At 35.3% G+C, this 141,737-nt stretch overlaps 1 protein-coding gene across 1 annotated transcript; it reads left to right on the plus strand.

Annotated features, from left to right (window-relative positions):
* The first annotated feature begins 31,462 nt into the window (after nt 1–31,462).
* On the plus strand, nt 31,463–121,652 carry LOC145255677 (integrator complex subunit 2-like). Its single transcript, XM_080114244.1, has 23 exons — nt 31,463–31,899; nt 35,006–35,144; nt 40,898–40,997; nt 48,172–48,285; nt 52,070–52,200; nt 55,528–55,737; nt 56,778–56,944; nt 62,664–62,789; nt 63,799–63,870; nt 69,171–69,282; nt 72,226–72,294; nt 73,356–73,490; nt 73,681–73,972; nt 79,406–79,532; nt 86,952–87,085; nt 90,499–90,709; nt 94,355–94,483; nt 101,104–101,386; nt 102,723–102,833; nt 105,429–105,536; nt 111,022–111,127; nt 116,629–116,796; nt 121,226–121,652. Exons 1-23 carry the CDS (start codon nt 31,613–31,615, stop codon nt 121,408–121,410), a joined length of 3,516 nt encoding a protein of 1,171 aa, XP_079970370.1. The 5' UTR covers nt 31,463–31,612; the 3' UTR covers nt 121,411–121,652.
* Nucleotides 121,653–141,737: the final 20,085 nt, after the last annotated feature.

A 141,737-nucleotide genomic window follows, 5' to 3' on the forward strand; every position in this document is an offset into this window, starting at 1 on the left:
AAGCTAAAAGTGAAAACATAAAGAGTAAAGAACAACAGAGTTGGTAATTTTTGATCGGTGCCTCGGATGAATAATATCTAAAATTTAGAAATAAATATTCATTATTTGGGATTTAACTGCGTAATTTTTGGTCGAGTGTTGCGGGAAATATTTGTTTTTTAGCCATTTTATTTACTAATTTTGAAAAGAAAATGCCAGCTCATTCCTAGGAAGGTTTATTTAATAAATGAGAGTTGTCTGTGCGTGTATGTCCAGCTAGAGATGATCCAGTTGGACGGACAAGAAAAAGGGAGTTGGTAGAGGCAAGGTTACAACAGAATTCGAAGACCCGTCTCCCTCCAGCTTTGATATAACTTGAGGAAAGTCGAGGTGGTTCCGATTCGAATACTCACAGAAGTCCAATGGCGCAGTGTCACCCGCTTCTTCAATGACAGGGTTTATGTGACGCTGCAGGTTGGATGATCCGTTCTTCCTTGCCGGCCGTTTGATGTAAAGAGATTACTTTAATATGGTATCATACCTCTATAGTTATTAACAAGTTAACAATTTTTTTTTTTTTTTTTTTACACAGTGATCACCACTTATCAAGGCCCGGAAGCCACTCAGGGATAAGGGTTATTGCAAATACATTACGTTAGTGTGGAGATTTGATGAAGTGTTTACTTAAGGGGGCGGTTCATTAGGAATTTGTTAACATTGGACTTGAACACATCCAAGTTGTAGTCCGGTGGCAAGCAGGCAGACGGAACAGAGTTTCACAGGCGTGCAGTTCTAAGAAAGAAGCTTTGTTCATGGAATCCGCGTTTTGATTTAGGCACAGATAAAGAGTGGGGGGAATTTTTCACAGTGGATTCAGCTAGACGGGTGTTTTTCGTGAAAGATTGGCGAGGGGGGGCCAGAGATTGGAGTTCAGATGAGCACCTGCCATGGAAATAACGATAAAACAAGGATAGGCTCGCAACGTCTCTTCTGTGGGAGAGAGGTTGCAGGGTAGAGAAAAGGGCATCTCCCACTAAGTCACGAAGTCTATTTTGTACTCTGTCAAGGCAGGATAGGCTGTTTTTAGCAGCTCCTGCCCAGATATGGCAACAGTATTGCATCCTTAAATTAATTATTAAACAATTCTGAGTATAAAGAAAAATGGTGATAAAAAATAAAATAAAAAATGTATGCCATATTTTCTTTACTGACAGCCTCTCGATAGTAATTCAAACGGGGTCCTTTTTTGTTTTGTTTGTTTTTTAACAATCGATTTATTCTCCTTATCGGTCGGTCAGTAAACAGAATGTTTTTATGCTGGGTGATGCTGCTGTACGGTAACTGCGGGCTCCCAACAACTCGTGACCAAAAAAATCTGTAGTTCTGTAGTTCCTTTTAAATGAAGTGGTTGGTAAGGTCTGGGCTATCCTGGGTATCCCATCCAACCAATCCCTGTTCACTACGTCAAACTCTGATTCGTCTTGATTGGCTAATTGGCCACATCATATATGCATATTAATTAGGTGATTTTCCGTCAGCGACTAACCTTTCCATTATCTGGTTCTCACACGCAGGCCAGTCTCGGCCTTGGCCTTTTAGGTCACTTCTAGATTAAATATGGTTTAACTCAAAACATATTCACAAACAATATTGTTAAGGTTCCCGAAATTGTTTTTTCTTTCATGTGTATTTCATATCAACGATCAAGCCGTTTTCTTTTTAACTAGCAAGGTTGCCTGGTGATACCCGGGGATCGTTCACATAAATAAAAACTCTAATTCAGCTTTCATTAGATCCCTTCTGGGACAATTTTCGACCATCATAGCTGGTTGGGTCACAAGGGAAACGGGGGTGGGGGAAATTAAAAGATAGTGATGGATAAAGTGAGGTAAAGAAATAGAAGTTTTAATAGAAATATGTTCAACTTTTACACCGGCCAACGACGGGTAGCCTTGCAAATCTATTATATAAAAAACAGTTTTCTGGGATGTTTTTGTTGTTGTTTTATTTTTTTTTTGTATTTTTTGTTCATCAATTTCCTTATCATTTTGTTAAGCTAGGGATGGGGCATCTTACGGGATGCCTGACATTCAACCGCTATTGCATACATTCCAATCAAGGGATCTTTTAAAGATTCTAACCATTCCTTTAAGTGCAATTATTTAAATGTCTCTTGCACTTGGTTCATCGGATATATTTGCCAGGGAGTTTTTGAAATTTTTCTCATGAGTCCAGTTGCTTGTATAATTACTGGAATGATGGAGATCTTCCTAAGATTCCAATTTCTTTTCATGTAGTACATAAGACCTTAATATTTCGTTATCTTTTCTTTTTCATCTCTGTTTAGCCCAGCATCATTAGGGAAATTAACTTCTATTATGGTTGTGTCTTTCTCCTTCCTGTCCTAGAACTTAGAACTTTTTATATACTACCTAGATTATAATATCGAAAGGAGGCCGTGTTCGAAAGGAGGCCGCATCCATCTTTTATTTGAGCGACTTTTACACACTATTTTCGCGATATTTCTTATTCTCTGCGTGTTTGTTTGGCTTTTCTGTATGAAATAGAGAAAGTGCATCCGTAACAACTTTGATCAATGTGGGGGAAACATATCAAACGATTGCTATTCATTTTATGGGGAGCTGGTTTTCCCCAACATCTTGGGAAAACTGGTTTGCAGCCAAAGTTAAGTGCATGATTTCATTCCCCTATGGCGTGATGTTTGATCTCATTATATTTACATACCTGTCACTTAACTTTTTAATCGTTTAATTTAAATAATTTCAAAAATTCTCAGTTCTCTGCCCTTGTAGCGTTGTGGTAAGTCATCAGGCTATTCAACTCAAAAGGATTCAGGCTCGAGCCTACCTACCTACCAAAACTTTTTTTATGCCTCCAAACCCCGTTAGTCTAATCTATAAAAGGCAAAATGGGCATGTGCGTTTGTGTCAGGGTTCTTGCGTCGGTTAGATTCTGGGAGAAGTTTTCGCATACTTCCTAGATCATAATATCTCAGATTTGCACACGGACACAGTTTCTTTCATTTTTTTTATTGGGTTTTAAAAATTCCTGCCGTCCCGTCGTGTCGGCTGTTTGTTTGTCTTTTTCATATAAATAAAGTGAAACTAATCAAACGCAGCCTTCACCCAGGTAGTACCTGTTCTGTAATTGGTCCTTGGTCAATGTAGGGGAAACCCTTCATACTGAGACAATTTCTATTTATTTGGATACTGCCAGAGTGCTCCATTTTTTTTTTTTTTTTTTTTTTTTTTTTGGTCTAGCCGCTGTTTCCCGACATTTTAATGGGAGGTTTAAAAACAACGTCATTTCCGCAAGTCATCTTTTTGATTGACTATGTTTAATTTGAACGCTTAACACTTCTATTTGCGTCATGGCGTAGCGGTAAGACGTCAGGTTTTCTTTCACTTTCTTTTCCGCTTTTGTGTCACTGGTTCGAGCCTGCCTGTCTACTTCTTTTTTACACCGACAAACACCCGAGCAACGCCGAGCGCTCGGGCTAGTTAATATATCAAATTTAAAAATTCTTTGTAACTTGTTGACCATTTCTAATGTTATCTATCATATAAATTATTGTTATTTTCAATGAATTGAAACAAGAGAGAGGAATGGGTTGGGTGGAAGTGAAAAAGAGGTGATGGAGACGGATGTTGAAAACTTGGAAGAGAGAAAGATATAGAGAGGAATTGAGAGAGATTGAGACATTGTCCTGGATGAATATAATATCTGAAATTAAAAAGAAAATTATTCAGTATTTAACCCTAAACTGGTGCAGATTTTGTCAAGGAGGATCGGGGAGGACATGTTTTCCAGCCATTTGATGAACTGATTAAAGGGAAATAACTCTGATTTTTTTGCAAAGAAGTTATTTCCTTACACATATTCATTCGTCTTTTTATCTATAAAAGTGTGTGATATGTGTTTCGTCAAGAAGTAGTAGTCGTTTTTTTTTTTTTAGTCATTTCCAATAATACATATTATAATATAGTCGTATTCCTGTCTGTTTGTTTGTTCGTTCGTTTTTTATTAATATGTACAAATGATACATTGTTTTGCAAATTAATTTTCATATTGAAAACCGGCGTTTACATACTTTTATTCCAGCATAATTGAATATTTATTCAAAAGAAATATACATTCAAAAAGTAACTTCATTTGCATATTACATTTAAGAAAATATATTTTAATAATTAATATCACTTTATTAACTGCTTTTGTAATAGGATTGTTTTAATTGTTCTATTATGAAATGTTATTTAAAGATGATTTATTTAATTTATTTTTAATTTATTTTATATTTAATTTATTTCCAATTATTATTAGCGGACACCAGCTCTGTTTAAAAACAGAAGTTTATTTGTTTGAGCTGTGAGATTTATTTCCCTTTTAGCTATAAGAGTTATTTACCGTTTAATTTTCATAGACGAAAGTGGGTGCGTTTTATGCTTTCATAAATCTAACATGTGGTCCACTTTCAGGAAAATCATAAAAATTAAGATATTCAGTGTATCGTAAATAGTATGTGACTGAACTCTCCACCGGCCAATATTTTTAAATCTGGCCGAGTACATACAACTAGCTTTTTTATAATAAAAGGGACGTTAATGACTAACATTATTAATATTTTCAATGCATTAAAACTAGAGAAAAAGGAATGGGCTGGACAGTGATGAAAGCGATGTGGAGAAGATGCGGGAGCCGTAAAATAGTTAAGAGAGAGAGAATAGAGAGACGGGTTGAAAGAAACAAAGAGATAGCAATTTTAATATAAAGATATTACACACACACTTCTCTTTTGTTATTCTTATAGTCCCAAACAGTGCTGGGTAGCACTGCTAGTATTTAAAAAAATAAAACGAAAAAGGTTTTTTTCTACTTGATATAAGCGTTGTTTAAATTTGAATTGAAATTCGTAAGTTAAGAAAGCTAGTGCAACACAGATTTTGAAAAAAAAAATGAATCAAACATTTGTTTAAAATCCACGAGTTTCGGCGATATAACGCCATCAACAGGAATAGAAACAGGTTGTGTCTTTTTTTTCTTTATCTTTATCTTTAATCGCAGCTTGGTGGTACTAGAAAAGTAAAATGTGATCTCTTCAATGGTGATATTTATAAATATTCTAACTCAGAACAAGCACTTAGCTCGCATGAAATGGATTAATGATGTTATTTCTCCTCAGTGTAAACATTGTTTAAATTTCAATTGCAATTCACACACACATATATATATATATATATATATATATATATATATATATATATATATATATATATATATATATATATATATATATATATATATATATATATATATATTATTTTTTTGTATTATTGGAATATCTTGGGATGAGTAATTTGTACATTTATTTATTTCTTTATTTATTTTTTTTTGCGAACCTTTATCATCATCTTACTATGAAGATGAGGATAATTTATATATTATTTAAGATTATTTATATATTATTTAAGATTATTTATATATTATTTAAAATTATTTATATATTATTTAACATAATTTATATATTATTTAAGATAAGTTATATATTATTTAAAATTATTTATATATTATTTAAGATTATTTATATATTATTTAAGATTATTTATATAGTATTTAAGATTATTTATATATTATTTAAGATAATTTATATATTATTTAAGATAAGTTATATATTATTTAAAATTATTTATATATTATTTAAGATTATTTATATATTATTTAAGATTATTTATATAGTATTTAAAATTATTTATATATTATTTAAGATAATTTATATATTATTTAAGATAAGTTATATATTATTTAAAATTATTTATATATTATTTAAGATAATTTATATATTATTTAAGATTATTTATATATTATTTAAGATTATTTATATATTATTTAAGATTATTTATATATTATTTAAAATTATTTATATATTATTTAAAATTATTTATATATTATTTAAAATTATTTATATATTATTTAAGATTATTTATATATTATTTAACATAATTTATTTTATTTAAGATTATTTATATATTATTTAAATTAATTTATATATTATTTAAGATTATTTATATATTATTTAAAATTATTTATATATTATTTAAGATAATTTATATATTATTTAAAATTTATTATATATTTTTTAAAATTATTTATATATTATTTAAGATTATTTATATATTATTTAAGATTATTTATATATTATTTAAGATAATTTATATATTATTTAAGATTAGGTACCTATTATTTAAAATTATTTATATATTATTTAAGATTATTCATATATTATTTAAAATGATGTATATATTATTTAAAATAATTTATATATTATTTAAGATTATTTATATATTATTTAAAATTATTTATATATTATGGGTTAAATTTTTCTATTATGAAATATCATTTAAAGATGATTTATTTAATTTATTTTTAATTTAATTTATATTTAATTTATTTCCAATTTATTATTAGCGGACACCAGGAAGATGAGGATAACAGTCCGCAAATAAATAAATATTTATTTGTTTTAAATCAACTAAATTTCGGCGATATAACGTCATCATCGTCAGGAATATCATTGTAGCTTAGTTAATTTTAAATAAATAAATCTCTACTTAAAATAAAATATGCCTTGTACTAACTCTTTAAACTGACGGATTTCAATTTAGAGCGAAATTAATTTTTTTTTTATTTATCATTTTTCTTTATTTCGTCTGATTCATGGTTTTATTTTTCTCTCCTCGTCTTTAGATGATTCTTGAATATTCCTGTACGGTCCTGGATATGACCTAAAACTATATCCGATGGTGAGGCCACACCTTTCGGGCCTTGGGGAGTGTGGAGCCACCCTTTAATTGCCATTGCTCCCAGGTCCACTCTGACCCGGAGTTGTAGTACCTGTTAGGGTCCCAACTATGGGTTAAATAGAATCCGACTTAAAAAAACAAATATACTCCATTAAAAATCGTTCCTCAAAATAACTAGATTCAGCATTAAATAACCTGAAAAAAGTTGATATGCCGTAAAACAAAAACAACCAACCAATATTCCTGTTTTTGTAATGTTCACCTTTTCCTTTTAACTTATATTCACCGCCCAAACAAGGCACATTCTCACTGAAAATTAAGGGGGTGGGGCTACTGTGATTATTAAATATGGTAGGTAGAAAAATTAAAGGTAGAAAAGGCTTAGAAAGGCTTGTGGTTAGGGGTGATAGCTGGAGTAGAGGTGAACACTTTGCCTAAGGGCATCAGAAGCAATTTAGTTTCGTGCCCAAGGCAAATTCCATTTAACTATTAAATGGGACCCGAGCAAGTACTGCCAGGCCTCTGTGCCAAAGTGGACCTGGGAGTACTCGTAACTAAAGTATAACTCTATAGGAGTTAATCTTCACGATAACTGTTAAAATATCCCCTTGTGATAATCTGTAAAATGGAATCGCCGAAGAAAGGAAATCAAGGCCTTTCTATAAACATCAAATTATGTAACGGTGCAGCAAGTGCTAGTAGCAACAGCAGCAGCAGCCTCATGACGCATATGCAAATGACCGAGCTAGTGCGTAAAGTGACGTCACAGCAGAAGGAAAGAAAAAAAAGAGAAAAATGCACCATGTGGTGAGGACGAAATAAAAAATGCATTGGTTATTGCCACTCAAATTTCAGAGAAGGCCAAATGTTGCTGCCACTGAGGAATGAATGGTAACCGACATTTGCGATAATGTAAAGTAATTTATAATGGTTGTCGATGGAAGTGAAGAATGCTGGAAATATGGAGAGACTTGTTGTCACTCTGACTCCAGGGAACACCACCGTTTATTAGCAGTGAGTAATAACTGTTGGTGACCAGTGTAAGAACTCCTAGTGAGTGAATAATAATAATAATAATAATAATAATAATAATAATAATAATAATAATAATAATAACAAAAGAAGCCAAAAATCATTTTGGAAATAAACAGGAAGAAAGCGACATGGATCAGATGGAAAATTGGAAATATGACTAGCATGAAGAGGCTAAACAAGAAACAGGAAGAACTGAACCCAAAAATAGCAGCGAAAGAAACGAGATTAAGATGATATAGGTACAAATCTGAACAATGCAAGTAAACCAAGACATTTGAAAACAATGAGAGCCAGTTCTACCAAAATTTGAACGGAGGAAAAACAAAAACAGAGCAACCAAACCCAACAGAAACAAAACTCTACTGGAGTAAGAAATGGGAAGAAAGACAGGACTACAACAGAAATGCCGAATGGCTGAAAGACATGAAATAAAAGTTGCTACAAATCGAAGAAGGAACAGTGAATGAAATCAAGCAAGGAAACCATAAAAAAAAAAACATAGGAAAAATAGCAAACTAGAGAGCATCAGAACCCAACGAGATACATGCATACTGGTTCAAAAAATTTACACCTCTACAAGAAAGACTAGCTCAAAACATGGAAAGATGCATACAGGAAACAAACGTACAAGCAGAACTACGTTGATACAGAAGGACACAGAGAAATAAACCACCCTCAGCAACTATAGGCCTATCACGTGCTTACCTACTATGTGGAAAATACTGACAGCACAACTGAGGCAACAAATCTACCACTCCCTGAGTAATTGCAGACTTCTCCCCGAGGAACAGAAAGGATATCAGAAAGGAAAAAGTGGAACAGATGATTTGCTATATAGAGACCAAAAGATCCTAAAGGAGTTAAAAAGAAGAAAGAATTAAGCCATGGCATGGATCGATTACAAAAAGGCGTATAATATGATCCCTCAAGCATGAATAATAGAATGCTTAAAAATGTATAAAATATCAAGCAGGATCATCAATGTGATTGAAAATGCGATAAGAACATGGAGACTGGAATTGACAGCTGATGGGCAACACATAACAGAAATCGACATACAAAGAGGCATCTTCCAAGGAGATTCACTATCACTATAGATGTTCATCATAGCCATGATGCCCTCTGAATAATATACTGAAGATACAAGTTCTCTAACACGGAGGAAAAAATAAACCATCTGATGAACATGGACGATCCAAAACTTTTTGCAATGGCCGAAAATGAACTAGAGACATTAATAAATATCACCAGGATCTTCATCCAGGATATCCAAATGGAGTTTGGTATGGAAAAGTGTGCACTACTTGTTATAAGAAAGGGAGAGATGACAGAAGATATGGAACTACCCAACCAAACGGAAATAAGGGCACTAGAGAAACAAGACGCCGATAAATACCTAGGACTACTGGAAGCAGACACCATCAAAGCAACAGAAAACAATTAAACAGAAAACAGAGAGACAAAGGATAAGACAAGAAAAGAAAAGTGGGAGAGAAACAACTACACAGAAGATTCATAAGGATGACAAAAGATAAAAATAATGAAAACACTTGGACATGGATGTGAAAAGGACACATAAGCCAAAAAACTGAATCCCTAATAACTGCAGCACAAGACAACTCGATAAGAACCAACCAAATCAAAGCAAAGATTGACAAAACACAAGAAAACAGCAAATGCAGACTCTATAGACAAAGAGATGAGATGATAAACCATATAATAAGTGAATGCAGCAAACTGGGTCAAAAGGAATACAAGAACAGACACGACCAAGTGGGAAGGATAGTACACTGGGAATTATGCAAATAACTGCATCTCAAACGCACAGACAAGTGGTACGAACATAAGCCGGCAACAGTACTTGAAAACGAGAATCACAAAGTCCTATGGGACATGGATATACAAACTGATAAACCCATCCAAGCAAGAAGGCCGGATGTTGTAATAATTAATGAACTTGGTAAACTTTTCAAAGTAAAATATGAAGAAGTTGCTAAGTTTCAATATATTGGATTAGAAATTTTTAAAACTCCAATAGTAACATCAATATGAATGTACAATGGTGGTAGTAAAGATGATGGTAGTGATAATGATGATAATGGTGGTGGTGGTGGTGGTGGCGGTGGTGTAGTGGTGTGGTGATGATGATGATGATGATGATGATGATGATGATGATGATGATGATGATGGGGAATTAAAAAGCACACAAGACCCCCGTTATGTGACGGTGCTCTTCAATCACATATTATGTTCATTGATGCTAGTTTTGCCTGTGAAATGTCTTAGGTTGGAACATTTGTATAGCACACAACCAGAGATTAGAAAAATTAGTGTCAATCATGTAGCAAAGTAGCGTATTGGGGTAGTCTTAGTTGCTATCCCTATTTGCGTCAGCATGTCTAGGTTTTGGTTGCAGTTAGGGTTAGGCTAAATATTTTCAATATTTGCATAGCACAACCAGAGATTTTCTCAGCTTATGTGATCAATAACGGACAACATATTTACTTACTTTCATCAATGAAATGGATTTGCTCAAGAACGTGAATGAGTCAATCACAGCTTACTTTTATATAAACTCAACAGCTATGGTAATTGTCTGTATTTTTGAGATGAGGTGTTTTCATTGATTGAGATTTTCGGCCAGAGGGCAAAACGGCCGAAACGTTGTGACTATAACAACCAAGATGAGGAAGTCAGTCCGAAAATCTCAATCAATCAACAGCTATGGTCGCCATGAATCGATTATAGAGTGGGTGAGAGCCTTTCTTGATGGTCGCACATACAAGGTTCGGATAAAAGACAGTCTGTCATCTAAATTAGAACCTTGCAGTAGTGTTCCGCAAGGTTCCATGCTGAGTCCTATACTTTTTTTCCTACTTTATATCGACGAAAGGAATTGTTAGAAATGTGCTCTTATCTGCAGGTGATAATTCCAAGTTTAACATTCAATATGTTTCGAAACAGTCACATAAATGGGACTTATACCTCAATGTTGATAAATACTGCCATATTGAAGTGGGTTTTCCTTCGAATACGGCTCTTACTTTTGACGATGACACTGCTCTACTCAAGGAGACGAGCAGGGCAAAAGATCTTGGCATTCTGGTTGACTCATCCTTCAAGCCATCTAAATCTTGCATTCAGACATATCGCCATCTGGACATATGGGGTTACTATTTGGGATCCTGTCTATAAAGAAGTTGAGTAACAGGATGCTTGTCCACATTACATTTAAACTTCTGCATATCAGAACAGTCAAGGAAGCAGGAAACAGGGAGGGGAATTCCAAAGTCTAGCAGTTTGAAGAGAAGAAACTATTATAGAGCAGAAGTCTTTCCGGCATCTATAGACCTCAACAGTAAAAGGGTGGGATTTTGCTGCTTCTCAGGCTAGTCAGGAGTATATACGTCAAGGGGGCACAAGTGTAATGAGTTCATCAGAGCGCATTCAATTAAGGCTACCTGTAAAATAGGAACAGGGATACAATAAGTGCAGTGATGGGAGAGTTGTTAAAACTTGGCCGATAGTAGGGGCCTATTAGATTCGAGATTCTGTTTTGAACCCTATCTAAGAAGAAGAGACTAGTGATAGATGAACCAGCCTATATGAGGCAACGAAACTTCATGTATGGACGAATGGGAGCTTTGTAGATGTATAGGATACTCTCAGATGTGGCTAATTTTCTAGCATGGTAGAGGGAGCTCACTTTCTTTGCAGCAACTTTGCAATGTCCTCATTGATTCCCAAGAGAGGTAATAAATGGGCCAAAATGGCAGCTATCCAAGATGACTTTGGACAAATGCTGAGCTACTGTATCCTCTTTGTAATTTCCTATTACTCTTTCACTGCATGGAAATTGAAGCATCATTGTTTTGTTATATATTGGGACCCTATGCTAGTAAATAGAGATTATGTCAACTAGTATGAATTTCAGTAAGGGTTACAAAATACAGGTCAGGATAGCCTGGTGGCAAACAGAAATAGACCCAGTGCAGCTAGCGTGGTTGAGGTGGGGGTTCAAAAATTAGCTCGCTAGACAAAACATGCTAGAAATGCAGGTGTCGAATGATATCACATTACGATAATGTCCCATGTTCAGGGAAGAGAACAGAGTTTTTATGAATTGGAACTGGAAAAGAAGAGAGACAAGATGCATTTAAAACTGAAGATTGGATCTAAGTGAATATTGGCTCCAGACTCTGTCCATATCTCGACCATTTTAAGATTAAGTATGAAAATTAAGTAAGAAATAATTTACGTGGTCTCTCTCTCCCAAAAGAGCAAACTTTCTGAATAAAACCTTTGAAACTGCAGCAAGTCTCCATTGTGTTTCCATGCATTAGTAGATTCGTCTTAAGTTAAAAAGAAGATCAACAACAACGAGAGAGTTAATGACCATCACATGGAAAAGCAACTACCTAACATATGTAAAAAGACTTTATTTTTGTTTTGTTTGTTTTTTTTTGTTGTTGTTGTTTTTTTTTTGTTTGTTTTTTGTTATTGTTGATTGCTTCTTGATTGCTCACTGGCGATAACGCAAATGAGCACAAGTACGCGTTTGTGTTTGTTTAAGTTTTGTGTATGGAAATGTTACATTTTTATTTGTTGTCCAATTAATTACGTTAATAAATTGAATTGAATTCAGCTCAATCACCTCTCAAAATCACTAGAAAAGAACAGCGCTTTTGCAATCGTCGTCGTTGGTTCATAATAAAACCTTTGAAATTGCAGCAAGTCCCCGTTGTGTTTCCATGCATTAGTAGATTTTTCTTAATTTAGAGAGAAGATCAACAACAACAACAACAAAGAGATTAATGACCATCACATGTAAAAGCAACTATGCTTTTACATGTGATGGTCATTAATCCCTTTGTTGTTGTTGTTGTTGTTGTTGTTGTTCTTTTTCTTCTTCTTCTTCTTCTTCTTCTTCTTCTTCTTCTCTTTAAATTTATAACTTTAAATTTCTAACATATTTAAAAAGACTTTGGTCATTTTTTGGTTTTTTGTTGATTGCTTCTTGATTGCTCACTGGCGATAACGCAGTAACGCACATGTGCACGCACAAGTACGTGTTTGTGTTCGTTTAAGTTTTGTTTATGGAAAGGTTACAGTTTTATTTGTTGTCCGTTAATAAATTGAATTGAATTCAGCGCAATCACCTCTCAATATTTAGCTCTAATTGAAGCTTATCGGCTACAGTTAAGTATTATCAGTTAATTGCTGTTTGAAACCAAAAAAAATAAATAAATAAACAGCATTTCCCAATGGAACCACTACAAAAGAACGCAATCGTCGTCATTGGTTCATGGGAGATAACCCTAATTTACTAAGCGATTCCTTAAAATTTTCATATGAGAAATTGGGACGCTAAATTGCAGAGTTACCTATTTCTCGCATGAAAATTTGAAAGAATCGCTTAGTAAAATTGAGTTATCTCCCATGAACCAATGACGGAGGTTGAAAAAGTGCTAAAGGAACATTGTTTACGCTTTTTATGCGAATTTAAATTCTGTTATGTTGCATCTTGACATGGGACCTGAGCTTGACCAACGCATAGCCCGTACAACCTCGACATTCGCTAGACTTGCCCCCAGAGTGTGGTAGAAAAGAACAATCAATACCAAAATGGTGTTGTATAGGGTTTGCGTCCTGAGCCTATTTCTGTGCGGCAGGCAGCGAGTCCTGGACGCTGTATGCACATCAGGAAAGGCGCCTCCACGGCGCTGTTTTACAATTTGTCATTGTTCTGAGCGAGATAACTCTCTTTTACTAAGAGATTCGTCCATTTTTTTCATCTCATAATTTAGGACGCTAAAAACATTCTTTTATGTTTTATGTTTTTTTTTTTTTTTTTTTTTTTTTTTTAGGAAGAGGTTATTCAATTATGGAACTTGCACACTTTTTAACAGGTGATTCTGCAGTTAAATTAACCGTTTTTCCATAAGTAACGTAAGTTTTTCAGTAAGTAGCGGTCGCAGCCCCCACTACTCCACATCCCCTCCACACCTCCCCCAATGTAAACAAAATGTTTGTGAAATATTAAACGTTTCTTCTGCTCGGTTAATGCCGGCGCGTTACTAACGGACAAACGGTTAATTAAACTGCAGAAGCGCCAGTTAAAAACTATACAAGTTCTATAATTGAATATCCCCCTCAAAATAAAGAAAAGAACGAAAAACATAAAAGTCTATTTTTGTAAACCGCTTGTGTAAAATTACTGACAGCATTATTAGCGTCCTAAAATATGAGATGAAAAAAATGAACGAAAAAGAGAGTTGTAAAACAGCGCCCATTAAAATCCTGAGGTGGGCAGATGTGCCCATTATGTACACACTCTGGCAAAAGAAAAAGGGGTCACTGTAAGCTTCGATTCAAAATCCAACCAAGATAAGACATCAACCTCTCTTTCATAGTATAGAACCAAGATCAGACATGATAAATGGACACCAATAGAATATTTCATATTGGACAATGAAAACGACTTATTCAAGGGAGAAAACTCGTCAGAAAATATTCCGGAGTTATCTTGCTTGTAAAAACGACAGAACGGATTTAATGCAGTTTAAAATCAAACGGTATTAAATCGCTACGACGGAGAGAGTAGGCCAGTGAACATGGCAATGTAATGTCACTTCCTGATCAACCTGTAGGTATAGATAGTTTCTGGTATTCAACCACGTAGAACAGGCATAAAAAAAATGGCTGTATTAAGGAGTGTCCATTTATGTTCTAAAGAGAAAGAATTTTCCATTTGGATAATAATTATTCTAATTGCACATTGGGATAATTTTAATCTAACAAAATATAGTAAGTGAACTCGTTTTTGAACTTTAATTTCTATCGGAGAAAGTCAAATATTTCATTTTTTTTTTTTTTTTTTTTTTTTTTTTACTCCAAAACAAACAATTTTTATATAATATTTTTCAGTTAGTTCTTTTAATAATAAATAAAACTTTTCACTGAGTATTTCCAAATATTTTAAAGTTAGCATTTTTCATGGCAGTTTCTTTTTTTTTTTTTTTTTTGTGATCGGTGAATTTTCAATATTTTAGCACCAGGCGTAATTTATTTCTTTGAAATATATTTAAACCTTCAAGTTTTTGTTTGTTTTTTATAACATTTTAACTGTAAATAATTTACATGATGGGTTTGTTTTACTGTACACATAGATTCGAAAAAGTTGTCAAAAAAAAAATTATCAAAGGCAAGATAAGTTACTTTTCTACCAAACTGGATAAATTTTTAGTGTTTTTATTTAATGTAAAGTGTTTATTCGGCTCGAAAAACATACAGTGTTTACCGATGTATTTGAAAAATGCAAATGGCGGCATGCTTGTTTGGGAAAATGAATTTAAACAAAACAAAATACTGTTAGAAACTCACTCAATATATGTTACCGTCACATAGGCGGACATATATTCGGTGGATCTCTAATAGTATTTTGTATCATTTGTTTGTTTGAACTCATTTTTCCAAACTTACCGAGTTCAATAGCGAGCGTGCCGACATTTTTCTTTGTAAAATATATCAATAAACATTGTATGATTTTCGAAACTGTAACTAATTTTATTAAGGTAATGATTTAATCTCTATTTATAAAATTATTGGATGTAACTATCTCCCAAAACTTTCAATCTTTTAATCGTAAAATTGTCAAAGAAATTTCAAGCGAAATTAAATTATTGTAGCGTAGCCCTTTTCTTGGATAAGGTTTAGACATTGCTTGTAAAGATACCAAGAGACATGCTGACAATTAATCTGCCTATATATCTATATGTGTGTATATGTATAATGATAACTCTCAACCTCAACGAATTTTTTATCTACAGACTTGAAATTTGGTATACAGGGTATTCAGACATGTGAAAAACTTTTTTAATTGGTTTTGATCCGGAAAAAAGGGCTGCTAAGGGGTTAAAATTGAAAAATTGATACTTGGGAGTCATCGGATTTGTATCTATTTGTTGATTATTTCACAACTGCACATGCACATGCGCGAACTGCTCACATGACAGCTCCCTTATTTTAAGATTAAGTAGGTTTGAAAGCACTTTTTAAAGATCGTAGCAAGCTGGCCTAATAGTTATCATGCATGACTCACTGTATTTTTTGTTGTTGTTAGCTTACAAGAAGTGAACTGTTTTGAAAAAAAATTAATACTCGCATGCACATGTCTCATTTTCTTTCTGTTTTGTTTTTTTTTTACTTCATTTTCTTTTTTTGTTTTTTCAAAGGAATTTAATGTCACATTTAATACTGGGAAACGCCGGGTACACCTGCTAGTAATGTAATAAAGTGATGAACGAGAAAAATTAAATTAAAAAATATTATGAATGACAGAGTCACGGACATTAAGTTTTCTTTCCTCTCACGGAGCTGCTGTAACATTGTCCAAGAACCAACACGTTGTAAACTCTATAGGTTAGTTTTATGCGCGAATGCACAAAACCCCTAATAAAAGATTAGTAAATACAAAGGACACAGAATAATTGAACAACACCTGTTTTTTTTTTTATAACAAAACCATGAAAAGGTTTATTTCGCACCACTAAGAAGGACTGCATCCGAGGCAAAAGAAAAAAAAAAGGAACAGAAAGTTCTCCGGTGTTCTACCATCTGGAAGCAGAAAACATGAAGTGTCCCCAGGCTGTTCAGTGGGAGCATCAGTGAGGTAATCGCAGCCGGGGGGGGGGTCAGGTGACAGAGAGCATGAGGAGAGAGGTTCATGTTCTTTGGTGGTCAAGACTCCTCTGCTGGCTGCTGGATCGTTCAGGAATAAATAGTCGATTAAGGGATACATAGGATTAATGCATCCTGGTAGCTGACTAGTCAGTGTGTGGCTGAATCAGTCCGCAAGGGGGGCATTAATCCACAAAAAAAATAGTCTGTTATGCTAACTGCTGCACCTCAGCCGCAAAGAAGGCAAAAAATAAGAAAAAAACTTCAACTCATTTCTTTTTTTGTAACAATGACATTTATTTGCTCATTGTTATGGCCATGACGTCCCGCTCACGTGATTGTCTTCTTGGGCATCATTCACGTCTCACGAGATCTCAAACATTATCTCATTTCATATTCCACCTCTCTCATGTGATCTCTTTCTCTTTCTTTGAAGATTTTTTTCTTTTACCAGTGACGTCATTCTGCATGCATTTGCATATAGCTGTCCGCACTATTTTACACTGCCCCTTCAAGGTGATTTGGTCACATGATAATTAACCAGATTCACGGGTGAATTAATTTCAATTTGGAACTTTGATGGACTACTTCCAGCCACAGAGAGCTTCCCAGCACCAACAAGGAAAGCCGTCCTCTCTCCCACTTCTATTACCTGGGCAGCCAAGCGAGGCTATCTTCACTTGAAGATATACCTCTCTAAGAAAATACTTCTGCCAGTCAAATGTGATTATTTTAATTCCTTTCTTTGCAGTGTAATATAAACCAACGAAGAAAGACGCCCTTTCTCTCGACCTGATCAACTATCCTCAATTAGAAGAAATTCTGCTCAATAAAATACTTGCAACAGTCAATCTTTCTTAATTTATTATTACTTCCTTCACTGTGACATCGTTTTCACTTTCAGTAACCTACATCCAATGGTGTAACTCATTTAAATAATTATAAATATTTACGGGAACTGAGTTCTCCATGCAAGCGAACACACAAACACAAACGGATGACTTCAAGGCTAATACAATTATCGCCCTTTAACTCTGGTAATATCATTCTTGGCCACAAGGGGGCGATACAGCCTACCTTTACATCAGGTTTCTACCATTCTTTCTCTTTTCACTGGACCCTGTAATAATGTGGACATTACAAAAAACACTCCCCAGTTTGGCAACGGCCAAACCGATGTTCGACCTCTCATTAAGGACTTTTGAGGCCAAAATGCAAGTAAAATTACTCGTACATCTCTTGCTATTGACTTTTACCATTTTTAACTTTTATTTATGATGTAAATAAATTTTAGTTGTAATTATGATATCGACATATTCCGTGTCTTCATTTCATGGCGAAGGAGAACATGTGATTTCTCTTTAATATCTTATCTAACAATAGAGGATGATTTCGTCAACTAAAAGGTGACTTCATCCGCTACATATTTTTGTTTTATTTTTCTTTTCGTTTGACAGCCCTTTTTGTTACAAATTATCACAGCAGTGGATCTTACAATACTTGCAAAAGTACTTCTTTTAAACTCCTCGGCCTAACGTTTACAGGAAACATGAGTTGGAACAATTACATTGGGAGCATTGCCAGGACCGCTGCAAAGAAGGTAGGCTCTCTCTACTGTGCTGGAAAGCTACTAACGCCTAGAAGTATCCTGTACCTCTATAATGCCACCATTCGCCCATATATGGAGTATTGTTGTCATATTTGGGCTGGTGCATCTTCTACTAGTCTCTCGCTCCTAAACAAGGTTCAAAAGAGAGTCTTCAACTTGATACTAAGCTTCTGGGAGAGTCTCCAACTGTCATCTAAGCTTCTGCCTCTGTCCCACCGACAAAATGTTGCATCCCTCTACCTGTTCTACAAGTATTTTAATCGTGAATGCTCTGACGAACTGCAGACACTTGTGCCCCCACGACGTAAATACCGTTAACAAACCCGACAAGCAGCTAAATCTCACCCCTACGCAGTAGAGATCCTTAGATGTAAGAGAGCTTTCTACTCCAGTAGTTTCTTCCCGAGAACCGCTAGACTTTGGAATTCCATTCCGGGTCCCTGCTTCTCCAACTGTACTGACCATTTTTTTTCCTTAGGTATAACTACTTATCAAAGCCCACAGGCCACTCGAGGATAAGGGTTAAGAGTGGACAGTGGTCAATTGGACAATATAGTAATCGTTAACAATGGAAATTCGGTAAATTTGTTAATGCAGAAGTTCAAGCGTAACGTGAACCGGCATCTTGCTGCTTAACTCCCTACATAGCATCCCAGTAGCTTATGTCCCTGATAGTAGCCGCTTACACCAAAGTGGCAATGTGCCTTGTTTGGGGTGAAAATGTAATAAAAAAAAATAAGTTTATATTGTAAGTCATGTAACATTACAATACAGAACAACAATAATTTCGTACTCACTTAGAAGTCGTTAAAGTCCTACTTTGTGGGACAATGTTCTCATCGGGGTAAAACCTTACATTTCTTGTCAAGGCTGAAACATCTCTGTGTCTCTCCCGTGGGCTTTATGCTCACTGGGTGTCAACGCGGTTTCCCTTCCTGATGCTCAAACTCGTTCTCCATGCGTGTGTCAAGGGAAGTCACTCCCTGGTGTCTACATAAACCGGTGTTCTTTGCCTAAATTCCCCCCTACATTTCTATAAGGTTGTAGAGTAGTATTTATTGAGAGTATCCAGATAAGAGATGGTTATTTTGTAGAGTGAAAGAAGAGTTTTCGCTGGAATTTAGAATCAGCCATGTCCATTTGTATCTGATTTGAATAAGGAAAGGTCAAGAGGGTTCAAATAAAAATCGGTAATTAGGGGGGGGGGTATTCTGAGAAAAAAACTGAACTAAGATCACTACCAGATTTATACACTGAAGTTCTGTAAATTTTAAAGAAAATCTGTTCAATCGTTTCGGAGTCTATAAGGAACGAACTTTCTCACACACACACACACACACATACACACACACATACACACACACACACACAAAGTTGCATTTATATAATTGTAGAGATTCTAATAATATTTAGCTAGTTAAGACATAACATTGCTTTTAGTTGAAATCGACACAAAAAATAAGTAGTTATTGTTTTTTAATGAAAACTCAAGTTTTCGACTGGTGGTTTTGGGATTTGTATTATAATCCACAGAGGTATGAAAAAGCTGGCAGAAAACAAATATATAACAAATAAATATTAGATTGGTGCAAAAATAATGCCGTTTTTTGACGTGCACAAACCTAATATGATCAAAGGCAAGATAAATTACTTTTCTACCTAACTGGATAAGTTTTTAGTGGGTTTTTTTATGTAAAATGTTTATTTGGTCTAAAAACACTGGTAATATTAAGTGCTACCAACGAACAAGAAAAGATGGTCGCGATGTCTTTGAAGACTAAATAATGGCTTCAAAATAAGAAATAAAACAAAATGGTGGTAGAAACCCACCCAATAAATGTTATCATGACATTATTTGTTAACATCCTAAGTGAAAATGATTTTTTGTGGAACAAACTAGATTCGGACTTGGCATTCTCTTTTTTAAATTATTTTGTGGTGAATAAAAATTTAACAAAAAAAAGCAATTACATGAATAAAAGTGTCTTATGAAACCTATATATATAAAAGGCAAAGTGTGTGTGTGTGTGTCTCAAAAACTTTTGACAGAAGTGACGGATCCTGCTGAGATCAATATCATTTTGAAGCTTAACTCTTCGGACGATAAATTTCGAAAAATTGGCCCAAAACATTAATTCCTTCACCCTAAACTCGGCCGTTTCGTACAACTAGGAGTCACTTTTTCGCCGACATTTTAGCAAGTCATCATCTTCTTTTCGATTTCAATGTTTTTATTTTTGGTCACGTCATGGAGCGTCGGTAAGACGTCAGACTTTCTTTCGCTTTCTTTTCTGCCTTCGTGTCACGGGTTCGAGCCTGCCTGCCTACTACCACTTTTTTTATTTTATTTTATTTTTTTTTTTAACTCCTCTCTCCACCCTGGCTGCCTACTATTGCTTTGACTCCCTCCACCCCGCTACTACTATTATTTTTTTTTGAACACCTACTTCCACATAGCCTGTTGACTGTTATTTTGATTCCCCCCCCCCCCGTCCCGTTACTACTACTTTTTTTTAACACCGCTCTCCACCCGGGTTCCTTACTATACCACCTATACACACCTAGCCTGTTGACTGTTATTTTGATTCCCCCCCCCCCCGTCCCGTTACTACTACTTTTTTTTAACACCGCTCTCCACCCGGGTTCCTTACTATACCACCTATACACACCTGGGCAACGCTGAGTACCCCCCCCCCCCGCTACTAAATTTTCTTTTTACCCCTCTCTCCACCCGGTCTGCCTACTGCTTTTTTTAACACCTCTCTCCATCCAGACTTCCTACTGTTATTTTAAACCCCCACCACCAACCCTCTCCATACCTGGGTAACACCGGGTACTCCTGCTAGTCTATAAATATAAAAGTGAAAATGTACGTATGCATGTGTGTTCGCTTTTTCTGTGTGTCTACAAAAGGCTTCTTTCAGAGAAGCAGTCAGTCGGTTCACAATTTTTTAAAACTTTTTATATCACATATAAATCGTAATATCTCACAGTTAACAATGAAGCTCGCCTGTCTATTTAATTTGCTCGATTTCGGGAAGATAAATATTCAAGATTTGTCGCTCGCCGCATGTGGGTTAGTCTTTTTCCTATAACATCTTGGGGGCGAGGAAAAAAAGCGTTCAGCAGTAAATGAAATCCCGCAGTCAAGCTTGACCTCATTAACTCATTAAAACGCGCACCTGCTAAATCCAAGTAATTAAATAAATTCAAACGCATTTCCATTAGCATGTCGCGGTGGGGCAATGGTTAACGTCGCACTTTTTTTGTCACAACTTTGCCTCAAGGGTTCGGGTTCGATCCTCATACTTACTTTTTTTTAAACCCCCCCACACACACCTCCAAACACCCGGGCAACGCCGGGTATCCCTTGCTAGTCTATAATATAAATCGCAAACATCTGTGTGTTTGTGTGTGTGTTTGTATGTGCTAAAAACTTTTGACAAACACGTTGGAATGTGATGACACTGATATCATTTTAAAGCTTGAACTTTAAGACGACAAATATCGAAAAATTAGCCAAAAACATTAATTCCTTCACCCTCAACTGGGCAGTTTTCTACAGGGAGTTGCTTTTTTCACAGATATCTTACAGGTTCGAGCTTGCCTGCCATTTTTTTTTTTTTTTACATAGGCATCACCACTTGTCAAGGCCAAGAGGCCACTCGAGGATAAGGGTACAGTAGAAATTGGACAATATAGTAACCGTTAGTAATGGAGATTCGGTAAATTTGTTAACTTATATGGAACAGCTCATCAAAAACTTGTTTACATTAGACTTGAAAACAACCATATTGTAGTCAGCTGGAAAGCAGAAAAACGGAAGACAATTCCATAGGCGTGCAGTTCTAAGAAAGAAGCTTTGCTGATGGAATCTACGCTTAGATTTAGGCACAGATAAAGAGTTGGGGAAACTAGTGATAGTGTTTTCTGCTAGACGGGTGTTTCTTGTGAAAGTTTGGCGAGGGGGGACCATAGAATGGAGCTCAGCCGAGCACCTGCCATGAAAATAATGATAAAGCAGAGACAAACTCGCAACATCTCTTCTGTGAGAAAGAGGTTGCAGGGAAGAGAAAAGGACATCCCCCACAAGGCTACGAAGTCTATCTTGACCTCTATCAATAAATCCTTTCTAGCAGCTCCTGCCCAGATGTGGATGCACCTAACTCTTATATCAATAGATAATTGCATCAGCAATGAAATATCTACTGGATCGATAGAAGGATCCCACCATTTTTCCATTAGCCTTGGCAACGGATTTAATGTATATGTTCCATTTAAGATCAGATGTAAAGGTCAAGCCCAGAAGTTTGTCAAAACATGAGGCCTCCTGAAGACGAGAGCCATTCATTTCAATTGATGACAAATGTGGATTAGAATGTTGATGATGTAAAGAGAGAAGCTTGGTTTTAGATGCATTAAAAGTAACCAGCCACTCCTTTCCCCATTGTACTACGTGCTCAAGATCAGAGGAGAGAGAATCGGAGAGAACTTGGTCATTTACGGTCTTAGATGTGCTACTATAGATAGTAGTGTCATCAGCATAGATGTCTACGAATGATGTAAGAATGTGATTTGGAAGATCATTAATATAGATCAGGAAGAGAGTTGGGCCCAGGATGGACCCCAGAGGACTCCAGCATTAATACTGTGAGCTTCTGATTTCTGCCCATCATTCACTACTCTTATGAACTTATCAGAGAGAAATGATTTAATAATTTAGAAGACATTTCCAGCTATACCGTAGCTGGAGATCTTGTGAAGTAAACCTTTATGCCATGCCCTATCAAAGGCCTTAGATATGTCCAGAGCAATTGCCCTAGAAAGGTTGCCTCCGTCGAGAGATTTGCTAATTCTATGAGATATAACTGTAAGCACATCTGATGTAGATCTAGCAGAACGGAAACCATATTGCGTGTTACTAAGAAGGTTATTTTTGCTAAGATGGTTGATTACTTCTCTATTTAACACAGATTCCAGCAACTTACTCATGACGCACAGGAGACTTAGTGGCCTGTAGAGGGGGGATGAGCGATCACCTGAATTATTAAATACGGGGCATACTGATGAGATTTTCCAGAGTGACAGGAAACAATTCTCCTTAAGACAATGTTTAAACAGTTTTGTAAGGATGGGTGCAAGTTCTGGTTGAAGTCTTTTGAGTACTATAATTGGAATACCGTCAAGGCCGGTTGCTTTACTGGAATCAAGGTTTTTGATTAGCTTGGTAACATCACGTACATATACTTGTATATCACATAGCATGTTTTCTGGTACAGGAAGAAATATTGGAGGTTGGCAGCCTTGGTCGCAAAGGTTAGAATTAGCTGCAAAGTTCTTGGCAAAGAGTTTGGCTTTGTCTGATGCTGACGAGATTACCTCAGGGCCATTTATGAGAATTGGGATAGAGCACACGCTTCTGTTCAGGATTCTGTTTGCTATTTGCCAAAACTGGTGGGGACCAAGCCACTGCTCAGCTACTTTGGACTTGATGGACTGAGCATACAACTCTCTTGCATTCTTTATTACTTTTTTACAGTGGTTGTTGGCAGTTCTGAAAGCGGCTTTAGTCTCAGTACATCTATTACGTTGGAAGCAATGGAAAAATGCCCACAACTGCTTTTTTTTTTTTTTTTTGCTCAACACACCCCTCCAAACACCCGGGCAACGCTAGGCACCCAGGCTAGTCTATCTATATATATATAAAAGACAAAATGTGTGTGTGTTTGTATGTCTCGCAAAAACTTTTGACAGAAGCAATGGTACCTCACCAAACCAGTATCATTTTAAATCGCGACCCTTCATACAGCAAATATCGAAAATTGGCGCAAAACACTAATTCCTTCACCCTCCACTGGCCGATTTCCTACAGGGACGAGTCGCTTTTTTGGCATCGCCATTTTTTGCAAGTCATCATATCGTCGTATCGGTTTGATTGACTTTTCTTAATTTCAATATTACGAACTTCTGGTCGGACGATGGAGCATCGGTAACGCGTCAGATTTTCTTACATTTTCTTTTCCACAAGTTTGAACCTGCCTGCTACTACTTTTTTTTTTAACACCTTTCTCCACATGGGCTGCCAACTGTTGTTTTGATTCCTCACCCCCACTCGCTACTTTCTTTTTTTTTTAACACTTCCACCTTCTTTTTTTCTTTTTTCACACATGGGGCATAATCTGCGTGTGTTTGTACGAGGGACGTGCAATAAGTAATGCCCCTGACCCACTTCCAGTTGTCTGATCTAGCTGAAATTTTGCATGTGCAATGATTTATATCTCTACAGGTTATGTGGCAAATTACAGCTCTGAACTAATTGTGGTTTTTGTTTTACAGGTGTTTGAACTGAGTCAGGTGTGAAATGGAGCCTGTTGAATGTCGAGCAGTGATCCGGTTTTTGTATTTGAAAGGACGCACACCACAGGAGACTTTTAATGAAATGAAAGAAACTTATGGTGATAATGCCCCATCATATGATCATATTCAAAAATAGCCGGAAGTCTGTAGAAACAGCTCTCAAACCTGGTCGCCCCCCCCTTTCTGCCATTGATGAGGCATCTGTCCGTCAAGTTGAGGCTGCCATTTTGGAAGATCGGCGCATTACTAGTCGCCAAATAGCCTAAGATGTCAAGATTAGTACAGGGTCTGTGAAAACTATCATTCATGACCATTTGCATATGCATAAGGTGTCTGCCCGATGGATTCCCAGGTTACTCACACCATTCCAGAAGTGAGAACGCGTTGAGTGCTCAAGGATGAATTTGGAGATGTGCCAAGAAGATGAGTCAAAGTTTTTCAAAAGACTGATTACACAGGATGGAACCCGGGTCCATCACTATGATCCAGAGACCAAAGCTCAGTCAATGCAGTGGAAGCACTTGGACTTACCACCTCCAAAGAAGACAAGGGTGCAGCCCTCCGCTGGCAAGGACATGCTCACAGTCTTCTGGGACCAGGACGGAGTAGTGATGACAGATTTCCTGGCAAAGGATACCACAATTACAGGAGCCTATCATGGTTCACTTTTGAGGAAATTAAGGGAAACTATCAAAATCAAGAGGCGGGGCAAGATCAGCAAAGGTAACCTCCTCCTGCAGGATAATGTCCGGTCCACAACTCGCATGTAGCCAGATTAGAAGCACAGGCGTGTGGTTATGAAATCCTTTCCCATCCTCCCTACTCTCCTGACCTTGCACCCTCTGACTTTCACCTCTTCCCGGCCATGAAGTTGTTTTTGAAAGGAAAGCGTTTCCCAGATGATGCAGCCTTGATTTCTGAAGTCACGTCGTGGTTGGAGGATCAACCTGGGGTGTTCTACAAAAACAGTCTCCAGAGCTGCATCAAACGATGGGAGAAATGCATAACTCTGAGTGGTTCCTATGCAGATAAAAACTAATAACTGTGCCAAGTTTCGTTGCTCTACTGCTATGGGAAGTGGGTCAGGGGCATTACTTATTGCATGCCCCTCGTATGCCTTGCAAAAACTTTCGACAGAGGCAACAGATCATCACAAAATCAGTATTGTTTTCAAGCTCTGTTCTTCAGGTGACAAATATCGAAAAATTGGCCAAAAACATCCATTCCTTCACCCTAAACTTGGCAGTTTTGTACAAGGAGGGGTCACTTTTTTTTGCCGACATTTTAGCAAGTCATCGTCACCGTTGGAGTGACTTAACTTAATTTTAATGCTCTTGACTTCCGGTCGCGCGATAGAGACATCGGCAAAAACGTCACTTTTTTTTTTAACATTTTTTTTCCCCCTTTGAGTTACGGGTTTGAGCCTGCCTGCCTACTACCACTTTTTTTTTTAACACCTCTGCCTATTTTTGTTTTTATTTTCCACCTCCGTTACTACCATCTTTTTACACCTCCCCCTCCAGGTTCCTTACTAGACCACTACACACACCTGGGCAACAGGCACCCCCGCTACTGTTGTTTTGACCCCCCACCCCCCACCCCCCACCGAGGTGTTTACTACACTACCTAAACACCCGGGCAATGCCGGGCATCCCCACTAGTCTATATACATAAAGGGCAAAATATGTATGTGTGTGTGTGTGTGTGTGTGTGTGTGTGTGTGTGTGTGTCACAAAAACTTTTGACGGAGGTGATGGATCCTCACAAGATCGGTATTGTTTTCAAGCTCAACCCTTCAGACAACAAATATCGAAAATTGGCTAAAAACATTAATTCCTTCACCCTCAACTGGGCAGTTTTGTACAAGGAGATGTCATTGTTACAGTTGGATTGACAAGACGTCACGTTTTTTGTTTTTTTTTTTCCTCCTTCACGTTACAGGTTCAAGCCTGCACAAATTGGAACCCCTATAAGAGAACCTCTAAAGCTCCTTCGTTTTTACTTGATTTTTGCCTTTACCTATTCTGTACTTTTACCTAACAATTTAATAAACAAAAGATACTGTGAAAAACATCAAGTAAAAACGAAGGAGTTTTAGAGGTTCTCTTTTAGGGGTCCAATTTGCGCCGAAGTTTTTGGAGAAGGGATGATTTTAGGGAGACATTTTTAAGTTTTAATCAAATGTGTGATGACGAGAGTAATGTTAGATATTAAGCAAAAGTAAAATTTGATTCAAAAGCATTAATTCACAAAAGAGATATTTTATACATGTTTACAATGGGGGTCTACATCAATAGGAAAACATTTTTAGAGTTCTCATAGAAAAAACGAGATTCATTAGCTGAGATATCCAAGAACACTAAGTTGATAATTGAAGGGGCATGAATTATTCACGGATCCAAAAATTGTAATCAAAACTTATTCCCTCAATCATGCAAATTATATTTCATTAAAAGAGTCAATGTCAATTTGTTTTCATTATAGAAAGAAAGTTCATTGAAAAAAGTTTAGAATATTTCAATGAATAAGTGGTCCTGGATATGACCTAAAACTATATCCGATGGTGAGGCCCCACCTTGCAGGCCTTGGGGAGTGTAGAGCCACCCTTTAATTGCCATTGCTCGCAGGTCCACTCTGACCCGGAGTGGTAGTACCTGTTAGGGTCCCAACTATGGGTTAAATAGAATCCGACTTAAAAAAACAAATATACTTCATTAAAAATCGTTCCTCAAAATAACTAGATTCAGCATTAAATAACCTGAAAAAGGTTGATATGCCGTAAAACAAAAACAACCAACCAACCAACCAATGAATAAGTTTGCACATTTGTTTTTGATGAGCATATAGAGACGTGTTGTTTACAATGGAAGTCTACATCAATAAAAAAAAACACACATATTTTTAGAAAAAGGGAGATTCATTAGCTGAGATCTCCACAAAGTCTGAGCTGATAACTGAAGGGCCATGAATTATCCATGGGTCTAAAAGTCATAATCAAAACTGCAGAGATCGAGGTTATTGATCTGAAAAGAGCGTGTTCAATATTTCGTAGAGGCTGCTACATTGAAGGCCGAAGGTCGCCACTTGCTGGGATATGCGTTTTGGCTTTTGCACGTTCCAAAAAACAATCAACAATAAAGACCAAGTTTACTGAGCACATTTAGAGAAGACATTAAAAGGAAGGACGCCAAAACAGGGTTATATATTCATACATGCACAAAGAACACTTATCTACACAGAGAAGTTATGAACAATACAGAGTGGCATTTCTGAATTTTTGAGATGAGGATTGGTTATATGTATTATTTTGATTCATCGGATTACTGTTCTCATCTTGAGTGTGATTTTCACAATGTTTCTCTCGAACTCAGGAATTTGGATGGAATTCCATCCAAATTCCTGAGTTCGACAGAAACATTTCCGAGTTCAACAAGATACACCTGAAGAAGGTCGGAGGGTATATCGACTGAAACGTTGTGAAAATCACACTCAAAATGAGAACAATAGTCTGATGAATAATAATACAATACAGAGTGGGTTGTCCACATATGCATGTGTATGTATAGGTATATGAACAAACATATATGAAGTTGAAATTGTTAATTGTACACACGTATGTCTGATGCTTGTACGTGATCACAAGAGTTCACTAAAGCATATGTTGAATGTTCACTGTGTATGCAAGAGTTTGTGAATATTAACGCCTGTACTCAATCTTAACTTGAAAAAGAATGTACGTACGTTTCATCTTAAATGCAAGTACCTGCATGCCGAGGCAAATGGAAAATGTGCGTCCCGCCACATGGACAGTTCAAATGAAAGAGAGAAATAGACAAATAGAAAACTTAACAGGGAGTAGTGAACGTCACTTGTCAGACAAATCAGAAACCACGACATGGGTAGATAATGGTGAATAATTGGGGGGGGGGCTTGATAGCATATCAGTTCGAAAAAGCATCTGCCCATAAAACTTCTCCACTCAATTACCCAAATTATATTTCATTAAAAGTTATTAATAAGAGTTAAAGTTCATTTGTGTTCGTTGTAGAAAGTTCAGTGAGAAAGGTTTAGAATATTTCAATGAATAAGTTTATACATTTGTTTTTGATGAGCATATAGAGATGTATTGTCAACTTGCTATCCACCCTAGCTTGCATGCAGCACACACAGACACACTGCATAATACCCTCAAATTTGAGACGTATACGGTTATCGCCCCTTATTTCCAACAGTTGCATGTTTCAGCCCAGAGGTAGCGATATCGACTTTCTCTCTCTCTCTCTCTCTCTCTCTCTCTCTCTCTCTCTCCGTAATAAATTCACACGATTTGTAAGTTACGCATTTAGTGAGCGTTGTTTCTTTATTTGTTGTTCATTTATAAATATTATCTTTTTCGACGTGATAGACAGCATTTAACGACGTCCACTACAAGCATATGATAATGTTTAGAGACAGTTGCCAAACTAATATTCAGCCTAGCTCACACGCACACAGACACAATGCACAGCACTCTCAAGTTTGAAACATATACGGTTATCGTCCTTTATTTCCTACAGTTGCATGTTTTAGCAGATGGGTGGTGATATCGAATTTCTTTCTCTCTCTTTTACGTCTGGACGCCATGCAGAATGGATGTGTTGGAGATTTTCTCCTGACTTTCTTATAAAACATGTCTTGTACCAGTTGTCCGTAATAAATTCATATGGTTTGTAAGTTACATATTTAGTGAGCATTCTGTTGTTTATCTATAAATGTTACTTTTTTCGACGTGATAGACAATATTCAACGACGCCCACTACAAGCATACGATAATGAGAAAAAGAGTTGTGTGTCTGTGTGTTCGTTTATGTCTGCATGAGTATACTTATGACTATGTGTATTCGTGAGTTGAGATAGCAGCAGGTTCGTCCTCAAGGCTCGACAGAGGGGTGGGAGGTGAAGTAACATAGATCTGAGCTTTGTAATAGATTTCAGCTCAACTGTTTATTGAATGAAAATCAGCCTTTTTATGCATTTCATGGCAAGTTTTATAAATTCAGAGAAATGCACCAGGTTGTTTTGCAATGTTTTTTTATTTGTTTTTATTAATTCAAATATGTGCAGAAACCATTTTAAACGTTTTTATTTTTGGGCACCAAACTATAAACTTTGTTAGCTACAAAGAAGCGAAATGAAAACAGTAATCGTAAAATAACCAATCATTCTTTTTTAATAGGATTTTTTCAGTTATTTTTGGTACTCTAGTCCTTGATATATCCAAGGCCTTTGATAAAATTTGGCATGAAGGGCTGCTAATGAAAATTAAATTGTACGTTATAACTGGATGCATACTAAATATAATTAGATCTTTCTTAGACAATAGGACCATCTAGGTTGTCACTGATGGATGTACATCCAAACAGTATAACATTAATTCAAGAGTGCTACAGAGGTCAATCCTTGGACCACTATTATTCCTGATATTCATTAAGAACTTCCCTGATAATATTGTATCTGAGATGGGTATATTTGCTGATGATACAGCACTTTATAATCTGCACAAGGGAAGAACAGATGTACACAAATCTAACATAATGGCAGAATCGTAGTAAAAAGACCTCCAGACTGTAATGGAATGGGGCTGTAAATGGATGGTAACATTAATGCTAGTGAGACTAAGTTGCTCTCCTTTAACAATTACAAGGCGCCTCTCCAATCACCGATATCCATAAAAAATAACACCCCCACCTGAGAATTCTTGCTTCAAACTCCTTGGCTTAGCATTCACAGGCAATATGAACTGGAACAAATACATTGAGGACATTGCGAAGGCTGCTGCAAAGAAGGTGGGCTCCCTTTTTCATGCTAGAAAACTACTCACATTTGAGAGTATCCTGTACTTTTACAAGGCTACCAATTGCCCACACATGGAGTATTGTTGCCACATCTGAGCTGGTGCATCTCCTACTAGTATCTCGCTCTTGGATAGGATAAAAAAAAAGAGTCTTCAATCTAATAGGTCCCACTTTGTCAACTAAGCTCCAACCCCTGTCCCATCACTGCAATGTTGCATCCCTGTGCCTGTTTTACATTTGCAAATTACTTAGGACCTCTATCCAGTCATGGCTGACGGAGCAAGAACACGCTATCCCCGTGAAGTAAATAGAGGGTTCCGCTCGAAATTCCGTCCAAATTCCCAAGTTCAACAGAAATATTTCCGAATTTGACAAGATACACCTGAAGAAGATCGGAGGTTACATTGAATGAAACGTTGTGAAAATCACACTCAAGATGATAAGAGTAGATGAATGAATAATAATACGAATAACCAACATCTTGTTAATCTTTCCTAGGCATGGTCCAAAATAGTAGTCCTTTACGTCCAAATGGCAATATGCCTTGTTAGGTGTGGACGTGAGTAAAAAAGAAAGAAAGAAAAAAGTACATTACACTATTACATTTGTTGATGCTTATTTAGAATTAAACCTATTTTTGAAAAAAATAAATAAGTTACAGAAAATCTTTATTTCCCGTCACGAAACAAAAATGTCTTATTCCAAAAATTATGTAATATTTGATTTTCTTACTTAGTAAGAAAATCAAATATTACATAAGTTTCTTACAAATCAAATATGACGAAGCAAGACCTTGCGTTTTGATCCGCCATATTTAATAAATAAGGAGGAGACAACTCAATTCGAACTACCAAGATCAAAATGAACCTTGTAATGTTAAAATCGCTTTAAAAAAAAAAAAATAAAACTGATTTTCTAAAAGTAACTACATCAATTTACTTGATTTTTAGAATATGACATTTTCGTTCCGTGACGAGAATCATAAAGATTTTCTAGGGTTTTTTTTTATTAGATCATTTTTTTATTTCAATAAATAATCAATTAATAATAATTAATACAATTATAAGGAGTAAGTAACGTAGAGGCGAGAAACACGCACACATACACACAAAAGAAGCAAAACACACCTCAAACGTTTTGCTTTTCTTTTCTTTTTTCTTTTTGTCCAATCAGAAAGCAGAATGGCCGAAAATGCGGGACTGAAAACCAACATGGCTGCTGTCACTCACGAATCCCATTTTTGAATTTACTTGATTACCTTTTTGTTGACGAACCTAAAACACACATCGATATCTTCCAAAATGGATTTCCCCGATTCCCCCGTGGATCAGGACGTGTTCCAGGCGATGCAGAATGTTAATGTCGAGTGTATGTCGCAAATGAGCGAGAAAAAACTGCGACCGATATTGCCGGCCCTTGTCCGCATGGCTCTCTGTAAAGCTGTCGATACGAGTGACGCTTGGGCCGCGTCGCGGAAGACCGTCTTGAACATCCTCTCCAATTACGATGTCGTTAATGGTCTTGTGGCTCTTTTATCGATTGACTTCCATTCTTTGGAACAGGATGTCAAAAAAGAACAGACTCTTAGGTATACATACTTTTCCATTTTATTTTTCTGTCCTTTACCAAACTGTGATTATATAGATCAGCCCCCATGGGCCCATCATGGCCGATTGCATTGGCTCGGTAAAATCCGAGGTGCTTATTCAGATTGTTACTTATGGCGGCAGTTAAAAGTAAAGAAAAAAATCTGTATGATGTACGTACTCGTAACAGAACAAAGATGTCATATTCCAAATATCACGTAAATCGATCAAGTAGTTTTATTTAAATTGAGAAAATCTAAATTTACCATTTTTAGCGATTTTACTACGGCTTATTTTTCACCTCACACGTCGATTTGAGTTATCCCCCCTTTTTTTTAATTCATCTGATTTAATCATGGCTGACGTAAACACTACGACTCGCTTACTCGTAAAATTTGATTTGCTTGAATAAAAAAAAACTACTTGATCAAATTACGTGATTTTTGGAATATTTCATCTTTGTTTCGTAACTGGTACATACATCATACAAACTTTTCTGTATTTTCTTTACTTTTAATTTCTGTCATAAGTGTAATTTTGACTGGTAATAAGTTGCGAGAACAGCCGAAAAGCAACTACACAAAGTGAAATTCGGTTAAAATCAAGTTCCGTCCGTGTTTGTTTACATCCTTCATTAACTCTTATTTGTGCTTCACTTCACGGTGAATGCCCTGGAAAAGTAATTTCTGATTAATGTTTACCAGTTTTTTGAAAAACTATCATGTTCGTTTGCATATTATAAAACTGGTAAACATTAATCGGTAAATTTTTAGATTAGGTCCACCTCCACAATATTCTTCTAAATGACGACTTTATAGGTTTTCAACTATGCCGAATACGGAAATCGCATTGAAAATTTGCGGAAATATGTAGTTATCGAGATATAAAAAGTTATATTATGCATTGTATTGTTTGGCGGCCATCTTTTTTGCGCGCGTGCGCGCGCCATAAACAAATCCACGCGCATAACAAAGATGACGGCCAAACAATACAATGCATAATACAACTTTTTATATCTCGATAACTACTTATTTCTGTAAAATTTCAATGCGATTTCCGTATTCAGCATAGATGAAAACCTTTAAAAGTCGTAATTTAAAAGAAAATTGTATAGGTGGACCTAATCTAAAAAAAATACCCATTAATCAAAGCGTTCATCGTGAAGCACAAATATCAGCTGGCGAAGAATGTAAACAAGGACGGAACTTGATTTTAACCATAAACTCGTGTTCATTAAATTGAGTTTTTTTTTACTCATATATTTGCATTGTTGCATTTTATTTATTTATTTATTTATTAATATTACTTTGTCGTCATGTTATTTTGGATAAATGTTTTCGGTTCCTGTCTGGAATTCCCTCTGTATTAAAAAATAAAAATAAAATAAAAAATAAACAAAAATCCCTATGATGTAGGTACCCTTGACGAAACAAAAATATCATATTAAAATAATCACATAAATTGATCAAGTAATTCTATTTTTAAATAAGATGTGAGAAATTAACCCATCTCGGTTTTACCCTTGGCAGAATGAAAGAAAGCAATCAAAAATCACAACAGGCTCACCTTTAAACTTCAATGCAAATTTTATTAAAAAGATCCAAATTGCAAAAGATGTGCCAGCTCTACCTTTCTGCTGAACAGAGCTGATAACACGTATAAGGGTACTAGTTCAAGGTTTATCTTTGCGTTTGCAGTCTTCAAGTTTCCATGCTGTTCAAAGAATAGTTGCAACAAGTCAATGAGCAATAGCTCTTGACATATCAAATGCTTCTGGTGCAATAGCTCTTGACATATCAAATGCTTCTGGTGCAATAGCTCTTGACATATCAAATGCTTCTGGAGCAATAGCTCTTGACATATCAAATGCTTCTGGAGCAATAGCTCTTGACATGTCAAATGCTTCTAGAGCAATAGCTCTTGACATGTCAAATGTTTCTGGAGCAATAGCTCTTGATATGTCAAATGTTTCTGGAGCAATAGCTCTTGACATGTCAAATGCTTCTGGAGCAATAGCTCTTGACATGTCAAATGTTTCTGGAGCAATAGCTCTTGACATGTCAAATGTTTCTGGAGCAATAGCTCTTGACATGTCAAATGTTTCTGGAGCAATAGCTCTTGACATGTCAAATGTTTCTGGAGCAATAGCTCTTGACATGTCAAATGTTTCTGGAGCAATAGCTCTTGACATGTCAAATGTTTCTGGAGCAATAGCTCTTGACATGTCAAATGCTTCTGGAGCAATAGCTCTTGACATATCAAATGCTTTTGATAGAGTATGGCATAATGGTCTACTGTACAAGATTTCCAGCTATTCTATCGCTAGAAATGTCTTCTCAATTATTAAATCCTTTCTCTCTGATAGGCTTATAAGAATAGTCATTGATGGGCAGAAATCAGAAGCTCATTGTATCAATGCTGACGTCCCTCAGAGTTCCATCCTGGGCCTGACTCTCTTCTTCGTCAATGATCTCCCAAATCACATTCTTAGATGTTTCATAGACATTTATGCAGACGACACCACAATCTATGGCAACACTTTAAATTTAAAAAGCTTTCTTTTGCTATGTCTATTTTGTTCAGTCAACCCTCCCCCACAAAAAATTTGTCATTTAATTCCAAATTCTGTTTTTTATTTCTCTCCATCCATCCTTGCTACCCTCAACTGGGCAGTTTTGTACAAGGAGGGGTCACTTTTTTACTGACATTTTTGCAAAGTCATCATACGCACTTGCAATGACTAGCCTTAATTTGAACGGCAGCGAAGTCATATGTCATGGTGGCAGCGAGGGTCTTTTATGACGACTGATCAAACCTAATGATTTGAAGTCAACTATTGGCTAATATATAGCCGCTCGCTGTTTCAACAGTGAACTTTGTAGATTCAGAGATCTAGGTTGAGTTCGCGGTCAACTTTAAACATCATCAGCTACATTTTTCTTTGCCTACCACATCATTTTTTCAGCCTTGTAGGGGAACTGGGAACAATTGCTTTATAGATAAACTCTCTTGGTTTGAGTTTAATTCAAGAAGTTTCTTTTTCTACTTCCAAAAAAAATTGTCATTTAATTCTAAATTCTGTCTTTTTATTGCTTTCTTTTTTATCAGAGAAAAAATTGGTGGTAACCAGTCTGAAAGTGTTTTAATATCTCAACTTGAACAAGGTCTTGCATTGGAGTTTGAAAGAAGTGATTGTGCTCGCCGGATTCGTCTTGTACTTAGTGAAATTTTTTTTATTCTTGGACAGGTAAGAATTTTTGTTCAGCCTTCTATTATTTTTGAAGGACAGAAGTAAACGGTTCCTTACTTTTGCTGCTTTTTTTAAGGAGGTTTCTATTTTCAACGTTGCATTACTATCGAACAACCTAAAAATAAGTTTTATCACATCCTTGACGACAGATTTTGGGCTTTTGGGCACGCTGACCTCTTTCAATACTATTTACTTGATAAAATTCAGTTGTAAATGACACTATTCAGGAAATTGAAGGTTCAATCCTAAATGCATACAATACTCAAAATACAACTGCAAATTACTTCAGTTATGGTTGACAGAACGAGAGCGTGCCACCCCTGTAGATAAAGTGTTCCATTCTAGTCCAAAAAAAGGTCATAGATTACATTGATCAAAATGTTATGAGAATAACACTGAAGATGAGAACTAGTGTTGTGCCGATGAATCGGAATCGGGAATCGGTTAAATCGGTAATATTCGGGGAATCGGAATCGGCATCGGAATCGGAAAAATTTGTGTATAATTTCCGATTCCAAAATCGATTCTTTGAATATTTTTCAAAAGTTAATTTTCAATTGCTTGTACCGATTATAAATATTTATTTCTTTTAAACTATTAGTAAAACTAAACTCTATAGATCTACGTACTCGTTATAGAATGAAGTTCTCATAACAAAATCACGTAATTTCATTAAATAGTTTTTGTTTTACGCTCCCTTGACTAATTATCGCAGTTTTTTTAGGAAGATTCCGAATTTCCCAAATCGTTTTTACGGCATAAAATAAAAACTATTTGATGAAATTACGTGATTTTTTTATGAGAACTTCATTCCATAACGAATACGTAGAATATATATATTTTTTTATTTTTCGTTTTTTAACATAGTGTAAACTGCACAAGCACCCTTTTTTAATACGTGAAGACAGTTTAGAGCTTCATCCTAGATCTAAAAATAATTTGGTTTTTAGTGGGTTTACAAATATCGTCCAAAAGTAGAATTTCAATGAGGGGGGACTTTTAAATGTAAATATAATTTCTTTTTCAATCTGAAAAATTTCTAAATGTTTTCTTTTTATCTATTTTATCCAGACTTTGATAAATTCATTGTGAGATATTCATGTATATTTTTAACTTTTCCGAAACCCGAGAAAAATGCGACGGTGTCAGACAATGTGGCTCCAGGAAAATAAAATAAAACTCTATTCGTTTGAAATCTTTTCATATTAAACTCCTTGAGAAATTTGGCAAGTGGGTGTGAAAAAGTATTGTTGTCGAAACCAACGGCATCGAAGGTGTTAATTACCCCATAATACTTTCAACTCAACTTTTGAGTGAGATTGGCGGGCTTCAGCGAGGCCTCCGTGATATATATATATATATATATATATATATATATAATAGACGGTCAGTTTCACAAATAAATATAACGTAACATGAGCTGTAGTGTGTTACCAATTTTAAATTATGTGCGCTTATTGGGGATAGGGTGTCTACTTTTTAAGCGATTACACATGGTTTTACAACGTTGCAAACCGAACTTAATTTAGTGGGAAACACTTTAGTTAATATCCATAAAGAATTAGGATGGCCAGAAATGATGATCATTTTACGTTAAATTTATATTCGAAACTGATCTTACACTCTAAATTCTAAATGATCGCTTTTCTTTCCGCCAATTAAAAAAATGTTCTAACACGTAATCTATAAAAGTAATATTTCATTTTGGAATAGGGATTTAGCTGCGAGAGAAAGCACAGAAAGCGCACGCAATCTCACGTTAAAAATGGTTTTCATAATAGTAATATTATTATTTAGAAATTCGTTCGTAACAATGAGATGTGGCTTTGCTAAGTGGCGTTGTTAAATATATTGTTCTTACATCGTTTTCTTATTTTGCCTACCAATCTTCGAATATTTTCCACTATTCATGTAAGTAGCATGTTATACAGTAAATACGAACTGGTACAATATAGCTTTGTTTTAAAATCAAAATAAATGTTTTGTTGTGTTACAATTTTTAATCAATTACAAGGCAAACATTTGAGATAAAATATACGCGGACATTAACCAGGGGTTTATGTAATAATTTGAAAATTTACAAAAAAACAAACAAAAAAAATCTCTAATTAAATATGTATAAATTTTACAAGAATCGGAATCAGAATCGGGAATCGGATCGGAATCGGAAATTTTGAACGGAATCGGAATCGGGAAAAATGTTGGCATCGTCCCATCACTAATGAGAACATCATTCTGAATAATTCAAAAAAGCTTTGATAAAAAAAAAAAAACTTCTATTATCCCATTTCTCTGCATGTGCTTCCGTTACTGTGTTTAATTATGTGATATCGTCGCTATAATTCCTAGAACGCAACAAACAGCATTTTTATTAAAACCCTGGCCAGGGATTGTTTAGGCAAAAACCAAAGTTTAAAATTACATTTTTTTTTTTATTTATTTAATTATTTGCAGACTGCTATCCTCATCTTTAAAGCTGTTGTTGTTTCACCATATTTCAGACAACCCATCCTCTGGCCTTCTTCAAGTGATTAACTGTGACGGGATAGGAATGCTGAGTCTAGTTCCTCTGTCCAGTTCAGGGTGAAAAAATTAATGTTTTGGGCCAATTTTTCGATATTTGTTGTCCGAAGGTTTGAGCTTTAAAACCATACTGATCTCGTGAGGATCCGTCGCCTCTGTCGAAAGTTTTTGTGATACATACAAACACATACACACACACATTTTGTCTTTTATATATTAGACTAGCAGGGGTGCCCGGCGTTGCCCAGGTGTGGAGAGGTGGTGTAGTAAGGAGTCAATACAACCAGAAAAAAAAAAATAGATGCATCCTGGGTGGGGGAGAGGTGTGAAAAAAAAAACAAGAAAAATGATTAAGTGAACGGTAAAATAATTCAGTTTTTGTTTTAAAAGGAAAAAATCCCATTACGTAAGCCTCAAGATAAGAAAAAAAAAAAAGGCAGGCTCGAATCTGTAATGCGACAGAGGAAAAGAAGGTGAAAAAAAAAGCAAACTGCTTAACCCTCACGGCCACCATGACATACGACTTCGCTGCCGTTCAAATTAAGGCTAGTCATTGCAAGTGCGTATGATGACTTTGTAAAAATATCAGCAAAAAGTGACCCCTCCTTGTCCAAAACTGCCGAGTTGAGGGTGAAGGAATTAATGTTTTTGGCCAATTTTTTGATATTTGTTGTCCAAGACATCGAGCTTCAAAACAATACCAATCTGGTCAGGATCCATCACGTGTGTCGAAAGTTTTTGCGAGACATACAACACACACACACATTTTGCCTTTTATATATATAGACTAGCTGGGGTGGCCAGCGTTGCCTAGGTATTTGGAGGTGTGTGTTGAGCAAAAAAGAAAAACAAGTAATAGTAGACAGGCAGGCAGGCTCGAACTCATGACGCAAAGGCGGAAAAGAAAGTGAAAGAGAACCTTACGTCTTATCTCCCCATTCCATGACGCGACCGGAAGTTTAATACGTTAAAATTAGGCAAAGTCAATCCAACCGATACAATGACTTGCAAAAATGGCTCACAAACAATCGACCCTCCTTGTAGAAAACTGCCCAGTTGTGGGCGAATGAATTAATGTTTTTGGCCAATTTTTCAATATTTGTCATCTGAGACGGTGAGCTTTTAAATGATACTGATCTTGTGAAAATCCGTTGCTTCTGTCGAAAGTTTTAGACAAACATACATACATACGTATATACATTTAAACAGACAGGTGAGATTTATAATATAGACTGGGGGGGAGGGGTATGCGGCGTTGCCCAGGTGTTTAGAGGTGTGTGTCCTCTAGCAGGGGGGGGGGGTCAAAACATAAGAATAAGCGAAGTAAATATTTTTAAATATTAAATAGTAAATTATTAAATATTTTATATAAAATAAATGTCAAAACTTTAAAAAATCGAAAAAAAACACAAAAAAAAACTAGCATAAGGCAAACGAACGACGTTAAATGTAAAAATCGGAAAAACAAAAGCAAAAAAAAAAGAAAACGCGAATGTGATGGAAAAAAAACAGAAAAACGAATGTTAAAACTTCTTTAAAAAAGCTGAAAAATGAAAACAAAAAAAAATATAAAACGTGAAAAATGGCTTAAATAACCCTGTTTCAATAAAAAAAAATTTAAAAATCAAAAAAAAAAATCTCACACCACGATTCGAACCCAAAACCTTTAGATAATGAGGCCACCCTCTAAGCAACTGAGCTAAGACGACGTTGACGAATTTGGAACGTTTTTTTTAATATTTAAACTAAATCATGTTCCGATGTCATTTGCGCATGCGTAGAAACGAACTTGTCATGAGAGGAAGGTTTTTGTTGACCCCTCCCTGTAGAAAACTGATGATTTTAGGGTGAAGGAATTAATGTTTTTGGCCAATTTTTCGATTTGACGGGCGAAGGATCAAGCTTTAAAATGATACCAATCTCATGAAAATCCGTGATCCGTGTCAAAAGTTTTTGCGAGACATACAAACACACATACATACACACATTTTCGCTTTTATATATATAGAAGATAATGATATTCTCACATAATATGCAAATGAGATGCTTCTACTTGGATATAAGAAGCCTGATTTTTCAGAGATTGTATTAATTTTGGATGTGGATGTCATAGTAGCAAGTGTTGTCAGCAGTGCGTCGTGTTCTAGAGTTGTGCTTTGACAGTAGAGTTTTGGAGTTGAGTTTTGATAGCAGAGCATCAAGATTTAGAGTAGCAAGTTTTTGGCAGCAGTTTGTCAAATTTGTTTGATTGTTTTTACCACATAAACTCTCATCCAAAATTGAAGTCAGAGTCAGGTCTATGACTTAAATAGAATCTATTATTTACAGAGAGAGGGGAATGGTATTCGAAAGTGGTTTGCGAGACTGGGGATCACATCAGAGAAGAACAGATATAGACATGTTACGCATGGTGACCGAGGGCAACAGGAAAAGACTGAATTGAGCACGATAAAATAAATTGAAAAGAGTTGCCATGAAACAAAATGACCACAGCAAACTCCATTTAATGTAGTGCAGTTACATTGAGAGCATTGCCAGGACTGCTGCGAAGAAGGTAGGCTCTCTCTACCATGCTAGAAAACTACTAACACCTGAAACTATCCTGTACCTCTATAAGGCCACCATTTGCCTATGTATAAAGTATTGTTGTCACATTTGGGCTGGTGTATCTGCTACTAGTCTCTCGCTCCTATACAGGGTTCAAAAGGGAGTCGCCAACCTGATAGGTCCTGAACTGTCATCTAAGCTTCAGCCTCAGTCCCATCAATGAAATGTAGCATCCCTCTGCCTGTTCTACAAGTATTTTAATGGTGAATGCTCCGATGAACTGCAAGCACGTGTACTCCCTCAACGTAACTACCCCAGACAAACCTGACAAGCAGCTAAATCCCACCCCTACACAGTAGAGATCCCTAGATGTAAAAGAGCTTTCTACTCCAGTAGTTTTTTTTTTCCTCAGAACTGCTAGATTTTGGAACTCCCTTCCGGGTCCCTGCTTCACCAACTATACTGACATGCAGAAGTTTAAGTGTAATGTGAACAGTCATCTTGCTGCCCAACTCCCCACATAGTACCCCTGTAGCTTATGTCCCTGATAGTAGCCCCCTACATCAAAGTAGCAATGTGCCTTGTTTGGGGAGAAAATGTAATAATAAAAAAAAAATGCCATTAAACTGACATACATTAATTTCTTAATTTAATATTTTGTTTTTTTCTTTTTGCTTCAGATAAAAGAGAACAAAGAATTTTTTCACAAGAGTTCGGAATTATTTGAGTGTGAAATTTATTTGGATGATATTTCCGATGTTTTATGTATTGCACAAGCAGGTAAAAACATTTTTTAAAAAAATTTATATATTTATAATTTTTATGGATATTATTGGAAAGAGAGAGAGAGTATTTATCGGCCATTAAACACTAAAAGAAAAGAGATGAAAGCACACTAAGACTAATGTAATCCTATTTTTAATTATAAATTAAATTATAATTGCTGCTATTTTTAATTATAGACTAAATTTTGATTGTAAATTTAATTTTAATTGATTCTACTTTTAATTATAGACTATATTTTAATTGTAAATTTAATGCTTTACGATTTTAAAAATCAAATTGAAAATACTTGCAAAAATCATCATCATGTGCTGTCCTTCGTGTCCGAAGACGACTTCCTGTGAACCATCATTCTCCACTTGTCACGGTCGCGACTGACGGTCTGCCAGCTTCCAGTAGGGATCAACCTGTCCTTTAGATTTCGTTTGACGGTGTCACGAAACCTGAGCTTAGGTCTGCCTATGCCTCGTACCCCATCCTCCAGTTGTGAAAACAGTATCTGTTTTGGTAGACGAGAGTTCTCCATTCTGTTTACGTACCTGGCCCATCTCAGGTTTTTCCGGATGAGCAGGTCATACATTTGGGAGGTTGGCTTGTGATAGGATCTCTCTGTTGCTGACAAAGTCATACCACTTGACATTTAAAATCTGCCGGAGATGTCTCATCATATACGTGTTGAGCTTGCGGGCTACCAGTTTGTACACTGGCCAAGTTTCTGCACTGTATAAGAGTGACGAGAGGACGCTGGCGCTGTACACCAAGCATTTAGTTCTGAAAGTCAGGTCTTTATTTTGCCAGACCTTCTGTTTGAGTTTTCCAAAGCATATGGAGGCATTAGCCATTCTTGTAGAAATCTTCTCGTCCATTTTGTTGTTGTTCATGACCATGGTCCCTAGGTATTTGAATTTGCTGACATTGTAAAGCTCCTGGTCTTGAATTTTAATGGGCTGGCTTGTTGCTGGTGATCCAGGGGATTGTTGGTCCATCATTTCGGTTTTTTGATGTTAATCTTCAATCCGAAGGCCTTAGCTAATCCTGCGAAGCGAGTTATTATGTCCTGAGCATCCTTGTGACTATGCGCTACAAATGCGGTGTCATCAGCAAACATGAGCTCCCTATGAGTATCTTTGTTGTTCTATTTGCGGATTTGTATGCATTGACATTGAAAAGGTCTGCTCCTGGCCTAGATCATATAAAAACACCCTTATCACAATTTCTAAAGGCATGCCGAAGCACAACTGACAAGTAGAGTGAGAAGAGGGTTGGAGCGAGAACGCAGCCCTATCTGACACCATTCTGCACGTCAAACAGATTGGAGAGCTCGCCCTTCAGCTTAACTGTGGCTTTCATGCCTGAATGAAGGGCTCTGGCAAGGCTGGTGAAGTGTGCAGGAAAGCCAAGCTTCAGCAAGACTTCCCAAAGAGTGCTTCGATCCACCAAGTCGAAAGCCTTCGTAAAATCCACAAAGATCATGTACAGCTCCATATTTTGCTCCACACACTTTTCCTGGATCTGTTTGAGCGAGAAGATCATATCCGCTGTGCCTCTGTTTGCACAGAATCCACATTGTGCCTCAGGTAGCAAGGTTTCAGCATGCGCTGTAAGCCTGTTCAGGAGAACGCAAGCGGACACTTTCCCAGGGACTGAGAGCAGTGATATACCCCTGTAGTTACCGCACAGCCTGCAATCTCCCTTTTTGAATATGGTCACTAGCTGTGCATCTTTCCAACCTTGAGGGACAGTTGCAGTGGTCCAGGCACTTTGTATGATTGTGCAGAGAGTGCTAAGTAGTTTTTGTCCTCCTCGCTTGATGATCTCAAGGTATATGCCGTCAGACCCAGCTGATTTGCGATCCTGTAACATCAGCACTGCTTTGCAAATTTCATCTGAGTCAGAGCATCTGATCATCCAGTGCTGTGTCGGGAACTGCTCCAGGATGATTATTGCTCGTTCGTCAATGTCTGGCGTCTCGTTTAGCAATGTTTTGAAATGCTCAGTCCATCGTTTTAGAAGCTCGCATTTGTCAGTGAGGAGAGTGGAATTGTCGCTTGCAAGTAGTTGATCGGGATGGCTCACATTTGGGCCCCAGACTGCTTTCATACTCCCATAGAAACCCTTCATGTCATTGGTGTCAGCCAGAATCTGTAGTTCAGCAGCCTTAGCCATCCACCAACTGTTCTTAAGTTCCCTACATCTGCTCTGGAGCTTGCTGTTTGCCTTAGCGTACTTTGCTTTGATGGATCTAGTGTTCTTGAACAACATTGAACTTCTTGCAGCGTTTCTCTGGTTGATGAGTTGCTTGATTTCTTCGCAGTTCTCATCGAACCAGTCCTCATGGTGTTTCCCAACCAACCTGAGGCACTCTTTGGATGTTTCATAAACAGTTTCTTTGAAGAGCAGCCAATCTGAGTTTACATCTCCGGTTGGTTCAGCAAGTCTCTCATTGAGAGCATTCACCAGCTCTTCTCTTACATTTTGACGTTTCAAGCCGTTGACATCCAGCTTCTTAGAGGGTGGTTCTTTATCTTTATTTTGCGTCTCAGTTTGAATCTTGCTTGTGTCCGGATCATAATATGGTCAGTGTTGCAGTTTGCTCCCCTCATTGCTCTCCTGTCCAGAATATCTGGGTGGTCACGTTGACGAGTGATGACGAAGTCAATGAGGTGCCAATGTTTACTTCTAGCGTTCATCCAGGAGTTCCTGTGAACAGGCTTGTGTTTAAAAAAGGTGTTGATGATACAAAGCTGATGCTCAGTGCAAAGTGAAAGGAGGAGCTCCCCATTTGAATTGACTTTCCCGCATCCATACTTCCCTAGTGCTCTGGGCCAGGTGATATAATCCTGCCCTACCCTGGCGGTAAAGTCTCCCATGAGTATGATCTTATCCAGTTTTGGTACGGATGCAAGTGTACTGTCTAACTGATCGTAGAATATATTAATAGTTTCCTGAGAGTTTGTCATAGTCGGAGCATATATAGCTATCAGGGTACACCAACGGTCTTCTGATAAATGTAGCCTGAGTGTCATCAGCCTGTCATTTATCGTATGGGGCACTTCTATCAGTTTCGTCACTAGCTCATTTTTGATGGTTAGTCCGACACCGGACTCGCTTCTCTCACTAAAGGCCTTGCCACTCCAGTAAATGGTGTAGCCGGACTCTCTAATGGAACCGCTCTCTTTGAACCTGACTTCACTCAGGGCAGCAATATCGATGTCATATTTTTCTAATTCGCACGGTATAATCGCACTTCTTCTTTCTGGTCTTGCCGAATCAGACCTGTCAAGCATCGTTCGTATGTTCCACAATGCAAACTTGAAGTTGGGTGTATTGTAGGCCTTATTATCCTGGGCGACGCCCTGTCAGTATGAACTCTTTTTCTGTTTTCGTTTCATGGTTTGTAAGGAATTTGCTGACAAGATAGTTTAAGGATGAAGTGGGTTTTGTCAGTTGCCATTTCACCCCTCTCCTCCAATGGGGTACGCCAGACTGGCAAGGATTGCCCAAGATGAGTCGGCAGCTCATTGGTCGCAGTGACTAGCCAGAATGAGTGTTATCAACTTTCTCAAACTGCCTTAACAGAGCGTCACAGTTTCTGGCTTTTATGTCTTGGTTGAGCTTCTCATACATCCCTGCACTGTTAGCCTGAAGTTCAGTTTCCAGTGGCGTCCGCCTGGAGGCCAGCACAGAGTCTTGACTGACAGCTACACTTCCGTACATCTGTCAAGCCCTTGGGTGATCGGTTCCGCAGTGGTGGTGGATGGCAGACCAAGAGATGCACTGGATCACGTTATGGAACCGATCGCGCACGTATATACACACACGCATATGTATATGCGTATACCCGTAATCACCTATATTCATAAACACACAGAAAAGCACATCCGTATCCATGTACCAACCAGCATACGCCTATATACAAATATATACATATACACATATACACATCTTAAAAGCCTCCATGAACCTGCATAGATGCACAGATGCACCTGTATATTTACAAACACTCACCCAACAACATATACATCCACAGATCCAGGGAAACTTCCTATTATAAACATTTAGTTATAAACAATCACACCACCCATGCAACCGGTGTTTATAGGCACACATACACACACACACACGCATGCCCACACCCACGCACACATATATATGCATGATGCGAGTTGGCCGTTGACCCCCCCCCCCCAAAAAAAAAGGAGAGTTCGTACGCCCTTTGAAAGGTCTTGTTTTTAATCCTTCTGGGAGACTAGCCATCCTCCTCACCAGACAGGCTGATGGGGAAACCGGTTTAGTCGCCGGTAACCCGACCATGCGACAGGTAGTACTAGGTTACATGGTACCAGTAGCATATGACATGACCTGATATATACATGACCTAATATATACTTGCAAAAATATGAAACAAAAAACTACGAAACCTTTGTATACCAATTTGAGCAAAATGTCAAATTGATTAGTCTGCAAATCAAAAAAAAAAAAAAAAAAAAGGAAACCTTGTAAAAAATAAATTGCATAATTTAATAGCATTTGGCTTAATCAAAACAAGTTGCCTAGCTGCACACATAGAAATCTCTCTCTCTCTTTCTCTCTCTCTAATATATATATATATATAGAGAGAGAGAGAGAGAGAAAGATTTGTATGAATGTAAGCTTTTGAAAAATAAAAACAATTAGATAAGTAATAGTGCAACTTACTGTTTGTTTATTAGTCTCTACAGCTCATGGTTGGTCATTTTAGAAGCATTTTCATTTATTTATATATATATATATATATATATATATATATATATATATATATATATATATATAATCTTTCTGTGAATTTGTAACTTTTGGATGAGCCTCCTTCAGCCAATAGAAATTCGGTTATGCATCATAGAAAAGAAGTTAAAAATAACATGTAACAGAAAAGCTGATCAAATCTTTCTCTTTTTTTTTTTTGAACCAAAAGATAGAGAATCATGCTTTTGGATAGCTGCTCCCTCCTCCCCATATGGGGGTGGGCTACGGTTATTATGTACATACTATTATATGTGTGTACTGGAAGGACAACTGCTACAGAAGAGAGAAACAAAACAGATATCACTATTTACTTAACAGCATCAAGCGTGTCAGTTAAATAAGATTTCAGTTGTGTGCCACAAGTCATCCAGATGTTGTATTATTGTTTGGAATCAAAGAATTGGTCCACTGTAATGGTATAGTAGTTTTATAACTGAATAATTTTTGTATAGTGTAAATGGCATTCTATTCTACAGTCATTAGTTTGGTATTTGGATGGAGATTAAACATTTTCACCACATATCCTCACTTTTCTTTGAAATTCAATTGGAGAGTAGAAATAGAACCTTGTGTTTACTTTTGGCAGCCTCGTGACTTTCGGTTTCTCTTATTTTATCCTTTAGTCCTCACATTCCATGAATGATGTTTCTGACAAAGGTGGACGAATTGCTATCTTCTGTCAAAATCCATCCATATAACACAAAATTAGCAGACAACGTGACAAAGACAAAATTACTAGCGGCTGGATTCTCCTCAAACGATTCACAACCAATTTTCCTCAACGGAGCAATTCTTGAAGAGGTCCAAAGTTTCAAATACCTGGGCTCTATTATCACCGCAACAGGCCAAGGTGAAGAGGATATTAACAACCGTATCAACAACGCCTGTGTCACCTTCTGCCGCCTTTGCACCCGACTCCGGCCCAGAAATGAAATCCGACTCGGTACAAAAATTCAAATATATTAAGCTCTTGTTTGCACCATTCTCCTATACGGATGCAAAACCTGGTCAGTACAAGTTTGTGACTTGCACAGACTGGAAGTTTCTAATCACCAATGTCTATACAGCATCCTTCGGGTTTGCTGGCACCAATTCATCCCAAACGCCGCCATCTGTTTGTGATACTGGATACCATCCCTCGAACAGACTCTCCTTTCGAGACGTCTCTGATGGTTGTGTCACACTCTGTGCCAGCAATCAGATGTCTTTATCCATGCAATCATCAATCCAGCTCCACTCCAGTGTTGGAAAAAACGACGCAATGGTCAGCTTAAAACCTGGCTTAGCATGGTGAGGCAAGATGCCAGTCTTATCCTGTGTTCTCACCTCCACGGATTGCTGGAATTATGAATGGTTGGACCTGATATTGACTGCAGTTTCAAACCAATATGCCTGGGCGATGTCTATACGAGATGCAAAGAATTCACTTGAAGGAGCCGACTCAACCAACCCATGGCGAATGCTGACACAACAACAATGACACTTATTGTTTGTTAGTTTTTGATCTTGAAGTGATATTTTTTTAAACTTCTTACATCAAGTGGTGTGGTACTATAAAGTGGACCTGAGTCACTAAGTGCTGGAGGGGGGGGGGGGCTGGCAATAGGCAAAGGAATAGGAAGTGTCTTACAATAAACAAAGAGATGGGAATCTGTAAATAATAAATCAATAAACAAATAATGAATCTGTAAGTATTTTTAAATCGAGCCTTTTTGATTTGACAATGACAACAGAAATCTACAGAACAGATAACACAGGGAAGGGCAGCTTCCAGTAGCCGGGGTGGGGGGACTTCAGATACCGATGCAGAGAAGACTAGTTAATAACTAGATGCCACTTGTGGTGGATGGGAACTGATAGCGACAATGGTTGGACAGTTTTTAGAGTTAACTGCGAAACAGAGATAGACGAATTGCAACTGATAGATGAACATAACATCGATAGAACAGGGAGAAGACACACCTTACTCTCTGTCAGTGAAGGAGAAATCCTTCACGACTGAGACAATTTTTATTTTTGTTCCTTTTCTCCACGTTAAAAAATGACTCTGGTGTCTAACTGTCCCGTGGGGAGGCATTGTAAATAGGGACACACACATTCACATGTCCAATCATCAGATTGGTGTCTGTGTTTTTCCTATTCTTTTACTTTGTGGACCCACGTGTGTTTCCATTGACAGTCGCCAGTGAGAAAATGATGACCCGGCCATAAGAAGAATAGTTGAACGAAAAATCCATGACACACGACGTTGGGGGTCGGCGATTTTTCAGGGGCCACACACAGTGAAACGATTTGCATAAAAAAATGCAAAATCTCTATTTTTCTATGATTTTCCTTTTTATTTATTTATTTATTTTTTTATTTTATTTATTTTTTTTTTTTTCAGAGTTGCCTTCTCTACTGCCAATAGTTTCTCTTGCCAATTCTTTGCTCAGTCTCAAAAATGGTTCCTGGCTTCTTTGCAGACTTGTGGCCAATTCCCCAGATTCTTTTCATGAAGGTAGGTATTCATTCTTTTTGTTTTATTGTTATTTTTAATTGCAAACTAGACTACCCGTGACCCGTTGGGTCAGTATGTTATATTAGCTATGGAATTAATGTATGAGTGTGACACTTGTGACGTAAAGAAAATAGTTTTTTGTGACATAACAGAAACATTTCTATCAAAGTATATTAAAATGAAAAAAGAATATAGATAGATTTCTATGAGCCGTTCTGTTTATAATTGTTTATTTTTGAAAATAAAAAAAAACTTAGCCATTGAATGGTTTGCCATACTTATTGGTAAATGTGCACTGAACAGATACCATGATACTTAAAGTTAAATTCAAATTTTGATAGATCTTTTAATTTAAACACAAAAAAAAACAATTGGGATGCTGAAAACGTACACAGTAAAACAATGTTTTATTGTCGCGTTGATTATTTATTTGTAACGCAAATTAAAAAAACATGTTTTTGGGGTTATTAATTTTTGTTGGTAGTGTAGAAGAAAATGTATGAATGTTTTTAAGAAAGGTGTATTAAAAAATGGAGAATAAATTTTAAGAAAATGAAAGCGGTGGGTACATCGCTGTTGTAAAATGCTCTTATGGTTATCAATGGGTTAAAGTAGATTTATTTGTAAGAAAATTGCGTTAAAATAACTTAAACGTAATACGGAAATGAATGCTGTAAAAAAAAATGCAGAAAGTATTAACAATTATTTATTTGGATAATTTAAATGCTAAAAAAGAACAATTGGGGACGCTAAAAACGTACACAGTAAAACAATATGTTTTATTGTCGCATTGATTATTTATTTGTAAATATGTTTTTTTTTTTAATTTGCATTACAAATAAATAATCAACGTGACAATAAAACGTATTGTTTTACTGTGTACATTTTCAGCGTCCCAATTTTTTTTTTTTTGCGTTTAAATTATTATACAAATAAACAATTGTTAATACTTTCTGCTTTTTTTATTTTTACATCGTTCATTTCCGAATTACGTTATGGGTTTATGTTTATGTACACATGCACAACCGGAAGTCGTAAACCGGATGTTGGGTTACAACGCCCGTTACAAGGTCATTTGAGTTTTATAATTATATAGATTAAAACTTTAACTATAAATTTAATGCTATTTTTAATTGTAGATTAAAATTTAATTGTAAAATTAATGCTATTTTTAATTGTAGATTAAAATTTACTTGTAAATTTAATGCTCTTTTTAATTCTATTATTAATTATCTAGCAGAACTCAAGGAAATTCCACAGTAGTTGAAAATTTTTAAAACGCATTATAAATGAAATGAATAAAAAATAAAACAAAACAAATAACAACAATTTTAAAACAATTTTTTAGGAAATTATTTTTTTAACTTTTAAAGGTGAAAAGAATTGATTTAAAAAATTTAGATTTTTTTCAAGGGTGTGATAGTTGGTTGTTTTTGTTTTACGGCATATCAACCTTTTTCAGGTTATTTAATGCCGAATCCAAAGAATTTAAAGAAAAAATTTTTAATAGAATATATTTGTTGTTTTCAAGTCGGTTTCTATTTAACCCATAGTTGGGACCCTAACAGGTACTACCACTCTGGGTCAGAGTGGACCTAGGAGCAATGGCAATTAAAGGGTAGCTCCACACTCCCCAAAGCCCGCAAGCTGGAGCCTCACCATTGGATATAGTTTAAGGTCATATCCAGGACCATTTTTTTTTCAATGGAAATACAACACACAACACAGTTTTGTTTTGTTTCTATTTTTCTGAATAATTTTTTTATATAAATTATAAAAGAATGTATATCAATTCACTTGCACAATGTAAAAAAAATTTTTTTTTTAATCATAAAAATTTCTTTGTTTATTCTTTTTAATTTTTATTTATTTTTATTTATTTAGTTATATTTATTACTTATATTTATTTAGTTTTATTTTTATTTATTTGACTTATTTATTTCATTTATTTTATTTATTTTATTTATTTATCCATTTTGTTTAATTACCTGAAAGTGGATTTAATTTGGAAAGTATTATTCAAATTCCTGAAATGATTATTGTAACATATCCTGCTGGCAGTGCTTTGTAAAAATATTTTTCTCATAGTAGCCGGCAACTTGGTTATAACTGTAAAGTGCATTCAGTGATGAAGCCCCAATTTGAGAACTTGGCAGAATGTGGAATTAACACTTAGTAACCATATCTCCTTGATTTGTGGTGACCAGGAATTGTATAGGGTGACTCCTAAAAATGCCACCCAATCCTTTCTGTAATTGAGTCTTATTTGGTACAAATAGACTTTAGTCTCGTCCTAATTAATTAAAAATAGTCTCACGTTACGGGCAATTCCACACTTCTTACACACTGATAGATATGGACAGTGACAGATAGAAAGAAAGATAGACAGATAACTTTGTTAGCTGTTTTATACTCTTTAAATGATACCTTCTATTTAAAACCTAGATTGTTTATGAAGAAACCGAAATGCATTCTAATGCATTTAATTAATGAATTACATTATTTTATCTATGCTATGATGCAGACTGATGCCCAAAAATGCCATCTATAGAATCATTGATAAAATTCTCAATTCTTTCTGTAATGGTTTATAGAAAGAATTGAGAATTTTATCAACGATTCTATAGATAAACTAATCCATATGTAGAATATGATATTCATATTCACATATGATCTATATGTAAAATATGAATAAAGTATCAATGGTTTGTCTGGAAGTGTCTACCTGAATGGTGTCTGGAAGTGTCTACCTGAATGGTGCCTGGAAGTGTCTACCTGAATGGTGTCTGGAAATGTCTACCTGAATGGTGTCTGGAAGTGTCTACCGGAATGGTGTCTGGAAGTGTCTACCGGAATGGTGTCTGGAAGTGTCCACCGGAATGGCGTCTGGAAGCGTCCGCCTGAATGGCGTCTGGAAGCGTCTGCCTGAACGGCGTCTGGAAGCGTCTGCCTGAACGGCGTCTGGAAACGTCTGCCTGAACGGCGTCTGGAAACGTCTGCCTGAACGGCGTCTGGAAGCATCTGTCTGAACGCCGTCTGAAAGCGTCTGCCTGAATGGTGTCTGGAAGTGTCCATCTGGATTAATGAAAACGAGTTACCTTGATACGTAGAGAGAGAGATGAACGAACATAAGTTTTTGAAAAATAAAAACAATTAAATAAATAATAATCCAACTTACTGCTTTGTTTAATTGTCTCTAGAGCTTGTAGTTGGTTATTTAAGAAGCATTTTCATTCATATATATATATATATATATATATATATATATATATATATATATATATATATTTGTTTTATTTTTTTTTGTGGATTGTTAATGAGCCTTTTTCAATCAAGTGAAATTAGATTAAGTAAAAATGTGGAAATTTCTATTAGAAGTTAAATGTTTAGAATTAGGGTTACGTTTTAGGCTATTGCATTCTAGAAAAGAAGTTATAAATAGAATGTTTACACGTAATCTGATCAAATCTTTCTCTTTTTTTCTAAACAAAGAGATAGAAAGAGAGTCACGCTTTTAGACATCTATTAGCTTTTCTTGTGACTGTCAACAGTCATTAAAATGTAAGAAACTATAAACTAGAAGGCGGCTGTATTTTTTCTATTAGCAAATATGTCTATCTTGTTTTTGTTTTTTCCTTTTTTTTGTTGCATTGATAAGTATAACAGAATGATTAGAAAATATATATAATAATATTTATTCTATGATTAAAAATAAGCAAATCACATATTTTTTTTTATGTTTTCTTCTGACATGTCACATTTTCTTCTTTTTTTTTTTTGGTAGTCTGTCAGCATCTCGTATCAAAAGGTGAAAAGCAAGATGAAGACTCTCTTGGGGGTCAGCGACGAATGGAGATGCTACAGATGCTCTGTGCCATGAACCCCACAGAGACATTAACTGTTCGTTCATTATGTGTAAGTAACATTCTGGAATGTTTAATGCCTTCGAATCCCATCCGCAATGTAATCCTCCCACCACATGACCTCTGACTTTCACTCTGACACTATTATTATTAACCATGAGCAAAGTGTTATTATGTGGTACAATGATAAAGAGCTATTTTCGGGGAGCTTCAGTGCCGCACATATAAAAACGTTGTGCCTACCTTAAGCATAATTTAAATTGTCTTATGGAAAACATAGATATTTCAATCAGTAGTTTGATTCAGTTTGACAGATGTTTATAAAACCTTAGCCATGCAATTTAATTTTATATGTGACACTAATACATTTATTTTTAACTTGAGTTGCAAATTTGAACAGGACAGAAAAAACAGCATTATTTTCCTACTTATCTCTATCTTTACCTATATATAAAAGGCACTTTGTTTGTGTGAGTTAGTTCCTTATGAACTCGGAAATAGTTGTGTCGATTTGCTATTTTCTTTTTTTTTTCTATTTTTAAATTTCACATAAATGTATTTTATGCGTTTGGTAGTGTTCTTAGATAGGTTTTGTATCGAAATGCCCTGATGACTATCAAAACTCGATAATCAAAAAAATATGATCAAAGAAAGAACACTCCAATTTTGACCAAAGTGAACACCTTTATACAGCCTAACATCACAAGTGCATCTTAGAAGTTTTATCACCACACAGCCAGTAAAGCCAGGCATATAAAATCAATAGTAGGTGCTTTGATAAGACAGGGGCGCGTTCGAAAGGAATGTTTCTGTTCAGAGCATAATCAAACTATGACACTTAATTTATGCATTTTAAACTTTAATTGAAACCATTATATAAAAGCAATTTTAAAAAATGAACAATAGGTTCTCTACAGTGCAATGTATTTTGGACTAAGTCCCTGTGGAGAGGCATGTGAAGCTCCCTCCTGGTGCATCACAATGGGTCCCCAACTAAAGCAGGCGATCAATTGATTTGATTGAAAAATTGGCAATTTCTTTGATTTCGATGACAATACTTAACACAGACAAAGTGCCTTTTATATATAGATAGAGATAAGTAGGAAAATAATGTTGTTTTTTTCTGTCCTGTTCAAGTACGTCCAAGGATGGAGTACTGTTGCCACATCTGGGCAGGAGCTGCTAGAAAGATCTTATCCTTCCTTGACAGAGTTCAAAATAGACTTCGTAGCCTAGTGGGGGTGCCCTTTTCTCTTCCCTGCAACTATTTTCCCACAGAAGACATATTGCGAGTCTGTCTCTGCTTTATCGTTATTTTCATGGCAAGTGCTCGTCTGAGCTCCAATCTATAGTCCCCTCTCGCCAAACTTTCACGAGAAACACTCGTCTAGCTGAAAACACTATCAATAATTTCCCCCCCACTCTTTATCTGTGCTTAAACCTAAATGTAGATTCTATGAACAAAGCTTCTTTCTTAGAACTGCACAACTGTAGAACTCTCTTCCATTTGGCTGCTTTCCGGCTGACTATAATATGGTTGTCTTCAAGTCCAACGTAAACAAGTTCTTGAAGAGCCTTCCCCTTAAGTAATCCAATTTACTAAATTTCCACTAACAATTATTACATCATTGTGTCATTGACCATTGTACACTTATTAATCCTGATCCTCAAATGGCCTATACACATAAAACACCTGATTGCTCTCTCTCTCTCTCTCTCTCTCTCTCTCTCTCTCTCTCTCTCCAGTGAAAAGAGAAAGATTTCCATTTACCACATTTGACGGGTGGGTTATAGTCATCTAATGTACTTCCTTATTTCTGGCATCGTGCTGCCAGAAGCAGTGACAAGGCAAATCAGTTTCTCCCCTTTTTTTTCTCTCATGCCTATATCTCCTATATATTTTTTTTATATCTCCTATATATTTTTTTTATATCTCCTATATATTTTTTTTATATCTCCTATATATTTTTTTTATATCTCCTATATATTTTTTTTATATCTCCTATATATTTTTTTATATCTCCTATATATTTTTTATATCTCCTATATATTTTTTATATCTCCTATATATTTTTTATATCTCCTATATATTTTTTTTATATCTCCTATATATTTTTTTTATATCTCCTATATATTTTTTATATCTCCTATATATTTTTTTTTATATCTTCTATATATTTTTTTATATCTCCTATATATTTTTTATATCTCCTATATATTATTTTTATATCTCCTATATATTATTTTTATATCTCCTATATATTTTTTTATATCTCCTATATATTTTTTTTATATCTTCTATATATTTTTTTTATATCTCCTATATATTTTTTTATATCTCCTATATATTTTTTTATATCTCCTATATATTTTTTTTATATCTTCTATATATTTTTTTTATATCTCCTATATATTTTTTTATATCTCCTATATATATTTTTTATATCTCCTATATATTTTTTATATCTCCTATATATTTTTTTCTCTCTCCTATATATTTTTTTCTCTCTCCTATATATTTTTTTATATCTCCTATATATTTTTTTCTCTCATGCCTATATCTCTTATATATTTTTTCTCTCTCCTATATATTTTTTTATATCTCCTATATATTATTTTTATATCTCCTATATATTTTTTTATATCTCCTATATATTTTTTTTATATCTTCTATATATTTTTTTTATATCTCCTATATATTTTTTTATATCTCCTATATATTTTTTTTATATCTCCTATATATTTTTTTATATCTCCTATATATATTTTTTTATATCTCCTATATATTTTTTTTTATATCTCCTATATATTTTTTTTATATCATGCCTATGTCTCCCCTTTCTTATTATGTTTTTCCGATCTTTCTCTTTTATTTAATAATCATTAAAATTCAAGTAAAAGACATTTATTTTTAAAATTTAAAAAAACTTTTATTTCATTTTATTTTTTCATAAATATGTATTTTTTTTTTAATTTCAAATAAAATAAAAAGATTTATTGCTCAATTTTGTTATTAAAAGTGCAAATAAAGAAAGATTGTGTTATTTTTATTTGTATAATTTTGTTAATTTTTTATTGCATGCTTTTCAATAATGTCCTTTTCTTAAAAATGCAAATGAAATTACAACCCATAGATCAGCTCATAAGTGTATGTTTACCTTTGTGAAAATACATGCATATATTACATATTTTTTACGGTAATCTGAAAGATAATTAAAAAACAACAACTCTACAGTTAAATATTTATAGATTTTTAGAAGAATAAGGATTGGACATTTAACACGCACTCTGTAATTGTATCGGAATCAGGGAAAAATATTGGAATCGTCTCATCACTAATATATATAATATAATTGCATTTTCATTTTCTGTTTATTAGGTCCAACATTGCACGATGCCTGGTTTGACAATTTGCTTAACATTATTCATGGCTCAAAACAAGTGCAGATTTGGAACAGACGATGAAGATATGGAGACTAATGCTGTCAATAACAAGAGTGACCTTTTGGCTTTTATTACAGGATTACTTCTTGGGACGGACCAGAATGTCCGGACCTGGTTCTCACAGTTCATCAAAACTGGACAAAAAGTAAGATTTACTTGCTGTGAATTTTAATGGTTTGTTGATGTGAATTTTAATGGTTTGTTGATGTGAATTTTAATGCTTTGTTGATGTGAATTTTAATGCTTTGTTAATGTGAATTCTCTCCTATGGATTTTTCCGAAAGTAAAAATTTAATGAGATTAAAATATTAGAATGACATTTTCTTCATGTTTCGCAATTTTTTTTTTAGATGAGGATTGATTATTTTAATTATTTGCATTTACTCTTCTCATCTTGGGCGTTATTCTCACAACTTCTCAGCCAATGTAAACTCTGACCTTTTTTAGGGGTTTTGTCGACATGAACCCATGTTTAATGAAAACATCAAAATGACATTTTCTTCTTTTTTTTTTCAAAGATAAACAAATCATCATCATCAGAATTACCATCATTATCATCATCCATTTTACATGCAGACCTGTGTTTTTATTTTCCCTCTTTCTCTCAATTTTTTTTCTTATCAGTTCCTCCCATGGTTTTCTTGTGCTTCCCTTATCAACTGACCCTGCTATCTCAACTGTTCTACATCTTGAAACCTAGCCAATGAGGGTTGAATACATGTGTTGCATGGAGAGATACAATAAATATGTAATGCTAGTCTTAAAGAGAGGCTTGGTCTGATGACCCCTGAAAAAGATTAAATCTGCACAGTATAGGGAGATTCGTGTAAAGCAGGAGACTCTGATAGTATGGCCACATTGAAAAAATGGATAAGAGTATTTGAGTTAGCAGATGTAGATATTCAGTTCACAGGGGAAGGCTAACGAAAACATGAGAGGAAGTGATACAGAAGGACTTAAAAGAAAGAGGGATAAATAAAGACCTGGCCAAAGATAGGTTACTTTGAAAGTTAATTTCTTTAAAATTATCCAGTATGTGTCAGTGTGTAAAATAGATATTAAACTAAATATCATGATGATTGAAATTCGTTGGTATATTTTGTTTAGATTTGATGTATTCGATTTGTTATTTTCTAGGTGAGACTTTTATCTTAAACTCTTTTTTTTTTTCGAATGTTTCTCCAGAGAAAGAAAGGCAAAGCATTGTTGTTGACTTCGCTTCGACAAACTCTTTTGGATGAACTCGTTGATGTTGTTCCCAATGCAAATGAATCCATCTCAGAAGACCAGATTATTAATGCCAGCTCTTTTGTCAGACTTTATTGTGCTCTGAAAGGGATGGCCGCTTTCAAGTAAGTCTATTATCCGCCTACATTTTCTTTTGAAAATTCCTAGTGCAACCTGATCAGGCTCCCTGATTGATGTTTTTTTTTCTTTCCTTTCTGCAAAACTCTATCATGTTCTGCAGTCAAAAATAAAAACAATAATTTTTCCCTACAAGACAATCAAACCAAATATTATGAATAAATATTTAAAGAGATAAAGAACTTGAAGCATAAAAAATTTTTCCAAAATAACTGGATTCAACATTAAATTATGCAAAAACAGTTGAGATTAGTGATCAGACGATTCCAAAAAATTTTCTGATTCCGATACAGTTACCGATTCTGTTTTAAATTCTTGATTCCGATACAATTACCAATTCTGATTCTTTTAAAATCACTAAATATTTATTTACAGAGTTGTTTTTCTTTAGATTACCGTAAAAACCCACATGATATAATTTTGTCAACGGCAAAATATACTTATATCGGTGATTTATATATTTTAATTTTGTTTGTAGTTTAAAACTGACACACATTTACCATTTCATCTTTGGAAAATTAAATTTTAAACAAAAACAAACCAAACAATTACAAGAATCATATTTGGCAGTTGGAGATAGGAACAATTTTCTGCAGTACCAATTCCGATACCATAAAAAGGTCCGATTTTCCTGATTTCCAATTCTGATTCCGATTAATTGTCCCAATACTAGTTGATATACCGTAAAACAGAAAAACCAAACCAAATTATTTGGAAATGGTGAAGTTGTTATCCGCATGGATTATTGAGAAATTGTGTTTGTTTCATGATATTATTGGTGCACAGGGTTGAGGAGGTACCAGTGTGATTGCAAGAATTAGGAGTGAATAGAGCATGTTCATTGGGAACTGCTCTCATTACTAACCAGCAGAGTGTTATCGCTGTTGGTCAAGGGAAGAGTCTATCAAGCATGTTTATGCAGTGTGATGATGTATAGAAAGTGAAACCTGGCCAATGAGAGTTGAGGACATGCATTGCATGGAAAAAATATAATGGATGCGTAATCTTAAAGACAGGCTTAATTCTGATGATGTCAGAGGAAAATTAAATTTTGACATGGGAGGTGTGTGTTGAAGAGTAAACTATGATTTAATGGCCATGTTGAAAGCGGGAATTGCAATTCTTTGGGTTTTTAGATGTAGAACAGTTGAAATAGCAGGTTCAGTTCACAAGGGAAGGCTAAGAAAAGGATGAGAGGAAGTGATAAGAATGCACCTGAGGGAAAGAGGGATAAATAAAGACATGACCAGAGATAGGTTAGTTTGGAAGTCAATTTCTTAAAGCTGCTCAACACATGCCAGCATGTAAAATTATTATTAAACGACGACTTTGTGTGCCATGTGATAAAAAAACCATGCGTGCTCCGCCACTCAACAACTTTGCCATGGTCTTCTTCTTCGTCTTCTTCTAGCCATGTCATCATCTCTTACATTGGCGGTTGCCGAGGGGATGCATATACATGTATAAAAAGAATAGAATAAAGCAAAATGCAATTAGCACAAACTCTGACACATTTTACAAATATCACTTACACTCTGGGTGTGTATGTAACACCATTGACCCTCTAAACGCTAGTGATGGAATGACTACAATATTTTTCACGGTTCCAATACAATTACTGATTCTGATTCCTTATAAATCTCTAAATATATTACTATAGAATTGTTATTTCCCCCGATTTCCGTAAAAAAAAAAAAAACACATGTTAAATATGCAGATATTTTCCTAAACGTAAAATTACACTTGTGGAGGATGATCTATCGATTTAAGCTTTACTTGTATTTAAATGTCAATAAATATTTATTATTTTATCATTATTACCAGCAGTGGAAGATGATGCTTTTAACAAAATTAAATGAAGGCAATCAAAAGAATCGTTTTGGCATCGGAAAATAGGCACCAATTTTTCCGATTCCGATGTCAATTCTGATACCCCCAAATGTTCCGATTCCGATTAACTGTCCCAACACTATTACACGCTAAGATCCACATTTATATCTACTGTCGACAATGTGTTTGTCTGTTATGTCAGCTCATATTGATCTCCTAAAGCACGATCTGCATTTGACTGTGTCCCACTTGCAACTGACCTTCACTGTAACTGTTGTCAACCGTCGCAAACCCAAGATTGTCCACAAACCATCCCCACTGTCTTAAGCTCATAGCCACTCCTCAAAAGCTGCCCATAGGCTAACTCTAAATGTATCTTCATTTATTGTTCAGTTCTTTTGTTCCAATCACTGCCACACCTTGATAAACAATTTTATTCAGCTTCCTTTTGTGTTTCTTTTGTGAACAACTTCCTACACCTTTGTTCTGCCGACAAACCTATTCTTTTTTGTTGTATTTTTTTTTCCTCTTTTTTACTTCTCAACACTTGGGGGAATGTGAATAGTATTACATCATGTTTGAGCTTTATCAGGACTATTGCATCAGGTTTGTTTTCACTCATACTCTTGATAAAATATGAATCCATCTGTCTTTTCTCCAGCTATGAGTAAAATACTAGAGTAGACTGGGCTCTCTATCAAGCTTTGGTGTGGTAATTATAAAATGAAAACTCTGAAATGACACTAACTTCGTATTATTTGGATTCTTTGAACTACTGTGTCATGGGTCCTTGCCGTCCATGGAAGGACCCATGGTGCGGTGGTTAGAGTACTCGGAAAATTCAGTTGTAAAAGTAACCTTCTCCTAAAGGTTGAAGGTTCAATCCTCAATGTGGCTGACTGAAAAAATACAATTACGAATTTATTAGTACCTCTACTCAGTCATGGTTGACGGAACAAAAGCATGCTGTCCGTGTAAGTAAATAAAGGTTTCCAGTCGAAATTCCATGCAGATTCCTAAGTTCAGCAGAAAGATTCCCGAGTTCAACAAGATACCCTTGAAGAAGGTCGAAGGTTACATAGACCGAAACATTGTGAAAATAACACTCAAGATGAGAGCAGTAATCCGAAGAATCCATATAATACAATCCTCGTCTTAAAAATTCAGAAACGTGGCAGCAGCTTGCTAACCTGCATTGCTTGAGCATAGCAAGTATGGACAAACTTTTGAATCGATAAATACAGAAGGGGGTTCCTTTTGGAGTTGCAAGAAAATAAAGCAACAGAGCAGACAGTTTAAGATAAAAACACAAATTGAGTGTCTCAACTCAAAACCATGTATCGGAAAAACTTAATAAAAGTTGATTATTTGAAAGTAATAGATTATAGACTTTGTAAAATGCGATTGTTTAGGGATTCTTTTTGTATGATGTCAATTAGCAGACAATGGGCAACTGATACAAACTGGTAATCAAATGATTGGATGAGTCGGTGTCACAAATTATAATCTATAATATAAATCTCACCTGTCTGTTTAAATGTATGTATGTTTGTATGTCTGCCTAAAACTTTCACAAGATCAGTATTGTTTTGAAGCTCGACCCTTCAGACGACAAATATCGAAAAATTGGCTAAAGACAATAATTCTTTCACCCTCAATTGGGCACTTTTCTACAGGGAGGGGTCTTTTTTTTGCCGATATTTTGGAAAGTCATCCCCTCTTTTCAATTGACTAGCCTTAATTTAAACCTTTGCCACTTCCAGTTTGGCAATGGGCGGAACAGCAAAGACATCACCTTTTTTTGACATTCTTTTCTTCCTTGGCGGTACGGGTTCAAGCCTGCTTGCTACCCCTTTTTTTTGGAGCTCAACACACACCTCCAAACACCCGGGCAACGCCGGACAGCCAGGTTAGTGTAAACTAAACCGAGGTTAAGATCAATAGTCGACTGACAATTGGATCCAAGAAAACTGCTCCATAAACTGCTGTGTATCCTCCTTCCTTACTAAGCCACACTCGTTCATCGCAACCAACAATGAAGTTTTATAATTATGCTTTCGTACATCAGTGTCTGTTGTTATTCAGAAATAGATATGGGATGTGAGTGTTAACGACAAGCTTAGATCTCAAAAGAAGATTAAATCTGGACAGTATAGTGATATGTGCGCAACACATGAGACTTTGTTGGTATGGTCACATTAAAAAATGGATGAGAGTTGTTCGGTTAGTAAATGTAGAACAGTTGGGGTAGCAGAGTCAGTTGACAAGGGAAACATGTGGGGAAGTAATGAGGATTTGAAAGAAAAAGGGATGAATAAAGACATGACCAGAAAAAATTAGTTTGGAATAGATTTTCAAAAGCCATCCAACACATGCCAGCATGTAAAACAAATGTTGAATCGAATATGATGATGATGATGATGATTTCGAAACCCACAACAGCAAAAGACCCAAAGGGGAATTATAGTTCCATAATCTATAGTATAGTGCATTAGTTTAATTTTTTGAATGTGCAAGTTGATAATTGCAGTTCGTCCCATCATAATGCAAAGTAAATAAAATGGAGCCTTTTTTTCTTTTCTTTCTCCTTTTTTGTTTTCTTTTTTCTTTTCTTTTTTATTCAAGATTCTCACTTGGTTTAAAAACAAATGTGGGTGCTTGTTTACAATGGTAATCTTTTAAACCAACGCATTTCAGACGTTTCATGGCGATATTAGTATAATTTTCTAAAAACTACAAAAAAAAAAAAAAAATGATTCAGTAGAAAAATAATTACAAGTAAAAAGCAAATTTATCAAATTATCGAATTTTATCGTGTTTTAATGCAGAAGAATTGTGTGACCAATTCAGTAGGACAAACAAGGGAGATAATCTTTGACTTAAGAGTTTGCCATCTTTAAACATGTTATCTGGGAATGTAATTGTGACTGATCTTTTTATTTAAAATCCTTCTAGTGCATCATCTACAGAATCATTTTTCATAATTTTGGAATTGGTTCAGTTGTTTTACGGCATATCCACCCTTTTCGGGTTAATTAATGCCGAGTCCAGTTATTTTGGAAACAGCATCCATGTCGCATCCAGTTATTTTGTAGAAGGTTTTATTCTTCAAGCTCTTTGTATCTTCAATCACTAGTTTGTAGTGTTTGGTTTGGTTGTTTTATAGTAGATTTTATTTTGTTCCCTTCCTTGCAGAACATGAATGAGTTTTGCAATGGGAGAGAGAAAAAGGGTTACAGTATTAATGTTTGGTACATTTTAAGTTAGGAAACCAGTCAGAAAGGGGAAATGAGAAGAAGGAAAAGGGGAGTAGGAAGGTAGGTTGTTGTTTTTGGTTTTGCAGAACATAATTAAGTTTTGCAAAAAGTAGGAGAAAAACAAAAAGCGTCAATGTTACATGCATTTCGTTTTAAGAAGCCAGTATCTTCAGACAGCCTGATCTGGTAGCACCAGATAATTTTTTTAATTAATACTAATTTTGCCATAAGATGTAATAATGTTTTCACTTGAAATGCGTTGGATTAAAAGATCCCCAATGTATACAAGCATTCATATATGAAACGCATGTAATATTTTTTTTTTTTTTCATATTTTTTTTTTTGTCATAAGTGTATAATACCAAGACCCCCTCCCTTCCTGTACCTAAAAAATAATTTTTTCAGCCCAAATTTTACTGCATCCATGCACTTAAATGGTTATAAATGTTTATTTGTTTTTCTCAATATGTTTGTCAATGTATTTGGAATGACATCATTCTCAGCATTATCGTTTATTTCCCCCAATTTTTATGGCCTTGTGCCACATTTGAATGTTGTTACTAGTTAAAAAAAAAAATAATAATAATTGAAGACCATTTATTGGAATTATTTTTCCTAGATTCACCGAAATGGAGATGAAAGTTTTACTGAACTTGATTACCTCTCATTCGCCACTGACAGCAGCAGGGGCTCGATTTGTTTCACTCGGACTCTGCCTCCTCATCTCATGTCCTTATCTCATGCCGTAAGTTGTCTTTTTTTTTGTTTGTTTGTTTTCTGCATAAAGAAAATCAATTACAGCTTCTCGTTTTACTTTCTTTTTCCTTCCTTTTTCTTTTTCCTTTCTCCCCCCCCCCCTCCCAATAAAAACATTTTTTAACTGTTATATATAAAAGCACAGCCCTTGTACAAAATTTTCTTCATTTGAAGAGCTTTTGTCTTTTTCGAGAGAGAGAGTCAAGGGACATAATTTTAAAATTACATGTAAAGTTCTCTCCCTTGGATATAAGTTTGTGGTTCTTTGTTATTGTAGCTAAATTCGATAATTAAAATAGTGAATTTTAAGTGAAACTAATGGTATCTACTGAATTGTCATGTTATAGTAATGAAAATATCCAAAAATTATGTAAAATGGTGAGATAGAAAATTAATTATTAATGAAAAATTTTCAAAGACAATTAGCGAAAATTAAATTTTGCTAATTGGCTAAAGGTTTTCAGTTTTCAGAAAAAATTAACTTCCCGTTTGTTACAATTCAAGTTCTCTGTTTCTTTTTTGCAAAACTCAAATTTCTGCTAATTGTCTTCAAAATTGTTTTCATTAATAATTAATTTTATACCTTATTGGCTTTTGTAAATTTTTGGATATGTTAATTACTGTGACATGACAATTCAATAGATACGATTGGTTTTACTTGAAATTCAATATTTCAATTTTCAAATTTTGCAACAATAAAAAAAAAAAAAAAAAGAACCAAGCTTGCTTCATTTTTTAGAGAGAAAGAAGGTTTTTTAACAAGAAATATAAAAAAAAAAAAGAACCAAGCTTGCTTCATTTTTTAGAGAGAAAGAAGGCTTTTTAACAAGAAATATAAAAAAAATAGTAAAGGAATTGAGTCTTGATTTCTTTAAAACTGAACTAGGCATTTGATTTTTTTTTTTAGTTGATTCTTCATCTTGGAAGTGAAGACTTTGGAGTAAGCAATTTTTTAAGGGGTTTTATAGTAAAATTTTGTTTCAATTTTCTTCTCTTAGCTCTTCTGAACATGAACGTCAAGTGGTCGAATGGATTCGATGGCTTATGCAAGTAGGCGACTCTTTTGACAAGTGAGTAAGATTTGAATTTTGCTTTTTCATTTTTTATTTTTGGTCATAAGCCTTTCTTAAAAGTTTGATTGTGAAACAAACGTTACGCTAATTTTTTTTGTATATTTTCTATAAAGTCTTTTGTAAAGTCTTTTATAAAGTTTTTATTATAGTCTTTTTCTATTTTATAGTCTTTTATAGTTTTTCTATTTTATAAAGCCTTTTATAAAGTCTATTGAGCTGAGGTGTTGCCAGGGTGACGTCTGCCTCAGAAAGGTTGGCTTTAGCAGTGCTTTGCAGGCCTCCTGTTTTATTTTGTCCACTTAAAATATTGTTGAGATAAATTATATAAAGTCATTTTAACAGTAATATCAGGGCTAAATTTTAGATCTTATCAGTCCGACTACATAACATCAAATTTGATAATCATCTTTTGTTCTTGTTATCTCTTAACATGAAGTGACTTCATGCCTTGTTTGATGCAATTTTTGTGCACATATATATATATATATATATAGTAACTGGATTCTGTCTCCATTTCTTAATGAGAAAGTCATCTTTTTCATTAGAGAGCCATGAATTTAACAACTGTCCTGTTTTTTAATTGCCAAAACAGCTGCTGATCCTTATTTTATATTTAATAATTTGATTTTTTTTTTCCATTGTATAGTTTAATCCCATTTTGTAATTGTAGATTTTCTATAACAAAGTTAGTTTATGTAAGTCTGCAGTATTTTGAATTTAGTAGGAATTTAAATTTGCATTTTTTTTTTTTAGTATTTTTCTAAAAAATGCTCAGTTTCTCATAAATATGCATGTTTCATTGAAGAGCAAGGACAATTCCTGTTTGTTTCTCTTGCAATCCATTTTTTTCTTTTTTGCGGGCTAATGTTCGAACAATCTGTTCGAGTGTAAAAAGAAATTTACCGAAGTCACAGACGTTTTCGACTTCCAGGTCATCCTCAGGCGAGTGATGAATGAATTTAGGAATATACTAATTAAAAACAACACCATTTTAGCCATCTCACACTGTGATCTGCACCTCCCAATCATTGAATCTCTACTAACCCATATGAAAAACACGACCATCAATCAGGCTCAATATGAAGGGGAAGTGCTCTTAATGATTTTAAACAATTTTAATCGTCTTTTCAATAAATTCACTAACACAATTTTTAATTCATCATTTGCCTGAGGACAACTTACGGAGGTCAAAAACGTTCGCAACTATGGCAAATTTTTTTTACACTTGAACAGAACGTTCGAACATTAGTTTGCGAAAAAGAAAAAATGGAATGCAAGAAAAACGAACAGTTACTGCTCTTCAATGAAACTTGCATTAGAGAAAAAATGCTGCCCAAGTATACTAATATATCTATCTATATATATAAAAGGCAAAATGTGTGTGACCATTTCGTGTATGTTTCGCAAAGGCTTTTTTCGCACACGGTCCCGGGGGTAATATCTAGGATTTGGGAACGCGTGGAGCGTCTAGATTTATTTACGTCGATTTTTACAAAATTATTGCTATTTCAGCCCGTCTTGTGTTCATTCAGCTTTTTCGTATAAAAAGTGAAACTAATTCAAAGCTAAGCGCCACTGTTCCCAGCAATCGCACCGGGAAACGTCCAGAAGCAATCAGCTTTGATCAATGTGGGGCCAAACTCCATATATCAAACAATTGCTATTCAATCTGGACAATGGGGAGTTGGTTTCCCCCTCCCCAACATCTTGAGGAAAAAACCAGTCAAAGTTGGGTAAACAAACCCAAAAGCTACCCCGCAGCAAAGTTAAGTCCGCTACTTCTATGACCTCATTAATGAGGTCAAATAGAAGCAGTAGAGTTAACTTTTATTGCGGCCACATGTCAATTCTGTTTTTATTACTTAAATTCAAACGTCTTTCCATTAGTATGTCGCGTTGGCCCAGTGGTTAACGTTGCACAATTTTTTTCACATTTTAATTACCAACTTTGCCTCAAGGGTTCAGGTTCGATCCTCATACTCACCTACCAAAACTTTTTTGTTTTAATTTTAAACCCTCCCCCCCCCCCCCCCCGGAGTTTTGATTTACCCAAAACAATACACACCTCCAAACACCTGGGCAATGCCGGGTACCCCTTGCTAGTATATATATATATATATATATATATATATATATATATGACTACTTCATTTAATCACATAAATAAATATATGAAAATATAATTTATGCGTAAACTTTCAGTATTTACTTCAACAGTGCTCAATACATAGGTAGAGCTAGCTAGTAAGTTATTAAAATATATATGGCAATTAAGCTACACAGAATATTCTGTGTTTCATTCTCATGAGAATTCGTCAGGCTTATGCAAACAATAATGGTTACTACGTGCTTTTATATACGCACATGCTATTGAATTTGTAGTTAGCCAATCAGCTTCCTAGTTTCCACCGTGCCCATCCTAATCAGCCAATGGGCGTGCACTTTCAGAACAAAAGTACAGTTGACCTTAGGTTCACCCCTTCCTTTGTGTGTGTTTTTCATAGGAAGAGTAGATATTTAAGTAAGCTGACCTATTTTCAACCTAGGTGTAGTTAGATATTTTTAAAAAAAATAAATAAAAATAACGACATAATGTACATTTATTTTATTTTTTATTTTATTTATTTATTTTCTATTGTCATTGTCAATTTAAAATTATTTTGTAAAGCTATCCTAGCGTAAAGTTTATCCTGTGCACACAGTTGTTCACTATTTCTCTCCTACAGTTTAATAGATGTTTGGATTCTTTAAAGTATAGGATAGCAAATTTTTCATTCAGGCATAATCTACATGGATCGTCTAGGTCCCTACATGTGCTTGCTTGTTTTACTATTTTCCATTCAACTATCAGCGAATGTCCACTTTCTTTGAGTTCCCAATATTATATATATGCAAATTTTCAGACTTCATTCTGGTGTGAGCATTCTTGCGGGAGGGACCATGTGAAGGTTGCCAGCATCTCTAAGTTAAAGTGATACTATGGAATAGACTGTGCTCAAACTTGGCATATCCATGTCGTGTGTCATTTCCATTGCTATCAACTTAAATACTGTTATTATAATAGGCAGTATAAAGATTTGAAATGGTTCAAATAGTTTCAAATTTATGATGTAAAAAAGTTTTACATTTTTATTTTTAATATAACTTTAATTATTTTACTTTTTCGTGATTGGATTAGAAAAAGTGATAATAAAAACATTAAATGCGTTATTCATATTTTTTGGATTCTCCAGACTACAATAACATTCTTCAGGTGTATCTTGCTGAACTCTGGAATGAAAAGATCACTTATAAATTGTGATATTCTTTTGAAGGTTGAAGGTTCAATTCTACATTTGCGTGACCGAAAAAATACAAATGTGGATTACTTTGGACTTCTATCCAATCATGGCTGACAGAACAAGAGTATGCTACCCCACCCCCCATGAAGTAAATAAAGGGTTCCGTTCGAAAGTCTATCCTTCAGGTGTATCTTGTCTAACTCTGGGTATTTTCATATTATTTGGATTCATTAGACTATTGTTCTCATCTTTAGTGTAATTTTCACATCGTTTCGGTCGATATAACCTCCGACCCTCTTCAGGTGTATCTTGTTGCACTCGGGAATGTTTCTGTCAAACTCAGGAATTTGGACAGAATTTCAAGCGGAATCCTTTATTTATTTTACGGGGGTTAACTGGATAGAGGTCCCAAGTAATTTGCAATTGTATTTTTCAGTCGCACAACCTTCAACCTTCAGAAGAATATCACTTTTCTCGATTGATTTTTCCAAGTACTCTAATCACTGCACGATGGGTTCTTGCAACAGAACATTCCCGAGTTTAACAAGATACACCTGAAAAAGGTCGGAGGTTACATTGACCGAAACAATGTGAAAATAACACTCAAGATGAGAACAGTAGTCCAAAGAATCTAAATAATACGAATAGCCAATCTATATCTAAAAAATTCAGAAGCGTCATATGTGGGTATCTTTCTGTCAAACTCGGGAATCTGCATGGAATTTTAAATAAAACCCTTTATTTAATTCACACCATGCTCTCATTCCATCAGCCATGGCCAGATAGAAGTCCTAAGCAATTCGTAATTGCACCCGCACTGAGGATTAAACCTTTCAACCTTCAGAAGAGTTATGATTTACATCTGAATTTTACCAAGTACTTTATCCATTATGCTACGGGGTCCTTGCAGAAAATAACACTCAAGATGAGAACAGTAGTTAGAATAATTCAAATAGTATGTATTACTTTAAATATTTTACATTATTTTTATTTATTTTTTTTTTTTTTTTTACATCAGATTAAAAAGGTGATAAAAGGCTAAATGTATCAGTATGTTGGAAAAAAAAAATTTCATTAAAAAAGTAGGGGGTAGGACGGAGCGGCCTGCCCGGTTGTAAAATAGGCTTAAATATATTTTACTTTATGCAGGGCCAATTCTCCATTGAATATTACATTGTACCATATATATATTACTGATTTCAAAAGTTAAAAAAATTATTACTAGGGTGCCATCAGCTAGAATCGAAACCAAAACATTTAGCATTCCAGCCGCATTCCCTGCTGTTTGAGCTATTTACAAATAGATAAGAAAGATTTAAAATTAAATCACTTCAAGCTATGAATGAATTTGCGCATGCGCAAAAGTAATAGAAACATGTCGGTAAGTTTAAATGAACATGTCACATTTCAACTTGCCGACATATTTTTGTACGCGTTAATCATCCGTCCAAACAAAGATTTTACTCTTTATAAACCATCCTTGGTGTCCATCCATCCAGCGTGCCCAAAACCGAGATTGAACTCATTACAAGAGTTTGTAGTGTAATTCAAATCTTGTCGGTAGCTGAATACTTAATGCTTCGTCAGGGCTATAAGTGATATTTTTTTATCGTAACACCATCACTAGATTGGGTGCCTACCACGGCTTAAGAAAGGCCCATCTACCCGTGAGAGAAGGAGAGACCACACCAGTTTCTCAATCTGGTATTTTAACTGACAGTACATACAGCGCCTCGCCTTCTCAAATGGTCACCCATCTGGTATTGGCCAGGCTCAATGTTGCTTAACTTCAGTGATCTGGCAAGAACCCGTGTGTCAACGTGATTGTGCCATATTGGTATATGATTAGTGTTTCCTGTTAATTTCAGTGTTGTGTGACCAGTAGTTTGAAGGTTTATTGGTTAAATATTTTCACACACACATGCATACCATTTTATTTATATAGATAAAGAAAAAAATTGTCTCTTTGGTTTTTCTTGTTCTTTCTTTATTCACGTTTGTTTTCTCCTTTTGCAGAGAAGCTGGTAGTACTTCATTTGGTGAACTTCTCTTCCTTATCGCGATTCATTTCCATAGCAACCAGACGTATGCGATTGCTGACCTTGTGTGTGCAACTCTCGGAATGAAGGTAAACAAACAATGACCTGTATGTATAGCCAGGAAAAAAGAATTGCACTAATTCACGTGTGATAACGTTCAAATAATAGACGAAGAGCTACACAAGACAATGAGCTCAAAGAATCAGCATATGCAAAGGCACCCTCATATGTAGGTCAAGCATTTTAATATCTGCTGCAATGATTGGTTCTTCCTTTTGTGTCACGCTTTCATTGGTAGTGAACATGAGGGCCTTTTGACTTGTAATTTTTTTTTTTTTTACTAAGTCACCGCTTGTTGGATAGGCGACAGGCAACGCCGGAAAATATTGAATGGTGTGCACAGACATGCAAATTCAGGATCTGGGCAAAGCCAGATGTTAAAACTGATTGCTGATGTAATTCAATTAAAACAAAGGAATCAATCGATATTCTTGATGGAGAGTTCGAATGTGCTGGAAAATGACTGAAAATGGAAACAATAGCACAATGAAACATTCTGATTCAAGGAATGTTGATTTGAGGTTAATATAAGAAAACAAAGATGAACAGATAGAGAGCCAGCGGCTAGGTGAGTGACATTTGTACCGTTGCCCTGTACAGACACATCCACCGCCGACCAAAGCACATAACGTCACTCTCTCTCTCTCTCTCATACTGTCTGCCAATTTTATAAATAAATACATTTGTTTGTTTTCCGTTCATCTGTTGTAAATATTACAAGTAATATATATATATGTGTGTGTGTGTGTGAGCACGTATTTGAAGAGTGTGAATAGAGATTATATATACGTTCAATAACGTAACACACTTATCAAGACCAAAGGCTATCTGAGCGGAAAGTTAATTGAGACGAATAGATTATGACGTTTCCTCCCGTCTGGCTCCTTCTTGTCATATGGGTGACGCCAGTGGGTGCCTACATGCCCACGATCCAAGTCAACACGCGCTGAAAAGAAAGTCTGGTATTCTCCAGCAAGTCACTCCAATCAGACTGGTGACATCATAAAAATAAAGACAGACGACTTGTTATAATTAAAAAGTCTAAGTGTATTATAAAAGCAACAATAAAACACTCATTACTTGTTACATAAATGTATAACAGTTGAGTGTTGAATACTGTGAATGTCTGATTTTCTAAGTTCGTTATCGTGGTCGTGGTAGTTGAGTGCGGCTCACTTTTTATGTCGATACGAAATTCGACGCGTTCAGACTCTCGTCCAGAAAGTTCTCTACTGCTTTATGTGACATCAGTCATTTTCGACCGGCGGTCTGTCAGCTCTACGTTTCAACCTCAGCAAACAGAAAAGGGATGATCACACGACTTCGTAACTTGCCGTGTTTATATACCAATTTGCCAGCGCCGGTTAGAGATTGATTTTCAATTCATACGTATCAAGTGTTTGAACCGGTCAAGTATAGGTGTCGCCCGACATTCAATACCATATTCCTACATATCAAATGTCGACCCGTTCAACTTTCTTTATTGTTTCCTCCATCCTATTTTTAGCGATGAGTTTCTGTTTAAAACTTTGACCCTTTTTTCTGTTTATCTCTTATTTCAAAAAATGTAATTTAAAGCTCTCTTATTTATTTTATGAATTAAGTAACAGTAATTCTAAAACTCACTAGTCAGGTTCGATTTCTCGTGCCGCAATTCCCTAATATTCATCATCAGACACTTCACAGTGTTACAGATTATCAGTTGAATAATGAAGAATATTTTGAGAAAATGATGAATGAAATGAACAGTTTGATTACTTATGGGAGGGGATGTAAAAATGAAGAGATAGGAGGAGTACACTGCCAGCTGAGCGGCGAGATGTTTGTTCACATTACATTTAAACTTCAGCAGATTAGTACACTCAGAGAAGCAGGAAACAGAGAGAATTTCGAAGTCTAACAGTCCGAAGGAAGAAACTATAGAAACCTTTCCGGCATTTAGAGACCTCAACAGTAAAGGGGTGGGATTTTGCTGTTTGTTGGGTTAGTTGGGAGTATGAACTTGGTCGATAGTGTGGGACCTATTAGACTCTCTTTTGGACCCTGTCTAAGAGTGAGAAACTAGTGATAGATGCAACAGCCCAGACGTGGAACAATATTCCATGCATGGGTGAATTGTGGTTTTGTAAAGATATAGGATGCTCTCTGTCTGATGTGCTTAATTTTCTAGCATGGTAAAAGGGAGACCAACTTTTTTGCAGAAGCCTTCCTAGTTAACTCCCCACCCAAGTTGTCCTTCTATATAAAGCATAAAGTTGTCTATAACACACTTGATTCTTTTATTTTTCATTTCCCTTTCTTTTTTCTTTCTCTTTCTTCTTCCTTTCCTTTCTCTTTTTTTCTTTCCCTCTTTTTTCTTTCCCTCTTTTTCCTTTCCCTTCTCTTTTTTCCTTTCCCTCTCTTTTTTCCTTTCCCTCTCTTTTTTCCTTCCCCTCTTTTTTCCTTTCCCTCTCTTTTTTTCCTTTCCCTCTCTTTTTTCCTTTCCCTCTTTTTTCCTTCCCCTTTTTTTTCCTTTCCCTCTCTTTTTTTCCTTTCCCTCTTTTTCCTTTCCCTCTCTTTTTCCTTTCCCTCTCTTTTTTCCTTTCCCTCTCTTTTTTTCCTTTCCCTCTCTTTTTTTCCTTTCCCTCTTTTTTCCTTTCCCCCTTTTTTTCCTTTCCCTCTCTTTTTTCCTTTCCCTCTCTTTTTTCCTTTCCCTCTCTTTTTTCCTTTCCTTCTCTTTTTTTCCTTCCCCTCTTTTTTCCTTTCCCTCTTTTTCTTGCTTCTTTCTTCCTTCCCTTTTTCCTTTCTTTTTTCCTTTCCCTCTTTTCTTCTTTCAATATTCAACACATTTTCTCATTGTTTCATTCTTTTTCACTCTCAAAGTTGACTGCTTCATAAATCCCACTTTTACATCACAAATTGCATAAATGTTGTAACCAATAAATCTTTCACACATTTTTTTTTTCTCAATTCAATTTCTTTTCTTCTTCCAGAGTGCAGTCAAATCAAATGCTTTAACAAAACTCAGACAGATTTTTACTCAGGAAATCTTTACAGAACAGGTATGTATTTCGGACAGTCTTCTGCCTGTTCAGGCATTCAACTGATGCATGACAACTAGTACTTTATTCTAGATCCCCAAGTTCGACAGATTTCAGAGTTTAACAAGATAAACCCGAAGAAGGTCGGACGTTAAATCATGCAAAACATTGTGCAACTAACACTCAAGATGAGAATAGTATTTCAAATAATCCAAAGTAATTTTTATTATTACCCCAATCTAGAGTGTTCCTGTATGGAAAGTTGGATTTTCACCCCATATGAAACATTGAGCTTTTTTCTGTCTCAACTCTCGTGGGGAGGCAAGTAAATGGGGACTCCTGGGCAACACCTGATAGATGCAGTTTTTGTTTTGGTTTTTCAAGATCGCTGCTAAAATGGTTGAATCACTACCGTTCCAGTAGATATTTTACTGCTGATGCAATCCCCTACCTGTATAAGAGCCAGGTGCACTCAAAAATGGAGAACCGTTGCCACATTTTATCAGAATGTGCTCTGCATGCTCTATCGTTGATAGAGTTTAAAACCGGCTTCGAAACCTAGTAGGTGATATTATTTTCTCTTCCCTGCAACTTCTTTCCCACAGAAGAGACATTGTAAGCCTGTCCCTGCTCTGTCGTTATTTTCATGGCAAGTGCTTGACTCAATTCCAATCTATGGTCTCCCTTTGCCAAACTTTCATAAAGACATTTGACTACCTACACTCTCTATCTGTGCTTTAATCTGAATGCAGATTCTATGAACAAAGCTTCTTTCCCAGAACTGCCTGCCTTTGGAGCACTGTTCTGCTGGCCTGCTTCCCAGTTGAATACAACATGGTAACTTTCAAATCCAATGTAAACAAATTCTTGTTAAGCCATCCCCATAAATAATCAAATTCTACCCAATTTACACCATTAACGATTATTACACTACCACCTTACATTCATTAATCCTTATCCTCTGGTGGCCTTCAGGCCTTGATAAGTGGTTATTCCAAGTAAAAAAAAAAAATTGTGCATTTTTTTTTTTTTTCTTAAAAGTTACACTAATCGTTTTGTAAAATGTTTGTCTTTTTGAACAGGTAATCACGACGCATGCTGTGAAGGTGCCGGTGACACCACAGCTGAATGCCAACATTTCGGGTTACTTGCCTGTTCACAGTATCTACCAATTATTAAAATCCTGCTCATTTGCAAAACACAAAGTTCCAATCAAGGTAAGACTCTCTTATGACTATAGGACCGGAGATACTTCTCAAGATTCCAACACACCATCCTTGCTTCCTCATAAAATTTGATTTTCTTCGTCAAAAAAAAAAAAAATCAATTTATGTGATTTTCGGAATATGAACAACCATCTAATATTATTATGCAGAGTTTTGTATTTTTTTTTTTTTCTGTTTTCAGGATTGGATCTATAAGCAGATCTGCAACAGTTCAATTCCAGTCCATCCGAAGCTCCCACCTCTTATAGAAGTTTATGTCAATTCAATTATCGTCCGAGGGGCCAAGACTGATTACCTGAATGAACCAATCACAGAACAGGAAGTTTTGGATGTCTTCAAGGAATCTGTGTTTACTGTGCGTTCCAAACATCGGTCAGATACCGATGAGAAGCAATCGTTAGCACCTCAACTGATCATCCTTTATTACATGTTGCTTTATGAAGATTGTCTTTTAGTCAATATGAAAACACTTGGTAAGTAAAAACTATGTTTTGGGTTTTGGGGGATGGGGATTGTCCGTTAAGGTTGTTCAGAAGTTCTGTCACCTTGGTGATATTATTGGAGCACAAGGTGGATTCTGTCGTTGTCATTGTTTTAAAATAAGTTGAACTTCTGTATAGAGCTTACAGAGATTGTACCTCAGGATTGTTTGAAGACTTTCTAGTTGGTCGCTGCAAGTTTGCAAAATTTTATCCTTGACACAGAAAATAATATTTGTAACCCCCTTAACGTAGATACTCCCAACTATCCCATCCAGCAGCAAAATACCACTCCTTCACTGTAAAGATCCCCAGATGCCAGAAAACTTTCTACTCTATGCTATTAGCTCCTTTCCTGAAGCTGCTTGCCTTTGGAATGCCTTCTCTGCTCCCTGTTTTTTATAAGAGCCAAGCACATCCTAGGATGGAGTACTGTTGCCACATCTGGGCAGGAGTTGCTAGAAGCACCTTATTCTGCCTTGACAGAGTTCAAAATAGACTTCATAGCTTAGTAAAGAATGCCCTTTTCTCTTCTCTGCAACCTTTTTTCCACAGAAGAGACGTTACGAGCCTATCTCTGCTCTATCGTTATTTTCATGGCAAGTGCTCATTTGAGCTTCAATTTATGGCTCCCACTTGCCAAACTTTTACAAAAAACACTTGCCTAACTGAAACCACTATCAATAATTTCCCCCACTTTTTATCTGTTCCTAAACCTAAACGTAGATTCCATGAACAAAGCTTCTTTCTTAGAACCGCACGTCTGTGGAACTCTGTTCCGTTTCCCTGCTTTCCAGCTGACTACAATACGGGCATCTTCAAGTCCAACATTAACAAGTTCTTAATGAGCCGTCCTCTTAAGCAATCCAATTTACCAAACTTCCACTATTAACAATTACTACGATATTTTCTCATTAACTCATTGATACCAGGTTGAGAAACTGGCACGGTCTATCCTTCTCTCGAGGGTAGATGGGACTCTTTTAAGCCGTGGTAGGCACCCCATCTAGTGATGGCGTCACAATAAAAAATACCCTTGATAGCTCTGGCGAAGCATCAAGTATTCAGCTACCGACAAGATTTGAATTACATTACAAATTCGTGTAGTGAGTTCAATCTCGGCTGCGCTTGAAGCTGTATACTCATTAACCCTTATCATCAAATGGTCTCTGGGCCTTGATAAGTGGTGACTCTTTTGTAAAAAAAAAAAAAAATATTTCTACACAATTCCCCATTTAATATAAATGTGGCCCTCAATCACTATAGTCCCCTATGTCTCAATACCTTGTTTTCAGTGAATGAAAATAATAAAAATGAAAAGAATTAAAACTCATCAGTTGCGTGCAAATTCAGGAATGACAGTTCTACACCTGATACGTCTTTGCCTGCCACATGCATAGACAACCAGAGGACAATGTAGTCAGATGCTGATTCCACCTGGATTTTCACCTGCTAGCCAGGTAGCTCTAACACTATTATATTACCACTGCTTCTACCACAGTGAGGAAATGTTGAACTCTAAGGAAAGCACAAGATGGAGCAGATGCTAAATCCCAGCAGTATGCCCAAAGATATACAGACTGAACTTAAAACAAATTTTTTTATGCAGCTCTATAAGGAACATCCGCCTTACTTACTACAAAAATACTAGTCATTTCTGATGACCTAAAGAAAAAAAAACATTCAATGTTGAATTTTTATTATAGAGTGGAGGATTTCTTTCCAAATTCATTTGAGACCACAGCATAAATTTGAGATGGTTGTCTGAATTTATTTGATTTTTCACCTTTCGTCATGACTGGAATAGTTTCGTCCAAAAGCTAGAAAAAGGTATTTGTTTTACTCACTAATGTTTTAACACTTATTTCCCATTAGATTATCCGCCAAAAAGTTGAGTTGGTTTACATTTTAACTTTCTTATTTTTTTCTTTTTCTTGTTTTCTTGCTCTTATTATTTCTATATTTAATTTGTCATATTTTATTTATATTTCATAATAGATAATATTTTTTTCTAAGTTTTTTTTGGAGTTTTTTATTTTTAAGATTTTTTTTAAATTAAAAAAAAAAATTTTTTTATTTTTTTAACGATTTTTTAATTTTTTTTTTTAAATTAAAAAAATATTTTGCTTCAAATTTAAAAAAAAAATTTTTTTTTTCATTTCTAATTTGAATGTTTTTAAAGTCGGTGATGGCTTTTTACTCTTATCTTTGTATAATGCTGTCTTTTTCTCATCTTCTGATGAGAAGCATCTAGCTTCGAAATGCCATGGCCAAAAGAGGTTTCTCCCTTATTTCTCTTTCTGTAACTCTTATTAACTTGACATGCAATAAAGTTCCTATGTCACATTATGCTTTAACCTTTGAACTTTTTATATATATATATATATATATATATATATATATATATATATATATATTATGTTTAAAATTTTATGACAATTGGTAAAAAAAGAACCTATATTTTCAGACCATTAAAATATGCCCAAATTTTCCTACATTTGTATATATAGTGTCCTGAACTGAAGATGGCCTGTCAGGGCACTATATATACAAATGTAGGAAATTTGGACATATTTTAATGATTTGAAAATATAGGTTCTTTTTTACCAATTGTCATAAAATTTTAACCATAGCATAGTATTAGATTCTTCAAAAAGCCTGCAAATTTTTATATAGTTTTGTCCTATAGAACCAAAGGTATGAGCATTTCAATATTCAATTTGGCTAAAAGTATATATATATATATATATATATATATAGAGAGAGAGAGAGAGATACCATATATATAGAGAGAGAGATACCATATAGAGAGAGAGAGAGATACCATATAGAGAGAGAGAGAGAGATACTATATATATATAGAGAGAGAGATACCATATACAATAGAGAGAGAGAAAGATATAGATATGCAAATAAATTCACATTTTTCTTTATGATTGAGTCGAGGATAATGTATTTTTATTATAAAGATTTGTGTTGACCCTAACTAAGATGTTTCTGCTATGTAAATTTAATATAAAATGATCACCCACTTCCTGTCCAGAAAGTGGTATTGATCATTTTTTTCTTGACCGCATTGCACATGAGAACTAGTAATTATGTAATTATTTTGGTTGTGTTTCCAAGATGGCTACCATTTTGATAAAAGTAAATCTTTTTCTTTTTTTGTTTCTTTTTTAATTCTTTATATCACTGCCACCACTAATTATTTTTTTATTTTTATTGGCATCTCACACTTAGAAGCTGGGGTTAATGAAAGGAATTTTGTGTGCGGAGGACGGGGGAAGGGGCTACTTTTCATTTTACTGAAAAATACATGGTGGTAAGAAATCCTTCTATATATAAAAAAAAAGCCTTCATTTACCCTAACTCTAAAGCTAAGTCCAGGTAATAATAATAATAATAAATTATCTTTTTTTTTTTATTATGAAATATGGTAGTAGCTCTGAAATTTAATGAAAAAAAAAATTAAATTAGAAAATGGTGACCACTTTGGAAATACCAAGAAAAATGGTTAACTATCCTGTCCTATGTTAGGTGGTCAAGAACTGGGTGATCAGTTGATGTTAAGTTTATATAGTAAAATGAACCTTAATTCTAAAGTCTATTTAGTTTTTGGAATATTGGAAGACTTTTAAATAAGAAGATGAAGTCAGGTATTTTAGAATTCTAGGAGGCGGTGTTTGATATTTTAGAATTCTAAAAAGCAGAGTTTGGTATTTTAGAATTCTAAAAAGCAGAGTTTGGTATTTTAGAATTCTGAGAGGCAGAGTTTTTTTGGGTTTTTTTTTCCAGAATGTAAATCATACAAAAACAAAAAAATCGAATCTCATTTTCATTTTTCTATTCACAGCATAGGGAATAAGGATTTTAAAAAAATATCTTTATTTTTATTTAAAAATGGTTATTGCTTTTTAATATAATTTTCAAGTAAATTGTTGATCCTTAAAAAGAAAAATAAACAAAAAATGCTAACAACCATTTCAGAAAACAAAAACATACCAAAAGAATGCTTTGTGAATAACAATACAAACACTGTGAGGGTTGATAAACTATGGTGGACATTGGGCAGAATTTGATTATTTAAGAGGACGGCTCCACAAGAATTTATTAACATTGGACTTGAAAACAACTGTGTTGTAGCCAGATAGGAAGAGGTCCCTGGTAATGTGTTCCACAAATATGTAATTCAAAGTTCTTGGGGGGGGGGGAATCGCTCCAGATAAGACATGAAGCCACTTGATGTAAGGAGCTAAAAAAAATACTACTTCAAGGTCACAAACTTGCCAACGATAAGTGTTAGATGGAATAATTCTTACCTAGAAAACAGCAATTCTTCCCTCTTTGTCAGAAACATTGCTCATGGAATGTGAGGACTAATAGATAAAATAAGGAAAACGAGAGGTATGTGGCTGCAGACGAAGAAAGAAAAATGATTTACAGTGGTTGTAGCTAGACGAGTTTTTGTTTAATAGTGGGGAGAGGGTGCATCATAGAGCAGAGAAAGACTAGCAATGTCACTTCTATCAGAAAGAGGCTGTAGGGAAGAGAAGAAGAGAACATCCCCACTAGATTTCAAAGTTAGTTTTGTACTCTGTCAATGCAGGAAAAAATGCCCTGAGCAGCACTTCCCCATATTTGGCTCATATGCAAGTAGAGAATTGTGTCATGAATGAAAGTCAGTTTCAGCTGTTTAGATAACTTCTGGTGGAATTTTCTGTTGTCTTGCTTAATTTTAAACTTGCATAGAAAATTTCCGACTCTAATGGCAAGATAACTTACTCTTCTATGATTAAACGCCTTAAACATTGATACAAACCTGTTTTTTTTCTGCAGCCTGTAGGGTTCTGTGCAGACAAAAAGAATGAAGAAAAAAATAAAATAAAATGGCCGCCTTTTCTCTTTATATGCTTGTGGTATTGTCACTTAATATGCAAATAAGATGCTTCTGGTTCGAAATAAAAAAACCTGATTTTTTTTTCAGACTGATTTTTGATTTGGACATTCAGGTAATGAATCTTGTTAGCAGTGCGTCGTGTTTTGAAGTCGAGAGTTTTTGACAGTAGAGTGGCAAGTTTTTGACAGCAGAGTGTTGAGTTTTAGATAACAATGTACAAATTTTGAGTAGTGAATTTTGACAGCAATGTGTTAGATTTAACCCTGGAAATTGTTACTTGGAAGTGTAGAACAGTTAGCGCTTGATTGTTTTAAACAATTGTTTTTTTACATAGCCATATGTAAATATTGCTACAAAATGAGTATGTACCCTGAGGCCATTTTTGGGATTGAAAGTTTTGTTTTTTTCAATATTTTTTGATTCCAGTATAATTTTGGTTCTAATGTCATCAGTTCTGTAATTGTTTGCATTTTAATATTATCAATTGTTTACCTTTTTTATTTTTTCCTTTTTTTTTTTTTTTTCTTCAGTCACATTTAATCGTAAAGTGAAAACGTATCCCGAATCGGTGATGGAACAAATTCCAATCAATTTTCTTATCCAAGAAGCACAGAAAAACCAGCAACTTTACGCGGGACTCTTCTCACCTCTTCTCAAGTTTGTATTTTTTTTTGTAAATCAGATTTGAAATGTTTAAAACATCAATGTAAAATATCAGTCAATATACAAACAGGCTATATACCTCAGAGTCTACAGAGCTTGCAGAATCTGAATCGGACATAAAATTTTGAGTCAAACTTATAATCAACAGATAATCTGAATATTGGAAGACTTTTAAATAAGAAGATGAAGTCAGGTATTTTAGAATTCTAGGAGTCGGAGTTTGATATTTTCCAATTCTACGATGCTGAGTCTGGTATTTTAGAATTCTAGGAGTCGGAGTTTGATATTTTCCAATTCTACGATGCTGAGTCTGGTATTTTAGAATTCTAGGAGTCGGAGTTTGATATTTTCCAATTCTTAGACGCTGAGTCTGGTATTTTAGAATTTTAGGAGTCGGAATTTGATATTTTCCAATTCTACGATGCTGAGTCTGGTATTTTAGAATTTTAGGAGTCGGAATTTGATATTTTCCAATTCTACGATGCTGAGTCTGGTATTTTAGAATTCTAGGAGTCGGAATTTGATATTTTCCAATTCTACGATGCTGAGTCTGGTATTTTAGAATTCTAGGAGTCGGAATTTGATATTTTCCAATTCTACGATGCTGAGTCTGGTATTTTAGAATTTTAGGAGTCGGAATTTGATATTTTCCAATTCTACGATGCTGAGTCTGGTATTTTAGAATTCTAGGAGTCGGAGTTTGATATTTTCCAATTCTTAGACGCTGAGTCTGGTATTTTAGAATTTTAGGAGTCGGAATTTGATATTTTCCAATTCTACGATGCTGAGTCTGGTATTTTAGAATTCTAGGAGTCGGAATTTGATATTTTCCAATTCTTAGACGCTGAGTCTGGTATTTTAGAATTTTAGGAGTCGGAATTTGATATTTTCCAATTCTTAGACGCTGAGTCTGGTATTTTAGAATTCTAGGAGTCGGAATTTGATATTTTCCAATTCTACGATGCTGAGTCTGGTATTTTAGAATTCTAGGAGTCGGAATTTGATATTTTCCAATTCTACGATGCTGAGTCTGGTATTTTAGAATTTTAGGAGTCGGAATTTGATATTTTCCAATTCTACGATGCTGAGTCTGGTATTTTAGAATTCTAGGAGTCGGAATTTGATATTTTCCAATTCTACGATGCTGAGTCTGGTATTTTAGAATTCTAGGAGTCGGAATTTGATATTTTCCAATTCTACGATGCTGAGTCTGGTATTTTAGAATTCTAGGAGTCGGAGTTTGATATTTTCCAATTCTTAGACGCTGAGTCTGGTATTTTAGAATTCTAGGAGTCGGAATTTGATATTTTCCAATTCTACGATGCTGAGTCTGGTATTTTAGAATTCTAGGAGTCGGAATTTGATATTTTCCAATTCTTAGACGCTGAGTCTGGTATTTTAGAATTCTAGGAGTCGGAATTTGATATTTTCCAATTCTACGATGCTGAGTCTGGTATTTTAGAATTCTAGGAGTCGGAGTTTGATATTTTCCAATTCTTAGACGCTGAGTCTGGTATTTTAGAATTTTAGGAGTCGGAATTTGATATTTTCCAATTCTACGATGCTGAGTCTGGTATTTTAGAATTCTAGGAGTCGGAATTTGATATTTTCCAATTCTACGATGCTGAGTCTGGTATTTTAGAATTCTAGGAGTCGGAATTTGATATTTTCCAATTCTACGATGCTGAGTCTGGTATTTTAGAATTTTAGGAGTCGGAATTTGATATTTTCCAATTCTACGATGCTGAGTCTGGTATTTTAGAATTCTAGGAGTCGGAGTTTGATATTTTCCAATTCTTAGACGCTGAGTCTGGTATTTTAGAATTTTAGGAGTCGGAATTTGATATTTTCCAATTCTACGATGCTGAGTCTGGTATTTTAGAATTCTAGGAGTCGGAATTTGATATTTTCCAATTCTTAGACGCTGAGTCTGGTATTTTAGAATTTTAGGAGTCGGAATTTGATATTTTCCAATTCTTAGACGCTGAGTCTGGTATTTTAGAATTCTAGGAGTCGGAATTTGATATTTTCCAATTCTACGATGCTGAGTCTGGTATTTTAGAATTCTAGGAGTCGGAATTTGATATTTTCCAATTCTACGATGCTGAGTCTGGTATTTTAGAATTTTAGGAGTCGGAATTTGATATTTTCCAATTCTTAGACGCTGAGTCTGGTATTTTAGAATTTTAGGAGTCAGAATTTGATATTTTCCAATTCTACGATGCTGAGTCTGGTATTTTAGAATTCTAGGAGTCGGAATTTGATATTTTCCAATTCTTAGACGCTGAGTCTGGTATTTTAGAATTTTAGGAGTCAGAATTTGATATTTTCCAATTCTACGATGCTGAGTCTGGTATTTTAGAATTCTAGGAGTCGGAATTTGATATTTTCCAATTCTTAGACGCTGAGTCTGGTATTTTAGAATTTTAGGAGTCGGAATTTGATATTTTCCAATTCTTAGACGCTGAGTCTGGTATTTTAGAATTTTAGGAGTCAGAATTTGATATTTTCCAATTCTACGATGCTGAGTCTGGTATTTTAGAATTCTAGGAGTCGGAATTTGATATTTTCCAATTCTTAGACGCTGAGTCTGGTATTTTAGAATTTTAGGAGTCAGAATTTGATATTTTCCAATTCTACGATGCTGAGTCTGGTATTTTAGAATTCTAGGAGTCGGAATTTGATATTTTCCAATTCTTAGACGCTGAGTCTGGTATTTTAGAATTTTAGGAGTCGGAATTTGATATTTTCCAATTCTTAGACGCTGAGTCTGGTATTTTAGAATTTTAGGAGTCAGAATTTGATATTTTCCAATTCTACGATGCTGAGTCTGGTATTTTAGAATTCTAGGAGTCGGAATTTGATATTTTCCAATTCTTAGACGCTGAGTCTGGTATTTTAGAATTTTAGGAGTCGGAGTTTGATATTTTCCAATTCTACGATGCTGAGTCTGGTATTTTAGAATTCTAGGAGTCGGAATTTGATATTTTCCAATTCTTAGACGCTGAGTCTGGTATTTTAGAATTTTAGGAGGCGGTGTTTGATATTTTAGAATCCTAAAAGGCAGAGTTTATTATTTTAGAATTATAAGAGATGGAGTCTAGTATTTAAGAATTTTAGGAGGCAGTTTATTATTTTCAAATTCTAAGAGGCAGTCTGATATTTTAGAATTCTAGGAAATGGAGTCTAGCATTTTACAATTCTAGGAGCTAAATTTGGTACAATGAAAAAGGCCTTTTTTTTTTACACAGTGATCACCATTTATCAAGGCCCGGAAGCCACTCAGGGATAAGGGTTATTGCAAGTACATTACGTTAATGTGTGGAGATTTTATGAAGTGTTTACTTAAGGGGGCAGTTCATTAGGAATTTGTTAACATTGGACTTGAAGACATCCAAGTTGTAGTCCGGTGGGAAGCAGGCAGACGGAACAGAGTTCCACAGGCGTGCAGTTCTAAGAAAGAAGCTTTGTTCATGGAATCCACGTTTTGATTTACGCACAGATATAGAGTGGGGGAAATTTTTCACAGTGGATTCAGCTAGACGGGTGTTTTTCGTGAAAGATTGGCGAGGGGGGACCAGAGATTGGAGTTTAGACGAGCACCTGCCATGGAAATAACGATAAAACAAGGATAGGCTTGCAACGTCTCTTCTGTGGGAGAGAGGTTGCAGGGTAGAGAAAAGGGCATCCCCCACTTAGCTACGAAGTGCCATTTGAATATAAGGGGTCACTATTTGGGACAAAATTTGTAGTGAGTTGAGCAGCGAGATGTCTGTTCGCATTACACTTGAATTTCCGCATGCCAGTACAGTCAGAAAAGCAGAGATCCAGGAGGGAATTCCAAATCTAGCATTTCAAGGGAAGAAACTATATGAGTAAAAGACTTTCTGGCATCTATGGATCTCAACTTTGTAGGGGTGGGATTTTTCTGCTTGTCGGGTTAGTTGGAGGTATTTACATCGAGGGAGTAGAAATACTTGGAGTTCATCAGAGCACATGCCATTAAAAATACTTTAAAAGAGGCAGAGAGATGCAATATTTTGATGATGGGACAGAGGTTGGAGTTTGGTTGATAGTGCAGGACCTATTAGGTTGGCAACTTTTTTTGGGTGGGTGGGGTCTAAGAGTGAGAGACTGGTGCCAGATGCACGAGTCCAGATGTGGTAACAATACTCCATGCATGGGTGAATGGTGACCTTGTAGAGGTACAGGATACTCATAGGTGTGAGTAACTTTCAAGCATGGCAGAGAGAGCCCACATTCTTCATGCCAGCTTTTGTAATGCCCTTGATGTAATTGTTCGAATTCATGTTCCCTGTGAACGTTAAGCTGAGGAGTTTGAATGAAGTACTTTCAGGTAATGTATCTTTAGCCATGACTATCAGTGGTTGAAAAGGTTACTTGTGATTATTAAAGGAAAGAAGCTTAGTCTTAGTAGCATTAAATGTGATTGTAAGTTGAAGTTGTGTGAAATATTAGACGGGTTGAAGATATTGAAAGTATATTCACTGTCAGGGCTCTACAGACAAATGTATCTTTAATTGATCTTTGACAACTAAATATTTTTGTTTACTAGCCAAATAAAAAAATTATTAGCCAAACCACATGATTTTTGGAATATGACATCGTCATTCTGTGACAAGTACCTACATCATACATATTTTTTGCCTTTTTTTTTAAATTAAGTGTAATCTATATATATAAAAGCGAAAATGTGTGTCTGTATGTATGTTTGCTTTTGTGTATGTCCGCAAAAGGATTTTTTTCGGTGGCTTTTCGAGGTCGTCACTCATTTTAAAAACTTTTAATATCACATCGAAATCATAATATCTACGAGATACGAACGGGCGTCGCCCATCTATTTAATTTGCCCGACTTTGAAACGTTAAATATTCGACATTTTGGGATCGCCGCATATTTCTTTCGTTTTTCGGTATACAAAAAAGCGAAACTCAATTTGAATCCCTGGCCCACAGCCAGTGGTCTCTAAAAAGCGATGTAACATTTGGTCAATGTCGGCTTACTGTCGTCATATCAGACAATTGCTTTCATTTCGAGACGAGATACTCCCCTAATAAACGTGGGAGCTGTTTTTCCCCAAAGTTAGCTAAAAACAAACAAACCGGGTTATTGACCTCATTAAAAACTGTCCCACAGAAAATGTTAACTGCTGAATAGCTATTGCTTATGTCGTCATCATCGTAACGCTCGCACAAAATGTTAACTCTATGACTTACGTGCAGGCACCTGTCAATTCTCTTCTTACTTAAATGAATTCAAACATCTTTCAGTAACTCATTCTAGCTGGCTGAACGGTTAATGTGTCATGTTTTTTTTTTTTTTCACATTTTATTTTCCAACTTCGCCTCAGGGCTTCGGGTTTGATCCTACCAACTTACCAAAACTTTCCCCCCTCCCCGGGTTTCTTTTTGATTTAAGAGCACACGCACCTCGTAACACCCGGACAACGCTGGGTACCCCCGCTAGTCTATAATATAAATCTTGCCTTTCTGTTTAAATGTATGTATGTATGTTTGTATGTCTCGCAAAAACTTTTTAAAGAGGTGACAGATTTTCACAAGATTAGCATCATTTTGAAGCTCGCCCCTTTGGATAACAAATATCGAAAAATTGGCCAAAAACATTAATTCCTTCACCCTCAACTGGGCACTTTTCTACAGGGAGTTGCTTTTTTCGCTGATATTTTCGAAAGTTATCGCCTCTTTTGGATTGTCTACCTTTAATTTAAACCTATGTCACTTCTGGTTTGGCGATGGGCGCAACAGCAAAGACGCCACTTTTTTTTTCTTTTTTTTACGTTCTTTTCCTTCATTGCGGTACTGGTTCAAGCCTGCCTGCCTACTCCACTTTTTTTTTTTTTTTTCTCAACACACACACATCCAAACACCCGGGCAATATATATATATATATATATATATGTTTTTACATATTTTTTAAACATTTTTTTACATATTTTTTTACATATTTTTTCACATACATTTTTATATATATTTTACATATTTTTTCCACATTTTTTTTTCATATTTTTTTGCATATTTTTTTACATATTTTTTCACACTTACCCAGGCTAGTATATATATACAGTTTATCCACATATATATATATATATATATATATATATATATATATATATATATATATATATATATATATATGGTTACAGCTCTTCAGTGTGTTTTAAACTGTAATTAGAAACTGGATTGCATGTTCAGCAGTCGAGTATTTTAACTAAGCGATCGTGTATGACCATATGCCAGAAAAATCTGTTTTATATGTGTTTACAATTATATGACTACCTGAGTCCTATCATGTGAAGAGATATCCATTAATATTCGTTATGTGAAGATGTATTGCTATGCATTATGTAAAGATGTATTTATTTGATTTCCTATTTCTGAATTTTTTAACTGAGGATAATTTGAATTACTTTTTATGTTTTGACCAATTGTTTTGACCAATGTAATCTCCAATCTCTTTTAGGTGTATCATGTCAAACTCTGGAATCTATCTGGTGTAACATCCCGTAGCATAATGGATAAAGTTCTAGGTTAAATTCAGTTATAAGTGACACTCTTCTGGAGGTTGAAGGTTCAATTTTCAATGCGGGCAATACGAAGAAAAATACAATTGCGAATTGCTTAAGACTTCTTCTTAATCATGGCTGATAGAATGTGAACATGCTGCTCCCATGGATTAAATAAATGGATTTTGTTTAAAATTCTGGACAGATTCTCGAATTCAACAAAAAGATTCCTGAATTTGACAAGATGTACCTGAAGAAGGTTGGAGGCTATATCAACTGAAACGTTGTAAAAATGACACTCAGTAGTCAGAATAATTTATATAATATTTTTGATTTTGTTTCATTTTCATTGAAACCTGAGAAAGGACAAGATTTTCTTCATTTACTTTTATTTATATATTTTTTCACATATTTTTTTTACATATTTTTTCACATTCTTTTATACATATATTTTCACAAGTTTTTTACATGTTTTTTCATATTTTTTACATGTTTTTTCATATTTTTTACATGTTTTTCATATTTTTTACATGTTTTTCATATTTTTTACATGTTTTTTACATATTTTTTTACATATGTTTTTTACATATTTTTTTCATTTTTTCACTTTTTGTACATACTTTTTTATATATTTATTACATATTTTTTTCACATATTTTTTTTATATTTTTTTTATATTTTTTTACATATTTTTTTACATATTTTTTCACATATCTTTTCATATATTTTTTCTCTTATTTTTTTCATATATTTTTATATACTTTTTACATATATTTTTTTACATATTTTTTATGACTTCCTTTAGTTTTTGTCTTTTATCATTTTAAAATGAAACTATCTTCTTAGTGTTCTTTTAATTTTGTTTGCAGATTATTGGCATCACACTATCCTCACCTTTGTCTTGTCGAAGATTGGCTTGAAGAGACAGTGGCTCCCGCCAGCCTTTTACATTCTCTTGGAAGAATCACACAATCAAATCTCAGTCCCGAAACATTCCAGAAAGGTAGAACTTATGACACGCGCATATTTTTATGTTGTTTGGTTGTTGCACCTGAAGAAAACGATAAAAAAATACACACAAAGATAAAGATCTAATTTTAAATGTTTATTAACTTCATTTGATTCTTGATAAAATGTTTTTTACTTATTTAATATCTTTTTTAAAAAAATCTATTCTGTTATTGTACAGCCTACATCAGATGTAGAAAATATGTATTAATATATGTTTGTGTGTTTATATGTGTTAATGTGTATTAATCAATGGACTAAAGAAGAAAAGTCATAGTCTTATAAGGAATTAGCCTAGGTGTCTGGTGTTGCCCGGGTGTGTGTGTGTGGTTGAGCAAAAAAAAAAATTACAAGTAGTAGGCAGACTCGAACCAGTAACGTATAGGAAGAAAAGGAGGTGAAAAAAAGCAAACAGTCTTATAGATGTGCCCACTGCGATTGTGATGTCACGGACAGTCGAAATAACATCTTTTATGCGATGTTGTTGACACGAGGTTTGAATGATTTGCAAAAATGTTGACGAAAAAAGTGACCCCTCCTTATAAAAAACAGCCCAGTTGACGGTGAAAGAGCTAATTTTGTTGTCGTCTGAGACATCGAGCTTTAAAACAATACCAAATTTTGTCATGGTCTGACGTGTCTGTCGAAAGTTTTTGGCAGACACACACACACACACACACACACATACATACAGATTTTGTCTTTTGAAAAAAAAAAAAAACGTTTTAGTAGGCAGGCAGGGCTTGAACCCATGATGCGAAGGCGGAGGAAAAGAAAAAAGTGAAAGAAAAGCTGACATCTTACAGCTACTCCATGACACGAGATGAATGAAAAGCGTTCAAATTAATCGATGTCAATCAGAAAGTTGACTTGAAGTGAATAAGTTTAAGAATCACGCAGGCGCAGAAATGAAGGTCAAATGCAGGCCAGTTTTTGTTTCCCTACGATGTTGGGGAAAACCAGCTCTCTCTCCCCCCCCCCCCCCCAAGAAGGGGAAGCTCTCCAAATGAATAGCAATTGTTTGATATGAAGGGTTTTCCCAACATTGATCAAAGCTAATTGCGTTTCTGGAGGTCCCAACCGGAAATCCAGGTGGCCTACTTCTTTTTTTTCTTTTTTTTTTTTTTTTTTTTTTATTACATTTTTACCCCAAACAAGGCAAATTGCCACTTTGGTGTAGGGGGCTACTATCAGGGGCAACAACTACTGGGGTACTATGTAGGGATTTGGGCAGCAAGGTGTCGGTTCACGTTACACTTGAACTTCTGCACGTCAGTACTGTTGGGGAAGCAGAGACCTGGAATGGAATTCCAGAGTCTTGCGGTTCTGGGGAAGAAACTATTGGAGTAAAAAGATCTTTTACATCTAGGGACCTCTACAGTGTGGGGGTGGGATCTAGTAGCCTGTCGGGTTTGTCGAGGGTGCTCGCGTCGTGGGGGCACAAGTGATTGCAGTTCATCAGAGCATTCACCACTAAAATACTTGTAGAAAAGGCAGAGGGATGCAACATTTCGTCGATGGGACAGAGGCTGAAGCTTAGATGCCAGTTCAGGGCCTATCAGGTTTGCGACTCTCTTTTGAACCTTGTCAAGGAGCGAGAGACTAGTAGCAGATGCACCAGCCCAGATGTGGCAGCAATACTCCATACATGGGCGAATGGTGGCCTTATAGAGGTACAGGATACTTTCGGGTGTTAGTAGTTTTCTAGCACGGTAGAGAGAGCCTACCTTTCTTGCAGCGGCCCTGGCAATGCCTTCAATGTAATTGTTCCAACTCATGTTTCCTGTGAACGTTAGGCCAAGGAGTTTGAAAGATGGACTCTCAGATAAAGAGTCGTTGGCCATTGCTATTGGTGGTAGAGAGGGTTTCTTGTAATTATTGAATGAAACTAGTTTAGTCTTGGCAGCATTGAACGCGACCAACCACTTTTGTCCCCATTCCACTACAGATTGGAGGTCTTCCTCTAGTGTTTCTGCCATTTCTTTAGAAATGTGTTCATTCGTCTTCCTGTCGTGTCTGCCATAGAGTCGCTTTTATATGAAAAAGAAGAACAAACACACGAAAGGACAGAATAGAGGGAATTTTATAAAAGCTGATCAAAATAAATGTAGAGACGATGTCCGTTTGCAAATCGCAAATCGTAGATATTATAATCTAGGGAGTATATAAAAAGTTCTAAAAAAATAGTAACGTCGTCGAAAACCCCCCACACCCCCTCTTAAAAAAAGCCTTTCACAGACATACAAAAACGCGCGCACCCCTTTTGCCTTTTATATATAGATTACCATTTCTTTTTAAATGTTTTGGACTTTTTCTTTCTTTCTTTTTTTATTATGGAGAAAATATAAAGCCATTTGAAGTAAGAAGCTAAAATATAATAATAATATTTCAAGTAGCCAATTTAGAAGTGTTAGACGGATAACTTCTAACCCAGGAAAAGAGCAATATTCATAGAAAATCCTTGAATGTGGAAACCAACCCATATGATTTCACTAATCAGCCATATGCATCTACAGTAAAAATTAGGGGAAATTATTAAGAAGAATTTTCATTCAAAAATCTAAATCAATTTTTTATATTTTTAATTCTCCATTGGCACACACATTTAATGACTTATCTCCCCTGTTCTCAAGATATACAATGTGCCTAGTACAATGGTGAATTAGATAGCTAATATATAAAAAGGCTATATGTCTGTCTGTCTGTCTCCATATTTTCAAACTCTATCTCCTCCGAAACTAAAAATCTCAGAGCGGTACTAGGGGCCTCAAATGATTGGATTTTTTTACGGACCATTCTTTTATGAGTTTTTTGCCGGTTAAAATAGTTTTTAAGGGCTCAAAAATGGGTAAAAATTGAAAAAAAAAAAAAAAAACGTTATACATTTTGTACATTCATCTTAGTTCATTTTTAATTTTTGATCAGTTCATATACGTTTCGCATTGGTACAGTGGTAACATCACCAGCTTTTATATGCTACAGTTTTGCTTTCAGTTTCGATTCTAGCTGATGGCACCCAAATACATTTTTTTTTACTTTTGAAATCACGAATCTATAATAATATATACGAAATCTGGACAAATTAAAATATCATATTAAACGTATTTTACGCTCGGGAAAAGCCGGCCGCCCCCTCACTAGTATGCAATAAAATTGATTTATATTTTTAATAAAAATTCTACTCAATGATTTTCCGTAATTTTTTATGTAGATACCTACTTTTGCCTGATATGTAAGTATATCAGGGAGATTTTCTGTTAATTTATTTTCAACTCTCATGTTTCACCTGTGTATGTTGACCAACAAGCACTTCTCTTTCTCTTTCTCGCTCTCTCTCTCCATAATCTTGATTTAACAAAAAAAAAAAATGTCTTATTTTTTTTTTTTTTTTTATTTTCTTCTTCAAAGCCATTGAAAATGTTGCAAAAAATCAGTCGTGCCCCGTGCCTGTTTTTCAATTGCTGGAAAGCTTCCTCCTCATCCCGGCCCGAGACATGCTCGTTTATGCCGACTGTGTTGTCTCAGCATTACCCCTTAGCCTCAGTCCGATGATGCCACGAAAAGTGCAGGACCTTGTAAAGAAGATCTGGTTTCGTCTACATGGACTCATGCCACGAAGGTTCGGATCCTTTTTATTTATTTTATTAGGTGCTTGTGCGGAATAGTGGATTTTGTAGCAAACGCATTTCAGGTGAAAACATTATGTACTTGTATGCCATGTCGAAATTAGTATAAATTTTAAAAATTACGAAAAATGATCCCGTAGAAGATGTGCTAGCTCCAGTTTTTAGAACAAAATCATTCACAATTGCGGTCCAACATTTTGTATTTTTTTATGGTCCTCCCTTGCCATGCAAAACCCTCATCTAGCTGAAACCACGATCAATAATTTCCCCCACTCTTTAGCTGTGCCTAAACCTAAACAGATTACATGAACAAAGCTTCCTTTCTTAGAATTGCACGCCTGTGGAACTCTTCCGTTTGCATATTTTCCAGCTGACTACAATTTGGTAGTCTTCAAGTTCAACGTAAACAAATTCTTGTTGAACCGTCCACTTAAGTAATCCAATTTACAAAATTTCCACTACCAACGAATACTACCATATTATCCCATTGACTACTGTACACTCATTAACCCTTATCCTCAAGTGTCTTCCGGGCCTTAATAAGTGGTGACTCTTTTTTTTGTAAAAAAAAAAAAAAAATGATGGATTATCAAATTGATCAGCGCTTCTACAGAATTGGGACGAGATTTTATAGTTGATAAATGGAGTTTTCAGAGAAAAAAAATGGTTTCAACTAATTTTTTTTGTCAATTCTAATAAATCACAATAGTAGCTCCCAAATTATACAATCAAAATTACCTGAATATTACTGAATTATTAGACAAAACTTTAATCGTGTTAGCAGGTGAAAAATTGCCAACATCTTGTTTAAATCGAAATGGAAAATTACCTCCCCTTTGAACTCTCCTGTGTCTTACGATCGTTTTCATTAAATTCTATTTTTTATTTTCTTTAATAAATAATTTTCTACCTTATCGATTTTCGTAATTTTTGGATAAAATCATCTTTAAAAATACGAGGAATACGTAGATGTCATTGTTTTCATGTGAAATTCAGATTTACGATTTACGAAATTTTGTCCTAATAGTGTAGAAGCGCCAAACATTTTATTTAATCCACAGAGGTAGACTGTCCTCTTTCCTATCAGCCATAACCAAGTAGAAATCTTCAATAATTCTTACTTGCTCCCCGGTAGTTAACAATATAATAACACACTTCATTACAATATACAGGGTGTTTCAAAAGTCTTGGGAACATTACAACATTATTAATGTTGTAATGTTCCCAAGACTTTTGAAACACCCTGTACTTAAAAATCAATTTAGTCATTTAAAAATACAGGACCACAACACATATCCACTAATATTTTTTTCTTTTTTACATTGGGGGCACATGACACATATTAGCAGCAACTTAGAATTAGGATAGTTATATTGAAACTTTTGTTTCAAAATAAACAATTACCTCAGCCATAAAACCGAACGAGAAATGTATCTCTTCGTTGCTATTGCTTTTTTGTTTTTTCTTTTTTATGCAGATTACACTTGATGACTGAAGTCTTTACAAATTAATGCAAATTTAAGCTGATAAATTTTACTTTACTTCTGACTAGCCAATTTTCGTTTGTTATTGTTGTATCATATAATATGATAACCCAAAATACAGCATAATCACGTTTGACACACCGGTTCCTGTTGGATCACCAAAGTTAAGCAACATTGAACCCTGTCAGTACTAAATGGATGACCATTTGGAACTTTCAGGTGCTGTATGTGCTCTCGGCTTATCTGGGCATTGTTTCCAGTCATCCGGAACTTCTGCTTGCTACTGAACTGAAACAATGCCGATTCAAGAGAGGTGTGGTTGGATAGTGTGCAACCCTTGCTTCACAATTACACACGCAGCTGCACCTGCAGAGGTGTCCTTTGCCTTTCGAGACTAAACGGAGGCATCGACGGATAATAACACACTTTATTACAGTATATTTAAAAATCTACATAGACACTTAAAAATAAGTTGACAGTGGGATAACTCATGTTAGATTAAAGAATACGACGATAGTTTTCTACCTTATCTACAAACTGTTGTGCTGTATTCACCCTACGTATAATCATGAACTCCACACTTATTGAAAACATTGGGAGAGTATGTCTCTTGACATTACAGGGTTCTACATTGCATTTGCGAGTGATTTTTCAAAGTGGTGACTAAAAATAATGAAACGCTTATCTTTTGGCGATTGTGTTTCTTTCACTGACAATCTTCCAAGGCTCACAACTGAGTGAAAAATATCTTTTCAACTTTTTTTTTTATATATATATATATAACGAACAAAGTTAAATAATTTAAACAATAAAAGTTTAATAGAACAGTATCATCTTTTTTATTAACAAAGGCTGTTTAAAAAAAACATTTGAAGAAATAAGAATGTTTATACCTTCAAGTATCAACATAAAATTTGTTGTATATTTAGAATTACACTTATTCAAAAAAAATTCCGGAAAAAAACTTTATTATGTACATAATCATCACAGAACGAAGATGTCATATTCCAAAAATCATATGGGTTTGGCTAGTAACTTTTCTATTTGGCTAGTAAACGAAAATATTTAGTTGTCAATAGTCAACTAAAGATAAATTTTTCTATAGAGCCCTGCATAAGCACACAAGTTATACGCAAGTCATGCACACTTGGTAGTTGAATTGACATATAACCACATTTTTTTTTTTGTTGTATTTTCTTTTCTATTCAATATATTTTGGTCCTGGATATGACCTTAAACTATATTCAGTGGTGAGACCCCAGCTTGCAGGCTTTGGGGAGTGTGGAGCCACCCTTTAATTGCCATTGCTCCCAGGTCCGCTCTGACCCGGAGTGGTAGTACCTGTTAGGGTCCCAACTATGGGTTAAATAGAAACTGACTTGAAAACAACAAATATATTCTATTAAAAAATCTTTCTTCAAAATCTTTGGATTCGGCGTTAAATAACCTGAAAAGGGTTGATATGCCGTAAAACAAAAACATCAATATATTTTGTTTCCAATAAATACCAAGTTGTGTCTTCAAGACCCTTACGAGACCACAATGCATATGAACTAATATTTATTATATTGTATGTATCCGTTTTTATTATATTGTATGTATCCGTTTTGGACTGAAGATCTTTAAAAAAAAAAAAAATTTCACTTAATTTGTTTGAGTAGTTTTTTTGACAGCGGAAAAACACGTTTTTATGACAGTACGTTGAAAGTAGCCATCTTTGAAGTTTTTGAATACGCCACAGGAAGATAACTAAGTTTAAAGCGCCAACATTCCCTCCCCATCTTTAATACTAGCTTTTCTTCCTAAAAATGGAACCTTTTGCTCGGTATCATAACAAATGTTTTTGTTTTTTTTTCACTGTAAAAAAAAAAACTTCATGATGAAATTAAGTAAAATATTTTTCAAAGAAAATGGATACATACAATATAAACTTTTTTTTGATATTTTCATTTTTTAATGTCTTGATTAAACTGTACAAGTACGTTTTTTTTTCTTTTTTACATAGGGGGCACATGACGCATATTAGCAGTAACTTAGAATTAGGATAGTTATATTGAAACTGTTGTTTCGAAATCAACAACTACCTCAGCCATAAAGCCAAACAAAAAATGTATTAATATCTTTTCGTTGCTTTTTTGTTTCTTTTTTATGCAGATTACGCTTGATGACTGTGAATGCTTTACGAATTAATGCAAATGGAGTCCGATCTGCTGTTCCGTTATTAGAAAATGATATTACTGTTGACCCCCTTGTTGTATTACAATGTGATAATAGGGTTTTCAGGTAAGTATTTGACAGTTGGTTTTGTTTGAAATGTTATTTAATATTTTGTGTTTGCAAGAGTCGATAATTTTTTGCAGTTTGTTGGGGTTTTATGGGGGAAGACTATCGTCAAAATTAAACAATTATTCAAAGCGAATGTCTCGATTAGATGTGAAGATTCGTTGAAGAAAGAAACGCAAGAAAGTCTAAGTGGTCGACAATGCGATACTTCCACCCTGTTCACTCGTTAGACAAAATAAAGAAGCCATGTTAGAAATCAGTGTTGTGATTCTTCGTAAGATGTTCTTTCAGCATCAACCAGTGACGGCAAGAAAGCATCCCCAGAGAAGACTAGAAGAAGAAAAAGAAAAAGGTATGGCAACTTTATCGAAATACATATATACACACACTAAAAGGGACACAACCACATGTATAGACATACATACATACATACAATCACAGCGCACGCAAGCATAGATACTAAATAAGTGACTTACGTACAAATATAGAGATGAATGATAAGTAATAACAATAATCATCACTAGACAAAAAATCATCTCCGTCACAACGTTACAGATTTTTTTTTTATTATCATTCAATTTTTAGCCCAAACAAGGCCAGTGCCACTTTGAAGTTGGGGGCTACTATCGGGAACATAAGTTGCAGAGATATTATGAAAGGAGATAAGTAGCAAGTTCACATTACACTTGAACTTTTGCATGTCAGTACAGTTGGAAAAGCAGAATCCCAGAAGGGAGTTCCACAGTCTAAACATTCTGGGGAAGAAATTGTTGGAGTAGAAGGCTTTCTTACATCTAGGGATCTCTACTGTGTAGGGGTGGGATTTAGCTGCTTATCGGGGGTATTTACGTCAAAGGGGTACAAGTGCTTGTAGTTTGTCAGAGCATTTACAATTAAAATACTTGTAGAAGGTTACAACCTTTCGTCGATGGGACAGAGGCTGGAGCCTAGATGACAGTTCAAGGCCTATCAGGTTGACAACTCTTTTCTGAACCCTGTCCAGAAGTGAGAGACAAGTAACAGATGCACCATCCCAAATGTGCAACAGTACTCCATACATGGGCGAATGGTGGCCTTATAGAGGTACAGGATACTTTCAAGCATAAGTAGCTTTCTAGCACAGTAGAGAGAGCCCACTTTCTTTGCAGCAGCCTTGGCAATGCTCTCAATGCATCTATTCCAATTCATGTTCCCTGTGAACGTTAGGCCAAGGAGTTTAAAGGAAGTACTTTCAGGTAATGTGTTTTTGGCCATTGCTATTGGTGGTAGAGAAGGTTTCTTGTAATTATTGAAGGAAACAAGCTTAGTCTTGGCATGCACTTGTAGTAACGGACTGGCTATGATTTTATGCCCTCAAAGTTTAATTTACATCTTTTTCTCTTTTCAGTAATTTCTTTCTTTTCAATCGGTTTTTTTTTGATTTCTAAAAAATTTTCTGTGCTTTTTCTTTTTCAATGTTTTTCTTTTTTTTTTTTCAAGAGAAACAAAGTTCCAGGGGCTTGAAAAAAAAAATGTGTTCATGGTCACTCGTTCATGCATTTCTCATAGAAATGGGCAATCCTAAGTTTACAGCACCAAATATGTAATACCACCCTGAGCAGGGTCTTGTCATACACACAGGCAAGAAAATTTGCATTAACCCTAAGTCCCGGTGGCTATACTTTTATCTTTATCTAGTGGTGGACCTTTCAAGGGTTACCAAACTCTCACTGGTCACTGGAAAATACCATTCAAATGCTTGGAACGCACAAATCATGCATGACCTTAAGTCTGTGTGGCAACACCTTTTGCACCCCTGTTGGATGTTCGTTGGTTTGACATGTTGAATTCCTTTTTGTAGATGCTCTGGTGTCGCTGGTATATCACTTTTCTCAATGCAGTCTAGATTGGTTGTGGTATCGGCCATGTAATTAAGTGGATTTTCAAATCAAGCAATTCAATAATAACTTGGAGATCTTTTTTTTTATAAACAAGAATAATTTTTTTTTTTTTTCATACAGGTCCGGAGACCACTCAAGGATAAGGGTTCATGAGTGTATAGCGATCAAAGGAAACATGTCTTAGTAATCATTAGTAGTGGAAATTTGGTAAATTGGATGAGTTAAGGGGACAGCTCATTAGGAATTTGTTTACATTAGACTTGAAGACAATCATATTGTAGTCAGTTGGAAAGCAGGAAAGCACAACAGAGTTCAACAAGTGTGCAGTTCTAAGAAAGAAGCTTTGTTGATGGAATCTACTTTTAGGTTTGGGTACAGATAAAGAGTGGGGGAAATTATTGATAGTGGTTTCAGCTCAGACAAGCACTTGCCATGAAAATAACAATAAAGCAGAGACAGGCTCACAGCGTCTCTTCCGTGAGAGAGAGGTTGCAGAGAAGAGAAAAGGGCACCCCCACTAGGCTACGAAGTCTATTTTGAATTCTGTCAAAGCAAGATAAGCTGATTCTAGCAGCTCCTGTCCAGATGTGGCAAAAGTACTTCATCCTTGGACGTACTTGGCTCTTATACAGGTAGAGAATTGCATCAGCAGTGAGATATCTACTGGAGAGGTGGAATGACCCCACTATTTTTCCAGCAGCCTTGGCAACAGATTTGATGTAGGTGTTCCATCTCGGATCAGGAGTAATGGTCAGACCTAGAAGCTTGTCAAAAGATGGAGCCTTCCTAAGATGAGAGCCATTCATTTCGATCAATGCCAGACAGGGATCAAAGCATTGATGATGGAAAGATAGAAGCTTGGTTTTAGATGCATTAAAATTAACCAGCCACCTCTTTCCCCCATTGCACCACGTGATCAAAATCAGAAGAGAAAGAATCCTTTGGTCGTTTATAACCTTTGAAGTGTTGCCATAATAGATGATAGTGTTGTCAGCATAAATGTTTACAAATGATCTTAGGATGTAATTTGGGAGATTATAATGTAGATCAGGAAGAGAGTTGGGCCCAGGATGAACCCCTGAGGATCTCCAGCATTAATATTGTGAGCTGATTTCTGTTCATAATTGTAATAATTGAAAAGACATTTCCAGCTATATCGTAGCTGAAGATTTTGTGGAGTAGACCTTTATGCCATACCCTATCAAAGTCCTTTGATATGTCAAGGGCAATTGTCCTAGAAAGGAATTATTCATATGAAAAGTTTTCAAAGATGTGACCAAGGACCTATTTAAAATTTATCTCATATTACATATATACTTTTATATACACATAGATACATATCAGCTCCAAACTTAGAACAAACATATCCTTCTCTCTCTCTCTCTCTCTCTCTCTCTCTCTCTCTCTCTCTCTCTCTCTCTCTCTCTCTCTCTCTCCATGAGGGGCTGACACTACCAGGAAAATGAAGAAAAAAAATAAATAAAACAACAAAAAAAAAAGCGTGTCTCACACCAAAAGTTTCAGAAAAAGAGATTATTTTAATCATTTCATAAAATACTTTATTGCATTTTCTAATATTTTCAAATCAACCTTATGAAAATAATGTTTTCAAAGATGTGACAAAACTCTTATTTATATTTTTATATTTAAATATCTGATTTTTGATATCATAGCAACCGGACATATAAGAATGAAATGATGCATCAGTAATGTAAGTCTTAATCACAAACTTTGATCTGATGATCTCAGTAGAAGATTAAATCTGGACAATATAAAAAAGATGTGTGTAGAGCAGGAAATTTTGATTGTATGGTCACATTGAAAGAATTGATAAGTTCTTGGATAGTTTATTTTGAAGGTCAAGTTTTTAAAGTCGTCCAGGGCATGCCATCATTTAAAATAGATGTTATACCAATTATGATCAAGGTGTCACTCTAGCTACAGTTAGGTTATTACACAAAACTGCATCCAATGCTGATGCCCAACACGGACAGATTTGGTTATTGTGGCCATGTTGAAAGAATGTACAAAAGTTCTTGAGCTTCTAGAAATTAATGATCTCAGTAGAAGATTAAATCTGGACAGTATAAAAGAATGTGTGCAAAACAGGAGACTTTGATGGTATGGCCACATTGAAAGAATCGATGAGTTTTTAGGTTTGTAGATGTAGAACAGTGTAGATAGCACGATCAGTTGGAAGAGAACGACCAAGGAAGTGATAAGGATGGATTTGAGAAAAAGAAGGATAAAAACAGATCTGACCAGAGATACGTTAGTTTGAAAGTCAATTTCTAAACGCTGTCCAATGCATGCCAACATGTAAAATGGATATTAAACCAATGATGATTTTATATATATGTGTGTGTGTGTGTATGTATATATATATGTATATATATAACTTGGATAGTTAGAAAAAGAGAGTAAATTCAATTCTATAAAAGGAGACTTATCGGGATAATACCAAGCTCAACAAATTTCATTGGAGCTTAGCTTATATAGGACACAGTAAGAGTGAGAAATGAAGTCACAAAAACTATATATTGGTAAATATAGAATAATTCATTTATTTAATAAGAGTATACATACATTTAGTTGAGGGATAAAAGGGACTCTTTATACCAAAATATTTCGAAGCCTAATGCTTCTCATCAGAAGACTAGAGAAGATGGTAGGTAACATAATGGGGATGTGACGTCTAGCGAGAGAATCATCAGGAACAAAATAAATAAAATTTTGAATGTTGTTAGGGGGAACTATATTGAATTCTAAGATAAAGGAGGAGCGTACTATATAAAGTGTAGTGTAAAAAGGAGGGTAGGGTTTCTATTATAGTTTTAAATAATGTAAAGAGTTTAAGTGTTTGAGATTCAGGGAGAGGCATAGGGGGAGTTGTGTTGTGGTTCTATTTTATCCGTATGTAAGATGTATAGGATCTATGCAGGGGGTCTACGCTAAAAGGTTTTCATCAACAGAGGTAACCGAAATAACAACAGCACAGAGATGGTCTATGTTTTCAGGCGTACTATTATGATGATGAATTAAAGCAAGAGTGTGTATGCTAAGTAGGATTAATCAGAAGTAACCGTTATCGCAACATTACTTATAAGAGGACTATGGCTTGTAGCATGATGCTATGAGATTAAAGAAAGTTGTGGTGTGGATTACATGAGACGTGTACTAGGGTTTTAATTTGGTAATGTAGGAGAAGGTCAGAAGGTGAATTGAAGGGGTAAGTTATGAGGTGGGTATGGGTGGGTATTTGTAAGAATATAATAATAATTTTCAGAAGATAATATATAGTGGATAATATGTAGTAATAATCCTAGGGTTACCCTATTATTAGGTGTAAAGGGGGGGTATAAGGCGGAGGTATAAAGATAGGGGAGTAAAGTTGATAGAAGTTAATAAAGAGACAAAAATAATTAGGATGTGGACGAATGGCGTGGTGTGATAATAGGGGAGAAATATACTACTACTAATACTACTACTACTACTACTAATAATAATAATAATAATAATACTAATATTAATAATAATAAAATGAAATAATAAATGGATAAATAAAATTAAAGGATAACAAAAAAATAAACATATAACCAAACTAAAATTTAGTTAATTGGGGGCAGATTTGGAGAAATAGGGTACATGTATACAAAAGTGAGGCACAAAGGTATAATGTATATATATATATATATATATATATATATATATATATATATATATATATAGTGTTTCATGGTAAACAACTGATGATCCCTTAAAAAATAAATTATTAGTACTATAGTAAATTCGAGAGCGAGTTGATAGTGATTGCAGGTGATTAAATGACTTACTGACTAGATGGTTTTCTAACGAATGATAAAAAATATTTTTTTTGTATAGTTTTAAGGGTTAAAAACTTCAAAGACTATATATATATATATATATAGGTTTAGCCAGCAAAGCAAAGAGTTCGGTGAACGAGATAATAACCCATTAGATATAAATCTCTAGGTCAGGAAAATGTTTGCAGATGTCAATATTATAGTCCGGAATTTCTTGGATGGAGGGGCCAGTAACATAAGTTATTTATGAACACGCAAGATATAAGCAACAAATTACATTTAGGCTTGTGTTTGACGAGGATGAGTTTTCCCTGTATGTTATTAATGGTACTGAAAAAGATTTGCAAATTCAAATTGAAAGTTTGTCTTATCAGGAGATATGAATGGACCGTAACATTACCTCTGTCCCAAATAAGGATGATGAAGATTGAGTAGTCGGTTAATTCCAAGGTTGGAGTTAGTGTTTCCGCGTTTGTCGTATATTTTCCTTTTTATATGATGTCGTAGGTGTTCCTTGGTATGATGTTGTTAGATCTAACTGCCTGCCTACTACCACTTTTTTTTTTTTAATTTTTAACACCTCTCTCCACGCAGGCTGCTTACAATGGTTTTGATCCCTCCCCCCTTACTACCACTTTTTTCCCTTCTCTGCCTGTACTGACATGCAGAAATTTAAATGTAATGTGAACAGAGATTTCGTTACTCAACTCCCCCCGAATATTAGCCCCTTTATGTCCAAGTGGCAATATACCTTATTTGGGATGAAAAAGAGTTTTAAAAAAAATCTATTCATTACCATTTGCTTAAAAATTTAATCGAAACTCGTGAACCCCATTTGTTTGTATCATCTGCGTTTCATTGGCGACATGGAAACTATGCATGTCTCTTTTTTCTGAATTGATTTTATCTTTTGCAGATGTCCGCCAATCCTGGAAATTGTGTTGCGCGTTTTGGAAGCGTACATCCAGGCGTGTCGAGTGTTCCTTTCTACTCATATGGCCTCCTACCCTGTGCTGGAGAGCCTGGGTCTCCCACAACCGCCAGACCTAGATAAGAAAGATAAGGAAAGGGGAATTGAGAAGAGCAATGTGACGCAGGAATTGGAACGACGAGAACTGAAACATGCGTTGACTGCAGCACAGGAGAGTGCCGTTGTACAAATTCTTCTTGAGTGCTGTTTACGTCAACCATCAGAAATGGTAATAAACCCATCTCACACACATACTCATCCTTCTATTTCTCTCTCTCTTTCATAGGAGAGCGTCTAAATCCTCTATTTGAATTTTATGTTACATACGTTTCCCCACTAAACTGCAACTAACAATCTCACTTCAAATCCATCTATGTCACTTGATTGAACAAAACAATATACTATGACAGGTGCTGCCTTTTCGAGCGTGGTCCCGTCACAAATTGGTCTATTGATTGTCTTTGCACGTTGTCCCTTTATGGGTTGCTTCGCCTCTCGATCCAATCGTCTCTTGTCCTGTGTAGTCTCCAGATTTCTTGCATCCTCCCGGGGTTTTTTTAATCTCTCTGCCGGTCTGGTCAGCCTGCTGCAAATGAAGAGTCCTCACCACAAACAAACGGAACTCCGGTTTATAAACAATAACAAACTATTAATTTCATCAGTTCACAATCAATACTATATAATTCAAGGTGACTCACTATAAGCAGTGAATGATGCCTGACCAGACAAGTAAAGTCACAGATTCCTCATTAGCACAGGCTAGTTAACATCATAACCCCAAGCCCTGGAGAGCCCCCAGATCGAAGAGTGGCCAGCCAGTCGTCCATTCAGTTTTCTGGCCACAGCTCTTCTCAGAATTCTTTTCCCTGGATCTAACCCCTTTTCCTCGCCTCTCCCTTGAAGAGTAGTTGAAAACATCCTTTCTCTCTTATTCTCAGGATCTCTCCCTGTCTCAATCACTCAACACCTCTCCCTCTCTTTCCTGGGAGGGGGTGGTTGCTCACACTGATATCTGTGGCAGATCTTTGGACTTTTTCACTGAATGCTGTGTACAGTCGTTATCAATAATGCCTTTCCTAAATCAAGAAGATAATTTTAATTCTGTCTTCATTTTTGAGATGATATGCCATCTAGCTTGTAATAAATTAATAATGACAGCATGGCGGTTGGTCTTCTGTCGCCAACTATATCTTTGCATTTTTCTGCAACCCCCACCCCATCTCGTCTGGTTAAACACCCCCTCACCACACTATGCACTTCACTGCATGCAATCATGACATTTCATCATGTCACAATAATATTTACCTTTATATTGACCTAGGATCAAAGTCATATTTATATTGACCTAGGATCAAAGTCATATTTATATTGACCTAGGATCAAAGTTTGTCAGTCATACCTAAGTTGCTTATACCTTTGGTGAACTCTATTTCACCCGTATTTCCGAAAACATCTGCTAAATAATCTGAAAATTTTTTTTGAAACTCTGCAACATGATAAATCTAATCTTTTATTTAAAAAAGACAAAATGTGACTAATTTCTGCTGTTTCTGTTTTGTTACCAGAAAGAGTCGAGCCTGTTGACTAATTTACGAGAGGTGCAGTGTCTCATTTGCAGTTTTTTGCATCAGATGTTCATAGCTGACCCGAACCTTGCAAAGCTGGTGCATTTTCAGGTAAAACAAACAAGAAACGTCTTTTTCTCTGTGTAGAGTTGAATGTAATGATCAAAGCGCCCGTGCGTGTGTGTATCGTGCAGTTATACAACTTACCTTCGGATGGGATTTATAAGGTGTAGTCTCATGGAATCTCACGAGATCTCATCTTCCACTGCACATGTATGCGAATGGAATGGGGTTAATTTTCTAATAAAATGCCTGTTGGCAGAGGCAGTTGCGAGAACACGTACTGGAAGTTGAGAGAGGAAGTTGACAGTGACAAATTCTAGCGGAATTTTTGCTTATTGTATTTGGTTTATTTTGTTTTGCTGTTTACCAGCCCATTTAACTGCACTTTGAAAATAATCAGTTGCACTAAACATTTACATGTTGTTGTACATTTTAAATCAAATTACAGTTGCAACATCTTCTTTGGCAACACTCTCCCTCTCTTGCTGCACTTTTGACTAACATAGTACCCACTGACGAGACTGGTACAGGATAAGCTGAAATCGGATGCCTCACTGAAAGATCGTACTCATATTCCAATTGATAATATAATGGAGATGTTGACCTTCTGTGTAGAAACTACATACTTAGTGATGGGATCTGATATATATTGGAAGGAAGAAGGTCTGGCGATGAGATCACCATTGTCCCTGGTATTGGCCAATGCATACATGGAATACTTGAGGAAATGGCATTAGGATGAACACCACTAAAACCAACAATGTGGTTGCGATATGTAGACAACACGTTCATACTCTGGCCCCATCAGGAAAATGTTCAAACGTTACTAGACCATGTGAACTCGATCCAGCCAACTATACAGGTCACAATGAAAAAAGAACATAACAATAAAGTATCATTCCTAGATGTGCTGATAACCCGCACTGGTCAGGGCTTTATGTCATCTGTATACCGAAAGCCAACTTTCATTGGACAGTACCTAAACTTCAACTCCCACCATCCATATAATGTAAAGAAAGGAATCATCTGTTGCCTACAACACCGAGCAAAAGCAATATGCAGTAACAGCAGTGCATATCATGGACAGTTTAAGAGATACCCTCCACCGAAACAACTATCCAGAGAGCATGACACCAGCTCCAAAAAATCTGGACCAGACACAAAAGGACACCATTCAGAAACTCGCCACAGTTCGTATACCATATATGAAGGGTCAACGAATAAGGAGTGATTGTGATTCAACTCATCAGAAACAGCTTGTGAGAATCAAGTCCCTTAAAAAAATATGAAATCCCATATAAATGTGGAAAACTATACAAAAGTGAAACGTGTCATCCACTAAAAATACAATTAGAAGAACATCGAAAAGCCGTAGTATGTGGAGAGACTGAAAAGTCAGGTGTAGCTGACCATATCTGGAAGGAAAACAGAAACCATCTACCATTATGGGACAAATAAAAATTATAGACAGAGAGAAATGGTAGAGATTAAGATGACTGAAAGAAGCAGCACATATGCTAAGTAGACCTAGTATAGAATTCAATACGATATGGGAACCAATAATTATAAACAATAGATAATATATACAAGTAATAATTAAAAACATGAATATATACAAGTAATAAGTATAGAGATAGATATACATTAATATGTAGTAATAATTAGTAATAAATAATGATATTTACAACTAGAAATAAAAATAGGTTTAAGGCTCCTAAAATTCGTACTAGAATTGTCTACAAGGACCCATGGCGCAGTGGTTAGAGTACTTGGAAAAATCAATTGTAAAAAGTGATATTCTTCTGAAGGTTGAAGGTTCAATCTTCAGTGTGGGTGATCAAAAAATACATTTGCAGATTACTTAGAACCTCTATCCAGTTATGGCTGACGGAACAAGAGCACGCTACCCCCGTGAAGTAAATGAAGGGTTTCGCTCGAAATTCCGTCAAAATTCCCAACTTTGACAGAAACATTCCCGAGTTTGACAAGATACACCTGAAGAAGGTCTTAAGTTACATCGACCGAAACGTTGTGAAAATCACACTCAAGATGAGAACAGTAGTTCGATGAATCCAAATAATACGCATATTTAGACCAGTCTCCCTTCAGTCAATCCATAGAAGAAAACCTTTACCATGACCAACACATATAACTAATTTTGTACCTAACTTAATATTTACCATGATCACTAGACATAATCAAGCATTTACCTTGACCGACACACATTGTCTCACCTAACATATATAACTTACTTTGCCTTGACCAACATACTTAACTAAGCATTTGTCTGACTGACACACATAACTTAGCCTCTGACTTTATTTTATTTCATTGATCAAATATTTTTCAATATCAATTTATCAGACACGATATCTCCTGAGTCGCTTTCTTTTGGTTTCTTATTTGTTTTAAGGTTAGATTTCAGGCAAGAACTATCAACTTGATCTTTTTTATTTTATTCATCTTTTTTATTGCATATTTTTTTATTGCATATCTTCTTTTTAGATAATTTTTTAAAAACATACAAAATTACATAAGAAACAACTTATTTATTGCATATCTTTATTCTATTCCATTTCTTAATATAATTTTTTTCAAAAACATTCAAAATGACATAATAAACAACTGTTTTTTAATCTTTAGGGATATCCAAGTGAATTGTTGCCCGTCACTGTTGCAGGAATCCCCTCCATGCATATCTGCCTCGACTTCATCCCAGAACTACTCAGCCAACCACAAATGGAGAAACAGGTAACAAAAAAAAAAAAAAAAAAGATGATTTGCAATTGTTTTTTTTATCTTAGGAGAGTTACCTGTCAATTTCTATGCGTAAATTATAAAATCATAATTACTTTTGAAATCAAATTTTTAAAGAAAATGACATTTTACTGGTGAAAACAAACGTCTAAAAAAAAAATTACAACATTTTACTTTAGAAACCAATAACAAAAAGGACAAAGAGAAAATATTGTTCTAAATCGGATCCCCTATAATTTTTTAAGATCAAATAAATTTTTTATTTTTTGTTTCTGGCCTTAAATAAACCTTTAAGGCTTATAGGCCATTAAACACAACCAACCTTTCTCACAGAAGAAACGGTGTTAGATAATAAGATTTATAACAAAAGTTTATTAACGTTATATTTTAGATTTGAATGTGACCATGTTGTAACCATCAAGGAAGCAATCTTGTGGCAGTGTGTTCCACAGATGGAAAGTTCTTAAAGAAGAAACTTTTCATGGAAATTTTGTTTGATGCTAAGCACACACATGAAAAAAGGGAAAGTTTGTTTTTTAACAGTGGTGATAGAATGACTAGTTCTTGTTGTGAATATCTTACAAGAGGGAATCAGAGATTGGAACTCAGTCGAACACTTCCATGGAAATAACCACACATAAATATTCCAAACAAATACGACTAGCAGCAAAATTGCACCCCTTCACTGGATAAGTTCCCAGATGTCAGAAAACTTTTTAATGTGATAGCTTCTTTCCTTTGACTGCATTTGGAACTACCTCCCTGCTTCTTGTCTCTACAACTGTACCAACATGCTAAAATTCAAATGTAATGTGAACAAACATCTTGTTTCACAACTACCCACTTAGAATGCCCCCATAAATTTGATCCCTTATGTCTCAGTAGCAATGTGCCTTGTTTGAGCTGATTAAAAGTAATTAAAAAAGTTTTCTTTTAAAAAAACTTACCGAAATCCACGAATAAGACAGGTTAGGTTAAATGTCAGTTGAATGATGACGAATATTATGATAGGATTGAAAATGATGACTGGAATGAAAAAAAACTTGATGACAATTCATGAAAAGTTTGTATTGACATTAGATATGAAAATGACCATGTTGTAGCCCTCAGAGAAGTAATCTTGTGTCAGCATGTTCCACAGATGGAAAGTTCTTGGAAAGAAACTCTGTCCATGGAAATTCTGTTTTCTCTTAAGCACATTGAGGAAGGAACGAAAGTTTTTTGCAGCAATGATGGAACTAGAAAAGTTCTTGCTGCGAATGTTTTACAAGAGGAAGTAGAGATTAAAGCTCAGTCGAGCACTTACCATGGAAATAATCAGATGGTAAAGAGAGATTAGCATTTTTTTTTTTTGTGTGAGACAGATGTTGCAGATGACAGCACAGTTCATCCACCACTAGATTGCAAAGTCAATTCTGTACTCTGCTTTTCATGCTTTCTCCATGTACAGCTATTTTTTTTATATTAATAGATCACCACTTACAAAGGCCAAAAGCTATTCAAAGATAAGAGTTAGTAAAATTATCAGTTGGATGATGGAACAGTATTATGAAAGGATTAAAAATTATGATTAATTCACAAGACGACTTGACAGACTGAGTTTTTACTGTGTATGTGTTACTGGGAGAAAGTATAGATTAAAGCTTAGTTGAGCAGTTTCCATGGAAATAACAATAGAGTATGTAAACAGTAGTAATGCCTCTTTTCTAAGAAAGGGTCTGTAGAGAATTAAAGAGATCGTCCCCACTAGATTGTAAAGTTGATTTTGAACTTGTTCAAAACAAGAAAGAGTCCTCTAAGGCCATATCTAACTCTTATGTCGGTAAATTTTGTCCATTTAAGTAATTCCAAATGATCAGAATTAGCTTTGAACTCTGCATTTTAACACTATAGATAAGAGATTTTAGTTTGGACAAATTTAAATAACCACTTGTGCATCCCAGGCATTATCTCCTTTTTGTGGGAGCAGATGATTCATTCAATGCCATTAAAGATTGATACAGGGTGGAACAATGAAATTGTCGGCATAGAAAAAAAACGACATGATTCCATTTCTCTTTGATGAAAAACTGTTTTCTTTTTTTCTTGCAGACGATCTACTAGTTAGCCAGGTGTGTACAAATCCAAAGAGCGATAGGAGCCTTCTACTATGTCTGAAATTGACATAATGTTCAACGAGCGAGATTGTAGATATGCTGCTGTACAACTCATGCTCTCTACCAATCCAAGTTATGACAACAGGACCATTGCCAGCACCCTCAAAATGCAAATTCGGATAGTTCAATGCTTGCGGGCACAGCTCAACGCATTGGATGACCTATGGTTTTTGGTGTGGTTTCAAGTGAGGGCCACATCATGCCATCTCAAATCTTTGAAGTTGGCATGAAAGTCAACACCACCCCCACACAGTAGAGATCCCTAGATGTAAAAGATCTTTCTACTCCAGTAGTTTCTTCCCCAGAACCGCTACACTCTGGAATTCCATTCCAGGTCCCTACTTCCCTAACTGTACTGGCATGCAGAAGTTCAAGTGTAACGTGAACCGACATCTTGCTGCCCAAATCCCAACATAGTGCCCCAGTAGTTGCTGCCCCTGATAGTAGCCCCCTACATCAAAGTGGCAATGTGCCTTGTTTGGGGTGAAAATATAATAAAAAAAAAAAATGTTAAAAAAGCACCAAAGTGCACCTAGATGTGCTGAAGAATGTGATGATCAGGTGGATGCTGGCACACCATGGGTGTGGCAGCAGGACTCAGTGTCGGCCCACAAGTTCAAAGAGACCTAGGCTTGGCTTCAGGAGTGCTATGACTTTGCTCACTGAACCTCCCCCTCCTCCTCCTCCAACCTGAACCTGCTGGAGTACTTCATTTTGTCCTTTTCCTTTGCAAGACTCAATCATGTTCTACAAAGCTAAAAACAAAACAACAATTTTCCTCCACAAAACAACCAAACCAAACTCCATGAATAAATATTCGAAGATATAAATAACTTGAAGCATAAAGAGTTTTACCAAAATGATTGGATTCGGCATAACCTGAAAAGTATTTATATGCTATAATACAAAACAACCAAACCAAACACCATGAATAAATATTCAAAGGTCTAAAGAACTTGAAGCATAAAAATTTTTGACTAAAATGACTCAATTCAGCATTAAATAACCTGAAAAAAGTTAATATGTCATAAAACAAAACAACCAAACCCCCAAAAAAAAAACAAATCTGGGGAATATTTATTAATTGATATCTAATATTTATTGTTAAAATTTCATAAAAATTTAGGTTCCTGAATTTTCACAAAAGCCTACCACATTCTTTTTATCACCTTTGCATAAAACTAAATTAAACTAAATATACACCACATTTGGAACCCTTACACAAAGCAGATATGGACCAGACTTTGCCTCCCCACGAGGGCAGAATTAGACACCAGGGTCATTTTTTTTATGTGGAGAAAAGGAACTAAAATTAAAAATTGTCTCAGTCGTGAAGGATTTCTCCTCCACTGACAGAAAACAAGATTAATTAGTTTAAGAGTTAATCCTGTACATGTATAATATCAAGCAGTTGTCTGTGAGTATGTCTTTATGTCTGACTAAAACTTGAAAAATGCTCAACAAATGCCTATAAAGTTGGTATTTTAAAATTGATGAAACCCGTGAAAAATAATCTCAAAAATTTAGAAAAAAAAGATTCATCCTTTGGCGATTAAGTGGCCATTTACATCATTTAATGTTATCAAGAAGTAAACATGATTTTTAATGTTATCATGTAAAGGGAAGTAACTGCGATTGTTTTGTTTGTTTTCTTTTGGGTACTTGTACAGTTTAATCAAGACATTAAAAAAATGAAAATATCAAAAAAAAGGTTATATTGTACATATCCGTTATGGAATGAAGTTCTCCAAAAAAAATTTCACTTAATTTCATCAAGTAGTGTTTTTTTTTTCACAGCGAAAAAAGAATTTGTTATGGTACCGAGCAAAAGGTTTGATTTTTAGGAAGAAAAGCTAGTATTAAAAATGGGGAGGGAGTGTCAGTGCTTTAACTAGAGTTATCTCCCCATCGCGTTTCTAAACTCAAAAAAAAAATTTTTTTAATCCAAGATGTCTGCCTTCAACGCGCTCTCAGAAAAACGTGTTTTTCCGCTGTAAAAAAAAAAAAAAACTACTTGATCAAATTAAGTGAAATTTTTTTTCGGGGATCTTCAGTTCAAACGGATATGTACAATATAACCTTTTTTCGATATTTTCATTTTTTAATGTCTTGATTAAACTGTACAAGTACCGTTTTATTTTTTTTTTTTTTCAGAATTATGTCCCTTATATTTATTTGGAGAATGTTCCAATCATTGGATATTGATGGAAAAGATCTGCGAATATTACGAAATTTATACTGGAACCAAACAGCTGCAGTAAGAATAGATGATTAGTTAAGTGGTTAGATCCAAAGAGAAGTAAGACAGGAGTGCGTAATATCACCTGATCTATTTTCTTTGTACAGCAAAAAACATCCTCCACCATCTGGATAGCTGCACACCAACTAAGTAATTTATGTCATGCAGATGATACCGTTCATTTTGCAACATCCAAAGAAGATCTCCAGAAACTTCTAGAAATAGTAATAAATGAAAACGAAAAGTTTGGTTTGAACCTGAATGACAAGAAAACTTTAGTATGATGATATTTGCCAAAGAAATTACACCTATGTGTGATTTAACAATTGGAGCTACGCACGTTACTTAGGTAGATAAATTCAGTTACCTCGGATAATGGATTACATCTACAGGACGACCGTGGTGTGATATAAGATCGCGTATAGCTCAGAGTAAACAAGCATTTATCAAACTTAACTCCGTATTATGATTGAATACAATCACGGCAGCAAGTCCTGGGAACATCAACCTGAAAGAACAGTTGGAAATGGCTTATATACCATATATTATGACCATGTAATCCCTACAGCCACCTACCTTGAAAATGTTGCTGTCAAACCTGACATAGTTATATGGAATAAGTCAGAAAGAGTGGCAACCTTGGTTGAAGTGAGTGTCCCTAATGATGGAGGTCTGAACAGAGCTCAAAGGGAGAAACAGACCAAATACCAAGGTCCCTTGTATGATATGAAAAGAAACTGGAATCTTAGGGAAATATCAATCATACCAGTTATTATAGGTGCCACAGGGCTTATGAAGAAGAACCTGAAGTCCTACTTACTAATATTCCTGGTGGACCAAGTGCAAAAGAGATCCAGACAATTGCACTTAAGGGAACAACGAGGAGACTAAAAAGAGCACTCGGTTGGTTTCATTAAAAAGCAGAGCTGCTGGTTTGGCTGCCTCACACCCAGAATTACAATCTTCTTGCGGGGTAGCCTTACTAGTACAAATATATAAATATACATAGCTTCATATAAACGGAGATAAAAAAATGCAACTATCTTTATAAATGTTTCATTTTGATAATCTTGATTTCTTGTAGATGTTTGCTGTTGAATTGGCCAGTCACTTGTGTTTGCAGTACGCCCTACCAAAAGCCCTCAATATTGCCCGTCTTGTCATCAATATCATGTTCACCTTATCATCAGGTAAATATATACTTTTGTCCAATTCATGTGTATATGCATAACCATACATTATGTGTATATATCTACATACATTTTAAGCCCTACTCGTTGGGTAGAGCACTTTCATAAAATGATTTCACCCTCTGCTTAATTAGCATTAATGCAAACTCTCTGTTTGTTTGTTCGTTTGCAAATAAACAAGCAGGTCAAGCACTGTAAAAGCAGTGGGCGATTGTCTATATAAATGGGAATTTGATGAGGTCGTTTACGAATACCGATCCCATGGGTTATAGGTTAGAATTACTGACTATTAACTAGATGGTTGTAAATTCAATCCCTGGCTAGGGATGAGTGCTAGTCTAACTACACTGATGAGCTGTGATACAGCAAGACAGTACTGTATGTGGATGACTATCACCATACATATATACATATGCTTTTTGTTTTTATATACAATATTTTATATGTAGGATGTTCTTACTTGCATCAGGCAATCGGGTGGGGTATTCATGATGTTATATTTCAGGCTATATTCTATTAGTCCAATGTTAACAAATTCCTAATAAACCGCCCCCTTAAGTAAACACTTCATCAAATCTCCACACTAACGTAATGTACTTGCAACAACCCTTATCCCTGAGTGGCTTCCGGGCCTTGAAAAGTGGTGATCACTGTGTAAAAAAAAAAAAAAAAAAGTTACCCGCTCAGCCAACGGTTAAAAAAAACAAGCAACTTTATGACTAAGTATTTAGAAATTTAAAAGAATCATAATCGGTAATTGTACCATAATTGGGAAAAATATTGAAATCAGCGCATCACTATTTGATATGTTTTATACAGAGAGGAATATGTCTTTAAAAAGTATCAAATATATCGGAATTGTTTGGGGTATTAGAATCCAAACAATTTGTGCAGATTTTTCGATACCAAAAGTGATTTTTTTTTCAAAGTTTTTAAGTTTAATTTCCTTTTGCTAGTATTAATGATAAAACTATAAATATTTATTGATTTTAAACTACCAATAAAACGTATTCTATAGAACACAATCATCAATAACATGTAAACCATGTGCATTGTGTTTTCTAAGTTTGTTTTATTTTAATATTTCTACTTTTGCGAAACCACGTGGATTCCCATCGGCAGTCGGCAGCGAGAAAATGACGATCCGGCCATAAGAGGAATTGTCGAATGAAAAATTCATGACATACGACGTTGGAAGTCGACAATCTGTCAGGGCCACACACATTTGGTCACACATGAAGCAAACAGCAGAAGATGTCATGTTTTGAAAGAAACAGCTTACCTTATATTTACCTTATATATACCTTACATATACCTTATATTTACCTTATATATACCTTATATATAATGATGTTTATCAGCTGGTTTGTGAAGGAATCCGTTTCGGGTAAAGTTAATGCCGATTGTCAAGAAAGAAAACACACCTTTCTGGGGCTCTCTTAGTTTTTTACTTGTATAGAATGGTGTTTAGCATTTTTTGTATATTATGAATTTTGATAAAATATTTCTGTATTGGAGGAAATTCTAGTTAGTCTTCTACAAACATTCGATGCTATAACTATTTGATGCGTTAATCATCATCATCATCATATGAATCAAAGATTCTATTGTTGGCATTGGTTTCCTTGATATTTTTCTAATCAGAATTCTTTCTAGAAAGATATCAGGTGTTTACGGGAGGAATCAGTAGAAGTCCGTTTGCTGTTTTTACGGTAGTCTTTTCAAATGTTGGAATGGTGCATTGGTCACACGGAATTCACATTAAGGTTTGTGTTCCTTGATAGAAGCGCTGGTTGAGTTTGAATAAAGTAAATACGTATTAGATACGTTTGAAGCCAAAACAACGAATTATTACAAAATAAACAGATATTTATTTTGTTTGAGATTTATATTGAAATTTATAAATATATTTCCAAGATACACTTCATCATCAGTATGTTTGTACGACTATTAACGATGAAACCTGTCAGCATAGCATGCCCGCTGGTGGTAGATCACTTTTTGCAAATAAGCGGTCAGGGTGTGTTCACATAAATGTTTGTAACAGAAGTTATACCTGTCGACGACATTTCTAGTCATTTTAGCTAATCAAGGAAAAGAATTGTCTTTGTTATGGAATTCGAACACAACACGTACATATTTCCAGTCAAAAGTTAGAATATCTCAAAGTTGATGCTTTGTAGTACAAAGATGTAGTAAAGATGTCTTCAAATGCTATTTAATAGCAAAAATATTAATTTCTTTTGTCCTAAAATTTGAAAAGAATTGGATAAAAACTTTTTATGCTAGAGTTGTTAGAAATACTAACAAGTGCTTATAGACATGAGAATGTTAATGCATTGTCGCCACACGAAAAATAATCTGTAAACAGGCATTCGTCAACTAACTTACGAACAACGTGTTCATTTTTTGTTATTTAGCAAACATAAGTTTTTAATCATGGAAAGCAAAAGAATATTTTTAAAAAATAAATTATTTAAAAAAATAATGGCCGACATGACCACACTTTTAAATAAGTTAAAACACACAAACCACTTATCCAGTTAAGTAAAAGAATAACTTATTGGGTTGGTTTTATAATCCACAGAGGTATGAAAAAGTGCTCAAAAAAACAAATATGTAATAAATAAATGTTACCAAAGGTAAGTTACTCTTCTACCTACCTCGATAAATATTTGGTGTTGTAAATGTTTTTTCTTTTCAAAAAACAAGTAGTGTCGAGTGTTGCATGAGAACAAGAAAAAGTGGCCGCGATGCCTCTTGAAGTTTTGACAATGACTTAAAAATAAAAACTTATGCAAAATAGTGGTAGAAACACAGCCACTTGAAGTCAATAAAAATGAAATATAATTATTCTAATTAGTTTAATGAACTTGAACGCATAATTTTGATCTGTACAAAATTTCCTTCCATTTGATATGCTACAGGTCATATTTTGTTAATTTCTTTGAATCGTGTCGTGGTGGCCATCATGGATTTTTCACAGTGTAATGATGACAAATGATGCAGTCCATCAGAATAACATTTCGCATGATGATAAAGTCTTACCTCCTACTTTTTAAACTGTTTTTTTTATAATGCTTCTACTTGAAGTCGTTAAAATGAAACTTATGCTAATTAGTAGGCTAATTAGTTTAATGTACTTGAAAGCATAATTCTGATCTGTACAAAATTTCTTTTTACTGGATATGCTACAAGCCATATTTTGTTAATAATTTTTTTGAATCATGTCATGGTGGCATTTTGGATTTCCCAGTCGCCATCTTGGATTTCCTGGTCGCCATCTTGGATTTTTTATGATGTTATAATGGCAAATGATAATGTCCATCAGAATAATACTTCCTATGATGATAAAGCCATACTTACCATTTTTATTAGCTGGTTTTATGATGTTTCTACTAAAAACTTTTAAAATGAAGCTGAAATATGCTAATTATTAGCATGCTAATTGGTCCGTAAATTACCAAGTGAGATGGTCATAAATAACGCCAACTGAACCTTCATGGTAATATGATAATATGTTCAAAATTTCATCATAATATCTTAAAAAAATCTTAAGATAGTTTTTTTAAAGATGAGTTAGTAAATTGTGCAAATTTCCTACCATTTTCAGTCACAAGCTAATATGCATTTGACTAGGACTGACTTAAGGCAAAATGTCCAGTGAACCACACATTTTCTGATACTTTGAATGGTCATAACTCCAGTTCTAATATGCCGATTTTAAAAAAATAAAGATATTATTTTTTTGTTTTTTTATGCTCTTTTCAATAATGTTTGATTTGAGTTTATTTGATCTAAAGAAAAAAGTGATGTGGTATTGCTACATTAGTATCAAGGGAAAAAGTAAATCGTAAGCTAAACATTTTGGTTTCAATTCTTGATGGTGGCGCACAAGTCATTTTGTTTTTTTCACTTTTTAAATCATTACTATATAATGGGTCCAATATAATCTATAATATAAATCTCACCTGTCTGTTTAAATGTATGTACGTATGTATGTATGTATGTCTACCTCAAACTTTTGACAGAGGCGACAGATTTTCATGAGATTGGTATAATTTTGAAGCTTGACATCTCAGACGACAAATATCGAAAAATTGGCCAAAAACATTAATTCCTTCACCTTCAACTAGGCAGTTTTTTACAAGGAGGGGTTGATTTTTTGCGAGCCATTTTTGTAAGTCATCATATCGGTTAGATTGACTTTGCCTAATTTTAAAGTTCTGAACTTTCGGTCACATCATGGAGTAGGGGTAAGACGTCAGGTTTTCTTTCACTTTCTTTTCCGCCTTCATGTCACGGGTTCGAGTCTGCCTGCCTACTACCACTTTTTTCTTGCTCAACACATGCCTCCAAACACCCAGGCAATGCCAGCACCCAGGCTGGTATAATGATAAATACGAAATCTGCATTAATTAAAATATTATTTTTAAGCATATTTTATGACCAGGCAATATTGGACAGCCTGCTAGCATATATATATATATATATATATTATTGCTGTATTTTGGTTTGTTTTCTTTGCATAATAGACATTATTCTCCAAATTATCAAAGACATTTACCATCTCAGATATATTAAACAGTGATTTCATATGTACTAATTTATATATGTGAATGATTTTGAGAAATAGATATACGAAAATTTATAATCTCCATTTTTTTTTTTTTTTTTTTCTATTTTTGTTCATACGTCACATCACTTCAATACTCGAACTTCTACATTGCTAGCAGCTTTCTTATACTACACTTACATATGTGTTTACCAGCAATGTTTCAAGCAAATTACCTCTCACTTATATGATTGGTTTTTTTTTTTTTTTTTTTAAAAAGAAATCCAGCAGAGTGCTCAATTAAAAGGAAAATCCAAAAATAAGAGCGTATTTATATTTTGTATTTTGTGTACAGAAAGTTATCAAGCTCTCTTAAACGTGAACTTGTGAGGTATATATGTATTCCACTTCCGGTTACAAAATAGATGAGTATTGGCTAAAGAGAGCTTGATATGGATATCTTAAACGGTCTTAATTATCGGGCTTGAAACTGACGGTACTAATTACTTGTCTCATCTAACAACTTTCTGTATACAAAATATATATATATATATATATATATATATATATATATATATATATATATTACGTAAAAGGTATACCCATGCATATGCATGTTTCAAGCTCTCAGCCATCATCAGCATGGGTGAGGATCAACCTCATGACACCAGTATCCACAATAGTCTGGCATACTACCAATGAGCTACAATGACTCACCAGTTGAATGTACAGTTTTTTAACAGTTTTAAATTTAAGATTTGTTGTTGTTTTGTTTTTTAGTGATATTAACAGCCTTGAAACGCTGTTATTTATTTATATTTTTCTGCTACAATAGTGTTTTTTTTTTTAAAGAACTATAAGCTCTTTTTATTATTCATATATATATATATAATTTTGCATATGCTAATATTTCACCTGATCTCTCTTTTCTTTCTTATGCAATCAGCATTAGCCACAGAAGATCGTGTTGAATACCTCGTCCGTACAGTGCCATCACTCGTACGCATTTGTCAAGCTTTTCCGCCTTTGTGTGAAGATGCAACGGGTTTACTCACTCAAGTTGGACGTATCTGTGTCGCCAGTCTGGGTTCCACTAGCAATGTTCTGCAGACAGGTAAGTTTTTAAATCCCCCAATCAGTGCATGTGATTTTTTTTTTTTTTTTTTTTTTTTTTTTGAAATCTTGTCTTCAGACATTTTCTTCAAATTCTACCGCATTCAAAGACATTTTGTCATATCGCTAGTCTTTCCCTACTCAATCATTATTTTTATGGATTTTTGAAATTTTTTTATTGTCATTTCACCCCAAACAAGGCACAAGGCTACTTAGTCATGACAGGCTATTATTTGGGACCAGATTTGCAGGAATACTATTCATGGAGTTGGACAGCGAGATGTCTGTTCACATTACACTTGAATTTCTGCATGTCGCTACAGTCAGGGAAGCAGAAGCCCAGGAGCGAATTCCAAAGTGCAGCAGTCTGAAGGAAAAAGCTATTTACAGCATCTACGGATCTCTACAGTGTAGGGGTGGGACTTTGCTGCTTGTCGGGTTAGTTGTCGAGGGAGTACTAGCGCTCGGAGTTCGTCAGAGCACTTACTATTAAAATACTTGTAAAACAGGCACAAGGATGCGACTTTCGGTGATGGGACAGAGGTTGGAGTTTAGCTGATAGTTCAGGATTTATTAGGCTAGCGATTCTTTTTTGGACTCTGCCTAGGAGTGAGAGACAGATGCACCAGCTCAGATGTGGCAGAAATGTTCCATGCATGAGCGAACCATGACCTTGTAGAGATACAGAATACCCTCAGGTGTGAGTAGCCTTCTAACATGGTAGAGAGTGCACTTTCCTCGCAGCAGCCTTGGCAGTTGCCTCAATGTATTTGTTCCGATTCATGTTGTCTGTGAATGTTAAAACTAGGAGCTTGAGGGAAGCACTTTCAAGCAGTGTATCATTAGCCATGGCATGGTACGTGATTTATGGACTCCCCCCCCTCTGTAAAACATTCACAGCAAAAACTCATCTAGCTAAAACCACTGTAAATAATTTTCCTTTCTTTTTCTATGTACCTAAAACTAAACAGAACATTCATAAGCAAAGTTTCTTTGCAAGAACTACGTCTGTAGAACACAATACCACAGGACTGCTCCCTAGCTGGCTACAACATAGTTTTCAAGTCCAATGTTAACAAATTCTTGTTGAACCGTCCTCTTTAATAATCAAATTCTATCCAATTTCAACTATCAATACCAATTCTTCTGGTGTTGTCTCACCGTTCATCTAACAAACTTAATAACCCTTATCCTCGAGTCACCTTTGCGCCTTGATAAACATTGACTTACTTAGTACTTAAAACATAATCAGCATAGGCATAAAGAATATCCTGGTCAGCGTTCCAAAAATGTTACATTTATTGAAACAAATTAGCCATTTAAAAGTGTGAGGTCTATGGGCACCTTTGTCACTGTACCTAATATTTGTCATCGTAGCTCATTGGTAGAGCATCAGACTGTGGATGCTGGTGTCATGAGTTTGATCCTCACTATAACCCATGCTGATGATAGTTGACAGCTAGAAACATGCGTGTCTAGGTGAATTTTCTTCTTTCTGAAGCAGCTATCCAACACTATAACCACTGATTACCACTTTAATCTTGCTAACATTCATTCTCAGAGTGTTTAACTTAACAAGTAGGTCTTCTACTGTTTCACAGCCAAGTGCTAAATCATCAGCATAACAGCATCCCTTCCAGACAACACACACAAAAACTCCCTGGACAACGTTTCTAATGTCTGTGTATTAATACTGTACTACCTTTAACATACATACATGTTTTTCAGATTATAAATTTATCAGAAAGGTGGATAGAAGGTGATAACATGCTACGAAAATTAAACTATTATTATATAGATATTATCACATCACATATTATATTATCAAATTAACTATTATTATATAGATATTATCACATTATATTATATATTATCATATTATATTATATTATCACATAAACTATTATTATATAGATATTATCACATTAACTATTATTATATAGATATTATCACATTAACTATTATTATATAGATATTATCACATCACATATTATATTATCACATTAACTATTATTATATGGATATTATCACATTATATAATATATTATCATATTATATTATATTATCACATAAACTATTATTATATAGATATTATCACATTAACTATTATTATATAGATATTATCACATTAACTATTATTATATAGATATTATCACATTATATTATCAAATTAACTATTATTATATAATATATTATCACATTATATTATATTATCACATTAACTATTATTATATAGATATTATCACATTAACTATTATTATATAGATATTATCACACTATATTATATCATCATATTATATATTATCACATTAACTATTATTATATAGATATTATCACATTATATTATATCATTATATATATTATCACATTAACTATTATTATATAGATACGCTCATTTAATGTCCATATTAACTATTATATAGATATTATCACTTTATATTATATTATCACATTAACTATTATTATATAGATACGCTCATTTAATGTTCATACTATGTTATCACATTCTACTTGTTCATCTGATCACCAAAGATGCAGGTCCTGGATATGACCTTAAACTATATCCGATGGTGAGGCCCCAGTCTACGGGCTTTAGGGAGTGTGAAACCACTCTTTAATTGCATTGCTCCCAGGTCCACTCTGACCCTGGAGTGGTAGTACCTGTTGGGATCCCAATTATGGGTTAAATAGAAACCGACTTGAAAAAAAAATATATTCTATTAAAAAAATTTTTCTTCAAAATAGCTAGATTCAGCATTAAATAACCTGAAAAGGGTTGATATGCCGTAAAACAAAAACAACCAACCAAAGATGCAATGAAAAAAAAAAAAATTAAAATAACGAAAATGATATTGCTTTTGGACGATACGTGAAACTAAAATCTACCTTCTTCGTTTTCTGACTAGGATTCAAGACTAGACTGTTCTGTGTAATAATGATATTGTAGAGTTTCCGTTCGCGTCGGGCGTCCATACAATGTAAATCTGTCACAAGCGCTTACAAGGATATTGGAGATAAACTGTAATAGCCAGATATATTCTGACGCTATATTAACCAAATTACTTAGGTAAATACTTTTACAGTTTTAATAAAAGGACTACAATAATATCGCAGGGTTTCCATTAACACTCAACAACCACAAAATGCCCAGCAGTAATATATAACATGAAAGATGTGGCTGTGGAATTTCCACAGGTCCTGCTAGTACAAATGACAGCAACAGACTTAGTACTAAACTAAAGATACATTACCTTAAAGTACTTCTTTCAAACTCCTCGGCTTAACATTCATGGGGAACATGAGCTGGAACCAGATACATTGAGAGAATTGCCAAGGCTGCTACAAAGAAGGTGGGCTCTCTCTACCATGCTAGAAAGCTACTTACACCTGAAAGTATCCTGCATCTCTACAAGGCCCATGTATGGAGTATTGTTGTCTCATTTGGTACATCTGCTACTAGTCTCTCACTCCTGGACAGGGTTCAAAAGAGAGTCGTCAACCTGATGGGTCCTAAACTGTCATCAAAGCTTCAACCTCTGTCCCATCGACAAAATGTTGCATCCCTCTGCCTGTTCTAATGGTGAATGCTCTGAAAAACTGCAGGCCCTTGTTTCTCTTCGACATAAATACCTCAGGCAAACCCGACAAGCAGCAAAATTCCACCTTCTACTCTAATAGTTTCTTCCCCAGAACTGCTTCAAGTGTAATGTGAATGGACATTTCACTGCTCAACCTCTACATTTCAGCCCGGTGTTGCCCGGGTGTTTGGAGATGTATGTTGAGCAGCAAAAAAAACAAAAAAAAAAAACAATTTTTTTAACTTTGACCCCTATTATGACCCCTAAACATTTATTGTTTTGGGGTCAAATCAAGTTATTAAGTTAGACCCATGTCCAAGGAAACTATATCTAAAATTTCAAGTGTTTACACCCAAAATTGGTGGAGGAATTTGGAAGAGTTCTCAAAGGTCAAATCGTTGAACTTTGACCCCTTAACAGCCAAATTTCTAGCCGAAAACCGATCACAAAGATATTCCCAAATCTCAGTGCCCTGTATATCAAATTTCGAGTCTGTAGACTGAAAATTGACAGAGTTAATGTGTAGGAAAATGTACACACACACACACACACGTTCACTTTTATAGATATAATAGATTATTCATTTTTATTGTATATTTTTTAATAATACCCTTTTCTTATATTTTATTTCAATAAATCCCTTCACAATAGAAATACTGAAGAACGATAAAAGTGAAGGAACTAATTTGCCTTGTCACCACTTCTGGTAGCAGACACACCGGAAGTTAGGAAGTACGTTAGCTGACTATAACCAAATGTGTTAATTTAATTCCTTGTTATTTTGACTATTGATGAAAGTTTGTGTTGTACTGGTTCGTGCAGTTCTACTGAGTTATTTTATTTCTGTTATAGCTTTCCCTAACGAGGAAGAGATGGATGTCGGTCCAGATGTTTTGGCCAATGGAGACAGTGTTCGGAAAGTATCTACTTATGTGAAGGGAACGACGTCTGCATGTTACCTCAAGTTACATCAGATCGTGCGAACGACTTTCTCGGAGATTGTTCAGAAAGCCATCGTCATGAAAAACATGTACTGAAGATTTTTTTTTTTTTTTTTTTTTCTTCGGATTGAGAAATCTCTTGAACTCCTCTTTTTCTTCTTTCTTCCCCCACTTCCTTCTCTCCTCTTTCCCTCCCATTTCCTCTTCCTCTCTCTCTCTCTCTCTCTCTCTCTCTCTCTCTCCTCCTTTTTCCTTTCCCCTCTTCTCCTTTCTCCCTCCCTTTTCTTCCCCTCCTCTTTTTTCCTCCTTCTCTTCCTCCTTTTTCTCTCCTTCTCCCACAGCAAAGAAAGATGGTTAATAATAGGGCGTCGGCATTTGATATGGAAATGCCTGTCCCTCTGAACTGGATGACGTACTTGAGCTATTTTTTTTTTTTTTTTTTTTTTTTTTCAAAAAGTTGCGTAACATGTTCTTCTATTGACTATTCTGCAACATGGAACACTTCACGCAAACTTTAGTAGATCATGTGCAAATTGAAAGTGCACGCATCATCAAAAAAACTATTGAATTCAGCAGATTCGATGCATTTACTTTTGTAATGAAATTAAAAAAAAAAAAAAAGACGCAAATATTTCAAATTTTTTTTTTTAGTAATAATTGTCTACTTTTTTTTTGTCTTTTGATTATTGTCCTCATTTTTTTAGATGACGATTCATAATTTTGATTATTCAGACTACTGTTCTCATCTTCGATGTTATTTTCATAACATTTCGACCTTCTTCAGGTGCATCTTAGCAAAGTCTGGAATCTATATAGAACTAGCAGGCTGCCTGGCATTGCCTGGTCATAAAATACGCATAATTATGTTTTAATTAATACAAAAACTGAAGCATGAGCATGCATTATCTTTTTTCTAAACAGTTCACTTCTTTTAAGTAAAAAAAAATACTGGAACTGAAATTGAAACCAAAATCTAAAAACAGTGAGATAAGTACGATAACCATTAGATCAGCTTGACACGCTATTTACAAAGTTTTCAAATCTACTTATTCTTAATTCTTAGTATAAGGAAGCTGCCATGTTTCTTGACTGCGCATGTGCAGTCGTGAAACAGTTGACAAGCAGATAAAAATCCGACAATCCTCACATACCAATTTGGGTATTTTGACCCCTTAGCAGCCCTTTTTGCTGGATGAAAACCGATTAAAAAAATTTTCCACATGTCTGAATATCCTATCTACCAAATTTCAAGTCTGTAGATCAAAAATTTGTTGAGTATATAGGTTGAGAAGTGTCCACACGTACATTCTCACTTTTAAAGATATATTGATTAAAAATGGTATTTTTTATTTAACACGCGTGGATAGACTTAAGTAATTCTTAATTATAGTGTTACCCATACTGAGGATTGAACCTTCGACCACCAGAAAACTGTCACCTAGGACTGATTGGTATTGAACACTTTATCCATTATATCACAGGTACAGACTCTCAAGTTCAACAAGACGCACCTGAAGAAGGTTGGAGGTTACATCAGCTGAAACTTTCTGAGAATAAAATCCCAAGATGAGAGCAATCTTCTTTATTTGTACTAGAATGTTCACTTGCTTATCCATATTTCCCTAAACTAATTTTTAAAATTTGTACTCTACAACAATGTATGAAGTGCATTTTGGGAACTTCTGCCATTACTAACCAGCAGAGTGTTTTCACTGTGAACCAAGGGAAGATTCTATCAAGCACATTGTACACAGTGTGATGATTTCTAGAAAGTGAAACTTGGCTCGTGCAGGTTGAGGACATGCGTTGCATGGAGAGATATGATGGATGCATAATGTCAGCATTAAAGATCGGCTTCATTAATTTCATTCAAACTATCATCGATCATTCGGTTACTTTATGGGAACTTTCTGTTAATTTGCGTTTTCCGAATGACCACGGAGTAAGGAGTGCTTTCTTGTCTTTTTTTTTTTTTTTTTACATAGGCATCACCACTTATCAAGGCTAAGAGGCCACTCGAAGATAAGGGTTAAAGAGTGTACAGTAGAAATTGGACAATATAGTAATCGTTAGTAAATGGAAATTCGGTAAATTTGTTAACAAGTGGAATGGCTAATCAAGAACTTGTTTACGTTAGACTTGAAGACAACTATATTGTAGTCAGCTGGAAAGCAGGAAAACGGCGTGCAGTTCTAAGAAAGAAGCTTTGTTCATGGAATCTACATTTAGGTTTAGGTTCAGATAAAGAGTGGAGGGAATTATTAATAGTGTTTTCAGCTAAACAAGTGTTTCTTGTGAAAGTTTGGCGAGGGGGGGGACCGTAGATTGAAGCGCAGTCGAACACTTTCCATGAAAATAACGATACAGCAGAGACAAACTCGCAACATCTCTTCTGTGAGATAGAGGTTGCAGGGAAGAGTAAAGGACATCCCCTACGAGGCTACGAAGTCTATTTTGAACTCTATCAAGGCAGGACAAGTCCTTTCTAGCAGCTCCTGCCCAAATGTGGCAACAGTATTCCATCCTTGGACGTACCTGGCTCTTATATAGATAGAGAATTGCATCAGCGGTGAGATATCTACTGGATCGATAGAAGGATCCCACCTCTTGTTAACTTTTAAAATTTTATTCCTAATCCCACTGATCTGCTCATCCAATTGTGGCCAGATATCTCTGACCCACCTCCACCCCATCTCGCATTCTAACAATGTTTAAATTTTAACTTTTTAACTTCCTATTGTGATGTTATTAAAGAGAACACAGGTTTGGAATTCAGATCATTAGCAGAATATTTTTTTTTATGAAAATTGCTCCAATGAGGCCATTTGATGCAAGGAGCTAAAAAAAAAACAAAAAAAAAAACACTTCAAGATCAAAAATTAGCCAACAATTATGTGGATAGATTCCAACCTAAGAAGACCGTGATTCTTCCCCCTTTGTCAGAAGCGTTTCTTATTTCCATAAACAATGTTTCTGACAATGGTTTTCTTTGTTGGAATCTATGCATGTATTATCGCTGTGAACTCTACTGTACACTCTTTAACCCTTATCCTTGAGTGGCCTCTTGGCCTTGATAAGTGGTGATGCCTATGTAAAAAAAAAAAAAAAAAAGTTGCAATCAAAATATAAAGAACAAGGAATTATTTTGGCAAAACAAAATGAAAACAAAAACATTCTGTGTCCAAAGTGTAAGTAGGTCAAAAAGCACATTCAGTATAAGAATAGTATTTTCCAAGAAAGCTGTGATCAGTAATCAAGTCAGTTTTTTTTTTATTTCATAGCTGACATCAAATGAGGTAAACAAAAAATTTTAACATGTGGACTGTTGATGCTGAGTCAGACAAGAGAGCCTGCCGTTGAGACCGACTTGTAGAGAAGAAGAGAGATAGTTAATGTGTTAATACTGCATAGGTTCCAGACTCATTTGTCTATTTTTAAATAAATTTAACCGAAAAATAAAATGCATTCTTTTATAAGCAAAAAAAAAAAAAAAAATATTGCTTTGCACATTTTTATAAAAAGGGAAGCAACTTTGTTATGAAGAGAAACAAGAAAACGAACTGGATTATTTCCCTTAATTCTGACACGATTAACACGGCAAAAAAAAAAAAAACTGGGCTTCATTGTATTACACTATTCTACCAAAAGCCACATAAACCAGAAGTGATGTTTGTATTTCTGTGTGACAGGATATGAAATGATAACCCTTTCTTTGAATCTATTTTTAATTGCGTTCAAATGCTCTGAATGAATGGGAAATAAAACAGATGTCTGTGTGTGTGTGTGTGTGTGTGTGTGTGTGTGTGTGTATGTGTCTGTCTGTAAATATTTAACCGATAAACTCTTAAACTACTGGTCACATAACACTGGAATTAACCGGAAATACTAATCATACATCAAGCATAAGGAGTAAAATCTTTGTTTGGATGGATGAATGAATAACATGTAAGTTGAAATTTTTCTTTCTTTTTTTTTTTTTTTCTTTTTTTTTTTTTTTACATGGCAGTCACCACTTATCAAGGCCCGGAAGCCACTTGGGGATAAGGGTTATTGCATGTACAGTAATCAATGGGATAGTATCGTAGTAATCATTAGTATTGGAGATTTGATAAAGTGTCTCACTTAAGAGTTTGTTTATGAAATGCAAAATGTTCATTTCAACTTGCCAATATTTTTTTACTTTTTTCTGCACATGTCCAAATTCAGTTCATTTCTTCAGGTCGTTTAATATTAAATTTTTCTTGCCCATCTTTCGACATCTACATCAGTAGGAGACGCAGCTGAAGTGCTAAATGTTTTGTTTTAGCTAATGGCATTCAAGTCATTTTTGTTTTTTTTAACTTTTGAAATCACTACTATATATTAGGTACAGTATAATATTCAATAGAGAATTTGGCTCTAATAATAAATATGAAATATGCATGAGTTGAAATATATTAAATATATTTTACAAGCGGGCAAGGCTGAGTGTCCCCACCACTGTTTTTTTAATCTATATATCTGTGAAAGTGTCTGTCTGTCTGTGTCTGTGTGTCTGTCTGTGTACATTTCCCTACACAAGAACTCTGTCAATTTTCAGTCTACAAATTCGAAATTTGATATACAGGGTATTGAGATTTGGGAAAATCTTTGTAATTCGTTTTCTGCCAGAAATTTGGTTGTTAAGGGGGTCAAAGTTTAATGATAACCTTGAGAACTCTACCAAACTCACCCGCCAATTTTGGGTATAAACAATTGAAATTTTAGATATAGTTTCCTTGGACATGGATCTAACTTAATAACTTGATTTGAGCCCAAAACAATAAATGTTAAGGAGTCATAATAGGGATCAAAGTTAAAAAAAAAAAAATTGACCTCCGCAGTCTCTACCAAACTACTCAGACAATTTCTGGTCTAAACATTTGAAATTTTACATAAAGGGTATTCGGAGATAGGGCAAGCGTTTTAATCGGTTTGGGTCGAAAATTTGAGCTACCAATATATAAATGTATGTATATTTGCATGTCTGAGGGAGACGATGGATTTTCACAAGATCAGTATCGTTTTGAAGCTCGACCCTTCAGATGACAAATACTGAAAAATTGGCTACAAACATTAATTTCTTCACCCTTAACTGGGCACTTTTCTACAGGGAGGGGTCGTTTTTTCACCGATATTTTCGAAAGTCATCCCCTTTTTTCGATTGTCTAGCCCTAATTTAAACCTACGTCACTTTCAGTTTGGCGGTAGTCATAACAGCAAAGACGTCACTTTTTTTTTTTCTCGTTCTCTTCCTCCTTCTTACTGTCACTTTTTTTTTTTTTTTGCTGAACACACACCTCCAAACACCCGGGCAACGCCAGGTATCCATGCTAGTTAAAAATAAAAAAGTTTGTTTTTCATCAACATACTGATATGTTTATATAACTTTTTCTAATCTGACATAAAAAAAATTGTAAAATATTAAAGTTATATTATTTGGATTTTTCGAACTACTATCCTCATCTTGGGTGCTATTTCCTGTAGGGATCCATGGCATAACGGATAAGGCTCTGGGTAAAATGCTGATGCTTATGATAACTCTTCAGGAAGTTGAAAGTTTAATCCTCAGTGCAGGTAGTACTCAGAATAAAACTACAAATTGCTTAGGACTTCTATCCGGACATGACTGATCGAACGAGAACATGCTACTCTTGTGGATTAAATAAAGGGTTCGATTTGAAATTCCATGCAGATTCCCAAGTTTGACCGAAAGATTCCCAGACTTCAACAAGATACACCTGAAGAAAGAGAGTACATTGGCCAAAACATTGTGAAAATAAGATTCAATAATCAACCTCATAATATTAAATGTAAAGGTCGAATGATTAAAGTAATCGAGAGAGAAAAACCAATCTAAATAGTCCGATAATAGTAGCGGAAAATTATGAGGTGCCTTCAATAAATTTCCAGACTTTTTTTCATATGGGCACTTTTATTGAATGTCCACATATAAAACTGAAGTTACCTTCGAAGTAATCTCTTCTGGCTGCAATGTTGTACCATTCCGACAACTTCTGGAAGGCCCCACGGAAGTCCTCTTGTGTGAGTCTGTCAATTACCTTTGCTACGGCCTCTTTCGTCTCCTCAATCGTCTCATAACAACCTAAGGTTTTCCTTGAGCTTAGGGAATAACCAAAAGTCATAGGGAGCAAGGTCTAGACTATTGGGAGGATGAGGAAGTGCCTTGATGCCCATCTTGGTCAAATAGTCTGTGACAAGGATGGAGTTGTAGTCTGGTGCATTCACACAAATTTTCCGCATCTTCAGTTTTTCACGAAATATTCACACTGACATCAAACTGTGCACTTATTGTCTCTATAGACATACGACGGTCCTTATCTATGAAATTCTTTATTTGGCCAATCAACTTTAGTGTTCTGACTTCCTTGCTCCTCCCATACTTCTCATCATCCTTCACAGGCTCCCTGCAATTCTTGAATCTCTTATGTCACTGAAAAACTGATGCTCGGTTAATGCAAGATGGTCCAAAAGCAGTTTAAAGTATTCCATATATTTCTGCTGCATTTTTTCCAAGTTTAAAAACAGAATTTTATGTCATATTGTTCTTCTAAAGTGTCCTCGTGTCCATATTGCATTTTTGAAATTCACCAGCTGTGACAATCAGGCTTTAGTAGGGTGTATTCCAATTCCTGCTGTAGCTGTTCATTTGAACCTGAAGTCATAAAAATTAGCCAGGCATCTCATAACATGCATAGTCAATAATATACTGAATTTTTAAGAGTCTATGACAATTTTAAATGCCTGTACAAAAAACGCCTGGAAACTTATTTAAGGCATCTCGTATGTTGAAAATTCGAGTGTTTAGGGATATTTAATATGAATTATTTATTATTGAATGGTAAGGTGCATATTAGCATAATGTGTTAGTGAATAATTGTAGAGTTAGTCTAACTTACAAATTTCAAGACAGATTCATTATAATATGCTATTAAAACATATTGAATTAAGTAAATTTATTGAATTGTCAAGTTGAAGTAATTAAATAACATGGAAAGCTATTAAATCTTGTTAGCTTATGTAATATTAATGAAGCCAATACTAGCAATTTAGGTGTTTACAAGGGGCGTGCAATAAGTAATGTCCCTGGCCCACTTCCCATAGCAGTAGAGCAACAAAACTTGGCACAGTTATTAGTCTTTCTCTACATAGGAACCACCCAGAGTTATGCATTTCTCCCACCGTTTGATGCAGCTCTGAAGACCGTTTTTGTAGAACACCCCAGGTTGGTCTTCCAACCACGACGTGACTTCAGAAATCAAGGCTGCATCATCTGGGAAACGCTTTCCTTTCAAAAACACCTACATGGCTGGGAAGAGGTGATAGTCAGAGTGTACAAGGTCAGGAGAGTAGGGAGGATGGGGTAGGATTTCATAACCACACGCGCGTGCTTCTGATCAGGCGACATGAGAGTTGTGGACCAGAGCGTTGTCCTGCAGGAGGAGGTTACCTTTGCTGATCTTTCCCCGCCTCTTGATTTTGATAGCTTCCCTTAATTTCCTCAAAAGTGAAACATAATAGGCTCCTGTAATTGTGGTACCCTTGGCCAGGAAATCTGTCATCACTACTCCGTCCTGGTCCCAAAAGACTGTGAGCATGACTTTGCCAGCAGAGGGCTGCACCCTTGCCTTCTTTGGAGGTGGTAAATCCAAGTGCTTCCACTACATTGACTGGGCTTTGTAGGATGGAATACTGTTGCCACATTTGGGCAGGAGCTGCTAGAAAGGACTTTTCCTGCCTTGATAGGGTTCAAAATAGACTTTGTGGCCTGGTGGGAAATGTCCTTTTTTCTTCCCTGCAATCACAGAAGAGATGTTGCGAGTTTGTCTTTGCTTTATCGTTATTTTCATGGAAAGTGTTCGACTGAGATTCAATCTATGGTCCCCCTCGCCAAACTTTCACAAGAAACACTTGTCTAGCTGAAAACATTATCAATAATTCCCCCACCTCACTCTAAACGTAGATTCCATGATCAAAGCTTTTTTTTTTAGAACTGCACGCCTGTGGAATTGTCTTCCGTTTTCCTGCTTTCCAACTGTCTATCATATGGTTGTCTTCAAGTCCAACGTGAACAAGTTTCTGATGAGCCGTTACACTTAAGTTAAAAAATTTACCGAACTTCCATTACTATCGATTACTATATTGTCCTTTTGACTACTGTACACTCTTTAACCCTTATCCCTGAGTGGCCTCTCAGCTTTGATAAGTGGTGACGCCTATGTAAAAAAAAAAGAAGAAAAAATCGTAAAAATAGAATCAATAGAAACATTTTGATAGATTTGTAAAGTTTAAAAATTGAAAAATACTGAACTCGTAAAATTCAATTAATTTCATTACTGTTTTTTAAAAAATAATATTTCTATTACTTTTTATACAACTTTAATAGTTTATTTTGGAAGTATAATCCATAAAGAAAATAACCAACCCACTTTTAAAAGAGAAATTACGAGTTTTTTATATTTTATTTGCAGTTTCGTGTTAGGGGTGTCAAAAATTCCTACAAAAATTCTGATACACCTAGTTTATGATCGTTTCGTAAGTAAGGCAGATGTTTCTGCAAATATTTAAAAACAGAAAAGCGAAGTTGTTAATTTAATGTTGATAAAGAAAATAGAAAATTAGGAATAAAATTAAGAGAAAAAATAATATTTGCAGAAACATCTGCCTTATAACAAAAATGCTAGTTTTATTTTGTCTCTTGTCTTCCGATTTCAATCAAGTTGTCTGAAATCCACACAGATGATTTCTTTATAGTGGTGAAGGCTTTGTGTAGAAACATTCACAGTTTTTGTAATGACTGCTAATCTTAATCGATGCAATTGAATGCCAAGGACAGAGCAGGCAGTATACCTCAGGTCTTTAGATCAGAGTTTTCCTTCTTCTAGATGCATGTCTTAATGAAGAGTGAGGGTGGATCTCTCCCAGTGGTTTTAAGTGCACCACCAGATACAAACCTGGAAATTTCTGTGCCTCAGTGCACGCGCGTATGTGCGTTGAAAAGAAAGGGGGGGGGGGTAACGACACAGGTACAAATGCAAGCCAAATCAAACGGACATGAGTAATATTTCGCTGTTTCCGTTTTCAAAATATGTTGGTTTTTTTTTTATTGCTAGATACAAAGTTAAAAGGCTAAATTAATAGGAGGAATTAGATTAGAAGTGGGGGGAGAGAATAAAGATCGGATAAAGCAGAAAAAGAAGGAGGGGTTAGCAAGGGCAACAGTATGGATAGAGCCCTACGGCTTCTTTCTCACAAAAAAGACGCATTCCTTTCCAAATTTCTCTTTTATTTCAGTTGCATTGATGGCGTCTGATCCAGCACTCTCAGGTATTTGTAGCTATCATGTTCGCCTAGTGCCCTCATTTCTGTTTGATTAGGTAGTACTATACCTTCTGTTGCTTCTAGTTTTCCCCTCCTCATGGTGAGCAGTGCACACTTTTCCATGCCGAATTCCATTTGGATATCCTGACTAAAGATTCTGGTCATGTTTATTAGTGTTTCTAATTCACTCTTTGTTTTTGCAAACAATTTCAGGTCATCCATGTACATTAGGTGGTTCATTCTTTCTTTCAGGGAATGTGCTCGACTGAGATTCATTTTATAATATCCCTTGTAAACCATTCATTACACCAGCTCGTCTAACTACAACCAATGTTAATAAATTTTCTTTCTCCTTCTGTATACCTAGAACTAAACAAAACCTGCACAAAGTGCCTTTCCTAGAACTGTTTGTTTGTGAAACACAGTACTACAAGGCTGCTTCCCATTTTACTATAACATTATCATTTTCATGTTCAATATAAACAAATTTTTGCTGAGGTCTTGATCTTATATGATAAATTTCTCTACAAGTTAAAACCATTTTTACAAATCCTCTCAGGACCTCACGTCTACGTGTCGAAATCAATCATTCTTATCCTTAAATGGTCTAAAATAAAGTATGCTTGAAGATTTGTGGGAATATATCTCTAAATAGTTTGGAGTGGGTAATTGAATGGGGGTAGGGGGGGGTGAACAGACAGCGGCCAATAAAAGACCAGATAAATACAAAGACGGTTCAGAGAAAAACGGTTTATTACGTCGAGTTTTACCCGGAAGTGATGACAAGTGGAAATTAGTAGTTGGTGCTTTGAAAATGTGGAATGTGTTTATACTTTGAAAAGATAAAAAGACAGTCTTTGTTCTGAAGAATCAGAAAAATAAATGGGTTCAGTATCTGTGTTTGTATTAAATCATCCCTTGACTAGTAGGATTTTTTTTTTTTTTTATTTGATTATAAATTCTGCAGAATTCGGCTTGATATATACACTACGAATCAAAATTAGTCACCTTCAAACATTTTAGCTTTGATCCTAAAAGAGTAATTTTTAACAAAACAAACTAAGTCCCACAATTTGTTCTTTTCAATTTAATTTTTAAATTGAAACAACTTGTGGTGTCCCCTGGAGTCTGAATGACAACAAGTCTCCCAAGATTTCCAGTACTCTCCAACTATTTTGACAACCTTTGCAAATTAATTTGCATTATTACAACAGCCGCTTACTATTGATTTCTTGTTGGCAGTGTCCATAGGTCTTCACTGGAATTTGAGTGGCAATAAGACTCCCAAGATCCCAGTCTTCTTTGCACATCTCCAGTGGATGTCTGGCTAGTGCTTACTCTCCTCGGCCTTCTCCTCCTCCTTAATCCTCATTATTTGTTATGGTGCCTGTTTCACAGGAAAAAAAAGGTGGGCATAGTTTCTTCATTTCTGTTTTCAGGATTTCATGTGATGTTACTTTGTGTTTTGCTGTTTCTGTATCCAGTTTATGCGTAGTTTATGTGTGGTGTTAGTCTCCACATTCAAGGGTTTTCCTTAATATTTTTGCAGTTTTCATTATTGAAATTTGTTGTATTTTCTCGACGATCCTTCTGATTCCTATTTCTCCCATTCTTTTTTCAAAGTTCTTTGGTATCGTTCCTAGTGCTTCTGCTATTAGTAGTGTTATTTTTACTTTCTTTATTCTCCAGATCCCTTTGAGCTCTCTGGCTCTCCGCTTCTCATTCTCTTTGATTTTCACTCTGTGGACTGCTTGAGCAGCAAAATCTACTATCTGGCAGGCCTTTTCCTTCTTGTTAATTATTATGACATCCCATCTTCTTGCTTGGATGGGTTTATCCGTTTGTATATCCATGTCCTATAGGACCTTGTGATTTTAATTTTCCATTACTGCTGCCGGTTTGTGTTTGTACCATTTGTCTTTGTGTTCAAAATTCATTTGTTTGCATAATTGTCAATGCACCGCCTTCCCCACTTGATCGTGTCTATTTTTATATTCTTTTTGGGCTAGTTTGCTGCATTCACTTATTATGTTTCGTCTCTTTGTCTGCAGAATCTGCATATGCTGTTTTCTTGTGACTTGTCAATCCTAGCTTTAATGTGGTTGGTTCTGATTGCATTATCTTGCACAGCTGTTATTAGTGATTCCATTTCGCTGTTTAGGTTTCCTTTTTGTAGCCACTTCCAAGTGTTTTCGTTCGTCTCTTCTTTTGTAATCCTTACGAATCGTCCATGTAGCTGTTTCTCTTCCCATTTTTCTTTCCTCGTCTTTCAGTGTTTTGCATTATGTATTTTTTCTAATTTTTTTTGTGTGTGTTATTTACACAGTCTTCTGTACAGACTCTTTCTCTTCCTCCGTCTTTCCTTTTCACGTATAGTCAATCAGTATCATCCTTCAGGTGTAGTGCATTGTGTATTGTCATTAGTTTCCTGGTCTTCTGGTCGAAATTCCTTAGTTCTTCTTTAGTCAATCTTATAAAAGGGCCAGAGTATTTTATCAACAACACTGCCACGTGTTTATTCCTTTAATTAGGTTTCGACTATTTAGTTTGGTTTCGAGGAGTTTTCTTGTTCTTCTAAGGTATTCTTTTCCTAATTTCTCTTTCATTTCCATTGCTTTGATGGCGTCTGCTTCCAGCACTCCCAGGTATTTGTAGCTATCATGTTCACCTAGTGCCCTCATTTCTGTTTGATTGGCCAGTACTATACCTTCTGTTGCTTCTAGTTTTCCCCTCCTCAGTGTGAGCAGTGCACACTTTTCCATGCCGAATTCCATTTGGATATCCTGACTAAAGATTCTGGTCATGTTTATTAGTGTTTCTAATTCACTCATTGTTTTTGCAAACAGTTTCAGGTTATCCATGTAGATTAGGTGGTACATTCTTTCTTCTGTGTTAGTGAACTCATATCCGGCCTGGCATTTTCTTAGGATGTTGTTCAGGAGCATCATGGCTATAATGAAGAGTAATGGTGATAGGGGATCACCTTGAAAGATTCCCCTTTGTATGTTGATTTCAGTTATGTATTGTCCGTCAGCTGTCAGTTCAAGTCGCCATTTTTTTCATTGCATTTTTTATCAGGTTGGTTATTATTATTATTGGCCCACAAGGAGCTTTCACCCAGGTCTTCAGAGATCTTTCCCTGAAAACAGCCTGTAGTGTTCCCTGGAAGCTGAGTGACAACAAGTCTCTCCAGTTTGTCAGTACTGTCCACCTCTTTCGATAACATTTGCATATAAATTTGCATTATCGCAACATCTGCTTGCCACTGATTTCTCATTGGCAGCAGCTATTGGTCTTTACTGGTATTTGAGTGGCAATAAGCCTCCCCAAGGTCCCAGTTCTCTTCGCCCTTATTCGGCTGAGGTCTGGGCCGTTCATCGGTCTTTCTTTCCTCCTTGATTTTACTTGTTTTTTTTTTTTGGTATCGCTCTTGGGGCGGGGGGGGGACAGTGATGTGGCAATGGGGGTAATTTTTATTATTATTATTTCATAGTTGTATCAGCAGCGACACTTCGCTGTTTGAGATTTTGAATATCTTTGGTTTGTAAAATCTGCGCTGATTAGTGCTACCAATCAACTTCTCTGCAGGCTTGACTAATCAGAGGTCATCTCTCTGACGAGCTGAGCACGTGACAGAGTTTATAAAAAGGTTAAACCACACATATTGTTCCCCTCTCTCTCTCTGTCTCTCTTTCTCTCTCTCTTTCTTCTTCTCCTTCTTCTTCTCCTTCTCCTCCTATTCCTTCTTCTTCTTTTTCGGCACTCGGTATTGCTGACAACACATTTCTGCCTTAGGACACAGCAGAACCCGCCCAGACCTTTGGCCCGGAGGTTGACTAAGACGAGAAGACAAGGGATCAACCCTGACTACCGGTGGAATTTAACAGACATACATGAACTCTTTTCTCTTCCTGTAAGACTGCCTAACTTTCATCGCCGTCCATATAACCAATAAAGTTATTTTTAAATGTTAGAATGAACGTTCGTCGTCACTCATTCTATATAGTATTCTCAACTTACAATCAATTGTCAGTTTCTAGAATTGCCGGATAAGCTCATCTGTGGCTTTAAAAAAAAATATCTATTTTCGGTGAATGTATTCATCGCACTCTGAAAACAGTTTGTTCTTCTTTGTTTGTGTAGCGAAATCCGACAGCAGAAAAACTGAGTTTTCATTATTAAAAAAAATGATGATTACCTACATTTTTTTGTTAATTTCAACAATAGGCAAAGTTATCTAGCTAATTGTCATGTCACAAGTAGTTAAATATTTCTGGAATATTACATAAAACATGTATTTTCATGATTCAACGAAAAAATGATTTCGGCCATGTTTGTTTTGTCATGTGTAACATGTGACGTAAGCACAATGGAAACGAAGAAGAACCTCTTTGAAAGAAACTTTTTGAAAGAATTTGCAACTTTTAGCTTATATAGCTAAAAGTTGCAAATTCTTTCAAAAACTATTTTCTTTAATAATTAATTTTCTACCTCATCGTTTTTCGCAATTTTTTTGATATTTTCATTACTGCGACATGACAATTCAGTAAATAGCATTTGTTTCACTTGAAAATCAATATTCCACTTTTCGAATTTTGCTACATAAATGAAAAAGAACCAAACAGATTATTCGTTTTAGCTCGGTCTGCAAACAGTCCTCGTAGACTCATACCAAATACACAGTAGACTATTGTCATTCGTTATTGTTTGAGAATCTTTGCTGCTAATCAAAGGTATTGATATAAGATTAGCCATCTCCCTGCACGTGTTTGCAGGATAATTTGAAGCAATAATTTCGCAAACAAAAAAAAATAAAAATATAAACTTCAAAGCAGAATAAAGGATTAAAGAATTAGAGCTTAACAATTTAATCCGGATTAAATATATAGCATTAAAAAAAGGTGCTTGTCCAAAATTCAGCCTCATTTTTAAAAAAAAAAAAAAAAGCACAGAAAAATCTTTACGATGTACGTACCCATCACAGAAAAAAAATGTCATATTCTAAAAATTATGTAACTTAATCAAATAGGTTTTTGTTGTGTTTTTTTTTTTTACAAAAAAATCCAAATTTGTGAGGAATAGCGAGTTCGTATTTTATCCACCATGTTTTATTTTTAATAAATGGAGATAACTCAATCAGAACTACCGAGATCAAAATCAGTTTTGTAATGGATACAATTTACTATTAAGATTGCTAAAAAAATTTTAAAATAATTATATATATATATATATATATATATATATATATATATAACTACTTGATCAATTTATGTGATTGTTGGAGTATGATATTTTCGTTCTGTCGCAGGTATGGACATCATAAAGATTTTTCTTTCTCTTTCTCTCTCTCTTTCTCTCTCTATACACACTTTCACAAAATATATACTCTCTGACCATCGTGGTTTTTGTAATCAACAACAACTTGTTAAATCAACAAAGTTTTATTTATTTTACAAAATGATAATTTGACAGGCGAGAGAGTTTGGATGATGACAGAAGTTTGTAGCTGCTTCTCTCTGTCTTTGTTTTGACTTTGTTTTTATATTTATATCGCCCCACATTCCTTGATCAGAATTTAATTGTTCTCTTATTTTGAGCTTCGAATTGAAATACTTTTAGCAATTCCAATTGAGAGTTAAATATTTCTCTCAAAAACAAGGCTACATTAAAGGCAGGTTACTTTCACATTCAAGTTCAGAGTTGTCAGATTGGCCAAATTTCATGAATGTGGCCTTTTTTGAAGCAGTTTGACATTCAAAAATTATATTTAGACTTTTTTCAAGGCATAACGTACGGACTAACTAAGGAAAAACTAGCAGATATATAGATAAAAAATATCAATGGACGAATTATGAAACTGAGCACAATTATTAAACAAATTTGCAGGTTGAAAGGCTTGGGTGTGAAATGATTATTTACTGTTTTATGAAGTACTTTTACCACTCAAACCGTCATAACTGATTCCATTCCAAGGGCAGGTAACTTTCTACTAATGGAGTGCAAGGGAGATAACTCTTTTACATATGGTTTTAAGCTGAATATCTAACATATATTTTGGTCAGCTTTCAGAATTGACTTCTAAACTTATCTTTGGACAGATCTTTATTTATGTTACACTAGCGGGGGGAGAGGGTACCCGGCGTTGCCCGGGTGTTTGGAGGTGTGTGTGTTAAAAAAAAAAAAGTTTTAGTAGGATTGAACCCGAAGCCTTGACGCGGAGGTGGAAACAAAAGCCAACCACTTAACCAGCTCGGCCACGAGTGAGAGAAATTAGTTAGCTTGTTAAGTTAAGGGTTATAAAGTGAGTCAAAGAGGTTTGATTGACAGATAGCCACTTAATGAGGTCATCGCAGGAGTGTTACGATGACGTGGCAGTATTTTATTTACTGCGGGACAGCTTTTTGAGGTTTGTTTACTTTGTTTCAATGGGGGTGCAGTTTTCGCTTCCTTAAGATGATGGTGAGAAAACCAGCTCCCCCTTTAAAGGGGATTGTCCAAATTGGATAGCAATTGTCTGATATAATGAGACACTCCGCATTGATCAAAACCTGATTGCTTTCTGGACGTTCCGACGTGAAAGCCGAGAACAGCAACGTTTCAATTTAGTTTCACTTTATTTATATTAAAACGTCAAACAAACAGGCGACACGGCGAAATAGCACGATTTTTATAAAAGTCGATGTAAATAAATCTAGACGTGACATGCATTCGCAAATCCTCAATATTATGATTTAGATGGTATATAAAAAGTTTTAAGATATAGTAAGCCCCTCGAGAATCACAGCAAAAAAAGCATTTGCGAGACATACATAAAATGATCACGCACATTTTGCCTTTTATATATATAGACTAGCAGGGGTACCCGGCGTTTCCCGGGTGTTTGGAGGTGTGTGTGGGTTTAGGTAAATCAAAACACCCAGGTGTGTGTGTCGGGGGGGGGGGGGTAAAATAAAAATAAAAAGTTTTGGTAGGTAAGTATGAAGGATCAAACCCGAACCCTTCAGTCGAAGTTGGAAATTAAAGTATGAAAAAAAAAAGTGCGACGTTACCCACTGGGCCACCACGAAATAGTAAGGGAAACATGTTTGAATTTATTTAAGTATTAAGAATTGGCATACTTAATGACTTAATGAGGTCAACTTTGACTGCGGGGCAGTATTTACTGCGGGGCAGCATTTTTTGTTTTTTTATTTTGTTACCCCAAGATGTTGTGGGGGAAATCAACTTCCCATAAAAAGGGGATTGTCCAAATTAAATAGCAATGTAATTGTCTGATATAAGGAGAAACTCTATATTGATCAAAGCTGATTGCTTTCGGACGATTTTGGCGATCGCGACCGGAACAATTTCGCCAGAATTAGTTTCGCTTTTATTATACGAAAAAGCTTAATGCATAATGTTGAATATTTATCTTTTCAAAGTCGAACAAATTAAATAGACAGGCAACTCCCATATATATTATCATTTAGATGTGATACAAAAAGTTTTAAGAAGGAATGAGCCGACCGAGTAGTCCAGCGAAAAAAGCCATTTACAGACATACAAAAAAAGCGAACATACATACACACATACATACATACACACATTTTCGCATTTATATTTATAGATGAATATCTGTAACAGCTGCGATTGTAGAAAACTGCAGCAGCAGCGACACTTTGCGGTTTAGTAGTTTGAATCTCTTGGTTTTTAAGCTCAGTTTTGATTGGGGCAAGCATTCAATGCCCCTTCTGGTTTGTGACAGAATTAACAAAAAAGGGTTAGACACACGAGAATTTTCTCTTTTCTCTTCCTGGACACAGTATCAACAACCACTCCATGTAGCACCTCTCTTGGGGTGTAACAGAACCCCCCTCCCATCCTCCGTACGTTTTGAGTTTGCCTTTGACATGGAGATATTTAATTTACAATGGCTACTACTGGACCCTGACGTCACCATCTGACAGAATTTAGAAAAAGGATTAAAACACGCCTACTTCCTATTTCCTTATTCAGGACACCGTACCAACAACAACTACAAGTGGTTCAAACTAAAAATCAAACTCTTGTAGCACAACAGACACACCACCCACCCACCTCATCCTTCGGGCCTTTTGCCCTGTGTTTGCCTTCAACATGGAAATATATAAGTTACAATGGCTACCGCCAGACCTTGACGTAAATACCTGTGACTTCCTAACATTTTTGTCTTCGTCCACACTCATATCTGAACTCTTTTCTATTCAAACAAGACTTACTAACCTTTTTTGTCTCCGTTCATACTCATGGATTAATTCTATCACTAACTCTTTTCGCCTTTCCATTCCTCTACAAATATGCTATGATAAACTTCCTGCACGTGTATTCCTCAACATCATTAACCCTAACCCGACCAACTCAAATGGCAGCAAAATCACTCCCTTTCTTTTTGAAAGGACACGATACTGACAACAACTCCACATGACTCGGATCAAACCTCAAACTTTTCTCTTGGGTGCAACAGACCCTCCCGTCCATGCCATTTGCTCTTTGTTTGACTTCAACATGGAAGTATATAAGTTACAATGGTTACGGCCGGACCAAATAATCAAACATGGTTATCGCTGAACCCTGACGTCACCAGCTGTATACAGTACACATATATGAACTTTTTTTCTCTTCAAACAGGACTTCCTAACATTTTTGTCTTTGTCCACACTCATGGACTTGTAACGACCTCAGAAATAAAACAATTTATTTTATAACACAAAAATACGAAAAGACATTTTCGTATCCAAAAATCAAGAACTACTAGCTCTACTTTCTCTCTCTCTGTCTCTCTGACACACACAACATGGTTTTGCTCTGTGGACAAGTTGGCAAGAAATAATAAAATTAAAAGGCTAATATTCACGTTAATTCTTCACACATCGTTGGAAGAATATTCCATAAACGTAACAGACTTAGATTAGATACCTTCTCCTCTTCACTTTCAAAACCAAGTAAAAATTTTCACATGCAGTCGCTAAATCATAATTTTGGGGCCAATGAGAATGATTCCTGCACATTTGAAACCCCCAACATAACCAACTGAATGCGAAATTAGAAACTCTGATAAAAACGAGGAAATAGACAGGGAAAGGTAGACTGAGGCTGGCAGACATCAGAAGGGGTCCAGAATATATATCTCTTCCCCACACCTTTGCTGGGGGGGGGCGAAATGAACACTTCAAACACACGTACAAGCTGCCTCATGTCCCACACATATTCATATACACTAACAAGAGGTCAGGCGAACAGAAGCAAATTGCTATCCACTCAGACGCACTAACAAAACAACATAGACTCACACATACACAGTGGAACGCTGCCAATTACCTGTTTATTTCTTCCTGTTTTTAGGGGTTTCTAATTTCTCACCAGCTTTTTATTGGGGAGGGGGGCATAAAACGAGCAAGAACCGTTTTCATTGGCCGAGATTTATGATTTAGTGATGCATGTGAAGACTTCAACTCGGTTTTAAAAATGAGGAGGAGAAGGTATCTAAACAAACTGAAGAAAGAAAGAAAGAAGGTAGCTATTCAAGTCAGTCGCTTTTTGGTATTCATTTAAATCGCATCTCTCTTCACTACAGTATCTTAAATGTGGCAGTTTTTTTTTTTCTTTCACTAATTTGGCTAATTAAAGAAGAAAGAAATGGAACTTGAAATTTTGCCGCAGGTGACATTCAAAAGCTTTGTGGATGAAAACGGGGGTAAGAATAGCTAATGATGTTAATCCACACCTAATTTTCAAGTGTTTGCATGATAATTTGAGGCAATAACCTGTCAGACAAAAAACAATAAAAGATTAACATAGTTAAGGATTAGCAGTTTAATCCGGATTAAAAATTTATAGCATTTCAAAACACTATTTTATTTTTTGTCAGCCATGGAAGATTTTGCGTTTTCTCTATTCTGAAATAAATTTGACACTTTACAAAAAAAAAACAAAAAAACATAATGTAAGCCTAAACTAGCCCTAACCCTAACCCTAACCCGAACATAACTATAACCATAGCTCTAACATTACTCGAAACTAAACCTAAACTAAGTTTTTGTTTTAGTTCGCAAAGTTGATTTCTTCATATCCTCCACTCTTAAACCTAAAATATTAGGTTGTCCCAAAAGTTGCAAAATTTGAAATTTTATTCATCAGGTAATAACAAAAAAAAAAAAAAATTAATTCTCAAAATAAAAACCATCATTTTTCAAGACTTTCTGTCATCGATCTGCAAGCTAGCAGATCTGGTCAAAGTCCCATTCAGCCAGCTTTGAATCAAAGAATTTTTGACACATATCCTCGACTTCATCAAACGAGTCGAATTAGCAGCCCTTCAGAAAGTGTTGCATTGAGCAAAAAAGGCCTTAATCTAATGGAGCACAATCAACACTGTAGACTGGACATAGCAGATTCTCAACGCCATCCAGCACTTCAAACTTGTCTTTGGTCTTCCTGATGGTGTGTGGCTTGGCATTGTTATGCTGCATCAGAGCGTGTTTCAGTTGATCGGAGCGGGGTACTTTTGCTTCAACTTTTCGTAAACCTGCTACAGTTACTTGCAGTAAAGTTCAGCATTGATGACACAAACATTCAGAACCAACTCAAAATACTCTTAGCGTGCCCTTTTGTGAACAAAATCGGTTAATAATCGATTTGTCAATTCCAAGCTTATTTCAATTTTATTAGGCTGTGCCAAAAGTTTGTAAACACTTGCAAAAATTTAAATTTTATTCACCAAGTAATAAAAAAAAAAAAATTATTCCTCCAAATAAAATCCATCCTTTTTCAAAACTTTCTATCATCGATCTTCAAGTTTTCGGATCTGGTCAAAGTACCATACAGCTAAGTAATTGACTGCAAATTTCAACTCGTCTGTTGGTTTCTGCTTCGGTGAGTTGAAACGGATCTTCATGCAACTTTTTGTGAACAAAATCAAGTTGCTTCAAGTGTTGGTGAATTGTCAATTTTTCAATTCCAACCTCATTAGCAAATTCTTGAGTCCTTGATAAAGCGCAATGTCCAAGCCGGTTTGCAAGTGTCCATCATCCAGAACGGCTGTCCCG

This window comes from Euprymna scolopes, chromosome 31, assembly GCF_053919585.1.
Source record: "Euprymna scolopes isolate OS-2025 chromosome 31, ASM5391958v1, whole genome shotgun sequence".
In the NCBI taxonomy this organism is placed as follows: domain Eukaryota; kingdom Metazoa; phylum Mollusca; class Cephalopoda; order Sepiida; family Sepiolidae; genus Euprymna; species Euprymna scolopes.

Excerpts from the sequence above, each read along its gene's own strand:
- LOC145255677 (XM_080114244.1), top strand. The coding sequence starts at position 31,613 with ATGGATTTCCCCGATTCCCCCGTGGATCAGGACGTGTTCCAGGCGATG. Across the intron at positions 31,900-35,005 it reads AAAAAAGAACAGACTCTTAG|AGAAAAAATTGGTGGTAACC; the intron begins GTATACATACTT and ends CTTTTTTATCAG. Across the intron at positions 35,145-40,897 it reads TTTTTTTTATTCTTGGACAG|ATAAAAGAGAACAAAGAATT; the intron begins GTAAGAATTTTT and ends TTTTTGCTTCAG.